The sequence below is a fragment of the Antedon mediterranea genome, chromosome 10 (genome assembly GCF_964355755.1).
Source record: "Antedon mediterranea chromosome 10, ecAntMedi1.1, whole genome shotgun sequence".
Classification (NCBI taxonomy): domain Eukaryota; kingdom Metazoa; phylum Echinodermata; class Crinoidea; order Comatulida; family Antedonidae; genus Antedon; species Antedon mediterranea.
The window spans coordinates 2347502-2463985 of record NC_092679.1 but is presented as its reverse complement, the minus strand read 5'-3'; the positions used below and the strand labels follow the sequence as shown (position 1 = coordinate 2463985).

The window sequence follows — 116484 nt, the reverse complement described above, 5'->3', positions numbered from 1 at the left end:
GATAAAACTAGTTACTATGACCATATAAGATGATGATAACACAATATATGGCCATATATGGTAATATTATCGCATAATTATTGATTTTTAAAATATTTGATATTTTGGCCATTTTTTGAAAATTTTTATTACCGATTTAAAAAAAATTACTGTGCAACTTAAATTTTGACTCATAAGCACGAATATTCACATCATCTGTAAATAAGGGGACCTAATATACCTTACAAATTGTAATGGTATGCCCTCCTCCTCTCCCAGTACTAGAGGGTACTCCGAGAGTACAAACCTCCATCTACTGTAAAATTCCCCTACATAAAATGTCCCCGGAATATATATATATTTTTTTATATTATTTTTTTATTAGTTCTAAGTGTAAATAAACAAAGTTGTGGATAAGAGTTTGGTGTAATGGTTATGTATTATTTTGTTTTTGTTTTTGGTGGACCTTGATCTTTGACCCTGACCCTTCAAAATTTAACCACAATTATATGATGAGTCATTGATCATTGTGGCTAAGTTTGGTGAAATTTGGATAAAAACTCTGGTCTCTAGGCAGTAAAATAGTTTTTTGTTAGTTGTGACCCTGACCTATGACCTTTTCCCCTCAAATTCGAACTCATCCAAGCTCTTGAGGCATAGATCATTGTGGCCTCCAGGCTGTTCACACACATACAGGGGTGAAAACATAACCTCCTTGGCGGTAATAAATAAATAATAAATGTCACAAACAAACAAAACAATCAAATTTATGTAAACAAGATTTATATTAAATTTATGTTATAGACAATATAATACAGTATAATAAAAGCTGTTAATGTCGTTTGGATACAATAATACCGTAATAACAATATCTTGGATTTCTAAATATTGTAAAACCTCTAAGCGCTGTACATATCATAGACTTGCCCCAAGTCTGTATTGTCTTTTTTTAAATTTATTTGTTTTTATTTCGACCGCGATTTTTGTCTGAAAATACAGACTTGTGAAACACGTACAGAAATTGATTTGCAGACCGCAAACATCCGATAAGAATGACGTAGGTTATCATACCGTATTCAGAAACTTTCATCAATGTACCCAAGTACACATTATCTAAACGTGCATGCGCACCATCTTAGTTGTTGAGTCTTTGAAATTCTGAAATATGAATATTAAAAGAGCCCAGACTATACATATCATTACCCCGGTCATTTTTTGATCAAGCACTTATACTCCCATAATGCAGCTAAGATATATGTGTACACCTACTTCACCCTGTTAAGTTGACCCATTTCAACTATTATGCACCCTATTTTCAACTTTCAGCGGATTAAATGTAACTAATGAATTTGGGAAATGTTGGGCAAGTGCGATGCCTCTATCTCTATGTACGTCCAACTCCTCAATATATCCAAACCAATAGATTACAAGACCTGAGCCAAATCTGTAAGATAAAATTGTGTAGCTGCAAATTGAGATAGGAAGAGGGCATTTATTATACATCTGACACCAAAATGTCCAAATTTTAAAGTTTCCACGTAGCTTAGGTTCCCACAGAGCCGTTTAAATCTAAATCTCATACAAAAGGCCAATTTACACAAACGAGCGGTGATACAATAGAATCTATGTTACTCCTTTTGACTGTTTACAGAAAACATGGAGCAGACGGACGGTTTCTGCCCAGGATAGATACAGATTCTACAGTAAGTGGGACAAGCTCAGTGGTAATCTGCTTACCGTTACCGCTCGTCTGTGTAAATCGGCCTTAAAGAACAGAAACTAAATTACCGGTTGACGTAACTCCAGAACTGATCTTTTAAGTAGTTAGCTTGGCTGACTTTGTCTCCAAACGATGCCTTGCTCTCAATCCAGTTTATAATATACCCATCCATTGCTATAAACAACAATAACATAATTATTTAAAAACTATCTATTTAAAATTTATATAAATCCAAAGGAAAATTACTAAAAATTAAGGTACAAAATAAAATAAGCAGTGAAATGACAATGCTGTGGGTATGAGTGGTTGGACCTCAATGGAGGTACAAAATAAAATAAGCAAAATGCTAGATCTGGGTCACATAGCCCTTCATCAGTGCAAGTTATAGTACTTGAACAAAGTAGAGAGACAAGTGCTGCCTGAGTGGACTGGAATAAAAGAAATACAAAAAAGGAGGCACAGACTGGTTTAAAATTTATATAAAAATATGCTAGCATCTTATATAATATTCAGCAATTCTTTGCCAACTTTACAGCCTTACATCGGGAGAATAAATATCATTATTAAATTAATCCTTATTACAAATTTCTGCTATGAATATTTTATTAATTTTACTTTGTTTATTTTTCGTAATTTTAGTAACAATGTAGAGGAAAAAACAAATTTAAAATGTTACCAATTGGTATTTGAAGTTTTATATCTGGTGTTTTGTCATAGCCTTTGCTTCTCATCTCTTCCTCACCTAAAAAGTAATAGAAAAAATAGATGTATATTCCATACAACAGCTGCATTGTGTCATTGGTCAACTCTCTAGTGGGAACCACGCTTTATGGGTGTAAATTGTGGATGATACTTACGTATAAATGAAATGTTATTTTTCTTTAAATGGCTCTTCAACAAGAATTCATACTCATTACCAACAGAACTTTAGCAAAAGTTAAGGATATATAAATTAAATTAAATTTAATCATGTTTACAAATATATTGTATACTGTACTATAAAATATAAAAGGATACTGTTTAATACTTTCAACAATAGGTCCATAAGTCATGTCATTCAATACAGCCTGAAAAAAGAAAAAAATCAAATAAATGCGTTATAAAAAATCAATAGTATTTATTCACCCAGATAAAATCAAATAGATAACAAATATAAAGGTCCTGAGCAGCATTTGGAGTCTTTGGGCGATGATATCTTATCAATCAATCGCTAAGTTACATTATTCCGATATTTAAGTTTTAGTCACAATACTAAAGAATATTACAGTAACACTGTTAAAGAAAGTAAGTATATGTTGTGTAAATTGAATTGTTGCGATTCAATGGAATAATATTGAAAACGTATTTTTATTAGATATGTGACATTCTCATAATATAAACTTTTTAACCACTCTGGAGTGGTATGTGCGCTATAAAAATCTTATTATTATTATTATTATTATTATTAAATTAAATTATTATGTTATCTTAATTATTTCAGTTTGTATTATATTTATTATACTATATATTTTTTTTAACTTTAGAAACTTTTTCGAAATTGCTTCCTTTTGTCTGTTGATCTTTTTGTGTATGTGTAGTTATATGTTTACATTTATATATATATAAGTATATAATCTTCTTACATGGCTTCCCAACATACTGTACAAGTTTCAATTGGATTTTTGTTTCCAATTGATCGATACTTTCTTGGGTTTTTTTGCCTCTTTCATTTTGTATATAACTGAATCATCTTTTTATACATTATGATTTACTGTATTATATCTCTAAAAAAAAAAATATTTATTTATAAAATATCAGAAATTATGTTTTTTTACTCAAATATGAATTTTAAATAATTTTTACATGATTTGTTTGATATGTTTTAAAAGAAATGGAAGTTGATAGACATTTAGTTGCATTTTCTTTCCTTTGTTCTTTTGTTTGTTTTATGTTTTTTAATATTTTTTTTTTAAGGATGTATAAAAGAATGTTTGTAACTTTGTAAATACAGTATGTAAACCCTTTCTTTCTTGATATTGCTTTTATTAATAGGGTTCTACATTAAATACAAATATCCATATTTGTAATATGAACACAAATACCTGCTGAACTTGGAATGAGAGGACTGGGTCTTGTATAAGGTGGGTATCTTTAAGTAATTGATTTACTTGCAGCTTACTTACTGTATACAAATAGAAGAAAGAATTAATGATACACAGTACACACAAAATATATATTTGTGGTGAATATTCATAATATTTCTTGACATACACTATCAGTGTTAAAGCTCTGTCTACACTATCAAACAATATGTGATGAGCCCATATATGGACATTATGATGTCATACCACTACCATATTTAAGCATATCACTACCATATTTAGGCACATCAGACTTTTGTCAAACTAGTTCGATAGTGTAGACAGAGCTTAAGAAGTGTTTCAAATAATATTTAAAGAGGGTACAACTAAACTGTGAGAGAGGGAGAGAATGTTTGCCACAGGGAACAAAGAGGAAAGGTAAAAAATTACAATAATGTTTACCATTTTCGTCTTCATTGTCGTCTGAGTTGATAAGATGTTGTTCAAGTATCATCCTTGCAAATAGAGCTGGTGGAAGATCAACCTAATAAAGAAAAGCAGACAGAAGAAGAAGATTTAATAATGTAACTGCTTTCCACAACTTGAATGGCAACCGATGTAAATTGTAGGGGGAAGCAGATCAATTCTTATTTCATTTCATGTGTGCTATCATATTTTACATAATTAGTAATAATAATAAGTTAGATTACCATTTATTCATGACAAGATCTATATACCAAGATTTAATTACCTTCATTGCAAGATTCAGCATTACTGGCCCACATGGGTCTTTTTTAGAATTCACTACGTATCTGCAAAGAAACACTAATACTATTACTATTACTTTAAAATTGATGCAATAACGCTGATAAATACAGACATTTGTGTCTGTTTGTGACTTGAGTAGTGGATATTTTGGGTAAGGAGAGACATTGTTTAACTAGCAAACACACACTGTGTGATATAGCTAGTAGCTGCATATATTTGGGTTTTTGTTGTTGATATGACCGAATATAGCTCCAGAGGCTTTGGATAGAAAAGTGGCAAAAATCATTACAAAAGTATTGTGCTTAAGCCTAAATTAGGGGGTGGGATTATTATTGAAATGTGGCCCGGGATTATAATCGGTCATATACAGTACATCCTCCTGGTGGCAGCAAACAGTACTTACTCTTCGTAATAACACTTGACCATTTCCGCTTTTTGGTGTTTGTGTAAAGAACTTTTTACTTTCCGCTGCACAATCTGTGAGTAAATTGCCACTGCCGTCTTGTAATTTAAACTTTATAAAATAATGGGAATTGAAAAGGTACAATAATCGAGATGTATGCATAAAACATACAGCTATTAATTACATCTACTCAAATATGTTGCAAGCAAGAGGTGGCATTATTATTATTATAGTGGGACATCAGCTTCTTTTTTTTACACTAAATTTATTTATTTTTAACTGTACTTACTTTGGAAATGCTTTAAGTGTTGAATTGATTGCATCTTCGGATGTTCTGGGTTGCTTCAACATGTCCGCAATAGCGGCATACTCGCCTTGTTTCATAATCATATTACAGCAAGTAAGAAGAGAGGAGCATTAACTACTAACTAGGCCTATATAAAATACCGAATTAGCATTATCAATTTCATAAACCTGTTTACATTTAATCAGGGTAAATCTAATGTTGTAGGCTTACTGTACACTTGGAGCGAGCAGGCGACCGAAACCCATTAAATCACGACCGAAATGAGGTGCGAGATGAAGGAATCTCGTCCGAATTGATCGGTTATTTAGCCTAGCTAGGCTAGGCCTAGCTAGCCTACAGACGGTCTGTAGGCAAGCTGACGTACTAGTTTCCCTCGTTACAATAACGTATTATAGAATTTTTATTATTACCATTTCCGGCATACAACACACTTGTAGTCACGATTGATATTGGGCCTAGGCCTAGGCCTAGAAACATTAATTAATTAGCACCGTTTTATCACCGGCGGTATAAAATAACATGCTTTTTCGCGCTCTTGTTTTGTTTTGTTTTTTGATGCAGCGCCTCCAACGGACGTTTTGAATTAGCTAAGTATATGACACGCCATATATGTCAAAATACTGTTAATAATAATATTAATTAATAATGCACAGTACCGTTTAAATATACTAGCAAGATATAGTTAGAATAGATAAAACGAACAGTACATTCAACAATACAATACTTTATTCAAATCAAAATAATTATTTAGTTGCATCTTTCATCATACAGTACGGTACTAATTTGCATAATGGTCATGGTGGTAAATTTAATCGGGGCCCAATTCGGCCATAACTTTTATTGAAAGTAGTGTTATATTTAAAGACATACAACGGTATTTACAATACTCTGTTAATCCGAAAATAACATATTTCTAATTAATTTAATTCAAAGTCAATATAATAAATGCATATATAATAGGTTACAACGTATAATCATTTAAACAATTAAGTCAGAACATGTTTTAGTACAGTATACATTTTGTTCCCATTCATTATAAAGTTGAGAATGTTTCGAAGTTTTATTTGAATAAGCTGCAGACATCTTCTTTAATATACAAATTGATAGAATGTTTTATGTATATCACAAATGTAATCAATATATGTACATTTTATTTTTACACGTATATGGCATTTAACACCAATCCAACGAAAAATGTATTGATCAATAATTAGCATTTATACAAGTTATAAGTTGATTTACCCATGAAACATAGAATATTTTAGAAATACATTATGCCTCATTATATTATGTAATAAAATATTTTTTTAGAATTTAAATTTTTAGCGATCGATAATAATTATTCGCGACTCATACCTTTTCACTAAAATATAGAAATAGATAGAAAGACATTTTATGAAGGTGGGTAAGATGATAGATGTAAACAGTATCATTACTTAATTACGGCCTAACTAAGCTAAAAAGCTTAACTCTACGCATAAACTAAATTCTAAGCGCACCTAGTTTGAAAAAAAAGATACTGTTTACACTTGGTTAAATGAATGGAGAGAGAGAGAGAGAAAGAATTAATGAAATAAATATGCATTAATAATAAAAATAGACACAGTAAAAAGGTATGATTAGAAGAAGGAAGAGAGCCTCAATCGGTTGTACCAGTCTATTCAAATTATTTGAAGAAGGTAACATAATGCAATTGTTTTTGGGTTTTTTGTGTGTATTTTTTTGCATACTGGTACTACATTGTCCTTCAACCTCCCCTCCCAAATATTTTTTTTTAATTCATTCCTATTAATTGTAAATTTAGTTTAATTTCATAGTATGATGAGGCATAATATATAATTTAAAAATGTGTATTATTTTTGTTTTTCTAACACCACTTATTAAACCACCAATTACAGACATTGGTTAGCAATCCAATATATAAATAAATACAAACAGTAATGTTTGTTTGTGGTCAATCGAAAAACTGTCAATGTGTACTGCATACCAGAGATTCAACATTGTTGGGCACCTCAAAAACTCACTGTCGACGTACACCAAAGATGAAATCAGTCTATTGTTGATGGTCACCTGAAAAACTCACTGTCGACGTACTCCAAAGATAAATCCGTCTATAGTGTTGATGGTCACCTGAAAAACTCGCTGTCGACCCTAATATTCTTGATGATAATCTTGTAAAGTCAATGCCGACATACATAGATGAAACCAGTTAAGATTGTTGGCATTACATCAGTTCTGGTTTTCTGGAAGAATATTGTTTCATTAAATTAATTTGTATGGCCAACTTGTGATAATATTTTCGGTTTCATTGTGTTCATGTTCATCATGTTCAGTGGCAGAACACTATCACATCCTTCTGGTAGCTTCTATACTATCGATGTCTATCAACAGAGAAACCATACCAAAATCAACATTCAATCAGCTTTGTGTTGTCCATAATGTTGGTTATCTGCAAACACGACTGAAGATTTTAGAGAAAATAAAATGATAGTTACAATAACATTTTAGTGGTAGCAAATGCAATGTTTTTTAAACTACCATAATCTTTTTCCAGAAATAATGAAAGCATATGACGATGGAGAAATTACCATGTGTAAACAGTATCAAGAGAGCATCATTTTTACACAGAAGGTGCAGTACTATATTAACATATTTGACAGTTCTGAAGCCTAGGTTCTTGTTGCTACTGTAGTCTTCTGCCAAATCCAATGCAAGGCCCACAGATGCAAGTACTTGGTTGGTGGTCATCATTAGATGAGGTGTCGACATACTTAGATGAAGCTTGTTGAACTTAATCCAATTTGAGGTACATCTAGGAAAGTAAATATAAACCTTTTAAGGTTTTAAGTGGCGACATTATTTTCTAGGCAAATCAATTTTATTATTGAATTGAAAGCACATCTCATGATGCTTCAATTGATTTGGTAATTTAAATTCGACTCTGTAATATTGAGGGTTTTACTCTTCTTTTGTTATATTAAGTGTAACATATAAATCTGTAGCAGTCATCATCAGCAGCTCAGTTCTGAAAGTCCATGGAATCCTAAATACTGAAGGACAAAATGTGAGCACATCACAATGATATTAAAATGATGTGAAATATGCATAACTCTAACACACACGTAGGCCTACACTTTCACTATGCCACAAATATACCAAGAATAACTTCATAACATCAATTCGCACTAACATTAATGAGATGAACGGTAGCTACATTTTGTCATATTAGTATAAAGAAAACCCTCAATGTTACATTAGTCTGATCACATTTATTAATTTAAAATTAAATTTTTATGTCCAAAATACTTTGCCGCCATATCAGTTGCCAAACAATTTTGTAATACTGGAATTTGTTTTGTTTTCTACTTTATTATCAATCGTACTTATCTTTGACAACATTTAAGCAACTGTACAAGTTGTTGGTGATCATCCGATAGAAACAAAAGTTGTCGGTGGTCGTTTGGTAAGAAGTTGTCGGTGGTCGTTTGGTAAGAAGTTGTCGGTGGTCATCTGGTTGTTGGTGGTCGTTTGGTCGTCTGGTCATCTGGTTGTTGGCGGTCGTCTGGTCATCTGGTTGTTGGCGGTCGTCTGGTCATCTGGTTGTTGGCGGTCGTTTGGCCATCTGGTTGTTGGCGGTCGTTTGGCCATCTGGTTGTTGGCGGTCGTTTGGCCATCTGGTTGTTGGCGGTCGTTTGGCCATCTGGTTGTTGGCGGTCGTTTGGCCATCTGGTTGTTGGCGGTCGTTTGGTCATCTGGTTGTTGGCGGTCGTTTGGTCATCTGGTTGTTGGCGGTCGTTTGGTCATCTGGTTGTTGGCGGTCGTTTGGTCATCTGGTTGTTGGCGGTCGTTTGGTCATCTGGTTGTTGGCGGTCGTTTGGTCATCTGGTTGTTGGCGGTCGTTTGGTCATCTGGTTGTTGGCGGTCGTTTGGTCATCTGGTTGTTGGCGGTCGTTTGGTCATCTGGTTGTTGGCGGTCGTTTGGTCATCTGGTTGTTGGCGGTCGTTTGGTCATCTGGTTGTTGGCGGTCGTTTGGTCATCTGGTTGTTGGCGGTCGTTTGGTCATCTGGTTGTTGGCGGTCGTTTGGTCATCTGGTTGTTGGCGGTCGTTTGGTCATCTGGTTGTTGGCGGTCGTTTGGTCATCTGGTTGTTGGCGGTCGTTTGGTCATCTGGTTGTTGGCGGTCGTTTGGTCATCTGGTTGTTGGCGGTCGTTTGGTCATCTGGTTGTTGGCGGTCGTTTGGTCATCTGGTTGTTGGCGGTCGTTTGGTCATCTGGTTGTTGGCGGTCGTTTGGTCATCTGGTTGTTGGCGGTCGTTTGGTAAGAAGTTGTCGGCGGTCGTCTGGTAAGAAGTTGTCGGTGGTCGTCTGGTAAGAAGTTGTCGGTGGTCGTCTGGTAAGAAGTTGTCGGTGGTCGTCTGGTAAGAAGTTGTCGGTGGTCGTCTGGTAAGAAGTTGTCGGTGGTCGTCTGGTAAGAAGTTGTCGGTGGTCGTCTGGTAAGAAGTTGTCGGTGGTCGCCTGGTAAGAAGTTGTCGGTGGTCGCCTGGTAAGAAGTTGTCGGTGGTCGCCTGGTAAGAAGTTGTCGGTGGTCGCCTGGTAAGAAGTTGTCGGTGGTCGCCTGGTAAGAAGTTGTCGGTGGTCATCTGGTAGCAAGTTGTGGATTACTATTCACACCTTAAACCATGAATAACTCCTGAAACTATAAAACATAGAATATATCTTGGCCGAGGTGCCAGATTAGAGATTTAATTGGGAGGGGGGAGGTGGAATGGTATTGGGAGGGGATGGAAATGGTATTGGGGATGGGATTGAAATGGTATAGGGGGAGTGGTATGGTATTGTGGAGTTGTTCATTGTGATCCATTAAGGAAATGGAGATGTTGAAATCATAGTTGATGAGAATGGAAGAAAACTTTTTTATTCAACTTCTTTATGAGAATCAGAAACAGAATCATACAAACCTTATAAGACAACCAACAATACAGAACAAAAACAACATTGTTCCAGAAACTTGTACAACTCTCCTCAGAGAGTCACACGAAGGTTTCAAAATTACAAGCTGGCTTAAGGTGGGAACAACACCTGAAACCAACCATTCTTGCCAATTACCACTTTTTATTCAAAAGTTATTGCTATAGGGTACAGAAGTACACTATTTAAAAAAGATGTGGTAATATCTAGGCCATAACGAGACCTGTGAATTTAGTTTATAGATTTGTAGAAATACTGCATTCAAAGCCATTTGGCAGATAGTTTACAAAATGACCCTAAACTTGAAAAGTAAAGTTTACAGTGTTTTCTAATACTGTCCACCACAATGACCCGAATACAGTACATATTGGTTAGTTTTTAGTTAGTTACTACTACTTAGTACTTTTTCAAGTTATTTAAATGACTTATTCGTCCTCGCGATGACAAGATAAGCATGTGTATGTGAATATGAAATGATTAAAGTTTAGTTGGATTATTATAATTTATTAAAACTACTTTAATTCAATCTTTGTTATATGTTGAAAAGACTACAAGAAATCTCCCTATAAAGATTTCTTTATAAACCTTATACAACATAGTGTTTTGATGTTATTTTAACTTTATCATACAATTTTCTTTTTTGATATTTTAAATACCTATGTTAAATCAAACACAGTTACTCAAAGAGCTGCCCTATACAACTGCATTGGACAACCACATTCGACAGAAATATTATTTTATATTAGTGACAGTCATGCAAAGACGTGCTGACCTGCGAAGCCACTAATTTGATAGAAAGAGAAAGATAGAAAAGCGCCGGCTTACGCGTACGCAGAAGTCGCCATTACAACAGTCAAGTCACACAGTTGTCCAAAAAAACAAACACAAAATACTCTCTTAACTTGAAGTTGTCAGAAGCATTGGCTACTAACAATCAGTTGAAGAGAAAAAAAATAATCATGAGTTTTTTGTTAGCTAATTCACAAGCCTAGCCTACCCTAGCCTAGCCTAGCCTAAACGAGGTAGGGACTACCCGGGGTTACACCTTAGAACTTACTCAGTTAAGTCTTGAAGGCGATGTCTTGCTGCGTTAGTTACTTACCTGCAGTCCACCTGTAGATGCAAATTATGGGAAGCCAGTGTACAACATTATAGGGATATTGCACACCGGCGTGTTGTATCATGCAACAAATAACAATAATGTTTATTACTTATGACTGATGTTAAGTATGTCTTAACTAATTATGATTGCCAACTCATCCACCAGACGAGTAGCCTTAAATACCTTACAATTGTAACAAATCTGTACCTGTGCGTGATGATGACAATGTTGATGTTTTGTGTTTAAACCTATTGTCTACAAATACAATCCAAGCAATGCTAAAACAAACATGGCTACAAAGCTTTGATAATATAATAGTAGTAATTAATCCATTATTTATTCCAGGAGTTGAAATCATCAGTGCTATATATGTTAGTAAAACATAATAAAAGAAAATACAATGTATACCAAGCATATGGCATATATATAGGTATATGGCTATGCAAGTAGTATGTATAAAAACATAGTAAACAGTTAATAATTATCTAAATGACTGCATGATACAACACTATACACATCATTACCATATATGGCGTTTTGTGTTTTTGGGAAGTAGGAATTTAACTAAAAAAGATAGTCAGCTCAATCCACCTGTAATTTGCATATTAAATTATGTACGGTATTAGTTCATCTGAAAATAAAAAAAACCATTAGGAACTACCATACGTATTGTTTAATTATGTATAAATAATTGTGGTCATTTATACACGTATGCTAGTTTTAATGGTTAGGGTTGTTAGGTCTTACTATGTGTCTTCACGTATACCAGTTCTGAGCATCGTTAAGCAGAGGATAACGAGGCGCGAACGTCAAGCTACGCCAGTGGGCCATAATGAAATTTGGCTAAATTAATTTAAGGCTTCGAAAATTGGCATTATGTATGACCTAAAAAAAATGAACACATTTTAAAAATTTAGAACAGAATGCAATTTTTTAGGATTCTTTATTTGTTTGTAGGCATATGGCACTATTAATATACAATAAAATGATATTCAAAATATATTAATAATACACACATGATAATTATACAATGTGTTATTCTAAACACGCAGTCTCACCAAATAATCTAAGCCTATCGTCCACATACCCACAGCGTAGGGTACGTTAGATGCGTTGCACATCTTCCAATAAATTAATTTTGCTTTATATAATTAGGCAAACAATAATTATGACCGCGTGATGCAATTTAGATAAAAGTATTTTCCAAATATTTTGATTTTGTGTGTCGCGTGTTTTAGAAGCAATTTAAATCGCCCGCCATTGCCAACACCGTATGCAGTAATATACTTACGACATCGGCTGTTTTAACAGTCAAGGAATTTGATAAAAATCGCTCTCAAAACAAGATACTAGATACTAGAATAGTTGCAACGCTATGTTTTCACGGCGGGCCTCTGCATCGTAAACGCATGATACGTGGTGCAGTATTCTTAATTTTAAACTGTTTATTACCTATATGAGTTTTAAACAGATAGATAGACAGAAATATATACTATATATACTATTGGGAAAACTTTAATAAACCGATAGATATTGAGGAAATTATACTATGTGAACACTTTATTTGCACTTTATAATGTACCTACCGACTGCCGACTCTATCAGCTCACGCCCTCCTCCGCTTCCTACTTACAAGCGAATGACCACAATGTATGGTGTGCTTACTCAAGTTAACTCTGCTTTCGTCGACGTAATCGGTATTCAACACACCTGGATGCATGCCTAAAAAGAGTCTAAGAAGGACACGTGACATAAAAACATGTTATGACGTAACTAATTTGCATCATAAAGGTGGGTTTATAATATATCGCTTTGGAAGCCTACAAATTGTAGTGTTAAGAAATTTAATAAGAGCGCTTTTATTTCGTTATAGGCCTACATCGTATTGCTGGGAATAATGAGCCTCCTTCAACAGAAATAATAATAATACGACCTGCTATAACTAATCAGCCGATTTTCGGTACTATATATTTCCGAAGTACAGTATCATATAGGAATATAACATGCGTTTCAAATGTATCTAGTAGTATATAACCATTACACTTACATGATACAGGCACCACGTGTGCTACAAATGAGATACTGTATTACTAAATATTCCTATGATACTTTGGAAATAGATAGTAAGTGGCGATACAGCACTGGGAACCACTAGGGACCGGGTGAAATAATAGAGTTGGCCTACTACGATTTACATCGTAACATAAAGATATTATGATGATTTATTTCCTATTTACATTACATCTATATATAACATTTTTTAGACGAGTCTGTATAATGGTCTATCCAATTCCTACCAACTCCCTGATCCTACAAACAGATATTCTTTGATCCTGTATCAAACATTGTTAAAACATGTGTAAGCTGTGTAACCAATGGTCTTTGTAAGTAATATGGTAAATGTTATTTTTGAAGATTGTTAATGGAAGAAGCTGCCTAGAGTTAATTAAGATGTTTACGGAGTGTTCATGAAAAGTACAAACACAAGAAAGCTACATAAGATAATCAATAGTACCAATTTAAAACAGACATTATGTTTTATACTGTAAACTAAACGTTGATCATTCAACTTGAAGCTAATGTTTGGTTTGACAGACAAGATGCACTTAAACATCACAGTACTATTATTAGAACAGAAAGCGAATCAATAGGTACAACTTTGTCATATTAGTTTTACATTTCGCTTGGCACTACTTCTTCTGATGAGCACGAACCGAGTGTTCTGTTTACCAAAATGTCTGATTACCTAGATGTATTTTATATTTATTCTGTTGGGCGTAATATTTCTTTATTATTCAAATGCATAAGTCCTATATTCTGGGTCCGATCTCTTTACACTATCAAACTTTATGTGAAAAACAAAATGCAATGTGCACAAATATGGACATTATGATGTCATATCACTATCATATTTAAGCATCATATTTGGGCACATCACACATTTTTTGTCAAACTAGTTTAATAGTAGAGACAGAGCTTTACAGACTGATAAATAAAGAAATGTGTATAGCGCTCACTACGATGTCAAAGTTAGAGACCAATTATATTTTGTTTACTCCACAGCAATCGCCTTAATGCGTGTGATAACATATGTATCAGCCGGAATATGGATTTAATAAGATGATGATATTAATGATGATGATGATAATTTGATTGTGACGTATACAAATAATTCCTAGTATGCAGACTGAAAGATTAGGCCTATACATCCAGAGTTTAATTATGATAATGACGTTGCAATGAATTGTTAATCATGTTGATTGATAACGAGTTGACATTCATATGATACTTATTATGACATTTCAACAGCAGCGTTTCCTACGTCCGAGAATTCTACTTTATAAGACAATTAAATATGTTTTTATCAAACGCAACAAGCGAAGACGTATTAACCGGATTTCGAACAATGTGCTTCAACATCGCACAGTCGGCATTAACACCTGCAGAGGAAATCTACTAGGCCTACTTTTTTTCAAACACGCGCACTTTTTAAAATAATTAGCATCGTTTATCATAAAAGCAATAGGATTAATAAATAACACGAATAATGAAATGTTAACTACACATTGACATTTGAATAAGGCATGAAAACTGTTGACAGAAACAGCAGAGACAATCTCATCTTCACCTACTCTCTTTTATGACGTAACGAACTTAATAATACCAAGACTAAACTATGACTATGAGCAATGTTTATAATGATAATAACAATCATAAAAATGATTGATTTTAATTATTATTATTATTATTAAATTATTTAGCAGCATTGATAATAATTTATTTTAGGTCATGAAACGACTAAATTTACGCCAAGCAAAAAAAAATGTTATCATTTTCATGTTACGGTATAGTGAGTGAGTCCTCAATCGATTGTAATCAGGTAAAAAACAACCACGCATGCGTGAGCAGGCGCGTTACCATGAATACGGTAATTATTAGTAATATTTCTATAGAAAACCGATTTCTATATTGGAAGCCTAGTATAGTGTTTGAATACGTTTATACCATTGCTGTGCTTTACCTATGGTGCCCGTGCGCCATTCTTTCTTATACCAATCTGACGTCGTAAAGATATTATTTTGAAACATTTATTAAATTGGAATACGTCTACAGAAACAAGATGCAAACGCCGAAATCATTTTGGAATTATTTTTGCGACATTTGGCTGAGACAAATATGACAATGTTTGCTATGTTATACGGACACTAATGCGAATCAATCAACATGCCAGGATCGAGAAGGGGCTTAGTGGCCCCACAAAATACATTCTTGGAAAATATTATCAAGCGTTCTGCCGCACAACGTAAGTGATCATTTTATATTTAGTAGTAGGCCTGTTTTTTAATGAATGAAATAAAATAGTCTATACAATAATCAAGTCTGGAATACAACAGGCAATGTATAGACAAAATTTGAGGTTTAGAAAAATGGCGCGAAACACCAGACTAAATGTACGCGTCATATACAACAAAAATAATGATAGTTCGCTTGTGGAATCGCACCGTAAATAGATTAATAAAACGGATTTGTTTTAATAATGTTCCGGAATAAAGGATGATATCTTGAGAGTTTTTTTTTTTTGCATAACCTTGATATAAAAAAAGGAGGCCTAAGTAATGAGACTACACGACATCGCAATTAGGCGCTAACGTACAACAATCATGATAATTAGGCCCAATCTAAAACCAGCACAAGAAAACTAAATCTTCCCTCATCCTCCTCCGGCTGTCACTCTCCAAACGAGGCCTACACATTTTAATTCACGAATTTAATTAGGATACATATTTTCACGTTCATATTTAATTTATATTACGGTATGCAATTACTACATTACTACACGTATAATGTTAAATTATAATATTGGCAAATTATTTATATTTTTTTCAATTTTCTGTCATATCGTCAGAAAATAACAAGAAGTATGTTGTAAATATCTACTCGCACAACAATTTTCCATCTTCTGAGATTTCACGGACGATAGGCCTAATATACGGTAACAGTTGTAGCGTGAAAGTATATTTTGATAATTTTACAAATTTAGTTAGGAAAAATTAAAGCTAAATTAATATTTTAAAAATAATAACGAATGGATGAATTTTAACTAAGTGAACACGATAACATTCGTTAAAAACACAGACAAATAAAAAATAAGTATTTTCAACTCGCCCTGGACGCGTGTTGCATAAACATCTAAGCGGAGTTAGGCCTAAGTCTATACATTTTGTAATAATATGAAGAACACATAAATTTGACAAATAAAATAATTATGAGTTTTTACTGTTTATGATTGACCTACGTGTACAAAGATGGCGCTTGATACACGATGGTTAATTGTATGAATTTATAAAGCGGAAGACAAAAATATGAAATACATTACAAAAACAATACTGTTTAAAAATGTAAAAATACATAAGAATATGGTAAAATATATAATTTAGATGCTGTGAATGTGAAAGATAGGCTATAGACAATTATTGTAAAACGGCGTAGAAGTTAACACGCGTGGAGTATAAATTTCCTTAGGTCTTAAATGTCATTTCGATTAACCATTCAATTTGTTTATTCTCTTATGTTTTGTCGATTAAATTGTACTATATCATTTTACATTGTGTATGCATAAATATGCATAATATATTATTAAAATAAGTATAACACCCAACGTTGTGCAATCGTGTCACAATCGGCTACCGTAACATATCTTGTCAGATGTATGCCATTAGTCACGGTTCTAAGAAGCAAAAAAAGCTAAACGAAACTGTTACAAGTTTTACCTGGCTACCAGATCACGTATACAACACGTTAACGCGACGTACACCTACAAAACATCCGAAAGAAATCACTCGTAAACTTGTAAGATGCTTTTTTGTGTTACAGTTTTCGCACACGGACGAATACATTTTGGCTAATAATTGTTTCAATCTTCACACACGAACAAAAACCATTTCTTGGTAATAATTCTTATAGTTAAATTTATCGTTCATAAAAGTATGTCGGTGTTGTACAGCGAAACTACATACAAAAAGTCGACGCGCGCGTCCTAAAATCGGTATTATTATTATCAATGTTTCACCGCACGCGTACTAAAATGTGTATCATTATCAATATTTTAACGCGCGCGTAGCCTACTAATGTCTGTATCATCATAATCAATTTTTCAACGTGCGCGTAATAAATATGGTTTCATTTTGTTCAACTGGCGTGCTATAGTATTGTCTTTTCTAACGAACGGACTGTTGGTTATAGGTTTACAAACGCTCGTCCAGTAAATTAATTGAATTAATTACTGTTATTTTCAACACTGTCCTTCGTTTTTGCTTTAAAGACTGTGATGAATTTATGAATGTAAGTAAATGAATGAAATCTAAATTTCAAAGATTAGAATGAAATTACTGTCAAACTCCACGACACCGGAGGCTGTATGTTACTGTCTTTGGTAGCTAACATCTTTCAATCATATTATTTAAGATTCAAAAAAATATTTTGTGTAATCGGTAACAAATTAGATAAGCAAGAGCCAGTTCCTATTTGATGAATTTGTCATTCTCAGTTTTCCTTTTGATTGAACTTAATTTGCTTTTGAAATTTGATCTCAACTTAAAAAAAAAGTCTAAAGAGCCGCATGAAAACTTCACAGAAATATAAATGGCGATAGCAGCCAACAAAGCAGCCGTGTCAAATTATGTAATGGCCAATTTACACAGACGAGCAGTAACGGTAAGCGGAAAACCGCGTAGCTTGTCCCTCGTAAATTCTGTATCTATCCTGAGCGGGTTTCCACTCAACCGCCGCCCGTCCGTTATGCGTTTTGTGTAAATGGTCATAGGAAATAACACAGATTCTATTTTCTATTTTTTTGCTTTACCGTTTTGGTTGTATTATTTATTTATTTATTTCACTCAAATTGGACGTCAAATCCTTAAATCGTCAACAAATATTCTCAATTTGTTTGATCATAATAATTTAACAAATACACAATCACAAAGATTAAAACATAAATGAAAATATATAATATATTATTCAGTACATTATGATACTAATCAAATCTTCTCTTTAAATATTTTAAGTTTACAAACTGATTTAAAATTCATGACCTTTTGGCTTACGTTATTACAAATAAACACGAACATAAATCATTATCATTTATAGAAATACTCCATCAGATTTCCACAAGATATCCTACATTTTTTAAATATTCAAAAAAGTAATGCTCATATTTGATATAAATATTTGATCGCGATTAACATTTATTGCCTGTTAAAATATGTATAACTTATAAAAATAGCGCAATCAAACATTTGTTATCAGGAAAATAAACAGTTTATTTGAAATATCAAACTGATATAAAATTAATAGTATTCAAATACGGTATAAAAAATGTATTCTCGATTCATGAAGGGCATCTGGCTGTCATCTGATGGCGGTAACATCAATCATGGACCTATAATAGGTGGTCCATGCATCAAACCACCTTGTTTGCTGGTGACATATAGGCTTAGTACCGTTGTAGAATTTGTATCAGGGCATGCTTAACAGCAGAAACTACAGCTACATTAATTATAAAGACATTTATACCGCCATGAACAGTTTTACGCTTGCGTAAAAATACTGATACTGTTTTTACACGCGCGTGTACAAATACTGATACTGTTTTTACACGCACGTCTACAAATACTGATACTATTTTTACACGCGCGTCTACAAATACTGATACTGTTTTTACACGCGTGCGTACAAATACTGATACTGTTTTTACACGCGCGTGTACAAATACTGATAACTGTTTTTGCACGCGCGCGTAAACTGTTACCCTGTCTGTGGTGTTGTCACTTCGGCCTCAGTCATAGTCTGTCTGTAATTACAAGCATTAATGTTTGCGCCTTACTTGCTTTCACATTGATGAGTATGTATATAAAATACGATAACCATTAACAAGTTGAACAAGACCCAATGTAACCGAAGACAAAGTTAAACAATGTTAAAACAATGTCATGCCGTCATGTCACTTGTACTTTCAATGGTCATTTTATAGGAGTGGACATCAGGTTTTGAATTAGGAAGATTGAAATTGAACGAGTACAAAGCAGCCGCTTATTTTACGAAGTGTAGATAAAATAATTTAATAAATTAGGCGTTGTTTGTGTTGCTTTTACACGTAAGTGGATATTCTACAAATTATCACGTAACAAAAGCTAGGCGTGATGTGAGATTGTGATTTAGTTATTGTTACATGATTATAATCACTAATTATGATGAGTTTTGATTAATATAACACATAGTCGTCTGACGTAAGCGTAAGACAAGTAATTTGACCAATCGCCATTTACCGCAAATTACTTTTGTTGTCCATCGCGCGGTGATTGGTCAAACTTGCGTTGCGCTTATGCCCAAGTGGGAAACAAGCTTTAGTCGAAGTTTTCTATTTGTGGTGGATATTGTTCGTCGGTTTAAATATAGTTTGTCTATTTTAATTTAGAAGGTAAAGTAATTATTCTAGTAATATGAGCCTGCTAAAGCAATCCAAGATAACGTTCTAGAAGGCCCTACACTTGTGTTTTCCAATGATCGTTAATAGAAATTTCCGTTTCATCAGTCTTTTCCACCTGACGGCCATCATTTGATGAACTCGTTGAGCTAATAGTTTAAAATTACTTCTAAAAATAGAACACTTTTTTTGTTCAATGGAGCTAGAGAAGTACAGTCAACCAAAAGCATTGTTATGATGCATTATTTTTTCAAAATGTCAAATGAAATAATCATCATAATCATGATTAGTAGGCCTAGAACTTGTTAACATTTATTTTGCTTGCTTCATCCTCTCGAATCGTCCCTATATCTCTCTATTAATGGAATGGTTATTAATGTAGATGGAGAATTACTGTAAAGTGTTTAGGCCAGGAGACTCTGAAGTTTATGATTAACATTAGTCCCAACAGAACAGTTCTAGGCCTAGATCTTGGAATCATACTGTAGCTAATATTCTATAGTTACTTCAGAACAGTTCTAGGCCTAGATATTGGAATCATACTGTAGTCAATGTTCTATAGTTACTGCAGAACAGTTCTAGGCCTAGATATTTGGAATCATACTGTAGTCAATGTTCTATAGTTACCTCAGTGTACACAAGGACATCTGAAGTTCAATATGCAAAGCCCATGAGGTTTGCATTAAATCTACGAATAAATTTAAAGTAATAGTAATTAAGTCGCATTTACTTAAGCAATTATTTAGAAAGAAGAAGCCAGAAGCGACACCTTTTGCGAATAAAAAACCCCTTGCTAATTTGAACTCACAAACGGTTAGGCATAATCGATTATTAGAGATATAAATGTATAGACACAATACTGTAAAAAGTTTATTGTCGCTAGACATGATACAGAAGGAGAATCATCACATGATGGACACAACATTTGCTACTTTTTATCAAATATGTTTAGTATCAAGGCGACTCAATTGAATTCATGACAGTATAAATTATTATCACGATTATTAAAATCTGCATATATTCATCGGACTCCTTATGACAATCATTCGTTTTTATCCAGCCTGAGCATATTAATATATTAATAGAACATCACTTTAAAATGTTCTAGCACTCACAACCAAACAAAGGATTTCCTTTGAAAGGCGATGTTCATAAAAATTAATACCAGTAGCGTTACAATATAGGTGTTCAATTTCACGTTAATTTCCATATACTCAATTGTGGCAACAGTGAGTTGTTACAAAGATTCTATAAGATCAATATATCTTTATTTAACTCGTAATAAGCACGCTCATATACCATCAATTAGTTTATTAGCATCAATATTCTCAACGCTTTTATCTGCATCAAGTTGTGTCTTTTTTAACAATTGCACACGTATTTTACGAGTCAAGTCTTTTAACTTAAGAGATCGACATTTCATTTTTTGCTATTCATTGTTGTCGCAAAGGTTAGCAACAAAACAACCGCTTTTTTCTTGTTTGCACATTAGTACTTCAGTTTGCAACTAGACCTACAAAATCCTAGTTGTTTTAAACTTCAGTTTTAATTTTGTCTACTACAATAACAAATGCAGTATGTAAACTCAACATGTTCTATGTAAAATCTTTACATGAAATAGTCGTATTTACGTGTGCTTGTGAAGAATTGAATCCGATTGGATTCTCAAAATGTTAAGTCTGAAACAATCGTATTTACGTATGCTTTCTTGTGAACTATCACTTCTATTTCTATGTACAATTTTAAGTCTGAAAATCACTCTTTGAGATTGAAATAATCGTATTTACGTATGCTTGTGAAGGATTCAATCCCAATTGGATTCTCAAAATATCTTTTCAATGTACTTTTCCTTTTAAAACGCATTATTTTAAAAAGAATATTCATTTAAAGTCTATAGATAGTACAGTAGTGGACAACCCAAGGCCAACTACTAAGTGTTTATTGATGTAGCCCACTAGTCATACTTACGATAATTAAAAAAATAAAGTGAATTAATTTGTGTCATAATGATGGTAATGCTAATTTTAATTCCTCTTGCGTCATCGTATATGTTACTGCTGTTACACATCTGCACTGTGGAATTATATTTCTATTATCATAGGTAGATTCTATAATACAGCGTCACATATGTATCACATGCAGCGCCTGTATTGTTAATGTTATGGTTAGGCTTACTTTATATACCAGGATTATTTATTACGATAAATCAATTCAAAATAAAAAACCGATGGTACAAACAAATCGAAAGAAAATCTATATGTACACGATTTGATTTCCATTGCATGTTCATGGAATATATACTGTGTGTATTAATACGTATCGATTATAATAATAAGTATCGATTATACGTGCACGTATCGATTATAACAATAAGTATTGATTATACGTACACGTATCGATTATTTTTTCATGTTAAAGCAAACACAAATACATCATACATAAACCGTTTTCTATAATACGATCGATTATTGTACACGTATCGATTACGTTATTGTTATACGTATCGATTATTATAGGCGTATCAATTATTTTAGGCGTATCAATTATTCGAATCAATGGCGAATCTTGAGAGATAGATGTCACGAACTTACTTCAAAATTTAAAATTCCAACAGAATTACTATAACAAATGTTGACATCTAAAAATAAAAAGATTTATCAAGATTTAAAATGAACGGCAATTGCCTCGGGATCAGAAATATATCGATAGCATTAAATATAGATAGAATATCTTGAAGTTATCAAATTCCAGATTTTCAGTCAGAAAAACCACTGCAATATCATATTCAAACGTATGGATCCATGTGAATATACGTATAAGTCGTCTGCAGTATATCTACTTTCTTTTCGATGGTATGCCTATAATATGCTCAGACAAAAACTCTTTCAATTAAACAAACAAAATGAAGAAGCACACGTTGATACAATAAAAAGTACCAACAATTATGTTTGTACGCACGCGTACAATAAGAAGTACCATGATTATCAGTACGCGTACGCCCGCGTAAAAAAGAAGTAACCATGATTACCGGTATCAATGTGTGTACACGCGCGTACAATAAGAAGTACCATGATTATCAGTACGCGTACGCCCACGTAAAAAAGAAGTAACCATGATTACCGGTATCAATGTGTGTACACGCGCGTACAATAAGAAGTACCATGATTATCAGTACGCGTACGCCCGCGTAAAAAAAGAAGTAACCATGATTACCGGTATCAATGTGTGTACACGCGCGTACAATCAGAAGTACAGGTGTACGCGCGCGTATAACTTGTGTTACAGAGGAAATCAAGTTTGAAACTTCTCACATAGAGATTACACTATATTAACTATAGACGGATAAAATTCGTTGGTCAAAACAGTCAGATTGTTTTTAGAGGCTTGAAATAGGTGCAATACAATTAGGCCTACATAACATTTAACGTAAAAGTGTAATGTTTACATAGCATTCAGAATGCAAGTCACACCAAACGTTGAGTGGCATACTTTACTAATGTCAACAAGTCTCCACATTGATAATATTAACGCTAAAGGATCGATTTGATTTATTATATCGAAGTAATGGAAAATCACCAACTCATTAATTGTATGATTCTACATTGACGTATTATAATTTTAAAATATTTTAGTTTGTAGGCCAAACAAATACGCTACAAAAACTTAAGATACATAATCCGGGGTATATCCAAGAGAAAATAGTCAACAATAGTTGAAGTTGCACAAACGGTCGGTAGTTTAGGAACGTGGTATAGGGTTTAATAGAAGAGTAACAAAAGAGGGAAAATAATAAAAAATAAAAATGTAAGGATTATAGGTCCACCAAATAATTCATGCAAAGATGTATAGCTTTCCACTAAATAATTGATTCGGGTGTGGTTTAAAAACCAGTAAAGACGTTCAAAGCACCCGGCCATTTTACATCCACAACCAAAAACTTGCTGATGTGTTATTCTAAACATTTGGCTGCCTGTTTGATATACCTAAATATGCCCAGTATAAACAGCCGTGATACAGAATCACATGTGATACACATGAGATATGTATTACGGAGTTTACATGATACAAAATTACCAAAGTGGAGATTCAGCTGAGAAACGGGTTGTTTTCATGATGTATAAAGCTCTGTCTACACTATCAAACTTTATGAGACAAAAAAAATGTGATGTGCTTATATGAACATGATGATGTCATATCACTATCATATTTTGCTACATCAAAACTTTAGAAGCATGCAATGTTTTGCTGCAGTGTGTCAGCACAAAATGAATCTGAACATTGCTTCTCTTCTTGTCTCTCTTCTTATTTCTCTGGTTACATCATTTTTATCGTCGTTATTTCTAACTCTTTAAATGTAAACTGCTTTTTAATTCATTGCCGTTGCCTCGAAGCAATACTATTAAATACGTTGTTTTTTTTCTTCAAAATGCCACATTAAAAATTACTGACAATAACTGTCAAATTGTTGTTGACAAAATGGAATTCGCTTTCAGTCAAACCTGTGTGCATAATGCTAGTTTCTTTTAAAACAAAAGTGACTTATTTTCTTTTATTCTAAGCATACCCCTTTTTTTTTTATCCTGGATGGGAGCTGGGCATGACAGGAAACGGGTTCGGCTTGGGGAGGCCTTCGTCCTGCAGTGAGCGGACAATGGCTAGCTGAAATGATGATGATAGCCTAATAGTCACACACTCACTATCACACTGCTCATAATAGAATAAACTTTTTAGAAAGTAAAACCTTGTCTACCAAAGGACTATCAAACTTTATGTGACACAAAAATGTGACGTGCTCATATATGGACTTGCAATAGAGTTTCAGACAAAAATGACCTTAGACCTTCTCATTATTAATACTAATTTCAATTATTCGAATATCAAAATCACGTATAGTGATCATTATTCACCATATATTTGTATACCATTTTCATTAAGTTTATACTAATTTAAAACGATACCAATTGTCAACACTATGGTAACGCACCAACTTGTGCGTCGTAATTGTGATTGTAACCATAGTAATTGTAAACGCATACAGTATTATCTTACTAACTATTAATTTTAGGCTATTATTTTTGTGACGTTGATTCTTTCTTTATACTTAAATATAATTATCAATCATTGATCTATCATTTATATTATCGTATTTTAGAATACCATTTCTGAACAAAAATTGAAAAAGCGTGGTTCCTTACACAAAGCTTTCTCTTACGTCTTCATCGTGCTTACGAACTTAAGTGTACACTTTTTGTTTTGCAATATATTTTAATCTATTTTCCCACAACAAATACAATTGTCTTAATCAATTCATTTTGGCCTTATTCACAATGATTTGTCACGTGGGCTAAATTTGCCTTACAAGTGCTGTATATGTTTTATATATACAGTAGAACACCCTACTTTAGGACACGCCCCATTCAAGAGACACACCCCATTCAAGAGACACACCTATTATGGGAACAATTTCCTATGAAAAAACGAGGGGAAATACAACATGTTTTAACCGTACATCCGAGCCCTATCCATGGAATACCTCTTATAAGGGGAAACTGTTGGGAGTCCAAAGGTATCCCCTTAATAGGTGTTTTGTATCTGCATAAATTGTCTGCATTCTTTGTACAATGCTTATGCGCGCGTAAAAATTGAGATGATAGCTTGTACGCGCGCTTTTTGGTGGCGCACGTACAGTAAGTGAGGATATGTTCTTATTTTAAGAACAATGTGTATACACATACTAAATAGCGTGACAGAACATATTCAGCAGATCTGTGTGAAAAGAATAATAAAAAGAGCAGTTTGACTTAATCACGCTTCATGAAAGATGATTCGGATAGCAATTTGGTGACGTAGGATCGGCTGTTACTAGGCAACGAAACGCGAAGGGAAGAAATCTGCATAGTGGTTGTAAATGGTTTGAGGAAAGGATTTTACCATTCGTGATTACACATACAAAATGAGATAACTGAGAACGAATGGAATTGCTTTATACATTAATAGCATAAAACTAGGCCTGTCCGTCATTTGCGTTATTTCACTAAGCAGATGTCAGTTAAAGAAATAATAATTTCAGTGAACGAATATGATATGTATAGATTCATATTTCTCTATTAATCATTGAGAAGTATGTTTGTTGGTATTGATAGCGAACGGCACCTGTTTTTGATACATAAACAACGCAGGTTGGTTCAAATTAAAAGTGTATATCATAAAATATAATACAATATTGGGTTGTGTGCAAATTGCCTTCCTGTGTTAGCATGATTATCATGTTCGGTAATTACTACTCATACATATTCATATAAATATAATTCTCATGCATATTCATGAATGTAATTGGTATTATCATATCATTATAATATTGTGCATTGTAATAGTAAACGCGGTACTGTTGGTAATTCTGATAACAATTATAATATATCATCATCGTCAGTTGCGACATGATGCTTTTGATTATTTTATTTATTTCCGTCAGGGACAGGGAAGATGCTCTTGTGGTTGTTAAGCTCTGTGTACACTATCAAACCTGACAAAAGAATGTGATGTGCCCATATATGGAAATGATAATTTGATATCACTACCGTATTTGGGCACATCACACTTGTTTTGTCAAACTAGTTTGATAGTGTAAACAGAGCTTAAGAAATAGTCGCATTACGTGACCATGCTGTTTACATTCAATGAATAATAAAGAACATACTCAAACTTTATCAACAGTCGTTGAGAGACTACTTTAGTGAATGTACAAGAAAACAGAAACCGTATAGTTGATAGCAATCAAGCATTTAATGAGCAGTGTAAATACTTTAGCTTGATTTCATAAAAAAATTCAGATTTCTTTTTCGTTTGAATACATTTGACAGCACGCCTTACCTCTTTACTAGGTTTCATAGAAATGAGTTTTAATAATTGCATTTAAAGACCATTGCTATAACATCGAGCAACAATCAAAAACTCGATTTATACGAATAGAAACCGAATCCTACGAGAAAAGATGATAGTTTTGTTAACACATTCGATAGAATTAGAATTGGCTTGGTGTCTTGTCTTACGTCATCATGTGAGGATAATGGTGTGGTTTAAGCGGACATTTGATACTTAGAAATTAACAAGTTTTTATTTATTAGAAAATAATCTATTGTTAGATGTTTTGGGATAGGCCTATATCGGTAAAAAAACAATTTAGAAGCGGTAATAATCAACTATTTGTGAACAAATAAATCATAAGTTAATTAATTACTAAAATTAATTGATGTTGTTAAAACTGACGTGTTTGCTATTGTCGTGGGACACCACCGCGCAACATACATGAATATCATCTTTTGTCGTGTGTAACTGACGTTATTATAGCATCACGTTATTATCAATAGAACAGAACGTCGAAAAATAATGTGTATTTAAGTTAAATAAATTATTACTTGTACATGCTAACGATGTATCGCTGAACAAAAGGTGTGAAAAAACATCGCCTGTGGCTAATGACGGGCCAAAAAATTCGACATGTAATGATGTCAACACGAATTAGTACGCTCACATAAAATAAGGTAATTATTAGGTTTGCTCATGCGCCATTAACATACGCAAGTGTGTGTACCGAAAGTAATTTTATAAATGTTGATATTATACATAGAGCTATTTATAGTAGATAATTCTTATATCGATTTTCTTTGATATTATGTGTAGTTAGAATTACAAATAAATGTCCCTCAACAGTCACACGTGTGTGTTAAAAAGTGTTATTCATACGTCAGTAACACTTTCAGCAGACGAAAAAACAGTAACGCGCGCGTGCAATTGTAGATATATATATCACTCAAACATTAACGCGCGTGTACAATTGTGGATGATCATGTCACCCAAACATTAACGCGCGCGTACAATTGTTGATAATCATATCACTCAAGCATTAACGCGCGCGTGCAATGGTTGATGATCACATCACTCAAACATTAACGCGCGCGTAAAATTGTGATTAATCATAGCACTATTTAATCTTTGGACAAAATTGACATTGAAGCTAAGGGTCATATAAGATCATTTTTTTTTAATGATTTTAAGTTGAGTTAATTTAATATTGTTAGACAGTCTTAAGTAATAGGAACAGCTTCCGTTGCATTGCTGATAGTAGGTTCGCCTTATTCTAGGGCACTCTATTAAATGCCAAGTGTAAGGCGACTCAATATACATTATTGCTAAAATGGAACTGCATTTCCCTAATGTTAAACTAGTATCTTATGTTAACTATGGATACAACATTGGGGTCAAATGAAATATCAGGAAAACTTTACTTAAACTGGGCATATTTCCTCACTTTTCATAAACAATGACACTGATGCGTGTAAATGTCTTAGTTGGTATGGGAAACATTTTTTATTAAGTCATACTGCAAATTAAGGAGGGAGCATATATTTATTATTATAGGTAGGTGTGCGATTTTGGTCCCCTTTTGTGTATTTACAAAATGATTAAGAAAAATAAAAACTATTTTATTGAAAAATATTCAATAAACTTTTTGCAATTTTTCATGGAATGCTAGATTGTACCGTAAATTTTGTTTCAAGAAGTCTCAAAATACTGTATTTTAAAGAGATGGGTTGTATGCCTTTTCTTCATGAAAGTTAACATATACCGTGTCTTCATCTCGAACTAGATATATTTGTCATTTATTAATTATTCTTACGAATAATTATCTAGTATACATCTTTCGAAATTGTTTGTGTCTCTAAAAAGAAAATTATAAATCTTACTGACAGAAAAAGTTTTACAGGATTTGCTTAGCATTTTAAAATATTGATCTAAAAATAATGATTCTATAGAACTTCTTAAAAGCTAAACGTAACATTTTATTTTGCTTCAGTTCTTTTTCTTTCTATGAAATCCTTTGGGCCTACCAAGATAGCATTCTAAAGCATCCGTCCTGTTGTGAGTCAATGTCAGAAGACATTTCCATACATCGATTCAGTATTATAATTTTTAATGCAAAACGTTTACATCTTTCCGGTGGAGTGCCGTTATAAATGCACATCGGTGAAATATCTATTTTATCGAGTTATGTTTGTTTAAAAAAATGCAAGGCAATCATAATGTCAATGTCTGATTTCATTTGAAAATTTTTTATTTTTTTTACAAAACTAAGCTGATCAATGGTCAAGTCAAATCTGAATATCTATTATACCAGGTATTAATATTTACAAAATAACGTAACATTTTACGAGCGCGTATAAACGGTGATATCAATACTTGTTGTACGCGCGCGTACACTCTGTCCTTAAATCCATAAAGTCATGGTCTGTTATACGAGCTGTTAATTTTCTGGTTAAATTTTTACAGGTAAAAAAAACCAGGATTATTTTGTGAGATGAACTGTGCATTCAGGCCTATATTATTTTGTTTATACCTCACAAAGTTTGTAATCAAACTTTGAATGAGGCAGCTAACACGAAATCATGTCATTAATAATCACATTTTACTTGCAAAGAGGATTTAAGATTGTGTCTTAGAGATTATGTAAATCGCAATATCATCTGATCACTATTTTTGTTGTTGACAATAAAGAGATTATACTCTAACATATTAATAATCCCTCACCATAGATTAAATAAAACAGAAATTAATTAAGAGATACCGTCTCAACCATCATAAGATATCTACATCAAGTATTGCGTGTGTCTTGTGTATACAATATTTCTGTTTGTCGGTGTCCTTTCATTATTGTTTAATAATTCACCGTTACAAATCATTCGACAAAGTAATTCAAAAATACTTATTATTATAAAATTGTTTTTTAATGCCAAGGCCAAACATCACGAATGGGGCGTTTGGGATATATGAACACAATCAATTTTGCTGATGGTAACGGACGGTTGGTTAGAGAGAATTAATGATTCTGGAGTCGTTGACAAAAAATTAAATGCTGAAAAAATAATAATAACAAAAATTAGAATAAAATTTCTCTTGATAAACTTAACTACATTAATCATTGATGAAAAAATGTATTCGTAAAATGAAGGAACAGCAGATTTTGTCGATGACTACTGCGCGATACGCAACGCTCGATTAAAAAAAAGTATAGGCCTATGGTATACTACTAGTAGAGATCGATGGGACGGGCATCAGTTGTGTGTTCATGTTTTATTTACTCCATATTCCATAGGCCTTGAAGTCTAACATTACCAAACTTTAAATTTAGTCTCATGTTCTCACTGAGTTTGCGTTTACGTGGAAAGAGATTTAATATTATGGTAAAATGATAATCACAGTAGTTTTGCACTGAATATCGACGGAATAATCAGTCTTTATTGAACCCCCATTCGCTTTGATCACTCAAGCAAATTTAACATCGATCTTTATTAGTATAATACCAGACAACATCTTGAGTGTTACTAAAAATAGATTCCGTAATTAACTAAGATGTTTCTAAGAATAGCTCGGCTTTTTGACAATAAGACTACGCGCGCGTATACATGTTGATAATACGCACGCGTACGATAATTTTGTTTGGCCATTTAAGGTGGTTTTATAATTAATCATCTGACTTGAAGAGTAAAATTAAATTATATCATGCTAGTTTACCTAAAAGTATGTATTATTATTCGGATACTTTAATTACTACATTGTACTATATTATTTTATATATTAATATTAATATTTCTTTTACGACGACATTGGATACTGTAGTTTGATTTCGATTCGCACTACACAGAGACGGCTCCCCACAACATTTTAGAAAATGTTGGATATTCATTTAGCGCGAACATCGATAATTAGTTTCGTTACAGTATGTACAACCTGAAAAAAATAAAAGCTTTATTGTTGAATTTGTATCATTAGTTCAATTACATTATACCTGTCTTAAATGACAAACGTAGATGATGATGATGATGAAAATACTGGAATGCCACTGCAGTGGCAGTTGAGCAATATTACATAATTATTTATTAGATTCAGCAGAGTCTGATAATGATACCTTACCAGGACCATTCACAAAGTAAGTAATGAATTACATTGATCTAACGTACATGTATTTGCTTTCTAGTTCCATTCGATAATAATAATAATTGTGCTGGATTTCCATCAGGTTTACTTATTGACTGCGTTTCCATGGAAACACATTGACGTCACTTGCTACCACGGACGACGTCTCAAAAAGCCTCGGTAGCGAAAGTTGAAGTTAAAACTAAATCCCGGACGAATACGAATACGGTTCCCGAAGGGAGGTCGTGAAGATGCTAATTGGTTATGGCGCGTGATTATAACGAATAAATACACTTCATTGCTATCGTCTGCCTGGAAAAAAACCAACACGATTTCGGTTCGGTCTTTACAAAACGTGATTATATAACGAATGGCTACGGTACTTTATTCCTATCGTTGCCTCCAACACATTTTAAACCAACAGGCATTTCGGTAGACGTGATTTAAATAGAGCGATTACACTTTATTTTATAATCGTTGCCTCGAACACGATTTCATTTCTGTCGTCAGTATCTTATAGAACCTCCAATTTCTACGATTTATCAATAGTATTTTTCTTTTATTTACATACATATACTGGTTAAGTATACTTAATTTAGTCTATTGTTCCTCTTTCTTACGGAGTTATGATGCGTCTATTACAAGGTTATTGATCAAACTGTATACAGTACTTGTTGCAATTTGAAAAAAATAAATAAAATTTAAAAAATTTCAAACCAATGCAATATAATAATTACGATTACGATTGGCTAACGTGATCGCTATCCGTATTGATAACGTAATTGCGATTGAAATCGTTAACGTTATTACTATCGGTATCGATAACGTCGAGAACGTAATTGCGATTGATATCGGTAACGTAATTGCGATTGGTATCGTTAACGTGATTACTATCGGTATTTTAATTGCGATTGGTATCGTTAACGTTATTGCTATCGGTATCGTTAACGTGATTACCATCGGGATCGATAACGTGGTTGCTATCGATATCGTTAACGTAATTGCTATCGGCAGAGTTAACGTGATTGCTATCTGTATCGTTGTCCTGATTTCACTATAATAGCGCTCCATTAAACAATCTATTTTATTTAAACCTTATTTCTTATTTTATCATTGTCATTATTGTTGACGTTATTGATGTTGGCAGTTGTTGACAAATATCTTTTCTCTCGTGTCGTCTTTAATATATTACGTAATTTAACTAAAAATAAGCAAACTATATAAAGCTGTCTACACTATCAAACTTTATGACAAAAAATGTTATGTGCCCATATATGGACATGACGATGTCATATCACTACCCTATTTGGCCATATCAGTACCATAATTGGGTACATCACATTTTGTCAAACTAGTTTGATAGTGTAGATAGAGCTTGAAGTATACATTCAATAGCTTCCTTACTTTATCTATAAATAAATTTTACAATTCGGATGAAAACTTGATAAAGTAATTACTGTTTTAAAATCTCTTGCTTTTCGCTGCTAAGTCTTCGAAAGCCGATCGGATTTACCAACAGTACTTTCATATGTCTCATAACAATGCTATGCTGTGGGTTATACACTATATAAATTACAAGATTGTTACGCTATGTCCATCTATTAGGCTCAGTATAGTCCCTTCAGGTTCAGAAGAACGACATTACGTCAACCTTAATCCCTTCTAAATGTACTGACTTGATCAGTCGGATAATCCCACAGGATTTAGATATAATCCATAAGCTTGGTTTCACACTGAAAACACGATTTGTTTTATTATAGAAAGAAAGTAATACATTGTCTAATGGTAACATTTGTGGTGCATAGAGCGTAAAAAGGCTAACATGACATTACAACGCTTCGCCAACAGAGCGTTTCCAGTTTATGCAGAAATACACAATTGTATTATACATTAATATTATTGTATTTATTTTCACCCGATTCTCCTTGCTATATCTCCACATATTATCTGTACAGTATCATAGAACAATTCTGTAATACACCTCACATGTGACACCGTTAATATAAGAGTTAGTTTATGCTTATCGCCAAGATACAGGCGTCACATGTGATACATGTGACATTGTATTACAGAATTTGACTATGATACTGATTATTGATACAGTACCAAGAATCTTTTAAATCTTTTAAATGTTTTAATCTCATAATTTATTTGTAAATTGAAAGAAATATTTTTTATCGTTAGGCCTAATCTCATTTTGAAAGAAATAAATGTTTACTTGAATTGAATTGAAAGACAAATAATATAGTATCATTATTATTATTATTATTATAACTGAAAATGTGTGCATGATATCGCCCTAATTTCTGATTTTCGATAGAAGAGATAGATATTGTTAGATAGAGGAGTTAATGCTTCACAATGATTCCAGATTTATTACATTATTATACAGACACACCTCAAGCATAAAAATGAAAAACAATTATAGAATTGTTATTGATATACACGAGTGCATTTTGGTGCATCTTTCTATTAATTTTCATCCAATTGAAATTTACTTTGATATATATTATCAGAGTGAATAATTGCGTATAGTGTGTACATCACTCGTCGCACGAGTTGTTAAATTATAATTTATTATAACAAAATCAGGTCGATAAAAAATAAATTACTAAAACTGCTAAAAGTGATTAATGAATAATTTTGCAAAAAGAAGGAATATTCTGGAATTCGTGGAACGAATTATTTAATTATTAATACGAATACTATTTTCGAATGGTTAAATTTACGCGTTAGAGAATAAATTAATTAATGAAAATTGTAAACAATTCTATAAGTTTATAACATTGTATTTTAACTGTTTTGATACGTTTAGGTTTTTATTATTAAATCGAATTCAAAATAACAATAATTTCAGTTTTAATATAAAGATATTTAATTTATTTTAAAACTTTAAATATGAAAGATAAAACTTATACATTGACTCGCGCGTTGAAACGTTGTAATAAAAGTACCATTTTATGTACGCGCGCGTTGAAACATTGATAGTAACAGTACCTTTTTAGTACGCGCGCGTTGAAGCATTGATAGTAACAGTACCGCTTTAGTACGCGCGCGTTGAAACATTGATAGTAACAGTACCGAATTGGTACGCGAGCGTTGAAACATTGATAGTAACAGTACCGCATTGATACGCGCGCGTTGAATTTCCGCGGTGGTGTCACTACTAACAGTATTGCATTAAGCCCTTCTTGCATACATTCAATGATGCATGACTTTTGTTGTTATTTCGACATGAAGTTGGTGACGACATGATTGTCGGGAGTTTTATGACAAATTATAAAAAATATGATAAATTCTTTTGAAGGATTCTGTTAGGCCTGTCTATTTTTTTATGTTATAAAGAACGCAGATGAAACAAACATCTAATCTTCTTTCTTTGGTGTCTTTTCATATTAGACTGTTTACCCACGAGTCTCATAATTGGATTTGCTAAGCGAAATTATCCTCTAAAACATCATTTTTAAGAAAAACTGATTTTCCTGTCTCTATTTTCGAATCCAATAAGAAATTAATTAAATCCCGGAGCTACCATAATCTCATAAAATATGTCCGTCATTTGTGTTTTATTCTGAATACTGGTTGCAAATGTTGGTTATTTCGAGGGACACGGCCAGCCTCACACATGTTATATACATATTTTTTGGATAAAAACTGACGGATTTGTAAGAAAGTGTTGGGAAATATTAATGATAATACAAACCTGTGAACTATAAGAGTGAATTATATCGCTACAATTTAAAGGTAAGAACTTTAGGCGCAAACAAAATCGATTTAAATGATAAAACATATTTAATCGTTATGATTTAAAAAGAACTACACCCTCTCAATCAGATAAGGCATAACATAGTTTTAAAGTAGGCCTACAATTTGATAGATAAGTAAAACTAATATTGAAATTGTGAAACAATATTTCTTAGGTCTATTTCATTATAGAAAAATTATTTATGCCTATTACAAATTAAGTATTACCAATGTCAACATAATGTGTCTATAAAGCGATAAGAAAATTATCTACACAGTTGACAAGGTCAAACCCAATCAACATCTCATTTTAGGTGGTTCATAAATATATAAGCATGCATACAAAACACGGATAATTACATTTACACATAGGAATGATTTCAAGATTATGAAAGATAATCTGTTATGTTTGTCGCCCGTTGAAATGTTGTAATAAGAGTACCATTTTTTGTACGCGCGAGTTTGGTAGAAACAGTACCGTACCAATTTAATATCGATATTGTGGAAAATGTTTCTGTTCGTTTGTTTGGTGTTTGATAATTATGTATAGGCATAACGTATTGTCTTGGAGAATTCATCATGTGGCATTTTATTATAGGGTTTGGAATATGGGAGGGGTAGGCCTAAGATGGGAGGGGTAGGCCTAAGATGGAAGGGGTATGTCTTCTTAGATGGGAAGGGTAAGACTAAGATGGTAGGGGTAGGCCTAAGACGACGGGGGTGGGGGACCACGGTTTCCAATCTCTATACCAATATGGGATGCCTGATTAAATGATGATGTCACACCTGAAATACGAGACTAAATATATATAAACATATCACTAAACTTGGAGAAAGTAATTACTTTCAACAATAATTGAAATAAAATATTCCAGCACGTTTTAAAATTGCAAATTGACACGGTTCACATACTGTGATAACTATTAATCTGCTTTATGTGTGATGCAATTTACTTCACTAACTTCACAAAATAAGATCCATACACTTAATGTTCATTGTTTTAAATGTTGGCCAGTTTATCAAAGCTACAATGTGCTGACTATAAACTATTGATACGTAGCAATGTATTTTGAATCACTCTCTCAATAATCATTAAATTGAAGAGATTGATAAACGATACAATCTTTTCCTTTTGAATGTTCAGATTTAGATATTCTAGTATTTCGGTAAATGACTATAGCATATGCCGGAATTCCGAATTACCGAAATTCAGAATTAACGGAGTTCTAAATTAACGTAAATTCCGGTAAACGAATAAACGGAATTCCAAATTAATGGAGTTTCGAATTAACGGAGTTCCGAATATTAAACAGAATTCCGAATAAACAGAATTCCGAATTAACGGTTGTGATTGGTCAATTCACTTGCGTTGCGTCGCTAGTGGGAACCACGATTTAAGCTTGGTTCCCACTAGAACGTAACGCAAGGACGCAAACGCAACGCAAGCGTTTTAACCAATGACAAGGCTTATGGCTTATTCGCTTGTGATTGCTAACTGTCTATAACTTCGCTTGTCATTGGTTAAAACGCCTGCGTTGCGTTTACGTCCTTGCGTTACGTTCTAGTGGAAACCAAGCTTTAGTAGCCTTGCTTCCGAAGAAACGACTAAAAGAAGACTACAGCCAATGACCTACAATAATGTATAGTATTTTAGGCCGTATTAATTCGGTGTATAGATTGGACGGACTTAAGTTTAATATCTGTAAATGCACTAACTGAATTCTGGACTTATAATGTGGTCTCCACTTCAAAATCTACGCCTCCAAGCTGGCTTCTTTTAAAAGCCACAACTTGGTGACTGCTATGGAAAATGTAATGTAAACACGTATAACACAACTTACATTCATAATGAATATAAATGTTGCATGCTTAACATTCAAAAACATATATTAATGTGTTTGTAATGAATAAGGTACTCAATAACGCCGAATGTTCATTATGATGAACTATAACACTTAGGCCTACATTATTTACTCTAGAAATGCTTTGCACACAACTCAGGCCTACATTTCAAAGATAATAAAATTTGCATGTGTTTTAATGAATATTCGATCAGTTCTATTAATATATGTCATATGTTTATAAAATGAACTTTAACAATTAAACCTACATTTTGAACTCTTAACGTCTAGATGCACAAATAGACACAATAATATAAACATCTAAAACGTATTACTAAGAATTTACTTATATTGTCATTATGATATTGATTATATTTGGTCTTTTTTTTTTTTTTTTTGAATAAACTTTCTAAGAACCAAATGAGAAACAGTTTTTTATTAATTCTAATTTAATTAAATTAATTAATTAATATTTAATTATATTAAAAAATTATAATTTGATTGAAAATGACTTTGAACTATGGAACGCCATTTCACTCAAAGCATTTCATTCAAAACATTTCATTCACATATTGCGTCATTAAATTCACGTCATCGAAATGTTGCGTACACGGCGTTCCATACATTGTAGGGGATTGAGCTGTTAGTATAGGAGTTAGGCCTAATTGTCCTACTGTATCCTTCGGTATTATGTGGTAGGGGGACTAGTACAGCTGAGTTCTATCAGGAATTGAACCCGAGTCTTTCTGTATGATAATCAAGTGTCTAAAGCTCTGTCTACACTACCTAAATATGGTGTTGATAGGACATCATCATGGTATATATGGGCACATCACATTTTTTTGACACATAAAGTTTGATAGTGTAGACAGAGCTTTATAAAAAAAAAATCGTCTATAAACATATTTGCATTACAACAGTGATTAATGCCACTTTTTACACGCCATATTAGTGGAATACGAATTCGAAAACGTATCCTAAAGGCTGTCTTACACGTTATGTTTTTAACTATGCTAATCTTAATTTTGTTTTGACATTGTGTAATTTCCAAGAAGAAGAATGAAAACACACATCCTTTATTATTTTCCATAGCAACCATAAACAAACACCACAGTGAGCGTGATTACGAATATTAATCATTTCATAGATAATTTCATTTCGGATGGCGTACCATAAAATTATTGAATTAAAATATTATTCAGTCATAATATTGACCAACATTGATCAAAATTTAGGAACAAAAGTAATAATTTGGAAACAACAGTAATAATTTGGAAACAATAGTAATAATTAAAGAATATATACCATGTTGTTTGGGTGCAGTGAATTTAGGAATATTTCAAAAATTGTACGATACAATACGCATGACTGGATTTTGAAATAGGTAACATAGTGTCCTAACCTTTGAAATATAATTTCCAAAATGTAGGTACCCAATCCTTAAACCCGCCACCCCCCCCCCCCCTCAACCTGGATCTTCGAAAAGTCGACCAGTGGTTAGGTGACGCGTAAAGGCCAATTTACACAGACGAGCGATAACGGTAATATAATCTATGTTATTCCTTATGAACATTTACACACACCGCGCGGAGCGGATGGGCGGTTTCCGCTCAGGATAGAAACAGATTCTACGTGGAACAAGCTACGCGGTTTTCGCTTACCATTACCACTCGTTTGAACGTTTACAATGCCAAGCGCAACGCGATGCATCGAAGTCACTTTATAACATTGGATAATTAGTTACCTTAACCTTAGGACGACGACGACGACTTAATGGTGATAAAGTGTTCTTTTATACTATCATTAAGAAGTATTACAGCTATCAACAAGATTATTGCTTTATATAAGAATTATCGACTTCGTTCTTGGAATGTGACGTCATAAGCTGTTAAGGCAGACTTTAAATCTTGTCGCCGGTTGTGGGTCTTGAAGTTAACCAATTCGCGTACATAATGTATGGCGTATTACTTCCAACGCAGTTTACGCAAACATTCACAGAAGGCTTAAATTGATTGATTAATCAGTATTACAAACTGCGCACATCCAAACAGTATGTTACATTTAACCTGAAGCGCTTACGTGCGCATGAGCAGTTTTCACGTATTGAGAACACCGCGACGTCAAACACAAACGCCGGAAAATCGTCCCATCCAGCCGTCGTCGCGATTATTATTATTTATACGCAAGAATACTGATATAAGCCTAGGTTTAGTCTACACCGCTGGCGGCCATTATTGCTTTCAATTTGTTTTTTTACAAATGAACAAATGTTAGACTGTATGATTCCTCCTAAAATGTACATCATAAGACTACACTACAGGCTACAATTACAACATCATCGACGTCACGTTATTCCACCAAAAACATTAACGCGCGCGCGTGCATAAGTACGGTACATCGTACCGTACTTATGCACGCGCGCGTTAACGTTCCGCTTGTTCGAGGATATAATATAATTTATGATTTGTGTATTTTACTCTAGGCTACGTTAAATCAAATTCTTCTTAATGTAGTTTCTTTCTTTCGGAATGAACGATTGCCTACTAGACTAAACCACTCAATATCCTAACAAGGCCTCCTAAATGACCGGACAGACGCCTGTCTGATATATTCACTAGGCCTAATTAGAAAGCGAACGTTTTAGTGAACATTTACCAATTAGCCTGTCATTGTTTACAATAAATTGATTTTAATCTTCTCGCTTCTTACACCTTGATTAAGTGTCATTCTGAAGACTTCTAAAGAACACTCAAATTTACATTACTCTTAACATTATTCATTACCAATGTTATTATTTAAATAACGGGCTATGTCAGCATGTGTTTGGAAGCTTCGCTGATTAGCAAAATGGAGAACAAAATGCATAGACTAACAGGGTTGCCAACGTTCATTTTTAATCGTTGTCGTAATCTCTATTTTGTATGGCACGCGTATCGTGCCCTGGTAACAACAACAGACACTCGACACAATTGCGTATACTCATCATTTTGTGTACGCACGCGTTAATGTATTGTTCGTTGTGGTTTCCACTGATGTATTGTCAACTGTATTAGCCATGACAAGAATGATTATGTAACTATTTCTTTTCCCTGACTCAAGGTTCGTTTTCACACGGCACACGTGATTTGGATTATACAGAACGATCTGTAATTATCCTGACACTTCCGTATGTTGCGAGCCAGATCGATTCGTGTTATTCATTCTGTACCTGTACTATACAGTGTGAACGGAGGTCATGTCATCTTTTCTCACGTATTCAAATGGCAGTTCATATTAAGTGTTGATACTGTACTTCTTAATTAAGATTCTCTTTGACTATGACAAATCGACGTTATTTTTCTTTTATCGTAGCATAGTTTGGTGTGATGATGTGCTTGATGATAAAAGACAAAAACTCTACATTAAGGCGCGCGCGTACATAAACTATGCCATTATCCATCATGAATTTCACGCGCGCGTAGAATAGTCGGTCCCTTTTAAAAAATTAATTCGATCGCATGCCTTGATGATGAAAGACAAAACATTAACATTGAGGCACGCGCGTAAAATTGTCGGTCCCTTCTAAAGAATTAACTTAACTAAGCAAATACGTCCATACTGTTGGTGAACGTGCGCGTGGCCTTGTCATCAGATTTCTTATTCTCACCTCGATTTCTTCTCAAGCTCGATCGATAAAATCTTGCGATTTAAAGCCGTTGGTTAATCGGAGACGTTATTAACGCAGTCATTAATAATCATTACGTAATGTTTGTATAATTATGTTTCGTGAGTTCCATTTGTAAATGTCTGGTCAATATTGCCAGCAAGTGTATCAATTCCTATTAGAGCCGCGGCTGTTGTGAGTGATGGTCTTTCACGTTGTAAATTATTATTTATTACTGATATCTGTTTTTTTAAAAACATAAATAGGCTAATATAAGCATGTTTTCTAGTTAAAGAAACAGGCATTTATATTTGAAACCATTAACTTACCAACAAAAATATGCGAAAGTACCCAGTGGAATTCAATGTATTTAATTTTGTGATATAAGTTCTTGGTCTAATAAATATAAATAATTATGATAAATAATGCATATTTATACAAAATATGTCAAAATAATTTTGTTAACTTTGTGTGAACCTTAAAACTAAAATATGAATCCTCTTCACATACGTTTAATCTATAGTAGTATTGTTACACATTGTGTGCAGGTGATGTCTTACATTTTAATGATCCAATGTCACGTGGTTTTAATATCTGAGCAAATGACGTCAGGCGCGAAAGTTCATCAAACCAACACCGACATTTTTTGTCGTTTGACATGGAGGAAACTTGTGTCCGGTGTTTTTTTTTTGCCGTCGTTTATTAATAACGACGACGCAAAAATTCTGCATTTATAATTGTTTGTCGTCGTCGTACGATGACGACGACCCGAAATAGAATTGTACGCAGTTTTAGACTCGTTTCGTGTTTTCGTCCGGTTATAACGACACAAGCAGTGTTAAAGGTCAATCAATTTACACAGACGAGCGGTAACGGTAAGCGGGAAACCGCGTAGCTTGTCCCACATAGAATATGTATCTATCCTGAGAGGAAACCGCCTGTCTGCTCCGCGTTGTGTGTAAATGGTCAGAAGGAATAAACATAGATTCTATATTTTTATTACCGTTACCGCTCGTCTGTGTAAATTGCCCTTTATTGTATAGTAGTAGTTTTGAATTTGTTAATTGGAATAACTCGCTTTGAGAATTGTTACTATCTATAGATTGCAAACTGGAATTAGACCGTGTTATGCCATATCCACACCTATTTGAAGGTGATACTACATCGCGCGTTCATATCATTCCGAAGGTTGTCAAATTAATTCAAATTTAATCCCTATGGGGTGATAAAAAATGAATTCAATTGATACTCGGTAATAAACATTGTTTTATAGAATGGAGAATTTGAAAAATAAAATTTGAGGGTATATAATATTTTCTCTCATTATTATTATTATCGCTTGGGATGTTTTATAAACGAAACGTGTGTAATTCAATTACTTCTGTACTACCGTGTTATTAAGCCCTATTTTAAATATAGAGATCACATTGTTTTTAATATATCTAAAGCCTTGTCTACACTATCAAACTTTATGTGACCAAAAAATGTGATGTGCTTATATATGGACATGATGATGTCATATCACTACCATATTTGGCACATCACACATTTTTTTTGGTCAAAATAGTTAGTGTAGACATAGCTTTAGGTTTTCTTTTCGTAATAGTCCTTGCTATTTGTTTATTCTAATTACCTCATCGGCTTGACAAGACGAGTTGCCGGTGTAGTGGTTTTTGGTAAACGTACGTCGTGGAAAAACAGGCCTATGTTCTGCCATTCATGATGGGCCCTATATACAAAAACCCAATATATACTTTCACGTTTTTATTTATTTATTTCTAAACGGTCTAAGTTCTCTTTTTCTTCTTTTTACAGACAGCAGCTTTGTACTTGGAAATATTCAAGTGGTGGACTATCCAATAGTGTACATAAATGAAGGGTTTTGTAAGATTTCGGGCTACAATCGAGCAGATGTCTTGCATCAAAACTGCTCCTGTAGCTTCATGTTTGGAGAACTTACCGACAAAGAAACTATTAAGAAAATCGAAAAATGCTTGGAAAACTTCGAAACAATGCAATCAGAAATATTATTATACCAGAAAAATAGTAAGTATTATATATTGTAGTTTGACAAAAAAAGTGTGATGTGCCCAAATATGGTAGTGATATGCCCAAATATGGTAGTAATATGACATCATCATGTCTATATTATAAGACCACATCACAATTTGTTGTCACATAAAGTTTGATAGTGTAGACAATTCAAGTTTCGCTTCTATTTTTTAGAAAATGTATTATTTAACAAAATATTTTATTATCATTATGAAAATTGCCAGAATATTGTTCTCTTTCACCCAAAAATTATATAGCTATTGTACACTCTTAATTTCAGGAACGCCTCTTTGGGTCATGACCCAAATTTCTCCAATCAAGGACGAGAATGACCAAGTTGTTTTAATTCTATGCACGTTTAAGGATATAACGGCGTTGAAGCAGCCAATTGAAGATGATAGTGTTCGAGGTAACAATATTTTAATAAATATATTAAAGATGCATTGTCCCCCAGAAACATAAAAAATGAAGATAAATAAAATCAGACTTTGCCATTGGCCATTGTGTAGTTTTCACAAATTTAATCACTTCCATAGGAAAAAACCCGAAAAAAGACAAAAAATAAACGGTTAAATTCAACAAATTGCCAGCCAATTTGACTATTTTTTTGCTTTAAATTACAGTTTTTTTAGGTAAAAAGTGAATAACTATTATGTGACAATAAAATGCCATACTCAACAACAACAAAATGTTTTTCATGGGGACAATATATCTTTAATAATGATAATATTATCATATCTCATCAATATAGCGGTGCTGTGAGATTACATTAATAGGGACGAATTAATTAATAGGGACGATTAATAGGGACCACCTGACTTATGTAAATTATACATTAGGCCTACGTTATTTCCGAATGTTCGTCTACTAAAACCAATTTCGATTATTTCACGACGACGATTTTTACTGTGTCCCCACCCAAAGTTGAAGAACGCATGTCTGCATGGGTGTCAACTGGTCCTGAAATCGACGAAATTGGGTCCGAAGATGGCGAGCGACATCTTTTCGAAAAATGCCAAACTAAACCCACACACAATAAACATGGTGTCATGGTCCTGATCGTCGCAAATCGAAAAAAACATGCGCGTACAAATCCCGTAAAATTATCACTAAATATTGTCCACAATTGGTTATATAATTATACTGAAAAACAACTGTTTGGTGAGACTAGATTGGTGTTCTTCATCGGCTCACTAGAGTCGATGTCGCACCGTCTTTCGGAGAAGACGTTACTTTAATAGCCATTAAGTAACACGATTCTGTTTAAACAGGTGGTGACAAAACTGTCCTCCCCAAAGCCGCATAAGTTCTTTTTAGGTCGCGCCTCCTCTAAATTATAACTGTAATAATATATTTCATCTTCACTCGAAATTATGATTCTTTACCGAGGAAGACATAATTAAAGACAAAATATAACATATCAATAAAGAACACGGTAAAGTACCAAATCGGTAGATTTCTATACTGGTACTGGTACTGGTTCAAATAACCGTCTCACAGAGACATCTGGTAGCCATTGACTTGAAGTTGGCATTTGGATGTGTTACTTTTAAATGTAGGCCTACGGTATGAGAGTGACTACTACCAAATTACACAGTCACAAAATCATTCTAATAATACATAGGCCTATTATGTAAAGTCATCACCGAAGCATAAATGTCTTTTGGGACAACGATATTCACTGGAAATACCTATTAAGGCGATAATTCACCGTGAAATGAACGAGGGGTAATATTGTTTGCGTCCGGCAAATGTTCAGGGGACACCCCTCAGAAGGGGACACCTTGTCTGGTCCAAAAGTGTCCCTTGATAGGGGTTCTATACTGTATAATATTTTAAAGAATGGAAAAAACATATTGTGAAAAAAATTATTAATCAAAAAAGAGAAATATGACGTAATAAAACGACCTCTACAAACCAATGTGTGACCTACCTTGACATTTGACCTTAATTGCGCAGGTAATATATGCACCAAATTGTCAAATACCGGTAGTAGCGTTGTTCTGCGCGTGTATATTAAAAAGCAATTGCTATTAAATTGTTATAAGTAAATCGATATTTTATCTTTTAGATATTGTATTAAAGATATTACGTTATCGTTTTTACATTTTTGTTGTTACTGCGCAAATAAAGATGTTTAATCGCAGACTATATTCAGAGCGATCGTTTTTTATCGCAATGAACAAACAAAATTAATCGAAAATATCAAAATCATTAAATTCGTTGCTATGGTAATTAGTTTATAATGATGCATATATTGCTGATGATATCATGTATTTCAAAACTGTCTGACATTCAAAGCAATTACTTTTTAAAGGTAACAGGGTACACGATGTATTTATAGTTCACCATAATATATTCTTTTTTTTTCTATGAGATATGTGTTGCAATAGCATGGAGCTGTATGACATTGATAACTCACTATATATTGTTTAAAAAATCTATATTATATTATTACTGTATTAAAAAACTACATTATAAAACATCAATAAAGAATGTATTGTTTGTATTACTCACAATAACCCTAAGCCTTGGTGAGGACATCAAACGGCCTTAAGCTCTGTCCACACTATCAAACTAGTTTGACAAAAAAAAACGTGTGATGTACTCAAATATGGTATAGTGATATAACGTCATTGTGTCCATATATGGGCACATCACATTTGTTTTGTCACATAGTTGATAGTGTAGATAGAGCTTTCGAAGAAACATCATAAAGGAAAGAAAGATTCCATAATGCTAGATATATTAATATAATGCTAACCATTAATAAGTAAAAACCTCAAATATTGACGCTTTAACGTATTGAATTTTTGGTCGCCTGAGAACTGTCAAAAAAGTTTTAGCTTTGATAGAGGGCGCAAATCTTAAAAAAAAACTACCTATTGAATATTCATAATAAAGTTTCACAAATTTGCATATCTTCCAAAGTATGGTATAGCTTACTTTTATTTCAGTATTTTTTGGATAATCTTTTTCTTTTATATTTATTATAAACTTTATTTACGAGACTTATTTTAACTACGAACAAATCATGTATAATTGTCTTTTGAGAGCCTAGGCCTATATTCAATTCAATTTGCTTTTATTTCGAATTTTCGCCTATTGCAGCACATAAGAAAAAAAACAGGTATTATATAAATCTATGACGTAAACATTTTTTTTTTCTTTTTTTTTAGCGGGAATGGGGCGGTTTGCCCGGTTAGCTAGAAGTGTAACTCGAAGCCGATCTGTTCTCAATCAAGTATCACAACATTTGCCAAAGGTTGATGTGGTAAACAAGGCTCAAATCACTCAGATATCACACGTACGTATAGCACATGTTACAATACGTTAAGCTCTGTCCACACTATCAAACTAGTTTGACAAAAAAAGGTGTGATGTGCACAAAAAAGGTGGTGATGTGCACAAATATGGTAGTGATATGACATCATCATGTTTATATATATGGATACATCACATGTTTTTGTCACATAAAGTTTGATAGTGTAGTATATTATGGTAGTATTTGCATGGTGATAGTGTGAATGATACCCAGTGGTTGTGGTATAAAATGGTTGCGTTGTGGTATATTGGTTGTCAATTGCTTGTGGCCAGTGGTTGTCGAAGATGACACGCAGTGTCAGTGGCTGTTAATCGGTGATAGGTTCGGTTTGGTGCAAAGTGTTCCATTGTGGTACAATCGCATGCTGTAGTAAACCCGGTAACAGTTTGTTGTAATGGTAGTGGTTGTTTTGTTGGTAATAGTGATGACGTGACTATGACGTAGGTGCCGGTGTATGAATACTTATTATACGATTTAATTTCAATTGATATATTGAAATTAAATCTGTGGCGTTAAAAAAGTGATACTTTTGAATTCACAAAATCTTTCGTATTTGTTTTCAATTTTATGAAAAATAAAAATGAGAAATTGTAGTTATATTATTTCCGTTCTTCAATTCAAAATGTAAGTTGATACGAGGATCGTATACGCTAAAATATTGAGGCAATAATCAAACAAATCGAAGTCCCGTTTGCATAAATGAATACTAGTGGCCAGAGGGCGTTCTGTAGATAGGTTAATGTAAAATATGTTTAATTACATCAATTATATATAGTAACAATTTGAATTTTAAACGAGTTTTGGAATTGACAAAAACATTTATTGTCGTAATTTAGGTTATGTACATTAAAAAATAAAATTGCATCAATTAATGATGATGAATGATGATAACGATAATGGCGATGATGTTGTTGTTGATGATAATGATGATGACGACGACGATTGATGAGGATGATGAGGATAATGAAAATGATGATCAATATGATGATGATGATGATGATGATGATGATATTGATGATGATACGATGTTGATAATAATGATGGTGATAATGATAATGATGGTGATAATGATGATGATGATGATGTTGATGATGATGATGACGACGCCGATGATGAAAATGATAAAGATGATGATAATGATGATGTATGAGTATGATGTTGTTAATATTTATGTTAATAATTATGTTGATGAGTTTGATTTTGATAATAATTCGTGGTGAATGTGATGACGATTTTTATGATTCTGATGAGGATGATAATCATTTTTATTTCAATTTATTATTTATATTAATTCATATAATTTCATTTTCTTTCCTATATTCAAGATGATGAATATGGACGCCGATATTTTACCACAATACAGACTGGAAGCGCCTAAAACACCGCCACACATCATTTTACACTACTGTACATTCAAAACTATATGGGACTGGATAATACTAGTTCTAACGTTTTACACCGCCGTTGCAGTGCCTTTAAATGTCGCCTTTCAGTCCAAGTCCACGGGGGAATACGTCGTGTTAGTCATAGATGGTATTGTCGATATAGTGTTTTTCATAGATGTTATATTAAACTTTCATACAACTTTTGTCGGCCCTGGTGGTGAGGTTGTTTCCGATCCAAAGATTATTCGTATGAACTATTTGAAATCGTGGTTTATCATTGACCTGTTGTCATGTCTACCGTATGACGTCATCAACGCGTTTGAAGATTCAGTAAGTTGATTATAAATTGATTGATTACTAATTATCACAAAGTATATGATCTATTGAAGTTGCACGGATCAATTAAAGGGATGGGTATAGAACTAAACTAAAGCTAGATATTACTTGATGAATATATTGATTGGCAATATCCGATGTAGCCTTACACATTAAGAACACATAGCAAATGACGTCATTAGTAACATAATATCACATTATCGCACCAACTAAAGTCTAAAAAAGTAAGACAATGAGAAAACAAAAAATTACGAAAAAAGTAGAGAATTTACGGGATTTTATTATCATGTAAGAAAATATCTAAGAATTAATTAAGTGGTGGTAAACCACAAGAGAGAGAGAGAGAGAAAAAAAAAATAAATAAAAGGAATACAAATCTGATACCGTATTGCTGGCAATATATCGGTAGTGTACGCACGTCAGTTATGTATTGATGGCGTGAAGATGGGTTTTACTCAACGCCTGTATGTTAAGTACAATTTAGTTAGGCGTTTCGTAGTCTGGGTTCCAGATGGAGTTTTGACTTAATATTAGTAAAAATATAATACTTTGGCGCATATTGCGTTTCATACGTATACTATTTGAGCTTGTATTTTCAGACAAAACTCGAAACGTCGACTGGTGGACTAACATAAAAAAAGTCAATAAATACAGACTTGGGGCAAGGCTAGGCCTATGGTACAGTCGTCAAATGAATTTTCCTATGATACTATACAAATTATATAGTACAGGGGTTTTTAAAAATCGCTACAGTAGATAATCGGCTATACAATACCATAGCATTATTATCTTACGTATATTTACGTTTAGGTATAGCCTTTCTCCCTATAACCACCACGATTAAAATGTTAAGGTTCAGCAAGTCATGAATCATTGTCATTTTTACGGAAGAAAAACAGTACCGAAAATCTGACATATTATCCCATCTATAGTTGTCGAATTTGATAAAATTGTAAATTGGCGTAAACGAAGTGAGGCGATAATTTTGTTCCCGCGCTTTTTGTAATGTCTCGAGGTGCTCTTTCCTTAATCGGCTGCCATCAGTCGTCCGAAGAGACAAAAACATTCGAAATGTATACCCCGCAGTTATGACAACTCACTTTTGCAATTCTTGTTAAAAACAAAGTACACATTCATCTACTTAATTGCCATTATGTAAACAGTAATGATTGTATCCCAGCGGGCTTTGAAAAGGTTACGTGGTTATGGGTAGTAATTGTGGTTATGGGTAATATTTTGGTTTCAAATGAAGAGTGACAATTTAGCAGCCACTGTATAATATAAGACCCAAGGCTTAAACGTGGGAGATTGTCACACAGTCATAAAATATTGCGTGAATATTGTTATGATTGACCCTAACTAATAAACTGCTGGGACTCCTGTCAGAAAAATATCGTTTATTAAACAAAAACTACAATTGATTTTGATATATTACTCCCACTGGTTGCGCTCGCCCTTTAGATTGAATGTCAAACGGGTGGGTTGGTTAGTAGAAATTAGTATCAAACGGAAACCAATGAAATGCGTCGTCTTTTAGTATTAGTATCTCTGATAACTTCATGCGGGATAATTTGTCTACAAAATGAGATTTTTGGTACTGTATCTATATTTATTTATATAAACAAATCAGGCAAAGAACATTAATTCTAAACCGCCCGGTGATATACTGAAATTTAATTAATTAATTTTAAACGATAAAGATGAGGAAATCTGTGAGAATGAGAAAAAGTCGCTCCAACCGAGACTCGAACTCGGACCGTCTGCTTGATATGCAGTTGCCCTAACCATTAGACCACTTCATTTCATGGTATTGTTCAAACTCGATTGGATAGCGACTATTATAGACAGATTCCGTTATACAGCATCACATGTAAAACACATATGCAAAGTCTAACCCTTAATCTAACCCTATGATACAGGCATCACAGATGCTGCATTATTGAATTTGCTCCTATGATAAACTGATACAAATTGTGTGGAGATAGGCCTACAGAACTGAGAATCGGGCGACACAAACGTGTTAGTGTGTAAACTTTCGTCTAGCACTGACTATACTAAAGAACACACGATCCTGTAAATTCATGTAATTATACTATACTGTAACAACTGAACTACATTTGAAATTCCAAATAACACATTTGTTAATGCTGACCAAAGCTGTGTTTCCTTAGCAACCGGTCGATATCACCTTGCGGATAATCTTAATAATGCTTTTACTTGCTTTCTTGACTCAATACAATTCACAGACGGTCTTAATTACAATTTGATCTTGGAGGTTATCATTAACATAAGGTCACATTTAACAAAATGTTGACAATGTTAATAATACACGTTTACACGTGATAATAAATATTAATCGAGGATTATTGGAGGTTGAAGGTAACATAAGGTCAAAGGTCAAATTTAACAAAATGTTGACAATATTACTAATACGCATTTAGGTGATAATTAATATCAATTAAAATCGAGGGTTATAGGAGGTTAACATAAGGTCAAAGGTTAAATTTACCAAAACTTCGCCAATCATGACGATAGTAATTGGTATGATATCAATGACGAAAGGATAATGACGATGATCAAAATAATTGAATACTGCATTGAATTAAAAAATTGTCTTCAGTCGATGCTGAGATTCACTAACACTTTACTTCATAAAGGTCAAAGTTGAATGCTTTTGGCGACGATAATCATTCTTTTCAAAGTTTAAATATCAAATATCAACAGCAACTTGTCTTAAATTAATAACATCGATTATTCTTAAAGTAACTATTCATACATCATATTAAATAAATTATTCATTGATAGATAATTAATCAACACGCGGATGTTTTAATGAATATTGTCTGCGGCGCGTCAGGCTGCACTACGAATGCTGATGGCGCTGTTCTAATCCAAAATAATAAAATATACATATGCTATAATTAATTCAATTATAAATTTGATTTTATTAATACAATTATAAATTGATTTTTATTAATTCAATTATAAATTGATTTTTATTAATTCAATTATAAATTTGCTTTTGTTTACAATTTATGCAAAATAAAATCTTCTTTGGGTGTTGCATCACAAAGTAGACTCGCGCGTAACACGGAATCAATCGCGCGCGTCGAAGTTGTGTTAAAATGTTAAATGTATTTTTCTTGATCCTCAAGCTTAACTGGAAGCTGAGGAAAATTAGATTAGGCCCTCCACGGACCCACGGCTACCAGATTAGCACTTTCAACTTTATTAACAAATTATAAATGAATTTTATACGAGGAATTAATGAAAATGATTAACGTAAAACTGCGTATAAAAACTACATGCCATAATAACGTCAATCTTTATTCTTTTTCAGAATATCAGTAACATTTTTAGTGCCCTAAAAGTGGTGAGACTTTTGAGACTCGGTCGAGTCATACGCAAACTGGACCACTACATAGAATACGGCACAGCCTTACTTATACTCCTTATGTTATCATTTACACTTATCGGGCACTGGTTTGCCTGCCTTTGGTTCACCATCGGGTTCAAAGAAAGGAACAATACCGCAGCCTGGCTTCACAAGCTCACGACTGACCTGAACATTGAGCTGACTGAAGACCAGAACCAGAACCTAGTAGCACCTACGATAGGGATGGCTTATGTCTCATCTTTATATTATACGCTTAGCAGTCTCACTTCGGTAGGATTTGGAAATATTTTTGCTACAACTGCTGCGGAAAAATTATTTACAATTATAATGATGATCGTTGGATGTAAGTATTGTTTCTTTCTAATATTAAATTACCAATATTCTTCATCTCTGATTTGTTTTCCTTTTTTATTTGTTTCTAACATTTTACAAAACTATCTGCTAATTAATTTTCCTTTCAGTTAAAGATTGAATAAAAAAGAACCTCTCTTCTGGGACACCCGATTCAGGGGACACCGATATTAAGGGAACATCGATGGACACCGATATTAAGGGGACATTGATATTAAGGGGACATCGATATTAAGGGAACACCGATATAAAGGGGGCCCTGATATTAAGGGAACACCGATATTTAGGGGACACCGATATTAAGGGAAAACCGATATTAAGGGGACACCGATATTAAGGGAACACCGATATTAGGGGACACCGATATTAAGGGACACCAATATTAATGGGACACCGATATTAAGGGGCAATCTCCTGTGACACGAACGAAGGGGAAATAATAGTTATAATTGAGCCAATCCGTATAGTATTCAGGGCGCGTGCTACCTCTAATGTAATGCTCTAGTGTAGGATTCTTAAACTACCCACTTAATATATATTGCTGAATAAATTGAATTGAATTGAATAGGGTTTCACTGTAAATAACAAACACAATACAAAAATCTGTACTGCGCATGTGAAAGGCGTTTTTTTTTTATTTTACCCAGACGAACTGAAAGTCTGCATTAACACAGTAACGAAGTAGATTTGCTTTCAATCCGTTAAAAAGCTGCTATTGACTTCAATCGCGATTTCCATCAATCAATTTACATATTTCAAAGTATACAAAACCTTGAATATGCATACTAATCTCAGTAATTTGAAAGTACACGCGCTTCTCTGCGTTGGTAACCCGGGATACCGATTTAAATCCGGGATATTATGATTGTTTAAATAGAAAATGGTAAAATCAATAAAATATCAAACATTATTGGATAGTAATCAGACTTAGAGTCTATTACTGAACCTTCGAGTGATACTATTAATATTGTCAGAGAGAGGTCGCAGGTCCGAATCTAGGAGAAGGCATTTAATTTTATCATACGATTAATTTATGGGAATATATCCGCTGTGAGCCAATCCACTGTGAGCTAAGTTACGCGGAACCATTGTATCTATGTCGTGTTGTTGAAAATCTACCGTATTGTTTAAATATATGTTTATATTTCTTTCTTTGTTTATTAATGTCATTTCTATATAAATCGCTATTATATACATATGATTATTGTTATTATATATTATGATTTCGACAACAATGAAAACGCATGCTATTTAGAATGTCTAAAAGCAAATCTCGTAATAATATTCTTAACACCACAGAGAACTTAAAGCTGCTTTGTTGAGCCAACTTGTGGAATTATCTTTACGTGACTCTATCATGTGTTATTAAAAGCTTCGTATTTATAAATCTAGAAAGAATTAAGGTTTTCACCTACATACTCGATATATTACAACCAGCTATAAAAACACCATTTTCAATTTTCTGATGTTCTTTCAAGTGGAAATTGAATTTTCCATTTACTTATGAAACTGACCAATAAAAGATGTTTTCATTCTAAAAATGAGCATTTATGTATTTCGGCCGACCTACATCTGAAGCCTGCAAATTGAACAATGAATTGTGAAATAAGCTAAACAATCGATAAAGATACTGGCATATGCAGTAGCATTCATATATTAAGAGAACACCTTCGGGACCGAACGTAGTGTTCCAAGAATAGGTATAGGCCATAGTGTAGGTGTCTCCTATAGTGTCTAACAGTACTACAAATTTGTAAATTCTAAACCATTATGTAAAAAACAGACGAAATATAAGTCAATGAATTCAAGAGAAGTACAGTATTATTAATCCAATCAAAACAATTTGAAAAAAATTAAATTTAAGAGAGGCGTCTAATTGTGTATACATGAAAAATAGTAATATTTTAAACAATATATTAGTTGTTGAATTGTCACAAATACTGGCCGGAAGCTTTTGTTTCGAAGTAGATCCGTACGTTACGTTCAGAGCAACCGACGCAGATTTGTACAAAAAGATGACGACGGTACGACCGCGTTGGGCAAACGAACTATATGAGGAAATTCGGACGCACTGCGTCTTATCATGCCGAAACCGAGCCGAACATAACCGAGACAGTTTGGTACAACTTGACTGTTGCACGCGCTTTCCAACAACAGTCACATGCGGGCTTTAATCAGATCTTTTCCCAAATTTACAAGCTTGCCACACCGGAAAGAAAGAATATTGCACGAGTGGCAACAATAGTCACGTGACCGTTGGAAGAAAGGTAAATAAAAGTCTAACCTTTATCCGCGTATAGTTCTCGAGGCCATTAGAACGATATTAAGACGGAGTGCACCTACAAACACCTCGCAAATTCGCAAATCTTTCTCACGGGCTTTTGTTAGAAAGTTAGTGGGATTGTGTTGTTCGTGAATCAATATACGCCTACGCGCAGCTGTAGCCGTTCGTGTCTAATTTGTTGGACTTATTGAATACACCAACTGCCTTTTTAATATCTCATCATCGTCTGACAATATATGTCTCATTTTCTTTTATGCGTTTTCTAGTTAAATTTCTTATAACACATTTTTACATGCCAATTAAAATTCTGAGAGCTTTTTGTTCTCTCTATTGTGTTTTTGGAATAGCTTAACATCATATGTAATTCCCTACGTTTACATCTGCGTTGAAACTAGCTATTCTTCTGTAAAGAGACATAGATAAACTAAACTACAGACGCATAGAAAAGCTTGCTTTCCACCACTTGACCAATCATCCGAACTGTCGCTTGTGATTGGTCAACTCTCTTGCGTTACGCGCCTACGTCATTGCGTTGCAACTATGTAAAAATACTAAGATATTCAATGATATGACGCGAAATACCCCCAAGTATTCTGAACTGCAAAAAAACAAGGCCAACAGCCATTAAGTCGCGTGCTACAATGCATAGTGATACCGGACCGACAGACAAACAGACCGACAGACAGACAGACAGACCGACAGACAGACGGACCGACCGACATAGTGAACTATACTGACCGAAATTACTGAACATGTTTAAAAATGTTGAAATGTTTAAAAACAATATTTTTTTAATTTACACGTGCGTAGCCTGTCACTTTTGACGTGCTCGTATAACGTAATTTCGAGTTGAAAAGTAAGTCAAGAAAACAGAAATCGGGCAAAAAGAGTGCGCAATAACATTTAACGCGCAGTGCGCGCGCAAAAATCTGCGCACTCATGGCAATTTTGTAAACGCTTAAAATTTCCTGAAACGTACTCTTATTTCATCGCAAATAAATTTTGAAAATTTTAAGCGCGCGTACGCATGCGTTACATGCGCTACGCACGTAATTGTATTGCCATATGATGATTTATGCCCTGAAATTTATGAGTACCAAATTTTATTTAATTGTGATTCATGGTTGTTAAGATATGATTACAAACGTGATTTCGTTAAATCGTGCGTAGACCGCGTAATTTTTTATTGCGCACCGTGAAAACATAACCACATCGATTCCTGGCCATAAGAAATATTCTTTGAAAAATTGACTTAGCTAGATTAAACTGATATCAAGATAAGGTCATAAAGCGATAAAACGCATAGTGATACCGGACCGACAGACAGACAGACAGACCGACAGACAGACAGACAGACAGACCGACCGACCGACATAGTGAACTATAGAGTCGCTTCCACGCGACTAAAAACACAAAAAAAACCACCTAGGCTACATAATATACAGTTCTACATTTACTTAATTAGGCCTACATTACTTTTTCCTAGAAAGTATTCTGTCTAACAGTAAACGTAATATAGTATACCAACTCATACATATTTACATATTTATTTAAGTTTACTTTATAAATAGAGTATTTATTGTATCTGTTTCATACCTTTAAGTGGCAACTTTCGTTGCTGTTGGTTTTGATGAAATAAAAAAATAAATAAATAAAAATGTTAAATATATTTCTGTGTTTTTTTAGCGCTATTATATGCCACTATCTTCGGAACAGTTACCACGATTTTTCAACAATTTACATCAGCAACTGTTCGGTATCATGAGAATTTGAAAAACGTGCGAGAGTTCATGAAATTACATCAGGTTGACAAGGCTCTGAGTGAGCGGGTTATTGACTATACGGTGTCCACTTGGTCGATCACGAAGGGAACCGATTCGAAAAGGGTAAGTTGGCTTCGTCATCATGACATTAATGACCAGAAAATGATCCAGTCTTTTCAATACAATTGATTACAATAATATATCATTTCACAAAATCCTGATTTTTTATATTTAAGACAGGACCACAATGCAAATCAGATTTTCTTTTACCTAATTGTGTAATCTTGTATAAATATGTTAAACAAATAAATCAATCAATCAATCAACACCTTAATTCTACTATAATTGTTTTCGTAGATTCTCGAGTTTTGCCCGAAAGACATGAAAGCCGATCTATGCGTGCATTTGAATCGGACAGTTTTCAGTGGCCATCCTGCCTTCCGATTGGCCAGTGAAGGTTGTCTGCGCGCGTTAGCCATCAACTTTACCATGAACCACAGTGCCCCCGGTGATCTGCTGATACACACTGGTGAAAGTATTGATATATTGTACTTTGTTGTTTCTGGCACGCTGGAAGTTATCCAAGATGAAGATATTGTTGCAATTTTAGGTAAGTTGTCAATGTTACGTCTCGTATTAAGCTTGGTTCCCACTTGGGTAAGCCAATCACATTCACAACCAACAATTCAGATGGTCCACCACGTCGCGATTGGTCAAATTACTTGCGGCGCGCTTACGTCATTGGGTTATGATGTCCAAATGGGAACCAAGCTAATTATGATGTTTATACTATTATGATTTATTGGTTGGTGTGTGTGTGTGTGTGTGTGTCTGTTGATCTGTGTGTGTGTGTCTGTTGATCTGTGTGTGTATGTGTAGTTATATGTTTACATTTATATATATAAGTATATAATCTTCTTACATGGCTTCCCAATATACAAGTTTCAATTGGATTTTTGTTTCCAATTGATCGATACTTTCTTGGGTTTTTTTGCCTCTTTCATTTTGTATATAACTGAATCATCTTTTTTTTTATACATTATGATTTACTGTATTATATCTCTAAAAAAAATGTTTTTTACTCAAATATGAATGAAAGAAATAAATGTTTATTTGAATTGAATTGAATTTAAATGAATCATTTTCTCGGTACGGTTTAAAATGTTATTTGTCATCTATTTTACACTGGGTAACCTCTTCAGTCAAAGACTGGTTTCCCAGTAAACAATAACAAATAACAAATGTTGTTTTCCGCCCTATATTGATGTTTACTATTCTGTACTTGAAAACAAAAATAATTAAGCCTTAATGTAATGTAAAAACGCATTAGAATTAATTTAAATGTTGCCAGTGTACTGCTGTGAGTAAACGGCGGGAATAATGTTACCGGGTATAGTCTGCAAACTATATAAATTGCTCTTTCAGTTGGTTTTACTCAGCTAGCCTTTGTTTGTTTAGTGTTATCAACTTTGAAGGTATGATTTTAAATGTGAATTTAGAATAATAGTTATTTATCATTACAGCAAGCGGCGATGTTTTTGGTGACTACTTTTGGCGGGAAGACCTGTTAGGACAATCGGCAGCCAACGTCAAAGCACTGACGTACTGCAATCTTCATAGCATCAAGCGGGAAGATCTGTTAGACGTTCTAGACTTCTACTCTGGCTTTGCAAAAACATTCGACAGAAATATGGTTCTTACATACAATCTACGGAATAGGGTAAGCTCAACATGTAATCGTCAGTGGGGAGCTTTCAATTTGGGAGACAGGCAATAGTTACGTCATTTAATTGTGCGCATTGGGACGTACGTGCTTTCTCACTAAATTCGTCGACACCGTTTTGGCGTTTTTTGTTTTTTTTTTAAAGCCATATGCGACATAGACATAGGTCGTTGCACAAATCCAAGGCTCTCTTGTGAGAGGAAACCCACATTCGGAACGCATGCGCACGCTAAATGTGTATCTCTAAAGCTCTGTCTACACTATCAAACATTATGTTGCAAACAAATATGATGTTCCTATATATGGACACGATGACGTCATATCACTAGCATATTTGGGCACATGACACTTTTTTGGTCAAACTAGTTTGATAGTGTAGACAGAGCTTTAGTGGCGTCTGTGACGTCGATGTTGCTTGAATGTGATATAAACGGCAATAAAATATCAATACATTCATTCTGTTAAATCGTCTTATCCTTATAAATTACAGATTTGTGAATTTATTTTTAGCAAGTGTTAATGTAGAACATTATTCATGTTCAATGCAATTGATTCAGAGGAAATCAATATTGAAATCCTTGATAAATGTTGGTGATTTGAACTGAATGCTAAGAAACCTTTTAAGATTGCCACGTGAACTATACATAATAAAAATGTTCCTTAAAATACAGAACATTAATAACCATAAATAAAATAGCATTTATCACTACTATCTACCTCTACCTAAACTAATTTTGCCTAAACATGATGAGTAACAAATACTATTTTGTAAAAGTACTATACATTTATTTTTTTTACAGCGAATATTTAGACGAATTGCGGAGGTTAAAGCAGAACAAGAATCAGCGCTAAAAAGGAAAAATGATCCACCAATTGATAAAATTCTAGCACGAAAAGCTTTTACCAAATTTCGAAAACCAGAAAAACCAGCAGAAACGCCACCGCCGCCTGCAGCAGTAGTACCACCACAAAACCAGTCCACTGCAGAAAGGGGAGAAGCAACACCAAAAACAGACGGTGCCGGTGGAGAGATGCTTGGAAAGCTTTATCAAAAAGGGTCAAAATGGGTGGATGCGAACGGGAAAACTAAGTTTGTGCGCATGCCTGACGCAAAGAAACCTAGGCGGGACGATTCGGCAGACGATCCCGCTAAACTAGGTATATTTACACGTAAATCAAATTTACGAAAGACTGAATCCGGAGATAGTGGAATATTAAGGAGTGAACAAAAATTAGATGAAATTGGTAGAACTGAAAGTAAAGACAGTCCGTTGAGCACCTCAACGACTGACCACCAAGTACTTACAAGTTTATTAGAAATTAAAGTTGAACTGAAAGAAGAAATTGAAGCCTTAAGCGTCAAGATGTCACGCTTGGATGATCAAATTGCTGACATCATTAGATACTTTTCGCCTGATAGCTCACCGTATAATTCGAATTCGCCGAGCTCAAGTAGTTCTCGCGTAGGTTCTTTGAATGAAGTGTGTGAACAGGATTATGTAACTGCAAAATTACCAACTCTACTTCACGTCCAAGAGAAACGTAATGAACACGATAATATTGTTACAAAATGCACGAATGAGAAGGAAGCCGAAGTGAAGTACAAAGGTGGCAGGAGTCCAAGCGGAGGAAGCGCAAAAGTGTTAGCTATGGCAAAGAAACAACCAAAAGCGCCAAAGAGTTCATCGCCAAAACCAGTACAAACGGGTGGACCTACACCTGTTGAAAGCCCTGCATTTAATAACAGTATGTATGGTGAAGAGGACACAGCTGATCTTGATGATATTGAATCACCACCAACCGCCGACGAAACGCCTCAATTTTAAATACACATTTTCCAATATATAGGCCTATCTTTTATATAAAATGTATTCATTTGGTTTAAACTTAAAATACATTGTAAAAGGTTGTTACTTAATGACTTAATAAACTTAATTTTGCCACCAAAATTGAACTTGTACACCCGATTTGACAGCTGTCACTAAACGTTGTTATACATAGTCTGCAAATATAAAACTGACAGATATTTTCATGCCAAATGTAGGTATTTTTTTAATACAGCTAGACTCGTATCTAGATGACTTGCGATATTCAGTTAGAACCAATCTAGTGACAGCTGCAGAATCAAGTTGCTTATAATATGTTTTTATTTAAAGGCTTATAATTATAAAAAACTTATTGCTTTTTTGGAACTGCTGCGCGCCGACGCGTCGGCTCACTATGCTTTGCATGCCTGAGCAATAAGAAACGCGTTACGTCTCAAGAAAGCGTCAACAGGAAACGTTTTCAGTGAAGTATGAACGCATTTTCTTCAAACCAATGGTTTTGAAGCATGTGTGATGGAACATACAAATCATCCTCCATCAATTTATAATAGTATTTTGTTCCAGACAGACAATTATCAAGAATACAAATTATCCTGGCTTGGCTTACACGCATTTCGTCAATTACTTATAATAAACTGGGGGAGCATAATTAATATTACATATTTCATAATACACTATTGATCCATTAGACTACAAAACAACACTTAAGGCAACTTTACAATGTAATAAGATAGTTATTAAGATATCAAATTAATAATAATATCCAAAACAGCCAATATTGAAAAAATTCTGTTTTCTTTTCATCACGATTAGTATCTATAAATTCGATTCAAATTATTGAATTCATATTAATTTTTATTTCCATTCTGTTTTTACTCACTTTATTATATTCGATTAATATCATATAATTTTACATTTAAACACGTAAACTTTACGTAAACGAGAATGTTATAGGCCTAATCATGTAAAGTTGAGTTGCCATACTCAATTGTTTTTTTTTACACCTTTTTTTCTTTCTTTCACAGTAAGAACAATTGAAAACAAACTTGTTTCTCAGTCGAGTAATTTGACCATCACGACGCGATAGGTCGAACTGTCGCTTGTTATTGGTTAACTCACTTGCGTTGCCCGTACCCACTTGCGTCCAATGGGAATCAAGCTTAAGCGTGGTTCCCACTAGCGACGCAACGCAAGGACGTAACGCAATGCAAGTGAATTGACCAATCACAAGCGATGGCTTATTCGCTTGTGATTGCTAACTGTCTATAACTTTGCTTGTCATTGGTCAACACGCTTACGTTGCGTTTACGTCCTTGCGTTACGTTCTAGTGGGAACCAAGCTTTAATAAAGCTTACCGGTACGCGGTGCTTACAGTTACAGTTTCTTTGATGGATATCTCATGCTATTATTTCGTTTAATGATAAATAATGGGCGCTTTTAATCACAATCGACCAAAATAATAACCAGAATAGGAACAAAAGAGGGATATTAAGATTTACGTATGTAGTCTTGTTTTAATTGCCAGACACTTCGTTTCCTTTCTGTACGAACAAACTCAACGTCAGTGACATCTATTAAAGCTATATCATATTTCAGTTGAGCACACCGTACGTATAAGCCAGTGGCCGCTGTCGTCTGAAAAGACAAATGCTACTGACAATAGAATGTGTTTGTTATTTCCGCGTTTCTTGGCGATGAATGCGCGCTCTTGTGACGTAACATGGAGACGGTTCGATAACATAATAAGAAATGATCACGAGCTGGACTCTATTATTTATTTATTATTAAGCTAAAACATTAAAGTTTGGAAAATTATCGATCCGTAAGATTTTAATTATTCAAAGAGGAGTGTTATAATTACTCAGGTGGTATTTCTTTATTAATCAAACAATATATTAAGCTTACTATATTTCACATCGATGTTATAATGGTTAGTTATATCTATTATTAATATAATTCGTAATATTTGGTGGAAAATGGAGAGGATAGTTATCATAATAAACCTAATTCTGTATCCAAAGCTACTTTGTTCGATAATCTAGCAATTTATATAATTTAACAAATATATCTATATGGCTGTGTTTATATCAAAATAGCAAAATTCTGATGTAATGTAATGTGTAAATTATATAAATATAAATGGGCAGTTCCAAGATATTGTAAATGGCACGTGTAAATATTTCTTAAACGCGCATAAATATACGAAATAGTGTGTACATATTTACGTATACGCCACTGTACTATAGAATATTTAATAATTTATCAATTTTTAATCTATTTATCTTAAATTATTTTTGTATGATAACCATTCCAACGGTCAAAGATATGTCTAAACTGTGCAAGTTACGGTATGTGTCCGAATTTCTCGGTATTCAAATTGCTTTGTAAATAATTTATTATAAGCCATCAATATAATTATATTTATTGATATTATTATCGATAACTACTATATAACAATTGAGATCATTTTTGTGAGATTGCACACATATTTTAATAGTATTAAGGTTTAATTTTATAATTTCATGACGTCAGTGACAAACGAAAAGATAGCAAGTTTTACACGCGGCAAACTTAAACGATTACAAAAATATACCTTTTGTACGCATATCATCCGAACGCGCGCGTAAAACCGTGTCTTGGTCACTGTCGAAAATGCGTCCTTTTAACTTTGCACTCACAACATGGTCTAGCCTATTACACTTATTCTTGTTACAAACTTAAATATCTACATTTGCGCAACACTATATCGAGAGGCTGTTCAATGGATTGGTTCCCACTAGGATGCAAAGCAAGTAAGTTGACCAATGGCAAACGCCAATTCGAATAATCCATCGCTTGTGATTGGTCAAATCACTTGCGTCTAAGTGGGAACCAAGCTTCAACATTGTAATTAACACTCTTTCACATGTGTACATTATCTATGCAGGAACACATGCAATGATAATTATTTTATATATTAAAATTTCGGTATGGTTACTTGACCCCTGACTTTTCAGTGTAAAAAGAGGTTGAAAGAAAACATGTGTGATTATACAAATTAAACTAATGTGTATTCTGTATTTACAATCGGTTTATATCACGTGATTCTTGTTTAATTGGTTGAGCAAGAACATTTGTAGCACAATAATAAATATTGATTTTTTTGTTTTAAAAAGTTTGCAAATCGTACATGCTAAGATAAAGATGTTAAATGTTAACTACAAAGTCAAGAATTTTAATTTGTAGTACTCATTAATTTGACCAAATATTACGCAATACTTCATCAAAGTTTTAAAATGCGCCATCATTGTCTGTAAAACTTTTTTTTTTCTAAAAAAAAGAAGGTATGTTTCATGGTTGTCTTTCTTCTAAATGTTTCGTTTTAACAGTTTGTGGGCTTTTTTCAAATTAAAACAAATTGCAAAAAATAACAAATATTTGGTTCACTTATAACGAAACACAATGCCAATAGTAGATGGAAAAGAATATACGAATCTGGGGTAGAGTATAAACACGATTTGTTCGATTTGCTATTAATGGGTTGTGGTGGATATATAACATCACTTAAAGGCATACTACAAGATTTAACGAACACGGCCGGCGGAAATATTGAGGTGATTCAACGCATACTGTTTATTTAAAACCGTTCGTTGGTTCACAAACTTGTGCAATTGTAATTCTTATTCTTATTACCGTATTAAACAAGAAAACTTATACTAATTTCCGTCTTGTAGCATGTATGATCGTTTTATTATTATTACTTATTTTATCATTAATTATTATTAACAATGTGTTTAAATTGTGCAAAATACTATATTGAAATCTGGTACTTATGCTCAATTATCACCATCAAGATGAACTGTAAATCAGCTTGTGACATTACGCGCGCGTACAAATTAATGTTTGTTCTCGGGATAGGCCTTTTTAATGCGCTTATTCGACACTGTATGGTATTTGACATACAAACTAACATTACTAATGTTAACAAACATGCGTACATTAATATATTGTGTTTCTTCTGTTGTTTCCGCTATTGTTGTTTAAAACCCATGCTCATTTTTTAAAAATCTTGCATGAATATGTATGATTACCACAACATATCTTTTTTCCCTAAATTATCTAATTACAGTCCATCAATTATTAAATTAAATACTAAATATTTCTTTCCAATTAAGGTATGGAACGCCGACTAACGCAAAACTATTGCGCGACAGCTTTCAATTAAGAACCATTAATCTTAGGGTCAGAAAGATATGGAACGCCGACTAACACAAAACGATTGCGCGACAGTGTTACGAACTACCTTCAAATTCGTAAGTTAAACAGGTAAAATAAACAAAGACATGAGGAAAACACAATAATTACTACCGTTAATGTTTCTAAAAACATTTTGATAAATTTCATAATCGCCCTAAAAGTACAGAACGAGCATCAAATAACATTAAAATAACACGATATTGGCTTCATTATGATGTAACAATAGAATCGTGATGTTGTACATGTTCTCCTACTACATACGTCATTCTAAGAACTAATCAATACAATCCAACGCGTAACTAATCGTTATCATTGGTTAAATATGTTTACATTATTTTGTTGTCCTAGCAACGCCGGTTAACAACGATTGGACATAGAATGTTTGAATAATGCTAAAATAATAACAGTCAAGGAGAAACATTCATTATCTTTAAAGATAGAAAAAAAAGTTCGAGAAAGCAATAAATTAATAATCCCTCTTTAAAAACATTGGTGGTACAATGTTATTTTAAATTGTCTTCTAAATGTTACGGTGAAAGTGATTAAAGATGAAACATGAAAAATTAAGATTAATTAAATCAGACTTTGAGTAGGTTATTTTGTAGTTTTAATAAAGTTAATCACTGCCGAAGAAAAAAAACCCAGAAAAAATAATATTTTCAATTATAAATTTGACCATTTTTTTGCTTTCAATTCCAGTTTTTTCCGGTAAATAATTTTTTGTTTCAGGTAAATAAATTTTTTTTTCCCATCCAATTTTTGGTCGAAGTGAATAACTATATGTTATAAATATAAATATTTATATAAAATGGCATATTCAACAACAAAAAATTAAAAAATTATTTTTCAGGGGAACAAAACATCTTTGAAGTTACGAATGGAGTCCAATGTTATATTAAAGATGTATTGTCCCTCAAAAACATGAACAATAGTTCATCAGACTTTAAATATGCCATTTTACAGTTTTAATAAAGTTATTCACTTCTGTAAAAAAATATATATAATGATTTACCTTATAAAAAGACAAACGAAACAGTTAATTTAAAAATCATTTTCTGACAGAAAATTTTATTATTTTTTGCTTTAAATTACATTTTTTTTATGTAGGCCTAAATCATTTTTTAAACCTAGTTTTTGGTCAAAGTTAATAAATATTACGTGACATTAAAATGGCATATTCAATAAAAAAAATAGAGAAAAACATTTTTAGGGGGACAATATATCTTTATTGTAACAAAACCAAAGTTTATGATGGGGACAGACGGCCGGCATTTTTAGTCGCGTGGACGCGACTCTATAGTTCACTATGTCGGTCGGTCTGTCTGTCGGTCCGGTATCACTTTGCGTTTTATCGCTTTTCTGTACTTTTTGAACTGTTTTGATGTAGAGACAATTAGTCGCGTGGGTGGACGCGACTCTATAATTCACTATGTCGGTCGGTCTGTCGGTCTGTCCGGTATCACTATGCGTTTTATCGCTTTTCTGTACTTTTTGAACTGTTTTGATGTACAGACAAGTTTTAACTATGTCGGTCGGTCTGTCGGTCGGGTATCACTTTGCGTTTTTCTGTACTTTTTGAACTGTTTTGATGTACAGAAAAGTTTTAAAGTACATTACGTTTTGAAAGTTCATTTTTTTCTGAGAGCATGCGACTTATGACTGTTGGCCTTGTTTACTTTAAAAGACGGTTTGAAATTGAACAGCGTCATGAACGTTCAGTCATGGTTACTGTGGACATTTTTTCTTCTTTTTTCTACAGATTAATATTTCTTTCAGAGAACCGGGTTACATTAATGAAATACAAACGCTGCTGGAATTTTTAGAATGAAACGAACGAGGAGTTGTACCACTACGTCTCACGACGACTGCGCTGCCAACCCCATTCAATGGACACTTCTATTAAAGGGACAATTTCGCGTGAAACATGGAGGGGCCGTATAATGGTTGTTAACACTGCCAAGCCCTAATCAGGAGCACTTCTATTACGGGGGACATTTGCTGGAGGGATCCCGTAAGGGTTTTACTGTATGTCGCATTCTTTATTGTGAACAGTTACTTGTACCAGGGAAGATAATTTCACTCTTCTCAGCTTGTACAATTTGTTTACCCTAGATACGCACTAATATAACATAACCGATGATGCACATTTAAAAGGCGAATAGCACTTAACTATACGCCCTAGACGCCCTAGATACTTGAGTCTGAAAGAAAAACATTTTACAATTATCTTTTATAACCATCACGCTCCTTCGGATCGATAATAAGACGGATATTATATTCTGACGCCAAAAATTATAATTTCTTATATGCTAATGGAAATTGGATCATAGTTCTCATAAGTACATTGTAGGCTTTCAATCCCTTTTATTTAAGTTAAAATATACCAGATGGTGGGACGAGGTTGGGGAAAACACCGGCAATAATTATCGATTAATTCAAACTAAGGCTTGGTTCCCACTATAGGACACAACGCAAAGACGTCTACAGATTGGTTTCCACTAGGACACAACGCAAATACGTCTAAATATTGGTTTCCACTAGGACACAACGCAAATACGTCTAAAGATTGGTTTCCACTAGGACACAACGCAAATACGTCTAAATATTGGTTTCCACTAGGACACAACGCAAATACGTCTAAAGATTGGTTTCCACTAGGACACAACGCAAATACGTCTAAAGATTGGTTCCCACTAGAACGCAACGCCAGCGAATTGACCAGTCAAGCGACAGTTCGAATAATCCATCGATTCTGATTGTTCGATTCATTGCGTTGTGGTTTAAATTCCTGCGTTGCTTCATAAGAACTACGCTTTAACGTAACGGACACTAAAGCGTGGTTCCCACTAGCGACGCAACACAAGGACGTAACGCAACGCAAGTGAATTGACCAATCACAAGCGATGGCTTTTTCGCTTGTGATTGCTGTCTATAACTTCGCTTGTCATTGGTTAAAACGCTTGCGTTACGTTCTAGTGGGAAACAAGCTTTATAGAGGGTTAGAGGAGGAAAGCTAGTTGCATGGTTGAATGTATATTGCTATTGCACCCCAGTCCGAAGTAAAGGGTTCGAACCCCGTTGGTTTTTGTACACATTATAGATGGATTAAAGAGGTTCAGTTTTTTATTAATTTAGGATTGGCTCCCACTAGGATGCAACGTGGTGTAAGCAACAACGCCAGCGAATTGACCAACCACAAGTGATAGTTCCAATAATATATCGCTTCTGATTGGTCGATTCGTTGCCTTGTGGTTTATATCCCTGCGTTGCGTCCTAAGAACCAAGCTTTTCCATGGCTTAATGGTTACTGTTTTGGCATCCCAGTCGAAGGTAAATGGTTCGAGTCCCGTCGATTGTTTTTGTATACATAATAGCGGGTTAGGCTCAGAATATTAATTAGGGTTTGGACTTGGTCGCTTGACATGAAACCGCTCAGGAGTGTATTGTCTCTAGACACTGTACGAGAATCTTCTCATAAATAATGGCAAACTTATTTTTAATGTTGGAAGTACCATGAACATAATGAATAACGTGTACTTACTTATAAGGTATTAATTATGAGTTTATTGAATGATTCTTATTATAAGAGCTTGGGTAATTACACGTTAAAAATCCATCAAGTTGTGGTAAATGTATACTGTTACTGCATTCAATTTATCTATTGAAATATACATATAAATCGATATGGGTTGCCAAGGGAGCCGTCCACAACTGAATAATTCGTGTTCAACCATTTTAAATAGAAATAGAAAATCATGTCATCGGTTTTGAAGGTTAACGCTTGTTGGTGAAATTTGCGAATTGACCAATCAAAAGCGATAGTTTGAATAATCCATCACTTTGGTTTGGTCGATTCGCTTGCATTGCGGATTACGTCATTGCGCTGCGTTCTAGTAGGAACCAAGCATTATCACCGATAGGTAAGATTCGAACACTAATGGATATTTTTTGGTAGATATTTACACCTTACATATTTATGTATCGTTTACTTTACAGACTAATGTGGGAAATACAAATAAGGATTTACAAAATTAATTATCATCATATAAGAAAAAACATAACAGTACCCTAGGAAAAAAGCAAGAAATGGCTCGAAATATTTCCACGATTAAAAAAAAGGCAACAACAGGGGTAGCCAGCACTGCTGTAATCAGCTGGACATGTTATAGGCTACCTTCATTATTTTAAATATTATTAAATTTAACCAGAGTGTGAAGAAAATGAACACGGTTATATATATTTCTGTAGGTGTAGGCCTATGGTATCTAAAAACATTAATACACGAAACGAAAGGAAAGTGGTTGAAAGAATGGACGAATGGATAAATGGATGGAAAAAATTGTTAAAATCGATATATCGATAAAATCGATATATCGATAAAATAAATAGGCCTATAGAGAAAGATATAGCCAGACAAATAATATAAATATAGAAATGAGATATTACAGTGTCTACAAATAGGGTGAAATTCAACACACAACGCAAGAAACCAATATCGTACCAACAAACATTTACTCGCCGGAGCTTGATAATCAATCTATTTTGTAATTCCACTACTGGTTATATCGCTTGCTTCTTCATTAGACAAATTGGCTTGGGATTGATGACGTAAAGAAGGCTCACGTGACCTTGATCTTCGGGTTATATGAGGCTACAACCAACAAAGTCATTGTACGCTAATTAAAAGAAAATTTAAATGAGACTTTGGGAACATTGGGATTGGTTTCAGCAGAGGAGGATGATTCAAATAACAAATTGATGGAAACTATAAATTATTCAGCAATACATATCCATTGTTTCTCTCCTTCATTAATTCAATATTTTACTTAATACAATTAATTATCAGTATAATATTAAACGAAACTTCGGATTTTATTATATAAGAAAAAAATGTCTTTAAGGTAACCGTAAACAGGCCTCCTAATATACACACGATCTGACAAAAACAATTCTTGGACGCAACGCAAGGACGTTTTGACCAACCACAAGTCTACAGAAACATCATAAAATTTACCATAACTTCTAAAACTGGTACCGTTGGTTCAAGTAGGCCTAACTGTCTACATAGAGACACCTGTGGTAGCCATTGACGTAAAGTTGGCATTTAAAGGAATGCCACTTTTATGTGGACACCATATTTAATACCACAATACAAGAATCCGTCGAATTCGTATGGAGAAATACAAACAAAAATCATAGAATTGAAAATATGAACTTTCCAAAAACCATTTTAATATTTCGTTTAGATTTTCAAAATTGAATATCGCATGTATTTTCTAGAATTAGACATGTTTTCACTTTCACTGTAAGAATCGAAGGTGATCGATACGCCATCTTATTTGTTTTTCTATTTTTTTTCAGTGCGTGTTGAATTCTTAAGTTGATTTAATTTAATGATGTGTTGGTTTACTGACTGTTTACAGGCCACGACACCCATGGGATGCAATATCTTCCTATTAACTAACATTAATGAATAAATAACGTATTATACTGATCGTTAAATGCCTTTCTGTCGTCGATTCCATTTCATTAGTTTGTTAAATTTTCTTCAGTCCGAGCAACCTGTGAACAAGACACTGACTTGAAATAAGCGGTGCCATTAAGTATCATATGAATCGGACCGTGTTAAACTCAAATTAAATCACCCAAAAGGGAGCATGCATTACCCCAAATGGTTCCACATCATACCTTAAGTATCAATCAGATGAATCGTTGATTCAACAAATGATCATTTACAATATGCAACAAATCTTCAATTTCCAATAAACTATACAGAAATGGCATAATTATTAAAATATAAACTCATTCGTTCCGCTTCATAATTTTTGGAAATATTCAATTAAATTTTCATCAACTAATGTGGTTAGTATAATTGCAACTGATTCCTAATGCAATAGTAATGATTCTCTTAATCTGCCGGGGTTTTTTTCAATGTTTAGAGAGATAAAAATGACATGACGATGGGGAAGAATAAAACGTGGTAATAATTCAGTATTATGATCTGGTTCGTACAGTATGATTAATAAACAAAAGAAGAGATAATTCACCAAGGGTTGAATATGTGTTTGGGAAAAAAGGAAGGGAGAGGAAGATGGAGATTTTTTATTATGTCGCGAGGATGAGTGTGATTGTGTGTGTGTGTTTTTTTTTAAATTTCTTGGCACAGCCAATGATTGCCAAGTGTGAACAGGCACCATTCCCACATGGGTGGCAATCCATTAACAGAGTCTCAGAATACCGTATATTCGTTAAGCCTGGTCTAAACTATCAAACTTAGCTTTAGGTGACAACAAAATGTAATGTGCCCATATATGGACACAATGATGTCATATTCAATTCAATTCACATTTATTCACGTCCAGAAAACAAAAGTAACAAAAACAAAATGGCAAGTGATAATACAAGAAAATGGACGAAGGCAAATCCCTAAAAGATTAGAATCTTGTGACAGGATTGTCTTTACAAATTTAAATTAAGAGAAGAAAAAAAATATAAATAAAGAAAATAAATTAATTAAACAATAAAGAAATAAAAAAATATATATATAAAACCAGTAGATAAAAGTTGGAATAAAAAGTAAAAAATGAAGAACAGAAAAAAGTACAGCTGCATGGCATATAGCGAATATGATGACAAAATGAATAATAAAGGTAGCAAGTCACGGAACATGAAAACAACGACCATATCAAACAGATCAGTAATGAGACAAAAGGTAATTTTTAATTTTACTATAGAATGAATAGCTGTTAGCAGCACAGGAAATTAAGGGGGATAAATTGTTAAACAATAGAGGTCCAGAATATCTAATGCTATGTTGAAAATAATTGGTGTTGTGGTTGGGGATATATATATTATTTCTTGTTCATATCACTAGCATATTTGGGTACATCACAGTTTTTTTGTCAAACTAGTTTGATAGTGTGGACAGAGCTTTAGATTCATCATTAATAGTAACATCACGACAACTTGATGCAGGTTTCAATTCTGATTATCAACTTCATTGCCATATTTGGCAACGGGTTCTTTCATTTCCAAACCTTGTTAACAACATAAACATACTGATAAAGTTGACATCATATTAAACAAAACTCAACGTTCTTGTATATAATTTATTTTTGTTGATCGAATAAAAAAATAACGTCTTTCTAATAAATTATAGTCATGCTTAAAAAAGAATTTGAAGTAACATCAAGCATAGAACGTAGAAGTACGTTCTCACGTATAATTCGCTCATATCGCAAAAAATCACGTGAATAAACATGGCAGTTTCAAAAGTAAATTGTACGGTTGCAGTAAGCATTTTTCTTCCTTTCCAAGACAGAGACAGCATATCTGCAGTTCAATCAAAAGCTGTGACCTTTTCAATCCTGGCAAGAACATGCTTATAGACAGTGTGACAAGAGTTAAATGGATACATTGGCGTTGCAATCCTCCTCTGACAAGAGGGTACTCATTGACAGTAGCAGCTAAGTTATAGTAGTTTTGTTTGATACTGCAAAAAACCTATATAGGCATCATCATGGTTTTGCAGGTAGTTCAGGGACAATACCAGAGAATAAAATAAAATTGGCGTTGGATACATTTGCGAGTTATTCTCATGCTGAACTGGAAAGTTGGTTGGTTTTGCAAAAATGGGGTAGCTTTTAGAAGATAGGTTATTTTCAGAAGTCAAACTTGGATTTTTTGGCTCCTTTTCACATATATACTGCATATTGCATATTTCATAACATTTACTGCGAAGAAATGTTGGTTGTGGAAGATGCATCTTCTAAAAAAATGTGTACCATTCATAAAAACTGACAAACAGGAGAATCCACAAATAATGTTGTTTCCCTCCAAATACACAAGATGAGTTGCTAACTTTCGCTATCATTGTAAGCTAAATCAGCTTGTTACGATCGCGAGTAAAAAAACTGCACCAACACGTAGAATTAAAAATAGAGTGATTCTAGCAAATTAAATATCAGTTAACAAATGAGTGCAGAAAAAGTGCAATTCAAATATTAGTTAATAATATTTCTTTTCACAAAAATATTTTTTACCGCAAATCCTATGGCATTCCAAAATGAGTTGTATCATACAGTAATAAAGAAGCAGCAGCACCAATGGACCAATAGGAAAACCTGAAAGGAAAAAATGAATATTCATAAGGTCATTTGACCTTTAACCATCTTATTCTAAAGATTGGTTTCTAATTGGGCGCAACAGTACAACATAGGCACAGTGCAAGTGAATTGACCAATCAGAAGTGACAATTCGGACGATACATTGCGTTGTGATTGGTTAAATGGTTTACAGTGGGTTTACATCCTTGTGTTGCATTCAAGTGGGAACCAAGCTTTACCATTATCAGCTTATCATATTTATGTGATAACAATATCATTTATTTCCTTATTTGGACATTCTACATGGACTGATGACACATTATTACCATGTATGGACAATTATGTCTATATATGGCAGTAGATACCATTACCATAATTAGAAACTTCATACCTATAGTTCATAGTTCATTTTATTTTGTCCAAAAGGAAATTCATTACTCAAAATAAAGGCAAATAGTTCTAAAATCTCATTTTAAAACAGATCATACTATTATATAATTAAAAACTGATGTTTATTTATATGTGTAGTACACTATGCTTTCCTCATTTTTTTTCAGATAAACACATAAAAAAATCTTAATCAGAGTTCGAAAGGATTTCCTCTTTTCATCTAACTAATGTGCTTGCTTATTTGTTTTTTACAAAACCAAATATAGCTAGAAGTATCGCTACTGAGAGATTATTGGTAAGCAATAACGGAAAGAAGATTATATAGCGTGTCGTAAAACTCGCTAACTAAGACAGGGTCTTGACAGATAATCAATTGTACATAGCAGAGTATTCAAAAAACAAATTGGTACAATTTCCAAAGACAGAATTTAATGCATTATTAAAAAGAAAATTATAAAATTAATGGTAAATTGATTTTTCCTTCTATGACAGGTTAATAGACCCTGGCTAATTAAAGTTAATAAGTTACTATTTATTTATTATATAATCACACCCTGAATAGACATAGGTGGGAACACGAACGCTAGTTGATCATACCCAGTACCGTTTTGATCGTACGATTAATCGGGAAACCACATCAAGACATTTCCGGATTTACAAACTAAATTAATTATTATTATATTTAATAATTTAAAGCTGAAATATAAAAACTTTTATTTTTGTGCCGTAGGGAAAACCTATTACCATAATTTAATAATTTGTTGATATAATTTATATAAACATTTCACTTGGCATCTTACGGGCAAACCTATTATCTAGATTGAAAATTGATACATTTTGAACATTTTTCTTTCTATTAAACAAGAAATTTGAAAAGAATTAATTCACTATCACTGAATTTTAACTCAGAACTTGAAAATTCCCTAAAAAAAATATTTCTTTAAAAAAAAATTTTTGAATATGCCATTTTAAGGTTACATAATAGTTACCCACTTTGACCAAATTTTTTTTTCAAATTGTCTTTATTTTGTCATTTTATAAGTGAATATGAAATACTTTACAACCTAAACATCATTTACTTCTCTATTCCCACTCAAACATTATTAAAAAAAACACCTAATAAAATAAAACTAATATCGCAAAAGCATACAATATCCAGGCACTTTTATTACAATCCCCAGGCACTTTATTAAAATCCCCAGGCACAATGTTTACTAGGATGGGAAATAAAATGATCTATGATAAAGAAATACTCACTGGTAATAATCAGCCGTTCAAAGTATATATAGCCCATACTAATACCAGATAGGAATAGAAGATTGGCAAGACTAAGGGCAATATATCCAGGAACTGAAAATACAGCAGTCACACGCCGCAAACTAGCACCACTTAGATTTAATTTCTGCAATGTACAAGAAGAAAATCAAATAGGTTATTAGAATTAATCTCCTCTGTTTGTTCAAATATCCAGAAGCTGGAATTGCACTGCAAATAACATATAATGTATTTATTTGCTTTGTAAACATCCAGGGTCTAAAATACATTGCAAACTACATCCAGGGGCTAAAAATAAATCATAAACATCCAGGGGCTGAAAATTACAAACAACATCCAGGGGCTGAAAATTACAAACAACATCCAGGGGCTGAAAATTATAAACAACATCCAGGGGCTGAAAATTATAAACAATATCCAGGGGCTGAAAATTACAAACAACATCCAGGGGCTGAAAATTAAAAACAACCTCCAGGGGCCAAAAATTAAAAACAACATCCAGGGGCTGAAAATTACAAACAACATCCAGGGGCTGAAAATTACAAACAACATCCAGGGGCTGAAAATTACAAACAACATCCAGGGGCTGAAAATTAAAAACAACCTCCAGGGGCCAAAAATTAAAAACAACATCCTGGGGCCAAAAATTGCAAACAACATCAAGGGGCTGAAAATGCATTACAAACAAACATTAAATTAAATTTCTGTAAACAGAAGACATAAATTATTATTTCACTGTAAAATATTAAGTCAATCTGTATTTTTAATTTAATAATATTGAATATACTTTATGTACATTATGTGTGTAATGAACCTACAAAAGTTTATTCTAAAATAAAAAAATCTAATCTAAAAACAAATTGTAATAGCTTCATATGCATAAAGTGTGAAATTTATAAATCAAATCTAGTTAAATTCAAAATTGAAACAATTTCACAGAAAATAGTTTCTCACATTATAAATCATGTCTGTACATAATTCCAAATAGATTTCAAAATTAGAAAATAAACCTAGAAACTGTAATATTGATCCTCCTGTCCAACATTAATCAATATAATCCTTTATTTAATTTAAACTAAAGCGATCATGTAACAAAAAAAACCCTAAATTTATTTTAAATAAATCTTGGACATATTAACGTTTTAGAAATTGGAAAAATTTAAGAGCTTTTTTAAGATAATAATTTCCTTAAATGTAAAGATGCAATAAAAATGTTAGGTATAATTGAGGAAGAAGATGACAAAGTGTGCGAGAAGCCATCTTCTCCTGTCCTTGAGTAACGTAATTTATCAACAATCTCTTTTCACCCAGGAGTAGAAGTGGGTACTTGAGATTCTTCATTATGCTGTACATTATCTTAAAGCGCTTTTAGGAAATTGTAATTAATTTAATTAAAATTATTAGTATGTAGAATTTAAACCAATTTCAATTTTTTTTTTGTCAATAGTATCATGATTTCCACAGGCTTTTTCTATTCTAAAATGTCATCTTTACAAATGGAATATAGAATTTAATTATTATTATTCATAAATTCCAAGGCGTTCGCTGTGGAACATATTCCTCAATAAAGAATGAGAATTGACTGAACACATACTTGTCTTCTAAAAAAAAAAAAGATACATATTAAATTATTCAATGAATTATTTATCCTTAAAAAGCAATTAAAAGCATCAATCAACTTCGATAAAAAAAACATGAAATGGATGCATATTCAATGTGAATTGTTGAAAAACCTCTACATCATTTTTGTATTAATGATGACTAATTAATTATTAATTAATTAAGTCATTAATTAATATAGTCAGTTGGTTAAATCCTGTAGCATGCAATGGATTAACAGTAGGAAAACTTAAAAACAAGTTGAATTTCAATATTCAAAAAAGCATTTGAGCCTAACGCTCTGTCTACACTATCTACTTTATGGGACAACAAAACATGATGTGCCCATATATGGACATGATGATGTCATATCACTACAATATTTGGGCATATCACTACCATATTTGGGCACATCACATATTTTTTGTCAAACAACTTTTATAGTGTAGACAGAGCTTAAGATTATGTTGTCATATCAAATTTGATTTCCCTGAAGGGTTTCAAATTAATTTTGTTAATTAAAGACAATAAGTATGTTATTCTTGTTACTACTTAAATATTACTGATTATTATATACTGTACGAAGCCCAGTAGGATTGATGGTGTAAACTATCCATAAACATCATAAATAAATAGTCTTTGTCCAAATTCTAGATATATTCTTTCTAGTTTCCAAAATAATGGTCTTATTTAAAACATTCTGATTAATAACCTGATAACTACCTTTCATACAATATTAGATCAAATTTGAAAAAAAAACTGCAGAATATTATAGCCAGTTTGACAAAAAAAGTGTGATGTACCCAAATATGGTAGTAATATGCCCAAATATGGTAGTGATAGACATCATTATGTCTATATATGAGCGCATCACATACAGTAGTTTGAACGTGTACAATGCTAACAATGCAAAAAAAGACCTGGTTCATGATGTATATTAGATGACGTCTAACATTATAAAACATAATTGCAATCATGAATGATGACAAACAAAAGATATAAGTTCGTGAAATTCACAATTCATGTATTGTTTTACCACTCATCTGAAAGAAAGTGGAATTATTACACCATGCACAAATAAAACATAAATGCCGACCTCATCACCATTATTAAGACATTGTATTGAAAAAGCCACAAGTACAATGAAAGCACTGGAGATTGGTTTCGGACAACAGTAGGGGTTATAAATCATTTTATTATTAAATACATAAAAGTACCTATACTTACAAAAGATTTGGCCTTTTCAGTTTTTGAAACTTGGTTGACTATTGTTTCTATGACAACGCCGACCCAATTAAACAAAGCCCAGTAGAAAATATGTTCTTCCAGACCGTGCCAATAAAAGACAAATATGAAACAGAGTAGAGAGCCAATCAACTGTCGAAATGTGCCGCATCTTGAACCCCCAATAGGAATATATATGTAACTGCAAAAAAAAATATAAACAAATTATATTAAAAGTACTAGCATTAGGTAATTGTAAAGCTCTGTCTGCACTATCAAACTTTATGTGACAAAAAAAATGTGATGTGTCACATTATTACCATATTTGGGCACATCACAGAGCTTAAGGAATATCAGACAAGGAAACTAGAGGCACAGGTATTCTTAGACAAGATACTTTACTCTCATTGCCTCATCCTTCAGATAGGATGTAAAGAATTAATACCATGTTTGTGAAACAAAAATTCACTTTTGCTTATAATTAGCAATCAAAATACTAAACCAGCATGTGAGAAGTAAGGGTTCAAGACCTGTCTGTGCCATATGGCTTGTATCTTTAAGCCTGTTTTCCTGTCGACGTTAAGTTACGTTGAGTTGCGTTGAGTTGACATATTCAACGATTTAACAGGAAAAGGGGGTAAAAATTAACGTTGAAAATCGTTAAAATCTTAAATCGTTAAAGTTGAACTCGGTTCAACTTTAACGATTACGATCGTTACGATCGTTAAAACTGACCAATCAAATGGTCCACAAATTACGTCATTGCAGTTTGTGAAAAAATAGGTACGCGCTGACAATTCTTGAATGTTTACAACGCGACGATGTTTTTCACCTTTTTTGTACACTTTTAAGGTCTGATATTTAAAAAAAACAAGTGTAAGTTAAATTAAATTATAATATTAAACCAATTAAATTTAATGTTTGTCTTTAGTGTAAGCCTATATTAAGATATCAACGAAAGCATGTCCTAGGCTGGGTTTAAGCATCAAAACCCGTAACTTTTTCAATTTTCACGCGGTCCCGGCTGCGCGTGGCCGGCCTTAGTTTTGCAACACTTCACGTCCGCGTGTCCCAGCAACGCTCGAGAGAACCAAGAAACTAGCTATAAACGATCGCGTAAAAATGTGTAAATATTAGCGGTCCGACTCGATCATCGTCATCGTTATTTTATTTTCAACTTTAACGATTTTAAACTCAACGCAACTCAACGTATTTCAACGTCGACAGGAAAACAGGCTTTAGGCAAGATGCTTTACTCTCACTGCCTGCCTCGTCCTTTGGGCGGGGATGTAAAGCCATTGGTCACCTGAACATACAATGCACATGTGCATAATAAAGTCGAAAAATTCTGCTGATTATGGTCCTGTACTGGGCCGTATGGGAGAACAGTTTTAAGAAGAGGTAATCAGTATAAAGAAAAAACTAGTGATAATGTTATGCTTCATATTTGAGTACCTCCACCCAGGGAATTGGTTAATTAACTTCTGACAAAACTACTAAATCTCAAATTATTACAAATTAATCTAAATTTAATCATTATATCAAAAAGTAATTTTCCATTAGTTAAGTGTTATTCTCTAATACAACTTAACCTCCTCAGCATCTTAACACTTTTTGATCAATGACCCAGTATCGTTACGCTCTTTTTAACTGGGTCAAACGCCGATGGCGACTGCAAACAGTTAATGAAAAATCAATCATAAGCATGTTTTTGTCGATGAAACGTTTGTAGGTGCAGTTACGAATTAATTAATGACTTTTTAAAACTTCACGTTTCCACAAAAGGGTTGTTCATTGTAATCTATGAGTATTTCTGTGCAGGAATCATTAGCATGTTATAAGTGACCATTACCGTTCAACTACACTCACATTTATTTCATTTAAACTTGCTAATCAAGCTAGTCATTTGATCCTTTCCAAAAATTATTTCATGGTCAGTTCATCCTTATTTTGTTGCAACATTAAGCATAGTTTAAACAGGACCATAATAATGTGAAACAGGTCTTATAAAATATTTTATCCTTGTTTTAAATAGGCCTAGGTCTTTATAAAGAATGTAAGTAGTAGGGTACTGCAGTAATTGCAGAAATGTAAACATAATGGTATGTAAACAGTATGAGCCTAGATAAATATAAAAGTACTGTAGTATTATTAGTATTCATAAAGTTTGACTTGTTAAAAGTAGTACAATGTACAGGCTATATTGCAATTACCAGGAGGATGATGTATGATATAAATATTAAAAATCATCTCATGTGTTTGTATCTATTGTGCGTTAGTTACGACAGAAAGTGGTAAGTTTTATGAAGATGTGTAAAACACAAATGGTGAGGAACAATGCACTTTATATGCTATGAAAAATCAATACCCATTTTAATTTGTTATATAATTAAAAGTGCAGACAGGTATATAGTGTTTATACTATATATATGTTTATATAGGCTACTTGTTTATAGGCTACTATTGTCAGAAAGAAAAAGGGGGTGGAGGAAAGGGGGGGGGGGGAGGAAGTGGGAGAAAAAAGGGGGAGGAGAAGGTTAATAGTGGATGTGTAGGTGGATACATTAAAACTTAAAATGCTAACATCTAATAACAATCTGATATTTTTATAGTACTGTATCATGTTACTTTCCACAATTTACTTCAAGGGCACGAAAAAAAAGCGTTTGATTTTCTCAATTGATTCAATTTCAAAACATTACTAATTTTTGCCTCATATTTTTGCAAATGCTAATAATTTCTTGTGAATACCATTCTCTTGAAGGCTACTATGTACTCACTTGAATGTCAGGCAATTATTATTTACTACATTGTTTATGAGAGATAATAAAAAATATAATATAAAAAAAATATAATTAAAAAAAATAACTTTTATAAATAACAAATATTGATTAGGGTAACTTTTGTGTATAGTGTCACCGTGTCATTGCCATGGAGATGGGAACACTTACTATCTGTATTATTTTAAGAACCTAGCTATACTATGGTTTATATACTGTAGTGGGGTTGAGTTGAGTAGGGGTTGAGTTGAGTAGGAGTCGGGTTGAGTAGGGGTGGAGTTGAGTATGGGTAGAGTTGAGTATGGGTAGAGTTGAATAGGGGTCAAGTTGAGTAGTGGTCAAGTTGGATAGGGTCGAGCTAAGTACGGTCGAGTTGAGTAGGGGTTGAGTTCAGTAGGATCAAGTGGAGTAGGGTCGAGTTGAGTAGAGTAAAATTGAGTAGGAACGAGTTGAGTAGGGGTTGAATTTCAAATGAGTAACCCTGTAGAACTGTTGAGCAACCTAGAATACTATGATTTAAGTTGGGTTGGAATAGGGTCGAGCTGAGTAGGGTCGAGCTGAGTAGGGTCGAGTTGAGAAGGGTCGAGTAGAGTAAAATTTAGTAGGGTCAATTTGAGTAGGGTTGAATTTCAAATGAGTAGACCTGTAGAACTGTTGAGCAACCTAAAATACTATGATTTGGGTGGGATATTGATGTCGATTGATATTCCAATTAGTGCTGTTGGAATATTTATATATCAATTTACGACTTATTGTAAAATATTTTGACCTTGTTGTAACATCATTATCTTCTTCAACACAACATACAATAGAAACAAGCTAGGCTTTATCCAATAACTCATTATTTGAATTCACGAGAAGACTGACAATGGAAGAGAAAATTAAAAAATATGATCACCCACGCAAATTTTGTTAATGATTAAATTTCAGTTTCAAAGTCCTTAAAAAAACAGAAAAAACTAAAAATACTCAGAAAAATAGGATTCTTAATTCCTGCAAACCAAATATGGTTTTTTCTTTTTGATTATTCTCTAGAAATTAGAGAACAACTAGAAATAATGTACATATGACCTTAAATATACAGTACAAATTACATTTAAACATGGAATTTTCAAAACTCTAAATAATATTTCAACCTTCTAATTTAATTATTTAAGCAATACATTTGGGGCGGCGTTTAAATGCGAGGCCCCTAGCTAGGAAGGCCTACACTATCACAAGAGCCAAGCGACCCAGAAGGGCCCAGCGCCGCAAGACAGAGGAGGGAGAGAGGTACTGCGTCGTTGTCATTTTCGAACAAGGGTGAGTAACAGCTAATAAAACTGCTATGTCGACTGTATAGATTTTACGCTAAAGTCCCTAATTTCTTTTTCAGACAACGAAAACTGAATGGAGTTGAATGCTTTTCTAATAATTAGAATTTCATAATAATGCATCTAGGATAACATTTTTTCTAAACACCTCGTAACGATTCTAGATAATATTCGAATAAACAAACAACTATTTAGGTACGCATTATCAAACCTAATGAACACAAGTGTCATTGAAACAATAATATATAGCTTTCAATTCAACGATTGCGTAAGTGTAAAGAACAATATTACAATGTTGTTTTAAAGATTTTTTATTTTTAAATTCATTAAATGGTCTACAGCAAAAAAAAATTGTATTTCAGGTGAGTTTTTTTAGTAGTTTATTTGATGCTAAAACAATATTATTTTTAAAATCTGTCAACCTTGTACGTATTTTTTTTAACTTCAAGAATTGGTCACATGATCACAGCATATATATTGTACGATATCATGTTCTGATTTTTCGTATAGAAAATTATTGTAATAATATTGTTCATGATAGTTGTCAAAATGACAAAATTTGTTGATTTATACTAAAATATCTCTTTAAAAATCTATTTTTTAAATTTATTTATTTTGTTTCAACATAAATTATGACGTTGTTTAGATGAGTATGGTAAAATAATGAAAAACACAATGACATGATACAATAATCTAATAATGATGATGTCATATCACTACCATATTTGGGAATATAACTACCATATTTGGGAATATAACTACCATATTTGGGAATATCACTACTGTATTTTGGAATATAACTACCATATTTGGGAATATAACTACCATATTTGGGAATATCACTACTGTATTTTGGAATATAACTACCATATTTCGGAATATCACTACCATATTTGGGAATATAACTACCATATTTGGGAATATAACTACCATATTGGGAATATCACTACCATATTGGGAATATCACTACCATATTTGGGAATATAACTACCATATTGGGAATATAACTACCATATTTCGGAATATCACTACCATATTTCGGAATATCACTACCATATTTGGGCACATCAAATTTTTGTTGTCAGAGCTTATATTAAGAAAAAATATGATCTATAAATAATATAGGAATATCGATATAATAATGGAGTAGCTTTTTAGTTTAATTACAACCAATGTAATTAATTGTATTGTTTAATCTGTTGCAGTAGAGGAAAGTGTTAGTTAATTAGAGGTTGTCTTTAGACAAACAGTAATTAATTAGTGATAATGGTTTACTTACTTAAGAAGAATTGAGTGCAGACCTCGATCAAAATACCTGTAGAGAAAGTGATAATAATCAATTATTGTTATATATACACTAAATAATCCAATACTGTATATACATACAGACTTAAATGTAAGCCCAATGCTCAATACTTGAACAGGAGTTACATACAGTACATACAGATTCAAATGTAAGCCCAATGCTCATTACTTGAGCAGGAGTTGCATACATACAGATTCAAATGTAAGCCTATGCTCGTTACTTGAACAGGAGTTGCATACATACAGATTCAAATGTAAGCCTAATGCTCACTTGAACATGAGTATACATACAGATTCAAATGTAAGCCCAATGCTCAAATACTTGAGCAGGAGTTGCATACATACAGATTCAAATGTAAGCCCATGCTCATTACTTGAATAGGAGTTGCATACATACAGATTCAAATATAAGCCCATCTCTTAACAATCCATAAGCCCATTCTTTATTTATTAAATACAGGCTCTAGTATAAAATGATGCGAAGATTTGGTGTAGGCATTACACCATACTAAAGCGTGGTTCCCACTAGCGACGCAACGCAAGGACGTAACGCAGCGCAAGTGAATTGACCAATCTCAAGCGATGGTTTATTCGCTTGTGATTGCTGACTGTCTATAACTTCGCTTGTCATTGGTTAAAACGCTTGCGTTGCGTTTACGTCCTTGCGTTACGTTCTAGTGGGAACCAAGCTTTAAAAACACATATAATTATAAGTTGGCTTGAATTTAAATTTTAAGCATTATTTTACAATATTAAGTCAGCATAATAATGTAATAACAACATAAGATAAGATGTTTTCATTATGTATATGGTTACTAATAGTTACCATTTGTGTTTGGTTGCTTAGTTACGACAGTTTTTGCATTTTTTAAAAGCTTCTACAAAAATATTCAATGAAGCAGTGATGAATTACCAAGCTCTAAGTCTTACTATTGAGAATATTCTTACATTACAATTAAGGAAATACAAAATATCAATTTAAATTTAACGAATGATCACTTTATAATTATATACAACAATGATCTTATAGAAAACATCTCAATAAGTAGCACTATGCATTATCCAGTCTGGTACATGTTGACTGTTGCTTATACAAAAAGAATCATATCATACAAAAATGTGAACATTTAGTAATTATAGCTTTAAGCTCTACACTAACAAACTTTATGCGACATAAAAATGTGATGTGCCAATATGATGATGTCATATCACTACCATATTTAAGCATATCACTACAATATTTGGGCACATCACACTTTTTTTGTCAAACTGGTTTGATAGTGTAGACTTTAAGACATATATATTTAGAGGCTATAAAACACGGTTTTACAGCCTTACAGATTACAGGGGGAAACACCTCCACTCTTAAGCGTGGTTCCCACTAGCGACGCGACGCAAGGACGTAACGCAACGCAAGTGAATTGAACAATCACAAGCGATGGCTTATTCGCTTGTGATTGCTAACTGTCTATAACTTCGCTTGTCATTGGTTAAAACGCTTGCGTTGCGTTTACGTCCTTGCGTTACGTTCTAGTGGGAACCAAGCTTTAAGCTCGTCTACACTATAAAACTAGTTCGACAAAAAAATGTGTAGATAAAGCTTTAGTGAGCATAAGAAAGAAAGCAAAAGTTTCCAGTACTATACCTCCACATGTCTGCAAACGTATATATGGAGAAGATGCAAACCGGTGGCTTGAAGGTGTCCACTCGGTCCAACATGGCTACCGCATTTGGAATACCAAACATGACTTGATACTTTAACTGGAAGAAAATCAGATGGCACAGTGCATTGCCAGCTGTAAGAGAAGAAACAAAATAAAATTTCCAGGGACTTAAAGATGTATTGTCCCCAAAAATATGAAAAATGAAGAATAAAATCAGACTTTAAATAGGCTATTTTGTAGTTTTAACAAAGTTTAAAATCACTTCCGTAGAAAAAAAACAATAATGTTTTTAGTGACAAAATAAACGGTTAAATTCACCAAATAACCCATTGGCTGACAGCCAATTTTTTGCTTTAAATTACAATTTTTTTCAAGTAAATAATTTGTTTGTTGTTGTTACACTGTGCTACAATTAGCTATCATATTGGATAGCAGAGATATGGCTGATGAATTAATGGCAATTAAGTTCCTCTTTTCCCTATACCTGGTTCCACCACGGCCATATCTCTCCATAACTGACCAAATAGGTATTCCCTTTCAGTCATTAGGGAGTTTTAGCAGGAGCACATAAACGTTAATAATGATATTTCCTAACATGCAACACGCAAGCTCCGCCCACTTTGTAACAAACCCTCTAATCTTATAGATGATGATTATTTATATATATATATATATATTTATTTTTTTTATCTTTGTTAATTTTGTGTTTTTATAGTTTATTTTGTATTTTCTCTTTGTATTGTTTGAGGGTCCCTAATGATCAGCTGATGCTGGATGGACCACCCTCATAAAACATTGTTGAAATAAATAAAATAAAAATTAAATGTACTTGCCTAACGCCCATAGTGGAAGACCGGTCAGAATGTTGGCCCTTTGATGATAAGCAGCAAAGAAGAGGAAGTGAAGCACAATTTCTATAAAAATTATATATAACATGTAGCGAGCCAAATCTTTTACAACTTGTCCTATCTGGGAAGAAGATAATTTTTCGGACTTCTTTTCAATCTGTAAAAAAAAAATTTCGAATTTTTTGTGCCATAAATGGTCATGATGATTAATTATGATTAAAATTAAAAAAATTAAATTTTTTATAAATTTGATTAACTTTTTGTTATTTTACTTTCTATGGACCAGAGATTCCGAAATAAAAATTGAATGAAGGGGACTCTGTCCTTTGTGCCTTCATACTCTTCTACACTTATGAAATCAATAATATCAAATATAAATTGAGGATAGCAATTACTTTAATCAAGATTATCTAATATTAGCCAATTCATAAACATATATAATCATAATAAAAAAAAGGTTATTAAATTATCATAAAATTGTTTTATAGCCTCCAGCAAAAATATAAATTAATCAAGCAACCTTCGCTACGAAGTTTGTCTGTAATAATTTCTGAATAATGACAACAAAAATGTGATGTCAATCCATTTGAAGGTTATTTATTATGAATTACGTCATAGATAATAATGTAGACTTACTCATTAATATTCATAAGCCAATATGACATTTGTTTAGCATAATATTATTGGAAACTAAACTATATCATAAAAATACAGCAGAGCTTGGTTCCAGCATTTTCTTGCTAACAGCAAAACAGTTTGTTTATGCATTATATCATAAATAATATTTATTTAAAAGTTTTTTATTTTTCTTATATATATTTAGGAAAATTGCCAAGGATAACCATAAGCAAATTAATTCAAAGGTGGAAATCGTGTGACAAACATAGATGCTCTACGTAAAAAAAGACTTATTACAAGTCTTTGGGAGTGGAGTTGTATTAATTATCATTAGAAAAATCCTGACATATGACAGAATAGATGTAACAATGGGATGATTGCATTAAAATATTTCCCTAAATTACTATATATACAATACTTTGTAAGATTAAAAAAAAAAAAACATTCTGACTCTGGAGCTGATTAAAATGAAATATTATAATCAAATGGCTTTTTTTTTTGTACTAACGACGATAGAATCGTGATAATGAACTCAAGTAGCATAGCGACATAATCAGATCTCATCAACTTTTTAATTCAAGGTAAAAGTATTTTTTTTATGATCATCAAAATTGTTTTACAGACACACTAGATTATTCAGATCAACAACGCATCATAGATTTACATAAGCAATCATTTTTTTCTTCTTTTTTTTTTCCAAAGATGGAAAAGATTGAAGCGGACATCCATGCCAACACCCAAACATTTTGTTTTCACATAAACTTTGATAGTGTAGACAGAGCTTAAGTCACAAAGTTTAAAGTACAAACCACTGCCAAATAGCCCATCTTTCTTAAACCATTTGAATACTTCAAACTATGTCTACACTATCAAACTTTATGTGCCAAATAAATGCGATTTGGCCATGATGATGTTATTAGGCACATCACATTTTTTGTCAAACTAGTTTGATAGTGTAGACAGAGCTTTTAAGAGCCACAACATTTATTGAAAGTTTAAACAAAAAACAAACCTGGTGATGAAAATCTTTGTACATCATCAAAGGACCAAAGAAAAACAAAGGAAAATAAAACACATAAAGTAGAAAATCTTTATGACTGAATTTAGTTGTATCTTCACTTTTACTACTGCAGTAATCAAGACAAAAACTGAGGAACCGGAGATTGCATAAAGCTACGCAGAATATTGTCAGATGATAATCAAATGAATTCTCAATGAAATTGTTCTGAAAGAAACAAAATTATTGTAAATGTAATTTATATCCAGTGAAAATAAGCACAAAAAAACACACACAAAAAACTAAGCACTGGAATTATTAATATCCTATATTTTATGGTTTGATAATGATAATTTCTTTCATAAATGATGTAGCAATTTTACCAGCTCAACTATGAATTCATTAGCATATAAATTAATTTAATGAGAATCAAATTTACAATAGACAGGAAGTCTAAGTTACATACATTATTATAAATCATTAATAGATGTCATGTTTTTTTCTTGGTATTATAACGTCATTTCATGAAAAAACATAGTTGATTATGGATTGTAAAAGTACACCATTACAATACATAATTTCCCCTTGGTACTACAGTACAGCTTATTATATATAAGCTGGAAAATCTTCATCTTCGTTAATATCATAAAAGCGGACGATGTCATCTATTTAGGTTAAGGGTAATTATAGCGCGGTAATAATTACTTATAAAAGCACTTATGCGATAATAATGTTAAATTGGACTCAATATACACCAGGAAGCAACTTTCATTTACATGAAATCATGTTAAAGTAATATTATAAAAACAAAACGGCTTATCCTTCTACAAGGCTCTTTGCTGATTAAGAAATTATGTCTGGTGTTTGCTGCAGTAATTTGTTGGTGTTTGTTGCAGTAATATTACTATAATGCAGCAAAATTTGTTGTTATATTATGCATTGCTTCAGATATTAAGGGTTTTTTTGTTGAATATGCCATTTTATTGTCACATAATAGTTATTCACTTTTACCAAAAACTGGATCCAAAAAAATAATTTTTTTACCTAAAAAAAATGTAATTTAAATCAAAAATATTTAAATTGTCTGTCAGATAATGGTTTTTGGTTAAAATTAACTGTTTCTTTTGCCTTTTTTAAGTGAAATAATTTTTTTATTAAAAGTCTGATTTAATTAATCTTCATTTTTCATGTTTTTGCAGTACATCTTTAAATGCCATTTGGTGAAATAACTTCAATTGTTATTAGATACTGCAATAACTATCCTGGTTTTCTGCAGTAATTATAAATAATACAGAAAGTTCAAACTTACCAAGTAAAATATTAAAAAAGAATTTGTAATGGAGTATAGTTGAAGAAGTGCGGCAACCCAGACAACTAGCGCCCTCTTGCTGAAGGAGGCAAAGTACATAAAAGCGGCATTTAAGAGTAGCACCAGCATACAGCGCCAGGTTGCCAGCAACGTGACCGATGACAATGACAGCACAAGCAGCAAAGTATTCCGCCACTAAAACAAATAAGGGAAATCATTTTCTATAAATTGTTTAATCAAGTCTTGTTTTTGCTCAGAGAAACTGAATTTAAAATCAATATATTTTTGAAAATTATTTCAAAAAATTACTTTATGATCTAAGCCAAAACCAGCTTTGGGACAACGGTATACTTTTATTATGAAATGTTTATATGGTCAAATTGATCCTAATATTCATGATTTTGTTGATTTTAATCCAAGATATTCTGAATCAGTTATTTTTAAACACAAATATGCCAGAACCAATTCTAATTTTCCCCGTGTATGGAGATTCCTAATTATATTAGAGAACATTCTTTATTTAGTTTTAACACATTTGTGACACTAGCTCTCCGGTCTTATGTCAGGCAACTTTTTTATTATTTTTTTCTCTTTAAACAATCATTTTTATCTGTACATAATATTTATATATATATATTTTTAGATTCAATTTTAATGATTGTTCAATTTGATGCTTCGCAATTTTTAAATTTTTATATGATTGTATTTTTATTGTTTATATGTTCAAGTTCAGTATATGGAGAGCCATCTCGATAGTGCTTTGCACTCATGGCAATCCTCAGGGTGCTGCACCGCTTTCTTGTTATGTATTTTTGTGCCTGAAAATTGAATAAAATAAAAAATAAAAAAACACTTTTAATATTTGCATTAATAATTTAATAATTGATTACCTCCGGACAAAATGTCTCTGCCAGCCGTCCAACTGCTATGTAAACAAATACTATAACACCAGCTTGTACAGTTACAAGTTCCCTCCAGAAGTTCCACTCGAAGTCTCCCTCATCCTGTAAAAACAAATGTTCTGTAGTAAACAAGTGAAATGAAGAACAATTAGACTAAAAGAGGGACGTAGCCACCAGTACGGTTGGTACAGTACGGTTGGTACAGTAAGGTTGGTACAGTACGGTTGGTACAGTACGGTTGGTACAGTACGGTTGGTACAGTACGGTTGGTACAGTACGGTTGGTACAGTACGGTTGGTACAGTACGGTTGGTACAGTACGGTTGGTACAGTACGGTTGGTACAGTACGGTTGGTACAGTACGGTTGGTACAGTACGGTTGGTACAGTACGGTTGGTACAGTACGGTTGGTACAGTACGGTTGGTACAGTACGGTTGGTACAGTACGGTTGGTACAGTACGGTTGGTACAGTACGGTTGGTACAGTACGGTTGGTACAGTACGGTTGGTACAGTACGGTTGGTACAGTACGGTTGGTACAGTACGGTTGGTACAGTACGGTTGGTACAGTACGGTTGGTACAGTACGGTTGGTACAGTAAGGTTCAACCACTTTTTGACATACGCCTTTGACAATCCTGTAGGCACGCAAAGACATTTATTGCGACAACTGCACCACTTTAATTCTCGTGGCTACGAAACTGTAAAAATGTTATTTTTATTTTAAAAGCCTTTTTTGGTGACAAATACTTTATATACAGTACCTTCAAACCACCAAATAGGTTATATCCATCAGCCAGAACACCATAAAATCTAAATGCAGATGCTAAAAAGATGATTAAAAATCAGATTAATTAATTAGATATTTTGCCCTACTCTTTTGTAAGTACATTTGAGAATACTTGCGAAAAAATTTGCAGGTAGTTCTGGGTGGAACTCGAACCCATGACCTCCAGATCACTAGCCTGGCGTTCATACCTCGAGACCACCAAGCTTGCGCTGATGGCTAGTGGTTAGATTCGAGCCCAAGTGAGCAGCGGGTACTGCACCAACAGGATTGTAATTGTAGTTTTGCGTCAGGGATTTGAGTATTTAGATGGTTTAAAATCAGATTAATAAGAATTATAACTACATTTATATTTCAAATATGTGAGCAGTTTAGAATGGACTATTTCTTGGAGCATTTTAATATTATGTTTGCCATTGATCTACTGTTAGAAGGTTAATCTTTAAAGAAATATCTTAAGCAATTAATTCATTGAACCCCAACTTCCTTGTCACCAAAACCACCCTTGTCATTCTACCACTAAATATCGAAATACCTACCTTGACTTTCTTTATAAACATTGTACATTGGATAACATATAAAACATATAACAGCTACAACGGTATAGACTAATATCTCAAGTCTAGGAAGCCTGGCTATACTAGGGTCTTCCTTTCTGGAGACAACACCAGATGCATCTTGGATGTCAGCTTCACTCTCTGAGATCTTTTTGTACCTTCTGGATGGCATTGCAAAAAATCTGTGAAGGAATATGACAAGTTAGTTACACAAAAATAAAAATAATTTTAAATCCAGGGGCACGGCCAGGATGCATGCGACAGACGAAACAGTCGTCTGATCTGAAAAGGCATAGCTTAACTATTGTTTATACCAGCGTTTCATTTTAATAGGGCAGTTTCTTGAAACGGTAGTAATGTTATGCGCGATTTGAACGATTTGCGCAATTTGAAATTGCGCAAAAAATTTCTTGCGCAATTTGAAATTGCGCAAAGAATTCTTGCGCAATTTCAAATTGCGCAAGAATTCTTTGCGCAATATTAAATTGCGCAATATCAAATTGCGCAAGAAAATCCTTGGGCAATTTCAAATTGCGCTGCACAATTTGTAAAATTGTCAAATTGCGCAGCAGATTTCTACCAGAATGCGTGCTAACGTCGACGATCGGTTAACAATAATAATAATTTATTCGAAACTAATAACTCAAAATGAAACATAATAAATGCGAAGATAACATGTGTATAATACACAACATAAATGGCATACACAATTAAATAATATTATCACTCATTGTAACTTAAAATAAATCAAAATAAATGTAAAAATAAAATAAATTAATGTAGTAATACATAACATAGTCTACCGCCAACAACGTTTAGACTTGCTATCAAAACATAGCCATTAGTAGCAAAGAATATATATCACAAGAATGAGTAATCCGCGATTTTCCCTGTAACAGTAATATTGTCCATGTGGTAGGGCGCCGCCATAAGTGTGGATGTATCTGGGATGTATACAACTTTTTGTAACGGTTTCACTAATCAAAGGCTGGACCACCGGTAGTATTTTCATGATAAAAAATGTTATCAACTACATGCCAACATCATGTTAAATACTATTTGGATATTTAATTGTTCGTTTTATGCAATTTATTTAGTAAAAACTGCCGTATAAACAGTTTGCTTTATCAACCGGGCGCTACGATAGCATGACCGGGCGTGTTGCTGTTTACGCGTTTTCACGAAGGATAGTTTAATAATATTCCTATATTTAACTTGTTTCTGGTAAAACAAATAAATGTTAATGACATTTAACATTTTGTCCTATTAATAACATGTATTTTATACTAATTTATATCATAAAAACAATACTTAATTTACCGGGCGTAGAGTAGTACACGGCAATGGTAAAGAATAGGCCGTGCTGAGTAACGATTCGTTGATTTTGGTGTTGCTGTGTTAGGCCTTTTTTGTGAACTAACTTAGCATGTTAGTAAATAATTGTCTGTAAAAGTGAATGTACACTAGTTTGTTAATAAATATGTATTATAAAATAGTTTACAATTGCAAAAACTATTATCATAATTCTATTTAATGTGACATGTATAATATCTATTAAATCAAGTCTTATTTAGTATGTATACATCCGCCCTTATGAGGGCGGGCATCACTCACTGGAGCTCTCTGTTACAAATTTCTCATGCAAAAATCGCGGAATACTCATTCTTGTGATATATATTCTTTGGTAGTAGTAGGCTAGAGTAGTATTAGCCGCCCGCCGTGCACGTGCCCGCCGGGAACACCACCTTTGTGGTCCTTTGTCGGGTCTTCGACGGTATGCTAACAATAACAATATTTTCACTACTACAAAAAATAAGGAAATGCGATATTATCTTTAATTTTGAATCATTCTTAGAAATTACTATAAAAATATGGGTGTGCATGATTTCACAATCTGTCGAAAAAAACCTTGCGCAATTTGCAGATTACTTGCGCAATTTAATACGTTGCTTGCGCAATTTGAAACAGATGTTTCAATTCAAATTGCGCAAGGAATTCTTTGCACAATTTTAAATTGCGCAAATCGTTCAAATCGCGCATAACAGTAACACTAATTCAGTCATCAACTCCACCTCCTTCCCCAGTTTGAAGTTCTAAATTCTATCTCATATATTTTGTATTCACATTGAGCTAAAAATATGTTTTGAGTCATTTGTTTATGCAAAATTCCTACCTGATTATTTAAACGATTGTTAATTTGTAAAAATTCATTTATTTGAATAACTTCTGATGCCTATGTTATGCGCGATTTGAACGATTTGCGCAATTTGAAATTGCGCAAAAAAAATCCTTGCGCAATTTGAATTGAAACATGTGTTTCAAATTGCGCAAGCAACGTATTAAATTGCGCAAGTAATCTGCAAATTGCGCAAGGTTTTTCGACAGATTGTGAAATCATGCACACCCATATTTTTATAGTAATTTCTAAGAATGATTCAAAATTAAAGATAAATATCGCATTTCCTTATTTTAGTAGTGCAAATATTGTTATAAGTTAGCATACCGTCGAAGAACCGACGAAGGAAAACGAAGCGGTGGTGTTCCACCAGGCGGGCGCGGCGCGGGCGGCCGGCTATACTACTCTAGCCTAGCTAGGGTCTGGACTACTGATACTGACTAGGTTACATGGCCTAGCTTAAACTAATATTAACAAGCACGAATGTGCAATACTCGGGGTACAGCGAAAGAAGCTGTATACAGACGTATACAGTTAGAAAGTAAAGAAAATAGGTTTCGCCAGGGCTCGAACCGGGACCTTCTGCGTGTTAAGCAGACTTGACAACCACTACACTACGAAACCTCTTACATTAAAAATGTGGGTTACAGAAAGTTTTTTAATCCATTTAAATTACAAATAAATGGTAATAAGCACAAAGCAAAATAAACGTGTGTAAAAGTGATAATTACCGATTACACAAAATAAGTATTTTAAAAAATAATAAAAATAAGATATACTCTGTATAATTATCATATTGCGTATACAGTACTTTTCACCATAAATTTAAAAAAAAAAAGGTTTCGTCCGGGCTCGAACCAGGTACCTTCTGCGTGTTAAGCAAACGTGATAACCACTACGCCAAGAATCCGCATATAACCATATAACTACATAACGCTGTGGTGTGTGTCACACATTGTGGCTTCTTAATTAAACAAATTAATTAACAAAAAATTAAAAATCCGGCTCTATAGCTTTGAGGACATGTCCCTGTAGTATGTTCATGCCAAATCCCAGCTCAATACTATAACGAATAAGGGAGGAGTAGTACTTTAAAAATCGCACTTTTTACTCAATAGTGTCCAGATGGAGGAAGAGAAGGAGAAAATGAGTAAGTACTAGACTCGGGTACCCCGAGTAAAAACTTAAAAAGTGAATATTAAACATTATCTTCATTGAAATGGTCTTATTTATTTATAATAAAATACTAAATTTTAAACTCCTCTGCCTAGGCCTAGAACTATCTTGAACTATTTACAGTTCGTTTTCAAATTGCGCAAAGGTGTCATATTGCGCAAGAACTATCTTGCGCAATTTACAAATTGTGCAGCGCAATTTAAAATTGCGCAAAGATTTTCTTGCGCAATTTGAAATTGCGCAAGTTGATTGCGCAATTTGAAATTGCGCAAAAGAATCCTTGCGCAATTTTAAATTGCGCAAGAATTCTTTGCGCAATTTCAAATTGCGCAAGGATTTTTTTGCGCAATTTCAAATTGCGCAAATCGTTCAAATCGCGCATAACACCCACACCGTGACCCATGCTTTAAAATGATTTACTGCTAACGAAACTCAATCTTAAGATGGTGGTGGCACCGTTCTCAAGACTCGGTTGTGAATGTGCTGGGCCTAGAGACAGACAATTTGTGTTTCCTCACACCCGGTTAATTTATATGAATGATTATGATAAAAAATTACCGTTTTTATGATTTTATTATTACCACGAACGCATCTTCCTGCAAAGTAAGTAAATAAATGTTATTTGAATGATGTATGGACTTTTCTTTCATCAGACAACATCGGCTGCTTTTTGTTGATGATATGCAAAGGAAATGTTATTTGCGCCCTCAACGCCAAGTATAATTCGTACTTTTATTATTAAAGTTTGGTGGTAGGTACTCTACTTTAAATATTACGTTGTCTTTTATAAATAAAATGTATTATTGTTCCTCAAAACATGAAAAACAAAAATGAAATCAAACTTTGAATAGGCCATTTTTTATTTTTTTTATAAAGCTATAAAAATAATATTAATAAGTAAAACATGATTTCGGTTATATAATAAAAAAGGTTACAATTAACATAAAAAAACACATTGACTTCCAAACAAATGGGGGGATGGTTGACTTAAAAAAAAACCAAATGCAACAAAAATGGGGGACAATATATCATAATTATATTCCTGTACTTAATTTCCAGCAAATTTAAAACAATATGCATTGTGCATAGAGTCCAATTGCCTATAAACCCATCACTGAATTTTCTTTAAAATAGCATAATGCACAAAATATGTTTTAAATGTTTGCGCCATGCCTTGTGATTGGTCAAATTACCTATTACGTATGCACATGTGTTGCGTCATTGCGTGTTTCCGCATGATAAACTTACATTAAGAAATCAAGCTTGTGGTATTATAGTATGAAAATTGGAAGCCTGCTGTAACCATGACAACTCCTAATATTATTATTTTATCGCTTTTTAATCATGATGCTTCCAGAATTGTAAAGTTGCTCTAAAGCTGCTCATATTGCAAAATAATCTTGATAGATTCAATTACAATGAGTGTGATCAAATACCATGGTATCATTATTAGTTATATTGCGTTTATAATTGGACACATTTTTTATTATAAAACTGTGAACATCACTTAAACAAAATACATATTCATTAATTAATATTCTATAAAATATAGATGAACAAATATTTTATTTCAAAACTAAATTGTTCCTAATTATATTAAAAATTTTCAAATTACAGTACAGTACATTTATTATAGCATCATACTTAAGTACATACATTTATAATATTACTGTACTATGTATAAAAACAATATATTGGAATGTATCAAATTAGTTACTTAATTACTGGTTCACAAAAAGCACATGGAGTGGATCCGAGTAGTATTCTTCTTTTTCACCAATTACAGGATGGATAAACTAAATTTATCATGCTTATAAATGTAAGTCTTGATGCTTAGGGAGTGGAGTTGAAATAGTCGTGAGTTTCAACCCTGGCACTAGGTCAGGATTGAACTCGAATCTTGAGATTGGAATACAAGCACAACTTCATTCCAGCACAACATTCCACATCAGGTATTACTTTTATTTGTAGTAAAATATTACTTTCTTACTTAATAAAACTTATATTCTGAATCAATGAAATTTAAGTCATGCGATCCTGTAGTTTTTCTCACAAAGATACTTTTTGCCAAATTGTAAGTGGCATTCTTTAATGAGCTGTATCGTCATGTAGTACAAAAGCCACATAAAGCAGCAGTTACGAGGAAAATCTGAAAAAAGCAAACAAATAATATAAAAAGTGTGATATGCCCAAATATGGTAGTGATACAATATGCCTAAATATGGTAGTAATACAATATGCCCAAATATGGTGATAAGCTTAAGCCCTGCTGCAGCTTGGTACAAACATGATGATCAAAATATATTGATCTAAACGTCTTTATAGAACTATACACATGTGGTGTACCACAAACTTTATATCAACATTTTGATTTCCGTGCAAACCATATTTTACAAAGATAGAGAAAAAAAAGGGTAACTTATTACAAATAAATAATAAACTAACCACTTAATATAAGCCTCTCAAAATAGATATAAGTAGTCCTTGTTCCTGCTAGAAACACAATGTTTGATAAACTTAGACAAACGTAGATTGGCGTCCAGCAAAAAGCACTCAAGCGACGCTGCATTGCACGAGAAAACAAAGAGTTCTACAAAAATAAGAAAAGTTTATTTTCAAATGTTTTATTTTTCTCTATTTCTATTTGAAAGAAAGATCAACAAAATTAGATATCAATATGTGACCAAGGGGCCTGATTCAAAATTTGGTGAAGATGGGATTATACCTACAAAAACAAAAAAGGTTTAGTTTTTCCAATGTTTTATTTATCTCTTCAGGAAAGATATGCAGTACCCCAAAACAATCAGGTACTGTATGTGACTGAGGGGGCCTGATACAAAATTATTTTATATCAGGATTGTATAAACAGTAAATTTATATATTATCAAATACTTTTCACTCTTTAGCCTAAATTAGGGGGTGGGAACATATTCGCTCATTCATAAATGGTAATATTATGAAAAAAAGAATATTAAATTAATTTATTCTTACCATAAAGTTATTAAAAGACTCAGTTGACGTAACTATAATGACAACAGATTCAAAGACTATGCCCATCCAATTAAAGAACGCCCAATAGCAGTAATTACGGTTGAAGCCATGCCAATAACACACATATAGAAAACACACAAACGCACCAAGTAATTGACGTATGATACCATGTTTTGAACCACCAAACGGAAAATAAATGTACCTAATTAAAAAAAGAAATAGATTGTAGCAACTTTGTTATGAGATTGGAAGTTAGAACTTGAAGAAAAAAAAACAGATTTGTGAAAAAGGTGTTAAAATATTTTCTTACTTCATAAGTATATGATGAAGTCCTCTATCAAAATACCTGAAAAAAAAATCAACTATGCATAAGTTATTAAAACCTAAAATACATATTTTAAAAGAAACAAATTGTTATCCTACTGGAGGTTTGGTAAATGATAAACTGACTGATTACGTCACAGAAATTGAGCCTTTAATTTTCAGATTGCAAACAGGATTCTCTCCTAAATTAAATGCACATATCTTACCCAGGTCCTAGACTATTTGTTGTTGTAGTTGTTTTACCTACCTATATAAATCCTCTACACTTCCTCCAAAAAACTAAGCATAAATACAATATTTACCTCCACATATCGCTATATTGATACATAGCCATTATACAGTTAGGCGGCTTGGGTGCTTCAACGCCGTCAACTAGAGCTAGAGTTCTTGAAAGGCCGTAAATTACAACATACTTGATTTGAAAGAAGTACAGATGACACAAAGCTGATGCACCTATTTATGAAAAGGAGATATGAGTTAGTAGCTATCCTTAGGCAAGACATACAGTATATAGACATCATGATGTCATATCACTATCATATTTGGGCATATCACTACCATATTTGGGAACAACACACTTTTTTGTCAAACAAGTTTCATAGTGTAGACAGAGTTTAACTTACGTTTGCCTCTCTCCACCCAGGTGCACAAATGGGTACCTGGTAAGGTCAAAACACAACTGTACTAAGACTGCATTATGGGAGTACGTTTCCATTCATGTGTGATCAAAAAATAACCGGGGGTAATAATGTGAAGCGCTTAGAGGTTATCTGCATGAAGCGCTATATAAGAATGACATATTATTATTATTTATTAGTTAGCAACTAAATAAATTCTTTTACATGGTGTTACAGTAAATAGAAACAGTACATGTGTGTAATTGTAAAGCTCTGTCTACACTATCAAACTTTATGTGACAAACAAATGTGATGTGCCCATATACAGGATGGACATGATGATGGCATTATCACTACAATATTTGGGCATATATCATTACCATATTTAGGCACATCACACTTTTTTTATCAAATTAGTTTGATAGTGTAGACAGAGCTAAGAGTTTCATACTTACCAACTGCCATCGGTGAAATTGACATTAAAACAGATCGTTCATTATGAAATGCAGAAAAGTATAAAAAATGGAGAATCAGTTCTAGAAATACTGCCCAAAATATATAGTAGAAGAACTCTTTTAAAATATTGCTGTATCTGTGGATCACTGGTGATGAAATGTACTGAAAAAGAATAGAGACTTGAATATATGCCTTGTTTGTTTGTTTTTTATTTGTTGCTCATTCATCACATACAATATTACAAATATATATAAATGACAGGATGAGAGCATGAGGATAATCCTATAAACTCAAGAGCTTGTTTCAATAGGGCTCTTTGCTATGAAATTTAACTGAACCTATGCCTGTGAAATTGGAGGGAAACATGTTTACGACCATCCTACAGTGCCACTATTCAACTTCTATTATAAGACGTGTAAATGGAACGAGGGAGAGGACAATTGTAGTTTGTTTTGTTTATATATTAAGGCAAATTGCCAAGGATAACCGTAAGCGAATTCATTCACTATCCTTCTTAAAGGTGGCAATCCCATTCACAAGACAAACATATAAACAAGATGCTCTACATAAACAAAGTTATTGGGAGTGGAGTTGTAATTTGTCATTAGAAAAATCCTTACACTGACAGGACTCGAACCCAGGCCCCTGGGATTTGTAGCCAAGCATCATAAACACTAAGCCACAACTCCAACAACTTGACAGGTCTTGGACCTGGGTGTTGTTGATGTAATATTACAAAAAACACAACAAAATTTATATTTAGTACCTGCTGATAAAATTGTTCATACGACATCAGTGGACCAGTTATAAATGTTGGTAAGTAGAACAAATAGACAAGATAATTGAAGAAAGAGTATTTCTGATTGGCTTGAGCAGACTCCTTACAATATTCAAGTCCAAAACTCATACTGCGTACACTTGCCATGGCAACAATAATAACCATGATGTAGTAGTCATCACTTTTGAAGTACTTTAGCTGAAAAAAATAAAAATAGAAAATTTTACAAGGTTCCGATTGGTCTGCTTTTCCCATCCATTACTTTTTTTTAAAGACCAACATAATTCTCCAAAAGCTCTGTCCTACACTACCAAACTTTATGTGACAAAAATGTGCCTATATTTTCATTTTTTTACCCATAAATATAAATTATAAACATTGTAACATACAAATAATAATAATTATATCAAAGGAAGGGCTAAAAAATAGTTAAAACTAATCAAGTTCAGCCAATTTGGACATGATGTCATCATATATCACTATTATATTTGGGCATATCACTACCATATTTGGGCACATCAAGCTTTTTTTGTCAAACTAGTTTATAGAGTAGACAGAGCTTTAAAGAAAAACGACAAATCAGACGCAATACTTACAATGGGAGACATCAAAAATGTATAATTCAATGTTGAAATCTGGAAGATGACGCCAGCCCATATGACATACACGCTCTGCGTTTTTGCCAAGATGAACATGGCGATGACATGTGCACATATAAGAAGCAGAGTTGGTAGGCTAAGGGCAACAAGATAGCATACTATACTGTATACAAATAGACTCCATTGTTTATGCTGAAAAAGTGAAAACAATTTATAGACACTAGACCTACATTTATTCCACCTAATTTAAGCTCAAACACTACTTTTTATATAGAAATACGATATTTTTTGTTGTCTCTAAACCGTTAAACGTGTGAAAAATAAGTCGATTCTAATCATTTCAGCCGCCCGCTATAAATACCTGAATACATTGCGCGCAGACTGATATTAGGTTACTTAGGTAGTGCATTAATTCTCTCTTTTTATCATAATTAACCATAAATGTACATTTATAACACGGAATGACCTGTTTTAATGTTTCTAAAGTAATATGCATTATTTTTTAAACAATTTATTTTTTGAAGAATCGTGACTATGTGAATGTGTATTACCTGAGGAAGATTCTGCTGCATGATGTGAGATAGTACAACATAACCAGCAATACCGAGCATGTTGACTGGATTAAACAGACTTATGAAATGCTTCCACTCTTTATCAGAACTATCCTGCAAGAAGAACAATACGGTGTCAGATTTTAAAATATCCTTCAGATTAAAAGGAATATAAAATGCCAATAAACAGCACTTTCACCTAGCATTATAACTGCAAGCAACCATGAAAGTCAGCCTGGTTAAAGGGTCTTTCACACGGAGATTCTTTCACACCTGTTATGGCACAGTTCCAGAGTCCAGTGTTTCGTGACATTAAAATATGGCATATTCAACAAAAACATTTAAAACTAGAATGCTGAGAGTGCATACCTCTACCTACTGTAAAATTCTCCTACATAAAATTTCTCTGGGAAAAAATATATATTTGTGTGTGTCTTAATGCTGTTTGTGATTTTGGCTAATTTCACTACAAGCATGTGTATGCGAGTTTGGAGTAATGGTATGTAACAAGCCTTTCAATTAACAAATAGCTTCAGTTGACTAACAATAGAACAGCAACGCGAAAATCAAACAAGTGAATTTGAATCTTCTTCTTGTATTTTACTTTTTGAGTAATCCTGCTAACAAACAAACAAACAGACAAACAAACACACGCGATCGATTACATATACCTCCTTGGTGGAGGTAAAAAATCTTTTTTTTTTAGAGTGGACACTATATCTTTAATGTTTTTGTGTGTGGGTCCATTTAAAGAGTTATTACAAATTACATGTTTCTGGAAATTTAGTCATAGTACTCATCACTCATGTAAAAATGAATGATAGGTCATGTTCCTATATTACAGTACAAATTTATACCTACTTTTTTTAATATGCCAAGAATTGACCAACCATCTTCAAAATTGTATCTCTTCAAGTTAAAGAAGTAGGCTAAACAAAAATAAATGTTATGTTAAATTTTGTTTTAAAGAAATTCATTCAATTCTTTAAATATAGATTATTTTATGTATTTTAAATACAGATGCACAGGCAATGCACCGATAGATAAAGTTAACATTTTCACTGTATATACCTTTTGATTGTTGGTGTAGTTCATTCATAACAATGTACATCATTACTGCTATGAACAGACAATAGAAGCCTACTTCCAGCCTAGGAAGCACTGCAATTTCATCTTTTCTTTTACCAACTTCGTGTGAGGATGGGACAGTCTTTGAATTTCTTGTTAGTTCATTGGTTTTCTTGTTTTGAGGTTGCGTTGTTTGTTTGCGTCGTTTGGATTCCATGACTCATTCAATAAATCTGAAAATATGGACATACGAGAGAACCAAATAATCAACTCATTTTTACTACTCATTATTAGTTAGAGTAGGCCTATTACTAGTATTAATACTTATTGTTTGGTTGTATTACTATTGTATTAGGAAATTCTCAATTTTTATTTTAAAAATGCAATCCAATTTATTATTAAGCCTAACCATCTTTCAAAATGTCATAATAATTATTATCACAAAAATGTATTTATTTCGGGCCGAAACGTCCTAGGGTGAAACGTCCCTGCCCAAAACACCAGGGACCGGCCTGGCTGGCTGTCCCTAACTTAACTAGGCCTAGGCTAACCCTACTCTAATAATAATATAGGCCTAGAAAAAGAGATATCATGGAATGCTACAACAACTGAATAGAATAACAGGGAGAGATTATTAAATGAATAAATTAGGTAAAACAATAAATATCACCAATATATACGTTTTAAAATTAAACAAAACGCTAGCCCTACACAGTACACACACAGCGATCACAAAAAACAACATTATTTTTAGTCGGCAATTAAATTGTTATACTCACTTTGTTTTAAGATTATTAATAAAATATAGTTTTATAAAAAAAAATAACGATATCAACTATGTATATTTTTTATTGTTAAATACAATTTTAGAAGCAAGAAAATAAGTTTATTTATTTTAGTGATGCAACATAAATAACTTATTTGGAAATAGTTTTTTGTAAGTTCATAAAAACATGGCGGGATGATTGAAAAATGTGAATTTTGTGATTTATAACAAATTAGTCATGTAAAACCGTCCAGATGAGTCTTACATCTATGTATCCTATGAAGAAAAAAAGAAAACGTACTGCTGATAAAACACCAATTAGAAGAACTCGACGGAACTGGGGTTTCTGCACTATTTTAAAACAAAAAGCTAGGCCTACTACTATAGACTAGAGGAGGCCCTACCCTGCCTTGTTTTTTTTGTTACTTTAGAAGACCTTGTGTAGTATATAGAATAGAATAGGCCTAGTGAAAGGTAGGCCTGACTCCGACTGTCGTACGTAGGCCTACTCATAGAAATTATAGGCTACTACCAGGCTCTATATAATAGGTACATTGTAAACTGCCCTACTTACTAGCTAGTACTAGTAGTAGTAGTATAGTAACTATAGTAGTAATAATATAGCATAGCTAGCTAGGGCCTCTAGAATAGTACGTAGGACTTAGGAGTGCCGTCCACATGCATGATGATGATTTTTTGTTTTTTATTTACTATTTTTATTTATGAATGATGTATCTTTCTTACAGATGCAATTAGCCCGATGGCTACATCATTCATAGGCACACCAAGTCCAAACAACTCAAGTATTGATGCTGATAAAGATATTATTTGGGACAACTGTTCTCCAACTCAACATCTACCGATGCGACTAAGTATGAAAATAATAATTTTGATACGGTGGGCAGATAACCCTAATTTATTTCCCAAGTTCAACCCATCAATCAATTCTTGAAAGTCCTTCAATAAAGTGTTATGTGCCCACAAATATGGTAGTGATGACATCATTGTGTCCATATATGGGCACATCACATTTGTACTGTATCCCATGTCTTGTTTTACTTATTATTTATAAAGGAACCCAAGGCAGACAAGAGGTTTCTGACATCGCTCAGTTCATCAAGTTAGTTCCAGCCGAGGTGTGTATCATTTAAATTTTAGGTCATGTATAAAGCTCTGTCTACACATCAAACTTTATGTGACAAAAAAATTTAATGTGCCCATATATGGACAATGTAATATCACTACCATAATTATTTGGGTATATCGCTATCATTTTTTTGTCAAATTAGTTGGATAGTGAAGACAGCGCTTAAGTTCTCAAAAGTCTAAAATAAATGATTATTAATACAATGTCGTTTAAATTTAGAATGCTGTTAATGTTGAGCAAAAATTACCACCACTACTTGGATTATGGATGGAAAGAGGTCATGACGTTACAGATAATTTCAAATCATCTAGTACTCACCGTAAAGTGAAGTAAGTAATACCAGCACAACGAAAATAAAGTTCAGTGCACTTCCGCAAACCATTCTACACCAAGTTGAATTTATAAATGTTTTTGTGAAAGAATGATTAGGTTATATCTCTGATCACCCTTAATCTTGTTTAATTTTGCAGAGTACGAAAACCGAGGAGTAAAATTGGTCATCTAAAGTCTGATGTGTTTTCGTCTGAGCTTTGTAAGCTGGCTAAAATGATGGAGAACAGACAGGATAGTCCAGTAGCTAGAGACAAAATGAAATTAAGGTAATTTAGTAATTGGTCTGAGCCCTGTAAGTTGGCTTAAAGGATGGAAAACAAACAGGTTGATCCAGTAGCTAGAGACAAAATAATATTAAGGTAATTTAGTAATTGGTCTGAGCTCTTTAAGCTGGCTTAAAATGATGGAAAGATTGTTCCAGTAGCTAAAGACAAAATTAATGTAATTGCTCTATATCTATATTTTCTTCTAACAGATCCAATGTACCCCATGAAATTCCAGAATCCATATTTTGTAGAACATCAACGCCAAATGAGGAAAAAACCATTAATTTTATCAACCGGAAAAGAAGTTTGAATGGTAGTACTGGTAGTAGTGAACTTTGGGGTCAAGACGAGTGGTTTGAAGACGAATCAATTCTTCAACAGGCCACACAAATTGAGCAAGTCATCTGCTCACAGATTAACAATGAAAAAACGCAGAAAATACAACCTATAATTCTTAATCTTCCAAGCGATAAAACTCCTGTCACGCGGAAAATGAAAGGTGGGGGAAACGTATCCAGTAATAAGTTTAAACCTAAGAGGACAAATAATTTAGTTTCTGAGAAAACTGAAAATAAACCGGTTTGCAATGTTCCAACAATTCCACTCAAGCCCCGACAACTCCATGGAACATTTCAGAAAACGGTTCGGGTAAAATCGGAAGAAATTGATGTCAGCCCAAATAATTTGTCTCCTGTTGTTGATGAGAACAATGAATTGTGGGATGATTTGGATGACAACGAGTTGGATTCTGTATTTGATAGTGTTGCTTGTAAAGATACCAAGGTAGATAAACCTGCAGGTCAGAGGTCAAACCGCGTTGTACCAACTCGTAAATGTTTTAGGTTCAAGTCTAGTGAGCAGGTTGAGATAAAACCTAGTAGTCGAGCAGATGAGAAGCATTTCAAGACAACAAATGATGTCAAATGTCCAAGTGGTTTTAATCCAGGTGGTAGCAAGCAATTAGCATTCCAGAAGCTATGTTCACCTGTAACCAGGTCAATGACCCGGAATAGAATTACTGTTCAAAAACCTGAAAACTTTGGTAAGTTAAAATAACATTTCGGCCGTTCTGAACCAAAAACAGTATAAATTTGAAATCAATGAATTGTTCAGTTTTTCAGACACAAGAAACATTTCACTAGGTGGTGGGAGGGGTTAAAGGTTAGAGGTCATTGGGCTGGCTATTAATCAACAATACAACCCAAAAGATAATATAACTTGGATCTTGAGTGAACCAGCATTAAACATTGAGTAATGTAACTATCTGAACCTTTAACAGTATCAATTTTAGTTTTTCAGACACAGGAATACATTGCACTAGGTGGTGGGAGGGTTAAAGGTTAAAGGTCATTGGGCTATTAATTAACAATATAACTCAAAAGATAATATAACTTGGATCTTGAGTGAACCAGCATTAAATATTGTTTATTGTAACTATCTGAACCTTTAACAGTATCAATTTTAGTTTTTCAGACACAGGAAAACATTGCACTAGGTGGTGGGAGGGTTAAAGGTTAAAGGTCATTGGGCTATTAATTAACAATATAACTCAAAAGATAATATAACTTGGATCTTGAGTGAACCAGCATTAGATATTGTTTATTGTAACTTCCTGTTCTTTACCCTGTTCTTCCTAATAGCCATTGTATTCATTCATTGCAGATTTAGCAGCTACCAACAACAACAACAACAATCCACAATGCAGCCAAGAACAAATCGAACAAAAGAGGCTTTTAGCTTTACAGAGACGCAAAAACAAAAAACAACCCAGTAAGAGCCAAATCAATCAAAGATATTAATAAAAATATAAGATGCATTCTTATAGAATTATAATTACTGTACTCCCGTGATAACATTTTAAAACTCATTTATGCCAGCTTTTTTGGACGGTGATATATTTTGTAGAAAAGTTTTGATTTATTTTTTCCGCTTGTTATACTGTAGGGCTTGTAACTTAAATTGTTTTTTTCTTTCTAATACGAATTCTAGGTTTTAGCTTACTGCTTTGAAAATTGTATATTGTAAGTTAAGTGCATACTCTACTATATTTTCTATAAGAAACACATTTGCTACAGTAATAGTAACTTCAGTTTAAAATACACTGTAATGTTGCCACATTCAAATGTTTTGCTATAACAACACAATGCTTCACAAAATACACATATAATTGTTATTCAAATAAAATACTTCTATTGAATTGTATATTACCTATTGGTGCTTCAACTATTAAATATTATTACTTAAATTAAAAAAATAAAATCAAAGCTTCATAATTTTTTTTCTTATTCTTCTTTCTTTTATTTGAAAATGTTTTCATTGTCATTTCAAGAGACATTCTTTGCACACAGCAGTTGTCAGTCACACAGCAGTTGTCAGTCACACATTGTGAAGAAGATACTGTACATCACCCTGTAATAATACTTGAGCTCTGTCCACACTATCAAACTAGTTTGACAATGTGTGATGTGCCCAAATATGGTAGTGATATGACATCATGTCCATAAATGGGCACATCACATGTTTTTATACATAAATTTACAGGCATAGAGAAACTCCATACTGGGTATTACTTAATTTATAAACAGTGAAAATGAGGATAATTGTGAGAATGAGAAGATACACAGCCAAGATTCGAGCCTGGAATCTTCTGCTTGTAATGCAGGAATCCTACCATTAGACCTTATTAGCTTTTCATGGTGTGTTTCAAATTTGGATAGCGACTCCATAACACCCCCGGCATAGTACAGTGGAACAACACGAGTTGTACGCATGCACAACAGAGATCAATTGGATACGCTCTTGCCATAACTTTTTTTAGGACTATAATGTTTTACGTTCCTACCAATTTCACATTATACCAAGAACCACAGTATATCATTCTCCCAAATAGCTATATAAATAATAATAATATCCTGAATTTAGCACCTAATGTTTTGATACCTCCAAGTGCTGTACATACAAACTGTATATTCTGATCGAATGTCAGTCCCTGGCTGTGACCTGGGTACAAAATTAGGTTGTGTTGATTTACACTACAGTAGGTTGTTATTAACAATGTATTTAGCAAAATCTTGTGTCTAAATTTAACCTTAAGAAGTGGATGGGATTATACACGGTCATATACAAGTATCCAAGTACAGCTTTCATTTTAAACTTTCAACTATGAAAGTTACAGAAAAAAAATCTAAAAATAGATATGATACACAAGAGATTAGCATTTGAAACAAGTTTCAAATGCTAAATATAAATACAAAAACAAAGATCATATGATGAGGTAAAATATTTGATTTGAAAAATATAAGTACAGTTGTATATACAGTTAAATCATCATCTTTACAGCACCAACAAAAACAACAATCTAAACAACAAAAATACTAAAACCTGTCTTTCTTTTCTAGAAAACTAAGTTGTCTTAGACTTCTAGAAACCAATAGATGCACTGATTATTTTTAAATAACATAGCATAAAAGTAACTTCATATAACGAGAGGCAAGCCATGATCCAGTCTTCTGATCTTAGTTTTTAGACACCCATCATCAGATCTAGATATAAGGTATCTTAGTTTTCATCACATCACATCCCAAAAATACTACAGCATAACTGAAAATGAAGATGATTTTGGAAATCGTGTAGACTATGGGTATCTTTGAAGGCAGGATAATTTACGGAAGGAGTGCCATACCTGGGTTCTTTAAAGTGCACATTAAGCTAGGTGTGTTTGCTGGACCTCCAGTTTTAAGTTCTTATCCAAGAAGATTTTTTCTACCACCAGATCTATAAATAAGGCGAGCCTTAAGCTCTGTCTACACTATCATTTATCAAGCTAGTTTGACAAAAATGTGTGATGTGCCCAAATATGGTAGTGATATGACATCATCATGTCCATATATGGGCACATCACAAGTTTGAACCCATGCCTATTTTATATTTAGTTAATATGATACAACCATCATATGGTTTACCAATGAACAAATAAAAATACAATTTTTTTAAATGTTTAGTTTATGAATCTGATCTGATTATGACATCATACAACCTAAATTATAAGCTACTTAAGTGATTAGTTCAATTTAGGAGAACATGCAACATTCTTAATCTCTGTCTACACTATCAAACGTTATGTGACAAAACAACTTGATGTGCCCATATATGGGAATGATGATGTCATATCACTACCATATTTGTGTATATCACTACTATATTTGGGCACATCACACTTTTTTTGTCAAACTACTTTGATAGTGTAGACAGAGCTTTAGAGGACACAACACTTCTTTCTGATCCTGATTTCCATCAAGGAACTTTTCCTAAAAAAAATATAACATACAGTACTATAAAAAGCAACTCAATGATTGCTATGTGACCAATATTCTATACATGATATTTACATTTTGTTTAAATTTCTAGACTCATCATAGTTCAAATTGTTTTCTTAAAAACAAATAATTGTTTTAAATACAATACATTGTAATAATAAATAATAAAGTCAAAGAATAAACATGACGTGGCCGTATTCACCATTCACACTTAAGCTATTAGGAAAATTTGAATACAATTGAAGGGAAATACAAATAAAAATATTTGTTATGTTAAGTTGAATACTTAATATTTAAGGGCTCTGCTTTCTAAGTGGGACGTTGTTGATAGACATAAATAATTTAATATCATTATTTAATTAAAATGTTTACTTTTATTAAAGTATTACTTACTTATTTATTCTGCTTTACCGCCGATAAAAAATAAGTGGGGTTATTATTAAAGATATATTATCCCCCTGAAAAAAAAAAATGTTTGTCCAATTTTGTAGAATCTTAATTTTTCATGTTTTTGGGGAACAATACATCTTTAATGTTGTTACAAAGGCTGATATTTTATAATATATTATAAATTATACCATTCAAAATGAAAGAATATTTCCGTTCTGTTTTCCTACGATCATTTTTTTCTGATCTTCTTTGCAAACATGTCTGACTTTGAGCTAGTACTCTGAACTTCTCTATGAGTTCGTTTTCTACTGCACGTATCTTTATTGTCGCCAGTCCTTTCATCCAACATGGCCACTTTTGCTGACAAATCCTCAAACATTTGATCGTATTGCACCTGTTTACTCTGTTGCTCTAAAAGTTTGCGTTCTAAGACGCCATTTGCCGTTGATAACTCCGCTATAAGGAGACCCTGTTGGGCTACCGTACGACCCTGTTCTTCGACCTTGCGTCGTTCCTCCGCAAGTTGAGTTTTACAGTTTTGTAGTTCTTTCTTTAGCATAACAACGCTTGTCATGGTGTACCTTTGTTTCGACTGAATTTTATGTATAGATTGTTGGTAACGGTCGACACCTATGTCAGATGAATTGCTATCTCCTGTCATTCGCACTCCTAAACAAGGATATAATGTATAATGTTAAACATCAAAACCAATAGATGCACTGATTATGTTTAAATAACATTGAATAGTGTTATATGAGAGGCAAGCCATGACGTTTCGATCTTTATTTGATCATCATCAGGAATGAACAATAATTCCGACGTTCATATTATAACAAATCATGGAATACATCGGGCCTAGATACTGGGGCTAGCTAGGCTTGTTTAATCATGCATATTGGCTGATAAATAGAAAATTTCGATGAACAATTCTTATTGTTTGACTTAATTAAAAACATTTTTGTTTTGTAATGATTTTTCCATGTTTCGTTACCCTTCGGTTAACGTTTTTCATTGATGCTATTTTTTAGAAATAAGGTTTTCGACAAACATAGCTAAAGCACCTAAAGTTGTTTGTAATGCTTGTGCAGCACGCGCAGATGTATTTGTTTACAAAGTGGGCAGAGCTTGCGTGTTGCATGTTGGGAAATAGCGTTAAAGTTCTCCTGCAAAAACCCTACTACAGTATGCCGTTCTTTAAGCTACACTATATAACTTACCTGAGCTACTAAAAGTTTGCACCGGTGATTCGCGTGGCAGGAGTGACTTCTTCAGACCGGGAACAATTTTTTCATCAAAATGTTCCATCGCCATTGACGAGATATCCCGGAGTTCTTGAAGAAGCTCATGGGCTCTAGGGGGCGACTCGGTTGATTGTAAATATCGTAACACATAATAGACTTCATCGATTACCTTTAAGAAAAATATTTGTGATTTAAGAAAATTTGATGAAACATAAAGGAGTAAATGGAGAAGGAAATGCCAAGCAACTTTTATTTAATGCCCAAATTAATATAAACAACAATTCTGATCGCTTTGGAAAATTCCTATTTTTATTTATATACTGAATATAGAAATGAAACAATCAAGCGTCGTGAGAGATGTTTTTTAGTTAAATTCTATTAATTTTTATATTTTGTATCTAAAAAGAGAACTCTCTAATTAATTAATTTTGATTATTTTAAGATGAGATTACTGTGAAAACTTATGTTATTTGAGTTGTGTACTGGGCACTCTGTAAGGAAGGTCTTTGTAATAGGGAGGAGGTAGTTTTCAATTTAAGAATAAATAAGAATAAGATAAGTTGGATGGTAAACTTATTTTTTATTATTTTTGATATTTATTGTCTAATATCATTCATTTTAAAGTCTTCTTGGACAACTATTTCTTTTTAAAAAATGGGAAGTAAATATTTTATAGTATTTTTATCCATTCGCTTCGTTTGCAGTTTGCACTTTTTGCGTTTCATACTTTTTTGATGTGAGGTCACGTTATTTACCTTTCCTGGAATGAAGCAACATAGACGGAGGTCAATGTACTTAGAGTAGGTCATTGATAACAATGACATTCTTGTTTCAATAGCTGACAGAATGTCACAGTGTCGTGAAAGCGCATGGTTGCGCCGCTCCGATTCGCGTCGGGGGAGCAATGCCTTTAGTTTACGCGAGCATTGGTTGTGGTATCGCATAACCTGATGTAAACCTTGGTTTAATACATTTTGACAAACTTGATTGAAAAACTTGCATACCTGAAAAATGAAGAAAAAAAATCCTAAAAAAATATACATATTATTAATTTGATATTAATAAATTGTTACTAAAATATAATTATTATTAATTTATTCATCAAAATTAAATTATTTAAACACACACACTTGTATTAATTATTTCAAAAATTAAGATCCTAGGCCTATGCTTTGGCGAAAATACAGGGGAACAGACCATCGGGGCACACGGACATACAACACAACATTGCAGTGTCAGTAGCCTACAAGCCACCTAGCTAGGCCTAAAAAAGCTAAACTTAATCACAACTTACTAGACGTTTTTCACTAATTTCTGAGTACGAACAATTCGACAAAATAATCTCCACAACTTCTGTAGGTAATGATAGTAAATTTAGTTGTTCTAATACTTTGTTGTCATCTGTGTCGTTCGTTTCTTCATAAGATAAAGATGTTGACGGAACAATTTCAGAACCCTGCACCGACGGATCCATTTTGTTTTTCCATACCAAATCTACGTAGGCCCAGAAGGCACGTTTAGTTTTGAGAATATTTTGATTTTTTGATAAAAATGAAATCATAGCTTAAATAGCGCCACCTAATATGTTATCGTAGATACATTTTTGTTACCATGATAGAGTCAATTCAATATATTTTTTGATTCGGTTCCAACTCCACACAATAGTTTTGATTGTGTTTGCGACAATCATAAATATTTACCATTGCCAAAATAATTGTTGAATCTAATTTATTAAGACAAATTATCATTCAAAATCTTCATTTTTTTTAAAAAGGCCTAAATAAATTTGTTGAATGTAATGTAAATGTAAAATTGTGTTTGCTTGTTGAATAAACATCACAATTCACACGGTTCTTGTTTGATTGTTTTACATTTATATTTAAAAGCAATGTCTATCGATGGATGTAGACAAAAACAGGGGATTAGGGGACAAGGTATAAATTCAGAGAACTGCAATCAATCATTAGTGCATATTATTTGCAGACTCTTGTAGTTATAGTAATCTAATTTACTTTAGCAGTACCTGACCAATTAATTTCTGTATATTTTACACTTATGGTTGTTGGTCAACTAAATATTGTGAAATGAAATGGTGTTGATTCCATTGGAACCTGGATTTAGAGCTCGGGAATATACAGAAATAATAACACAGAAACTACGGGAAATTAAAGAACAAAGTGTGGTTTATTTTTCACTGAATCATCTCATTAGGTTTCACCAGAGGAGAGACCCGCGCATAGTTACAGTATGACACATCAAAATTCAATATTAACAATAACAATCGTATCGTTCGATCGGGATGATGAGACGGGAATACATGTGTGACGTTCTAATACTGAAGTAAATTACAGAAAGAAAAGTCCTTAGTGACGTACACTCCACTTTAAATTATTAGAATCGACTTTTTTACATTTTTAACCGTTTAAAGCAATAGGTCCATATAGTATTTACTGTATATTTACATAATGTACTGTGACCTTAAATTAGGTCGAAAAAACCTAGGTATAGGTTTTAAGGTCTAAAAGGTAAAAATCATTACTACTCTTATGACCTGGGATTTGGTAGCAACAATAAAATAATCAGAAGACAAACTGAGAAGCACTTTACTTCTCCAACTTCTACTTATACTTAGAAGTAGATTAGTGCTCTGGTGCGAATGAGTACACTTGTTGAAATACACCATCTTACATCAAGTATTGTCAGAGAGATAAACAGAAATTAAGGCTTTAATTGCCCAAGCCACAGTCATTTTTTTTATAGTTGACATATAATATTATTTGTGCGGTGCCTTAAATTGCTTCAGTGCCTGGACCTCAGACATAGTGAGAAATCAAGGGTAACTCCTTTAATTTATCCTGTGACTTCCCAAGATTATACCAACCAACAATTGTGATGTTAATAATTTTTTTTTTAATTTCTTTTTTATTTTGGAAATATCATCCATATTAATAAACTTATAAACATAAAAATAAAAATCGTAAACTCTAAACTTAAGTATATAGAATGCTTCTCCATCTACAATACATTTTGGAGTTTTGGAGCATATGTTTGCAAACACAAGCAACAAGGATGTTACCACTATTCAACATACGTTGCATGAAACCATAGGTGGATTTTCGCATGTACTCATTAAAGGAAGGAACGTCCATGTTCAATATTAACAACTTTGTTGCTGTAAAAGTCATTAATAATCATTTGAATTTTACCTAGATAATGAACAAACTCAATGAAATTATCAGCATCATCGTCATTAATAATAATAATGCGATTATTAGTTGCGAAAGAAATAACACAACAAACTACTTTAGAGATCAAGATGGAGTCGAGTAACTTTTTTTCATAAAGCATTCTGGGAACTAACAACTATGACGTCATACAAACATATTAGATATATAGATAGTAATAATATTAGTAAGTATTTTACATTTTAAAAAGGTGCCATATAACAGTGAAATCACATTTGTAAATTTTTTTTTAATTTTTAAAGAATGGGGAAATATTAAACATCCCATCCCTGCTTTTCATAAAACAATTAGAGGTCGACTTAAGTTGACACGAATGTACAAACTATCTCTCTTATAACATAGATATATATTGTATATATGTACGAAGTCAACAATTAAAATTTCTGAAACTGACATCCAAGTTTTTTAACTGTTAACTATTAAAATGTGTAGTTTGTCACATGTTGAACTGGCAATTCTTAACTCTTCTTCCTCTGGGTAACATCTTCATCTTCATTTAATTCTAAAAAGACAAAAACAAAAATGTTTTCCTTTATAATAAATCAATTTTAAGCTTTAGCTGAAATAATAATAATAATATCGTGAATTATAAAGCGCCAAATGTGGTGTAGCACTGTAGCTACTCAAAATTCTCAGCAATGGAGATAATGCAAACTTTGGAGTTATATGTATTTTCTCATGCTTTTGAGCATATTATAGTACTGTTAACTATAATATCTCTATGTTTTGAGTAAGGTAGTCTGGCTGTTAAATCTAACTGAAGTTGTACTTTGTTGAGTTTCATTGGCAGACCAAGAGGTTGCAGTAATCACAAGTCAATGCAACTACTGAATATGCATGAACATGTTTGAAGTAGCATCTTTGTTGAGGATGCTGTGGAAATGATACCTTACATATTTGCAAGTGTTTGTAGGCCTATGTGATACTCCATAAGGATCAAAAGTAACCTCAATGTTGCGCATTTCTTTGGATGTCAAAGTTGAGATGATGCCAATTGTAAAATGTTGAAGAATGGGTTATGCTTAAATGAGCACAAGTTGTATACTAAACTTTGGTTTTATTAGCATATAATATGTATTAGCATATTTAAACATAACTTATTGTTAATAAGCCATCAATACAGCTCCATACAGAAAAATCACTATCTATAGTAAAAGGGTTAAATTGCTAGTGTTCCTGTACTAAAATTTGGGCCTTGAAACATTTTTGAAGGGCTGCAGGACGTCTGCAGATTGAGAAACAAGAAGTTTGTTGTTATAATCAACTGGGTCACTCATATGATGATATGCGTTACTGCCTTATCTTAAACTATTGCAATATTGTCTGGTGCAACTCTTATCCTTCCAATATTAAAAAACTTCAAACTCTTCAAAAAAAGGCCATCAGGGTTATATCTGGCGCCCCACCCCTGTCTCATTAATCTCATCTTTTTTCTAAGCTTCATCTTCTCAAAGTCCTTGGTATCAATCTAACCCAACAAGGCTCTTTCATCTTTTCTTCTATTAATTCTAACCTTCTTAAACATCTTTGCTACATGTTCACTCCTAATTCTGTAATTCATTATCATCATACCCGTATTAGTTCAAAATTACATATTCCAACCCATAAAACCAACCACTTTCAACACAACATTAGGTATTCCGGACCCACTTTTTGGAACGATCTGCCACTCCCCATCTTAAACTCTGTTTCCATTAAATAATTTTTATCTAAACTTAAAAGTCACCTTATTTCCAAATATTAACTATTCTTTTGTCAATTATTTATTTTATATTTATTTATTATTTTTTTTTTTTAATTGTCTGTGTTAGTAAATGTTTTTCATCTTTCTGGGCTTGTACCTTCTTCTTTCTAAAATCTTTTTTTATATATTGTACATTGTAATCAATTTTGTTATACGAAAAGAGTAAATAAATGTTGCTTTGAATTGAAAAAGTCACGATCGTGATACTGCATATATAGATTGACTGAAACTAAATGATGTCATGTGCATTACAAAGAGAAAACCCCATAAACCGCATATTACCAAGATTAGTGATTCACTTACAGGAGCTCTGTTTTGTAATGGGTGCGGTGGCCTGGCTGCAGTTCTTCTCAGAAAAACTTCAATTTCTTCAAAACACAAGAGTACTGCATCTGTGCGGTCATAAATTGTATTTGGTAGAATCTGTAAACAAATATTGTTTGTTACAATACATACGTATTCAACTAAATTGTTTCACCTTTCTATTAATAGGCCTACTATTCGAAAATTATACAAAATAAAATATACTTAATGCTTACATTAAACGCGAAATTACGATTAAATTCAAAATCTTCTCCAACACCAGCTAACTGACGATAGGTGTTCTCATACGAAATAAATATTCTCCGCCCTGCTTCAGTGTTGTGACAGAATAAATCAAGTAAAATCATCGAAATTGAAATGACCGAACGCATTGCATTCTAAAATAGGAAAGATAAAAAGGATAAATCAGATGTTAGAATAACAAATACAACTACTAGAATTTAATTCATCACTTTGGCGAATTACAGGTGATCGTTGTGAAAAAAAAAAGATAAATTTATGTTAAATTTTACATGTATATTTTATGTGTTTGAAATAATAAATATTAACTTACAAGCCCACATACAAGAATTTGAATCATGGCAATTAAATAAAAATGGAATCAACTCTCGCTCGGTAATAACTTAAGGTGAAACCCATTTACCTGCCCCCTCACCAAATGGTGGGGTGGGGGGGGGGGGGGTGCAGCCACTTCTACAAAAAATATACAATTCAGGGAAACTATATACTGTAATGGTTATATCAGTCTATGAACTGTTTTGCATGCATGACTGTGAGAAGGGGGCTCTAATGAGTGCTTATTTGCAACATAGCTAATATTGTATATTGAGTTAAATTCGTGAGAGGTCACCCCTATTTAACTTCCAAAACTAGGAAGTGTTTAATACATACATGCTGTTTTGAGAACAGGTTTTGACAAAATCCACCCTAATCCTTCCCATCCTTTTTCTAACCAAGAATTTAACTCAATATACAATATTAGCAAATATGTTGCATTGAATTACTTACCAGCTTATTTCTTATAGTTCGGAAAATCATTTTTTGTTCAGATTCTTTTTGTGTTTCACTGCCAGGGAAAATTAGTACAAGGAGAATTACTGTAGATAGAAAGACCCCTAACCCCATATCATAATATTATTATTATTTTATAAATTTCTAATTATTTTTTTCTGATACTAAACTTTTTGGAGTAAAATATTGTTACAAATACACTATTTTTATAATGACACAAATAAATTTCCAATGCATCTAAATTAAATTGACAAAAGTTATATATAAATAAAATTGTTGGTTAGGTGACGCGACGTGACGTTCCTTTCGGTAAACCAACTGAACCGCATATTATAGAGTATTCTAAACCAACCATAAGTGTCGTACTATAGAGAAAGTAGTTAGAATTACACAACAAGGAACTGTTTTTATACACTTGTCATCGACAAATGGTAGGAAATGGTATGTCATAGATATCGATACAAAATGTACGTCTATATTTACCAATGCATGCTTTGGTAGTTTTATGACAATTGCCAGCTATTACATGTACTGAATTATTATATTAGTATCAGTCAACTCTCCGAATACCAGAAACTTTTGGGCTGGATGTCTGGCTTCCTGGAAAGGTGTGGTAATCAGAATTTCTTTTTTATGATAAAAATGAATTTGGGACCTTTTGGTTCCCAAGAAAAGTCTGGTATTGGAAGAGTTTATGGTTTTCAGAGATTCCAGTATTGGGAGAATTGACTATATTTACAACATTACACAAAGCATCAAAATACATAGTGTCCAGGTTGACATTGCAACCTCCTCCCCCCATATTTTTTAGTGGATTTTTAGGAATGGGTTTCCCCCTCACTTTTCAACAGCAAATCATTCAATTGTTGAAATGAAATAGAAAGTAAGACTCGCATGACTTGCATGACGTATAGTGTAATTTCAGAAAATACAGTATCTAAGAAGAATAGATTTTGCATGAATATAACCAGTGGTGCACAGGACCAGTGCCTAAAAAAGTGCTTTACTAAACCCAATGTTCTATCTTTGTTAATAATTGTATTCTTCTTCTTCTCCTTGGATCCACCCGTTAAAACGAATAAATTGTGTTTCGGCATGTTTTGCATTGCTTTGATGCGTGATTATGGAAATACAGCGGTGGAACACGACTTGACGTTTGCTCCCAAACCCTTCCCATCATGCATTGTGCAATGACGTTCCTCAATCAAGCTACTTGCGATAAACCTATGGATAGGGAGAAAAAACAAGAAAATTATTAATTTATGCTAGTTTACTCTAGAGGGCGCTAAATAAGTATTATGTATTTACATATAGATTTAATTACCATATTTTACATATTGTTTTGCTGTAAATCTGTAAATGTACAATATTAGTATTTAGAACTTTTTATGTAGCTTGTTATTTGTAATTTTGTTTGTAAATTGGATGAACCATTAACTGATCGTATACCACTGATAAAGGTAATTCCTATGAATAAATGTAAAGTAGACCCTAAATATTCATAATATTAATAAACATTTACATCAAAGAATGAGCAATCCGCAGTAATATTTTCCATGCGGTATGGCGTCGCATTACGTTGGGCAGTATAACTTTTTGTGACGGTAGCCTGGACCACCGGTAGGGTTTTCATGTTATAAACTACATGTTAACATCATGTTAAATGCTATTTGGATATATAATTTAACTTTTTTTATTTTATGCAATTTATTTAGTAAAAAACTGCAGAATAGACAGTTCGCGTCAAACTACCAGGCGTGTTGTTGTTGACATGTTTTTACAAAGATAGTTCAACAATATTTCTATATTTTACTTTATTAATTAAATTTAACATTGCACTGTATCCTATTATTATTAATAAACAATAATAAACATGTATTTTATAATAATTTATATCATAAAAACAATTTTGGATGGTGGTAAATAATTTTCTGTAGAAGTGAATGTACACTAGTTTGGCGCCCACTAGTTTGTTATTAAATATGTTTTATAAAATGTTTTATAATTGCAAAATATATTTTCATAATTCTATTTTTAATGTGACATGTATTCTACCGTATTTAAATCAAGTCTTCTTTAGTATTTATGTACCCGCTCGTGTGAGGGCGGGAATCCATACTATGTTAAAAATGATACAAATTTCCAATGGAAAAAATCGCGGATTGCTCATATCCTTTGTTTCCATACCAAAGCAGAAAGGATTCGCATGTGATGACAAGTTCTTCTTATGAAATACAAGAAGAAAAGAATGACATTGTTTACTGCCGAAAATGCGCCTATGACTATCTGCTTTGATTTCCACGTGGTTCTTACCGTAAAACTCTAGTACAGTGCTTTTATAGAGTAAATCTGACAACTTCCTATTCATGGTGTGTAACTATATCGTGACTGCTGTGCACATATATGGTGCGTGGACGTGTTGAATTGTGTGTGTGTGCGCGCGAGTGACGTGGGACGTTTGTGGTCACGCATCGATGCACAATCTTGAGGTATAACCGGCCATGGAGGTAAAAAATAAATTTATTTATTTTTTACCTCCATGGTATAAACCTAAAATCCACCGAAAAAATGGATTTAGTGGTGAAAACAATAATTGTTTGCAATCATTGTAGGGCATCTTATTAAG

At 33.1% G+C, this 116484-nt stretch overlaps 7 protein-coding genes across 9 annotated transcripts; 2 read left to right on the top strand and 5 right to left on the bottom strand.

Moving 5' to 3' along the window:
- Positions 1-758: 758 nt before the first annotated feature.
- Positions 759-5736, bottom strand: LOC140060488 (CDAN1-interacting nuclease 1-like). 3 transcript variants are annotated; one of them, XM_072106724.1, is made up of 11 exons: positions 5648-5736; positions 5220-5304; positions 4931-5041; positions 4511-4571; positions 4222-4303; positions 3781-3860; positions 2717-2766; positions 2557-2624; positions 2376-2441; positions 1768-1873; positions 759-1423 (listed from the first exon to the last, which is right to left on the bottom strand). In XM_072106724.1, the coding sequence occupies exons 1-11, from the start codon at positions 5712-5714 to the stop codon at positions 1273-1275; spliced, it is 927 nt and encodes a 308-aa protein (XP_071962825.1). In that variant the 5' UTR covers positions 5715-5736; the 3' UTR covers positions 759-1272. The 3 variants fall into 3 exon arrangements, with proteins under 3 accessions (XP_071962825.1, XP_071962826.1, XP_071962827.1); XM_072106725.1 differs by having other exon boundaries at positions 5220-5364; positions 5648-5729; XM_072106726.1 differs by lacking the exon at positions 4931-5041.
- A 9598-nt stretch (positions 5737-15334) lies between these two features.
- On the top strand, positions 15335-62112 carry LOC140060028 (voltage-gated delayed rectifier potassium channel KCNH1-like). The gene is made up of 10 exons (XM_072106064.1): positions 15335-15611; positions 41805-42035; positions 42322-42450; positions 45221-45348; positions 46692-47081; positions 50428-50827; positions 54806-55005; positions 55240-55492; positions 56406-56602; positions 57406-62112. The coding sequence occupies exons 1-10, from the start codon at positions 15533-15535 to the stop codon at positions 58429-58431; spliced, it is 3033 nt and encodes a 1010-aa protein (XP_071962165.1). The 5' UTR covers positions 15335-15532; the 3' UTR covers positions 58432-62112.
- A 6598-nt stretch (positions 62113-68710) lies between these two features.
- Positions 68711-92371, bottom strand: LOC140060790 (protein-cysteine N-palmitoyltransferase HHAT-like). The gene is made up of 12 exons (XM_072107137.1): positions 92250-92371; positions 88322-88521; positions 87760-87821; positions 86986-87099; positions 86096-86290; positions 84802-85014; positions 83157-83328; positions 82305-82455; positions 80634-80669; positions 75265-75463; positions 72421-72565; positions 68711-70791 (listed from the first exon to the last, which is right to left on the bottom strand). The coding sequence occupies exons 2-12, from the start codon at positions 88509-88511 to the stop codon at positions 70676-70678; spliced, it is 1593 nt and encodes a 530-aa protein (XP_071963238.1). The 5' UTR covers positions 88512-88521; positions 92250-92371; the 3' UTR covers positions 68711-70675.
- A 45-nt stretch (positions 92372-92416) lies between these two features.
- LOC140060242 (protein-cysteine N-palmitoyltransferase HHAT-like) lies at positions 92417-99797 on the bottom strand. Its single transcript, XM_072106375.1, has 12 exons — positions 99756-99797; positions 99079-99308; positions 98869-98936; positions 98008-98121; positions 97454-97648; positions 96846-97055; positions 96079-96241; positions 95309-95459; positions 94993-95028; positions 94683-94884; positions 94137-94281; positions 92417-93840 (listed from the first exon to the last, which is right to left on the bottom strand). Exons 2-12 carry the CDS (start codon positions 99290-99292, stop codon positions 93719-93721), a joined length of 1620 nt encoding a protein of 539 aa, XP_071962476.1. The 5' UTR covers positions 99293-99308; positions 99756-99797; the 3' UTR covers positions 92417-93718.
- Positions 99798-100036: 239 nt separating this feature from the next.
- LOC140060604 (uncharacterized) lies at positions 100037-103860 on the top strand. The gene is made up of 7 exons (XM_072106885.1): positions 100037-100183; positions 100588-100713; positions 100916-100977; positions 101208-101317; positions 101459-101587; positions 101797-102629; positions 103250-103860. The coding sequence occupies exons 1-7, from the start codon at positions 100096-100098 to the stop codon at positions 103384-103386; spliced, it is 1485 nt and encodes a 494-aa protein (XP_071962986.1). The 5' UTR covers positions 100037-100095; the 3' UTR covers positions 103387-103860.
- LOC140060605 (uncharacterized) lies at positions 103806-109010 on the bottom strand. Its single transcript, XM_072106886.1, has 4 exons — positions 108829-109010; positions 108290-108538; positions 107511-107703; positions 103806-106962 (listed from the first exon to the last, which is right to left on the bottom strand). Exons 1-4 carry the CDS (start codon positions 109006-109008, stop codon positions 106523-106525), a joined length of 1062 nt encoding a protein of 353 aa, XP_071962987.1. The 5' UTR covers positions 109009-109010; the 3' UTR covers positions 103806-106522.
- A 2250-nt stretch (positions 109011-111260) lies between these two features.
- Positions 111261-115359, bottom strand: LOC140060686 (uncharacterized). Its single transcript, XM_072106999.1, has 4 exons — positions 113856-115359; positions 113063-113224; positions 112827-112946; positions 111261-111281 (listed from the first exon to the last, which is right to left on the bottom strand). The coding sequence occupies exons 1-4, from the start codon at positions 113970-113972 to the stop codon at positions 111276-111278; spliced, it is 405 nt and encodes a 134-aa protein (XP_071963100.1). The 5' UTR covers positions 113973-115359; the 3' UTR covers positions 111261-111275.
- Between the last annotated feature and the right edge of the window lie 1125 nt (positions 115360-116484).

Excerpts from the sequence above, each read along its gene's own strand:
- LOC140060488 (XM_072106724.1), bottom strand. The coding sequence starts at position 5,714 with ATGTTTCTAGGCCTAGGCCTAGGCCCAATATCAATCGTGACTACAAGT. Across the intron at positions 4,304-4,510 it reads TGCTGAATCTTGCAATGAAG|GTTGATCTTCCACCAGCTCT; the intron begins GTAATTAAATCT and ends TTTCTTTATTAG. Across the intron at positions 3,861-4,221 it reads CGACAATGAAGACGAAAATG|TAAGTAAGCTGCAAGTAAAT; the intron begins GTAAACATTATT and ends ATTTGTATACAG.
- LOC140060028 (XM_072106064.1), top strand. The coding sequence starts at position 15,533 with ATGCCAGGATCGAGAAGGGGCTTAGTGGCCCCACAAAATACATTCTTG. Across the intron at positions 45,349-46,691 it reads AAATCACTCAGATATCACAC|ATGATGAATATGGACGCCGA; the intron begins GTACGTATAGCA and ends CCTATATTCAAG. Across the intron at positions 55,493-56,405 it reads AGATATTGTTGCAATTTTAG|CAAGCGGCGATGTTTTTGGT; the intron begins GTAAGTTGTCAA and ends TTATCATTACAG.
- LOC140060790 (XM_072107137.1), bottom strand. The coding sequence starts at position 88,511 with ATGCCATCCAGAAGGTACAAAAAGATCTCAGAGAGTGAAGCTGACATC. Across the intron at positions 83,329-84,801 it reads ACAAAGATTTTCATCACCAG|ATTGAAAAGAAGTCCGAAAA; the intron begins GTTTGTTTTTTG and ends TTTTTTTTACAG. Across the intron at positions 72,566-75,264 it reads CTGAAAAGGCCAAATCTTTT|AAATTAAATCTAAGTGGTGC; the intron begins GTAAGTATAGGT and ends TGTACATTGCAG.
- LOC140060242 (XM_072106375.1), bottom strand. The coding sequence starts at position 99,292 with ATGGAATCCAAACGACGCAAACAAACAACGCAACCTCAAAACAAGAAA. Across the intron at positions 97,056-97,453 it reads CATTTTTGATGTCTCCCATT|CTAAAGTACTTCAAAAGTGA; the intron begins GTAAGTATTGCG and ends TATTTTTTTCAG. Across the intron at positions 95,029-95,308 it reads CAATATAGCGATATGTGGAG|GTATTTTGATAGAGGACTTC; the intron begins GTAAATATTGTA and ends TTTTTTTTTCAG.
- LOC140060604 (XM_072106885.1), top strand. The coding sequence starts at position 100,096 with ATGAGTCTTACATCTATGTATCCTATGAAGAAAAAAAGAAAACGTACT. Across the intron at positions 100,184-100,587 it reads AAGAACTCGACGGAACTGGG|ATGCAATTAGCCCGATGGCT; the intron begins GTTTCTGCACTA and ends TCTTTCTTACAG. Across the intron at positions 101,318-101,458 it reads AGTACTCACCGTAAAGTGAA|AGTACGAAAACCGAGGAGTA; the intron begins GTAAGTAATACC and ends TTAATTTTGCAG.
- LOC140060605 (XM_072106886.1), bottom strand. The coding sequence starts at position 109,008 with ATGGATCCGTCGGTGCAGGGTTCTGAAATTGTTCCGTCAACATCTTTA. Across the intron at positions 107,704-108,289 it reads GTTGCTTCATTCCAGGAAAG|GTAATCGATGAAGTCTATTA; the intron begins GTAAATAACGTG and ends TTTTTCTTAAAG. Across the intron at positions 106,963-107,510 it reads GCAAACTTTTAGTAGCTCAG|GAGTGCGAATGACAGGAGAT; the intron begins GTAAGTTATATA and ends ATCCTTGTTTAG.
- LOC140060686 (XM_072106999.1), bottom strand. The coding sequence starts at position 113,972 with ATGGGGTTAGGGGTCTTTCTATCTACAGTAATTCTCCTTGTACTAATT. Across the intron at positions 113,225-113,855 it reads GAACTATAAGAAATAAGCTG|AATGCAATGCGTTCGGTCAT; the intron begins GTAAGTAATTCA and ends TTCCTATTTTAG. Across the intron at positions 112,947-113,062 it reads ATCGTAATTTCGCGTTTAAT|ATTCTACCAAATACAATTTA; the intron begins GTAAGCATTAAG and ends ATTTGTTTACAG.